The 144,179-nt window shown below is 46.0% G+C and overlaps 14 non-coding genes across 14 annotated transcripts; all 14 read left to right on the forward strand.

The window, feature by feature from the left end:
• The first annotated feature begins 3,822 nt into the window (after positions 1–3,822).
• TRNAH-GUG (transfer RNA histidin (anticodon GUG)) lies at positions 3,823–3,894 on the forward strand. Its single transcript has one exon. It is a non-coding gene; the product is annotated as a tRNA-His (tRNA).
• Positions 3,895–6,297: 2,403 nt separating this feature from the next.
• On the forward strand, positions 6,298–6,369 carry TRNAH-GUG (transfer RNA histidin (anticodon GUG)). The gene has a single exon. It is a non-coding gene; the product is annotated as a tRNA-His (tRNA).
• A 7,584-nt stretch (positions 6,370–13,953) lies between these two features.
• On the forward strand, positions 13,954–14,025 carry TRNAH-GUG (transfer RNA histidin (anticodon GUG)). Its single transcript has one exon. It is a non-coding gene; the product is annotated as a tRNA-His (tRNA).
• A 4,754-nt stretch (positions 14,026–18,779) lies between these two features.
• On the forward strand, positions 18,780–18,851 carry TRNAH-GUG (transfer RNA histidin (anticodon GUG)). Its single transcript has one exon. It is a non-coding gene; the product is annotated as a tRNA-His (tRNA).
• Positions 18,852–23,497: 4,646 nt separating this feature from the next.
• On the forward strand, positions 23,498–23,569 carry TRNAH-GUG (transfer RNA histidin (anticodon GUG)). The gene has a single exon. It is a non-coding gene; the product is annotated as a tRNA-His (tRNA).
• A 4,749-nt stretch (positions 23,570–28,318) lies between these two features.
• On the forward strand, positions 28,319–28,390 carry TRNAH-GUG (transfer RNA histidin (anticodon GUG)). Its single transcript has one exon. It is a non-coding gene; the product is annotated as a tRNA-His (tRNA).
• Positions 28,391–43,121: 14,731 nt separating this feature from the next.
• On the forward strand, positions 43,122–43,193 carry TRNAH-GUG (transfer RNA histidin (anticodon GUG)). The gene has a single exon. It is a non-coding gene; the product is annotated as a tRNA-His (tRNA).
• Positions 43,194–50,337: 7,144 nt separating this feature from the next.
• On the forward strand, positions 50,338–50,409 carry TRNAH-GUG (transfer RNA histidin (anticodon GUG)). The gene has a single exon. It is a non-coding gene; the product is annotated as a tRNA-His (tRNA).
• Positions 50,410–52,807: 2,398 nt separating this feature from the next.
• TRNAH-GUG (transfer RNA histidin (anticodon GUG)) lies at positions 52,808–52,879 on the forward strand. Its single transcript has one exon. It is a non-coding gene; the product is annotated as a tRNA-His (tRNA).
• A 32,606-nt stretch (positions 52,880–85,485) lies between these two features.
• TRNAH-GUG (transfer RNA histidin (anticodon GUG)) lies at positions 85,486–85,557 on the forward strand. Its single transcript has one exon. It is a non-coding gene; the product is annotated as a tRNA-His (tRNA).
• A 26,353-nt stretch (positions 85,558–111,910) lies between these two features.
• Positions 111,911–111,982, forward strand: TRNAH-GUG (transfer RNA histidin (anticodon GUG)). Its single transcript has one exon. It is a non-coding gene; the product is annotated as a tRNA-His (tRNA).
• Positions 111,983–114,261: 2,279 nt separating this feature from the next.
• Positions 114,262–114,333, forward strand: TRNAH-GUG (transfer RNA histidin (anticodon GUG)). The gene has a single exon. It is a non-coding gene; the product is annotated as a tRNA-His (tRNA).
• A 2,279-nt stretch (positions 114,334–116,612) lies between these two features.
• Positions 116,613–116,684, forward strand: TRNAH-GUG (transfer RNA histidin (anticodon GUG)). The gene has a single exon. It is a non-coding gene; the product is annotated as a tRNA-His (tRNA).
• Positions 116,685–121,314: 4,630 nt separating this feature from the next.
• TRNAH-GUG (transfer RNA histidin (anticodon GUG)) lies at positions 121,315–121,386 on the forward strand. The gene has a single exon. It is a non-coding gene; the product is annotated as a tRNA-His (tRNA).
• The last annotated feature ends 22,793 nt before the right edge of the window (positions 121,387–144,179 follow it).

A 144,179-nucleotide genomic window follows, 5' to 3' on the forward strand; every position in this document is an offset into this window, starting at 1 on the left:
AATGTGGTCAGGAGGAGGACAATGTGCTTACACATATGAAACATTAGAAGGTAGACATTATGGAAGCACATATATTTCTTTATTTTTATTGTATTTGGGGAGAGGGGGTTAATATAGCACGTCCAATGTGGAAAAGTGCTTTCCATAGCACCTTGCAGGTGGGCGACATCTAGAGCTGTGCAGTAGCCACCCATGCCCCAGACGTCAAAGAGAACAAGAAGTTACACATGTTGGAAGTGAGGGTGAGACATTGAGGAGATATGATCCCAGTATGAAGCCGAGAAAAGGAGGAGGCGTGAACGTGCATCCATGTATGCAGGCGAGAAGGGAAGGAGCGTTGGTCATGCATCCCTGCATGAGGGTGAGACAGGGAGGAGATATGATCCCCGTATGAAGCCGAGAGAAGGAGGAGGCGTGAACGTGCATCCATGTATGCGGGCGAGACAGGAAGGGGCATTGGTCATGCATCCCTGCATGAGGGTGAGACAGGGAGGAGATATGATCCCCGTATGAAGCCGAGAGAAGGAGGAGGCGTGAACGTGCATCCATGTATGCGGGCGAGACAGGAAGGAGCATTGGTCATGCATCCCTGCATGAGGGTGAGACAGGGAGGAGATATGATCCCCGTATGAAGCCGAGAGGAGGAGGAGGCGTGAACGTGCATCCATGTATGCGGGCGAGACGGGAAGGAGCATTGGTCATGCATCCCTTCCCGAGGGTGAGACAGGGAGGATATAAAATCCCTGTATGAAGCCGAGAGAACGAGGAGACATGAACGTGCATCCATGTATGCGGGCGAGAAGGGAAGGAGCATTGGTCATGCATCCCTGCATGAGGGTGAGACAGGGAGGAGATAAAATCCCTGTATGAAGCCAAGAGAACGAGGCGGCATGAACATGCATCCTTGTATGCAGGTGTGACATGTAGTCATCATGAACATGCATCCCTTTATAAGGACATAACATGGAGGACGCATGAACATGAATGCCTGAAATTTATGGTGGTGGCCTTCGGGTGATTTGGCACGTGCAATTGGTGAAGAGCACTTCTCCTGCGCAAAAAAATAAATTTACTATTAGCACCCCGGAGGGAGCCTCTGCACTTCTTATAGGGAGAAAACTCTGCAATGGAAGGGGACAGGGTCAATAACAGCTGTAAACTCTCACAAGACCATCACTGCTCTCACACTTTCCTGCTCTCAGGCTGGCGGGCCATTATCGGCCCTGGCTGCCGCACCATTGCCAGGTTTGTGTAACTATATTATTTCTAATTGGCTCCACTTTGATGACTTTCATTTGGATTCTGACTTGATTATTGAGATCTTAAATAAGTGACTGGGGATCAGGTGTCCACTTATTCTCATGGATAACATCACAACCAACCTTTAATTCAAACATGAGTCATGACATCACAGATGGAGTACAGCTTATGATAGAGGTGGAACGTCACATTGTAGCAGCCCAAGTAGCTCGCCGTGATCGTATAGTGGTTAGTACTCTGCGTTGTGGCCGCAGCAAACTCGGTTCCAATCCGAGTCACGGCATTGCGGTGAGGCAATGTCACGGCAGTTGGGCAGATATTTTAGAATTTCCATTAATACATTGGCAATCTCTGTGGAGGACTGAAACAATTCGATATGTCCTGCTACTGTTATGAACCTTTTGTTTCTTTAATGCTCTTTGCACACTTTTTCATCGGGTGACTGTAATGTATTTCAACCAAATCTAATTAAGAGCGCATTATGTGGTGACATTTGCAGTACATGAAACATTATAACACTGCCATTTACGTCAATAACCACTAGCTTGATTAAGACATATGTAATGCAGCGACAGTATTTCCCAGTTACAAATGGGAATAAAAACAACATCCGCGAGGGATTGAACCAACGACATTTAACTGATGTTGCCAATGGAGCGCGTTACAGAGAGCGCAAAGTCCCGCCTTTACAGTCACACGCTGATGATAATACAGATGTTTAAATAAACAGGCATATCTGTGGACTTGTGGTCTTTCTACATTGGGACTCATAGTCTAGTCCTAGGCTATTGTAGGCACTGGCGTATCTTTTAGTGGAATGAGAGGCATTCTGTAGTCGCGTGAAAGGACCTTTCAAGTCAATCTGATCTGTATTGTCCTGTGAAAAAAAGCGTTCTTAGACACAGTGAGGAGTTTTTGGGGATAATGGGAAAATCATTTCCAACTAAATGACAGGAATTTCTTAGTCCAATCATGAGGTGTGCTAGGCATTTTTATACTGTGGCGGAAAGAGAGAGAGTATAACAGTCATTATAAATAAAGGGCCAAGGAAGTGACAGTTTATGGAAGGAACAATTTGCACATAGTTTTAGAATGTGGTCAGGAGGAGGACAATGTGCTTACACATATGAAACATTAGAAGGTAGACATTATGGAAGCACATATATTTCTTTATTTTTATTGTATTTGGGGAGAGGGGGTTAATATAGCACGTCCAATGTGGAAAAGTGCTTTCCATAGCACCTTGCAGGTGGGCGACATCTAGAGCTGTGCAGTAGCCACCCATGCCCCAGACGTCAAAGAGAACAAGAAGTTAGACATGTTGGAAGTGAGGGTGAGACATTGAGGAGATATGATCCCAGTATGAAGCCGAGAAAAGGAGGAGGCGTGAACGTGCATCCATGTATGCAGGCGAGAAGGGAAGGAGCATTGGTCATGCATCCCTGCATGAGGGTGAGACAGGGAGGAGATATGATCCCCGTATGAAGCCGAGAGAAGGAGGAGGCGTGAACGTGCATCCATGTATGCGGGCGAGACAGGAAGGAGCATTGGTCATGCATCCCTGCATGAGGGTGAGACAGGGAGGAGATATGATCCCCGTATGAAGCCGAGAGAAGGAGGAGGCGTGAATGTGCATCCATGTATGCAGGCGAGAAGGGAAGGAGCATTGGTCATGCATCCCCTCATGAGGGTGAGACAGGGAGGAGATATGATCCCCGTATGAAGCCGAGAGAAGGAGGAGGCGTGAACGTGCATCCATGTATGCGGGCGAGACGGGAAGGAGCATTGGTCATGCATCCCTTCCCGAGGGTGAGACAGGGAGGAGATAAAATCCCCGTATGAAGCCGAGAGAACGAGGAGACATGAACGTGCATCCATGTATGCGGGTGAGAAGGGAAGGGGCATTGGTCATGCATCCCTGCATGAGGGTGAGACAGGGAGAAGATAAAATCCCTGTATGAAGCCAAGAGAACGAGGCGGCATGAACATGCATCCTTGTATGCAGGTGTGACATGGAGTCATCATGAACATGCATCCCTTTATAAGGACATAACATAGAGGACGCATGAACATGAATGCCTGAATTTTATGGTGGTGGCCTTCGGGTGATTTGGCACGTGCAATTGGTGAAGAGCACTTCTCCTGCGCAAAAAAATAAATTTACTATTAGCACCCCGGAGGGAGCCTCTGCACTTCTTATAGGGAGAAAACTCTGCAATGGAAGGGGACAGGGTCAATAACAGCTGTAAACTCTCACAAGACCATCACTGCTCTCACACTTTCCTGCTCTCAGGCTGGCGGGCCATTATCGGCCCTGGCTGCCGCACCATTGCCAGGTTTGTGTAACTATATTATTTCTAATTGGCTCCACTTTGATGACTTTCATTTGGATTCTGACTTGATTATTGAGATCTTAAATAAGTGACTGGGGATCAGGTGTCCACTTATTCTCATGGATAACATCACAACCAACCTTTAATTAAAACATGAGTCATGACATCACAGATGGAGTACAGCTTATGATAGAGGTGGAACGTCACATTGTAGCAGCCCAAGTAGCTCGCCGTGATCGTATAGTGGTTAGTACTCTGCGTTGTGGCCGCAGCAACCTCGGTTCGAATCCGAGTCACGGCATTGCGGTGAGGCAATGTCACGTCACGGCAGTTGGGCAGATATTTTAGAATTTCCATTAATACATTGGCAATCTCTGTGGAGGACTGAAACAATTCGATATGTCCTGTTACTGTTATGAACCTTTTGTTTCTTTAATGCTCTTTGCACACTTTTTCATCGGGTGACTGTAATGTATTTCAACCAAATCTAATTAAGAGCGCATTATGTGGTGACATTTGCAGTACATGAAACATTATAACACTGCCATTTACGTCAATAACCACTAGCTTGATTAAGACATATGTATTGCAGCGACAGTATTTCCCAGTTACAAATGGGAATAAAAACAACATCTGCGAGGGATTGAACCAACGACATTTAACTGATGTTGCCAATGGAGCGCGTTACAGAGAGCGCGAGGTCCCGCCTTTACAGTCACACGCTGATGATAATACAGATGTTTAAATAAACAGGCATATCTGTGGACTTGTGGTCTTTCTACATTGGGACTCATAGTCTAGTCCTAGTCTATTGTAGGCACTGGCGTATCTTTTAGTGGAATGAGAGGCATTCTGTAGTCGCGTGAAAGGACCTTTCAAGTCAATCTGATCTGTATTGTCCTGTGAAAAAAAGCGTTCTTAGACACAGTGAGGAGTTTTTGGGGATAATGGGAAAATCATTTCCAACTAAATGACAGGAATTTCTTAGTCCAATCACGAGGTGTGCCAGGTTTTTTTATACTGTGGCGGAAAGAGAGAGAGTATAACAGTCATTATAAATAAAGGGCCAAGGAAGTGACAGTTTATGGAAGGAACAATTTGCACATAGTTTTAGAATGTGGTCAGGAGGAGGACAATGTGCTTACACATATGAAACATTAGAAGGTAGACATTATGGAAGCACATATATTTCTTTATTTTTATTGTATTTGGGGAGAGGGGGTTAATATAGCACGTCCAATGTGGAAAAGTGCTTTCCATAGCACCTTGCAGGTGGGCGACATCTAGATCTGTGCAGTAGCCACCCATGCCCCAGACGTCAAAGAGAACAAGAAGTTACACATGTTGGAAGTGAGGGTGAGACATTGAGGAGATATGATCCCCGTATGAAGCCGAGAGAAGGAGGAGGCGTGAACGTGCATCCATGTATGCAGGCGAGAAGGGAAGGAGCATTGGTCATGCATCCCTGCATGAGGGTGAGACAGGGAGGAGATATGATCCCCGTATGAAGCCGAGAGAAGGAGGAGGCGTGAAATTGCATCCATGTATGCGGGCGAGACAGGAAGGAGCATTGGTCATGCATCCCTGCATGAGGGTGAGACAGGGAGGAGATATGATCCCCGTATGAAGCCGAGAGAAGGAGGAGGCGTGAACGTGCATCCATGTATGCAGGCGAGAAGGGAAGGAGCATTGGTCATGCATCCCTGCATGAGGGTGAGACAGGGAGGAGATATGATCCCCGTATGAAGCCGAGAGAAGGAGGAGGCGTGAACGTGCATCCATGTATGCGGGCGAGACAGGAAGGAGCATTGGTCATGCATCCCTGCATGAGGGTGAGACAGGGAGGAGATATGATCCCCGTATGAAGCCGAGAGAAGGAGGAGGCGTGAACGTGCATCCATGTATGCAGGCGAGACGGGAAGGAGCATTGGTCATGCATCCCTTCCCGAGGGTGAGACAGGGAGGAGATAAAATCCCCGTATGAAGCCGAGAGAACGAGAAGACATGAACGTGCATCCATGTATGCGGGCGAGAAGGGAAGGAGCATTGGTCATGCATCCCTGCATGAGGGTGAGACAGGGAGGAGATAAAATCCCTGTATGAAGCCAAGAGAACGAGGCGGCATGAACATGCATCCTTGTATGCAGGTGTGACATGGAGTCATCATGAACATGCATCCCTTTATAAGGACATAACATGGAGGACGCATGAACATGAATGCCTGAATTTTATGGTGGTGGCCTTCGGGTGATTTGGCACGTGCAATTGGTGAAGAGCACTTCTCCTGCGCAAAAAAATAAATTTACTATTAGCACCCCGGAGGGAGCCTCTGCACTTCTTATAGGGAGAAAACTCTGCAATGGAAGGGGACAGGGTCAATAACAGCTGTAAACTCTCACAAGACCATCACTGCTCTCACACTTTCCTGCTCTCAGGCTGGCGGGCCATTATCGGCCCTGGCTGCCGCACCATTGCCAGGTTTGTGTAACTATATTATTTCTAATTGGCTCCACTTTGATGACTTTCATTTGGATTCTGACTTGATTATTGAGATCTTAAATAAGTGACTGGGGATCAGGTGTCCACTTATTCTCATGGATAACATCACAACCAACCTTTAATTCAAACATGAGTCATGACATCACAGATGGAGTACAGCTTATGATAGAGGTGGAACGTCACATCGTAGCAGCCCAAGTAGCTCGCCGTGATCGTATAGTGGTTAGTACTCTGCGTTGTGGCCGCAGCAACCTCGGTTCGAATCCGAGTCACGGCATTGCGGTGAGGCAATGTCACGTCACGGCAGTTGGGCAGATATTTTAGAATTTCCATTAATACATTGGCAATCTCTGTGGAGGACTGAAACAATTCGATATGTCCTGTTACTGTTATGAACCTTTTGTTTCTTTAATGCTCTTTGCACACTTTTTCATCGGGTGACTGTAATGTATTTCAACCAAATCTAATTAAGAGCGCATTATGTGGTGACATTTGCAGTACATGAAACATTATAACACTGCCATTTACGTCAATAACCACTAGCTTGATTAAGACATATGTATTGCAGCGACAGTATTTCCCAGTTACAAATGGGAATAAAAACAACATCTGCGAGGGATTGAACCAACGACATTTAACTGATGTTGCCAATGGAGCGCGTTACAGAGAGCGCGAGGTCCCGCCTTTACAGTCACACGCTGATGATAATACAGATGTTTAAATAAACAGGCATATCTGTGGACTTGTGGTCTTTCTACATTGGGACTCATAGTCTAGTCCTAGTCTATTGTAGGCACTGGCGTATCTTTTAGTGGAATGAGAGGCATTCTGTAGTCGCGTGAAAGGACCTTTCAAGTCAATCTGATCTGTATTGTCCTGTGAAAAAAAGCGTTCTTAGACACAGTGAGGAGTTTTTGGGGATAATGGGAAAATCATTTCCAACTAAATGACAGGAATTTCTTAGTCCAATCACGAGGTGTGCCAGGTTTTTTTATACTGTGGCGGAAAGAGAGAGAGTATAACAGTCATTATAAATAAAGGGCCAAGGAAGTGACAGTTTATGGAAGGAACAATTTGCACATAGTTTTAGAATGTGGTCAGGAGGAGGACAATGTGCTTACACATATGAAACATTAGAAGGTAGACATTATGGAAGCACATATATTTCTTTATTTTTATTGTATTTGGGGAGAGGGGGTTAATATAGCACGTCCAATGTGGAAAAGTGCTTTCCATAGCACCTTGCAGGTGGGCGACATCTAGATCTGTGCAGTAGCCACCCATGCCCCAGACGTCAAAGAGAACAAGAAGTTACACATGTTGGAAGTGAGGGTGAGACATTGAGGAGATATGATCCCCGTATGAAGCCGAGAGAAGGAGGAGGCGTGAACGTGCATCCATTTATGCAGGCGAGAAGGGAAGGAGCATTGGTCATGCATCCCTGCATGAGGGTGAGACAGGGAGGAGATATGATCCCCGTATGAAGCCGAGAGAAGGAGGAGGCGTGAAATTGCATCCATGTATGCGGGCGAGACAGGAAGGAGCATTGGTCATGCATCCCTGCATGAGGGTGAGACAGGGAGGAGATATGATCCCCGTATGAAGCCGAGAGAAGGAGGAGGCGTGAACGTGCATCCATGTATGCAGGCGAGAAGGGAAGGAGCATTGGTCATGCATCCCTGCATGAGGGTGAGACAGGGAGGAGATATGATCCCCGTATGAAGTCGAGAGAAGGAGGAGGCGTGAACGTGCATCCATGTATGCGGGCGAGACAGGAAGGAGCATTGGTCATGCATCCCTGCATGAGGGTGAGACAGGGAGGAGATATGATCCCCGTATGAAGCCGAGAGAAGGAGGAGGCGTGAACGTGCATCCATGTATGCGGGCGAGACGGGAAGGAGCATTGGTCATGCATCCCTTCCCGAGGGTGAGACAGGGAGGAGATAAAATCCCCGTATGAAGCCGAGAGAACGAGAAGACATGAACGTGCATCCATGTATGCGGGCGAGAAGGGAAGGAGCATTGGTCATGCATCCCTGCATGAGGGTGAGACAGGGAGGAGATATGATCCCCGTATGAAGCCGAGAGAAGGAGGAGGCGTGAACGTGCATCCATGTATGCAGGCGAGAAGGGAAGGAGCATTGGTCATGCATCCCTGCATGAGGGTGAGACAGGGAGGAGATATGATCCCCGTATGAAGCCGAGAGAAGGAGGAGGCGTGAACGTGCATCCATGTATGCGGGCGAGACAGGAAGGAGCATTGGTCATGCATCCCTGCATGAGGGTGAGACAGGGAGGAGATATGATCCCCGTATGAAGCCGAGAGAAGGAGGAGGCGTGAACGTGCATCCATGTATGCGGGCGAGACGGGAAGGAGCATTGGTCATGCATCCCTTCCCGAGGGTGAGACAGGGAGGAGATAAAATCCCCGTATTAACGCGAGAAATCGAGAAGACATGAACGTGCATCCATGTATGCGGGCGAGAAGGGAAGGAGCATTGGTCATGCATCCCTGCATGAGGGTGAGACAGGGAGGAGATAAAATCCCTGTATGAAGCCAAGAGAACGAGGCGGCATGAACATGCATCCTTGTATGCAGGTGTGACATGGAGTCATCTTGAACATGCATCCCTTTATAAGGACATAACATGGAGGACGCATGAACATGAATGCCTGAATTTTATGGTGGTGGCCTTCGGGTGATTTGGCACGTGCAATTGGTGAAGAGCACTTCTCCTGCGCAAAAAAATAAATTTACTATTAGCACCCCGGAGGGAGCCTCTGCACTTCTTATAGGGAGAAAACTCTGCAATGGAAGGGGACAGGGTCAATAACAGCTGTAAACTCTCACAAGACCATCACTTCTCTCACACTTTCCTGCTCTCAGGCTGGCGGGCCATTATCGGCCCTGGCTGCCGCACCATTGCCAGGTTTGTGTAACTATATTATTTCTAATTGGCTCCACTTTGATGACTTTCATTTGGATTCTGACTTGATTATTGAGATCTTAAATAAGTGACTGGGGATCAGGTGTCCACTTATTCTCATGGATAACATCACAACCAACCTTTAATTCAAACATGAGTCATGACATCACAGATGGAGTACAGCTTATGATAGAGGTGGAACGTAACATTGTAGCAGCCCAAGTAGCTCGCCGTGATCGTATAGTGATTAGTACTCTGCGTTGTGGCCGCAGCAAACTCGGTTCGAATCCGAGTCACGGCATTGCGGTGAGGCAATGTCACGTCACGGCAGTTGGTCAGATATTTTAGAATTTCCATTAATACATTGGCAATCTCTGTGGAGGACTGAAACAATTCGATATGTCCTTACTGTTATGAACCTTTTGTTTCTTTAATGCTCTTTGCACACTTTTTCATCGGGTGACTGTAATGTATTTCAACCAAATCTAATTAAGAGCGCATTATGTGGTGACATTTGCAGTACATGAAACATTATAACACTGCCATTTACGTCAATAACCACTAGCTTGATTAAGACATATGTATTGCAGCGACAGTATTTCCCAGTTACAAATGGGAATAAAAACAACATCCGCGAGGGATTGAACCAACGACATTTAACTGATATTGCCAATGGAGCGCGTTACAGAGAGCGCGAGGTCCCCCCTTTACAGTCACACGCTGATGATAATACAGATGTTTAAATAAACAGGCATATCTGTGGACTTGTGGTCTTTCTACATTGGGACTCATAGTCTAGTCCTAGGCTATTGTAGGCACTGGCGTATCTTTTAGTGGAATGAGAGGCATTCTGTAGTCGCGTGAAAGGACCTTTCAAGTCAATCTGATCTGTATTGTCCTGTGAAAAAAAGCGTTCTTAGACACAGTGAGGAGTTTTTGGGGATAATGGGAAAATCATTTCCAACTAAATGACAGGAATTTCTTAGTCCAATCATGAGGTGTGCTAGGCTTTTTTATACTGTGGCGGAAAGAGAGAGAGTATAACAGTCATTATAAATAAAGGGCCAAGGAAGTGACAGTTTATGGAAGGAACAATTTGCACATAGTTTTAGAATGTGGTCAGGAGGAGGACAATGTGCTTACACATATGAAACATTAGAAGGTAGACATTATGGAAGCACATATATTTCTTTATTTTTATTGTATTTGGGGAGAGGGGGTTAATATAGCACGTCCAATGTGGAAAAGTGCTTTCCATAGCACCTTGCAGGTGGGCGACATCTAGAACTGTGCAGTAGCCACCCATGCCCCAGACGTCAAAGAGAACAAGAAGTTACACATGTTGGAAGTGAGGGTGAGACATTGAGGAGATATGATCCCCGTATGAAGCCGAGAGAAGGAGGAGGCGTGAACGTGCATCCATGTATGCAGGCGAGAAGGGAAGGAGCATTGGTCATGCATCCCTGCATGAGGGTGAGACAGGGAGGAGATATGATCCCCGTATGAAGCCGAGAGAAGGAGGAGGCGTGAACGTGCATCCATGTATGCGGGCGAGACAGGAAGGAGCATTGGTCATGCATCCCTGCATGAGGGTGAGACAGGGAGGAGATATGATCCCCGTATGAAGCAGAGAGAAGGAGGAGGCGTGAACGTGCATCCATGTATGCGGGCGAGAAAGGAAGGAGCATTGGTCATGCATCCCTGCATGAGGGTGAGACAGGGAGGAGATATGATCCCCGTATGAAGCCGAGAGGAGGAGGAGGCGTGAACGTGCATCCATGTATGCGGGCGAGACGGGAAGGAGCATTGGTCATGCATCCCTTCCCGAGGGTGAGACAGGGAGGATATAAAATCCCCGTATGAAGCCGAGAGAACGAGGAGACATGAACGTGCATCCATGTATGCGGGCGAGAAGGGAAGCAGCATTGGTCATGCATCCCTGCATGAGGGTGAGACAGGGAGGAGATAAAATCCCTGTATGAAGCCAAGAGAACGAGGCGGCATGAACATGCATCCTTGTATGCAGGTGTGACATGTAGTCATCATGAACATGCATCCCTTTATAAGGACATAACATGGAGGACGCATGAACATGAATGCCTGAAATTTATGGTGGTGGCCTTCGGGTGATTTGGCACGTGCAATTGGTGAAGAGCACTTCTCCTGCGCAAAAAAATAAATTTACTATTAGCACCCCGGAGGGAGCCTCTGCACTTCTTATAGGGAGAAAACTCTGCAATGGAAGGGGACAGGGTTAATAACAGCTGTAAACTCTCACAAGACCATCACTGCTCTCACACTTTCCTGCTCTCAGGCTGGCGGGCCATTATCGGCCCTGGCTGCCGCACCATTGCCAGGTTTGTGTAACTATATTATTTCTAATTGGCTCCACTTTGATGACTTTCATTTGGATTCTGACTTGATTATTGAGATCTTAAATAAGTGACTGGGGATCAGGTGTCCACTTATTCTCATGGATAACATCACAACCAACCTTTAATTCAAACATGAGTCATGACAACACAGATGGAGTACAGCTTATGATAGAGGTGGAACGTCACATTGTAGCAGCCCAAGTAGCTCGCCGTGATCGTATAGTGGTTAGTACTCTGCGTTGTGGCCGCAGCAAACTCGGTTCGAATCCGAGTCACGGCATTGCGGTGAGGCAATGTCACGGCAGTTGGGCAGATATTTTAGAATTTCCATTAATACATTGGCAATCTCTGTGGAGGACTGAAACAATTCGATATGTCCTGCTACTGTTATGAACCTTTTGTTTCTTTAATGCTCTTTGCACACTTTTTCATCGGGTGACTGTAATGTATTTCAACCAAATCTAATTAAGAGCGCATTATGTGGTGACATTTGCAGTACATGAAACATTATAACACTGCCATTTACGTCAATAACCACTAGCTTGATTAAGACATATGTAATGCAGCGACAGTATTTCCCAGTTACAAATGGGAATAAAAACAACATCCGCGAGGGATTGAACCAACGACATTTAACTGATGTTGCCAATGGAGCGCGTTACAGAGAGCGCAAAGTCCCGCCTTTACAGTCACACGCTGATGATAATACAGATGTTTAAATAAACAGGCATATCTGTGGACTTGTGGTCTTTCTACATTGGGACTCATAGTCTAGTCCTAGGCTATTGTAGGCACTGGCGTATCTTTTAGTGGAATGAGAGGCATTCTGTAGTCGCGTGAAAGGACCTTTCAAGTCAATCTGATCTGTATTGTCCTGTGAAAAAAAGCGTTCTTAGACACAGTGAGGAGTTTTTGGGGATAATGGGAAAATCATTTCCAACTAAATGACAGGAATTTCTTAGTCCAATCATGAGGTGTGCTAGGCATTTTTATACTGTGGCGGAAAGAGAGAGAGTATAACAGTCATTATAAATAAAGGGCCAAGGAAGTGACAGTTTATGGAAGGAACAATTTGCACATAGTTTTAGAATGTGGTCAGGAGGAGGACAATGTGCTTACACATATGAAACATTAGAAGGTAGACATTATGGAAGCACATATATTTCTTTATTTTTATTGTATTTGGGGAGAGGGGGTTAATATAGCACGTCCAATGTGGAAAAGTGCTTTCCATAGCACCTTGCAGGTGGGCGACATCTAGAGCTGTGCAGTAGCCACCCATGCCCCAGACGTCAAAGAGAACAAGAAGTTACACATGTTGGAAGTGAGGGTGAGACATTGAGGAGATATGATCCCAGTATGAAGCCGAGAAAAGGAGGAGGCGTGAACGTGCATCCATGTATGCAGGCGAGAAGGGAAGGAGCATTGGTCATGCATCCCTGCATGAGGGTGAGACAGGGAGGAGATATGATCCCCGTATGAAGCCAAGAGAAGGAGGAGGCGTGAACGTGCATCCATGTATGCGGGCGAGACAGGAAGGAGCATTGGTCATGCATCCCTGCATGAGGGTGAGACAGGGAGGAGATATGATCCCCGTATGAAGCCGAGAGAAGGAGGAGGCGTGAATGTGCATCCATGTATGCAGGCGAGAAGGGAAGGAGCATTGGTCATGCATCCCCTCATGAGGGTGAGACAGGGAGGAGATATGATCCCCGTATGAAGCCGAGAGAAGGAGGAGGCGTGAACGTGCATCCATGTATGCGGGCGAGACGGGAAGGAGCATTGGTCATGCATCCCTTCCCGAGGGTGAGACAGGGAGGAGATAAAATCCCCGTATGAAGCCGAGAGAACGAGGAGACATGAACGTGCATCCATGTATGCGGGTGAGAAGGGAAGGAGCATTGGTCATGCATCCCTGCATGAGGGTGAGACAGGGAGAAGATAAAATCCCTGTATGAAGCCAAGAGAACGAGGCGGCATGAACATGCATCCTTGTATGCAGGTGTGACATGGAGTCAACATGAACATGCATCCCTTTATAAGGACATAACATGGAGGACGCATGAACATGAATGCCTGAATTTTATGGTGGTGGCCTTCGGGTGATTTGGCACGTGCAATTGGTGAAGAGCACTTCTCCTGCGCAAAAAAATAAATGTACTATTAGCACCCCGGAGGGAGCCTCTGCACTTCTTATAGGGAGAAAACTCTGCAATGGAAGGGGACAGGGTCAATAACAGCTGTAAACTCTCACAAGACCATCACTGCTCTCACACTTTCCTGCTCTCAGGCTGGCGGGCCATTATCGGCCCTGGCTGCCGCACCATTGCCAGGTTTGTGTAACTATATTATTTCTAATTGGCTCCACTTTGATGACTTTCATTTGGATTCTGACTTGATTATTGAGATCTTAAATAAGTGACTGGGGATCAGGTGTCCACTTATTCTCATGGATAACATCACAACCAACCTTTAATTCAAACATGAGTCATGACATCACAGATGGAGTACAGCTTATGATAGAGGTGGAACGTCACATTGTAGCAGCCCAAGTAGCTCGCCGTGATCGTATAGTGGTTAGTACTCTGCGTTGTGGCCGCAGCAACCTCGGTTCGAATCCGAGTCACGGCATTGCGGTGAGGCAATGTCACGTCACGGCAGTTGGGCAGATATTTTAGAATTTCCATTAATACATTGGCAATCTCTGTGGAGGACTGAAACAATTCGATATGTCCTGTTACTGTTATGAACCTTTTGTTTCTTTAATGCTCTTTGCACACTTTTTCATCGGGTGACTGTAATGTATTTCAACCAAATCTAATTAAGAGCGCATTATGTGGTGACATTTGCAGTACATGAAACATTATAACACTGCCATTTACGTCAATAACCACTAGCTTGATTAAGACATATGTATTGCAGCGACAGTATTTCCCAGTTACAAATGGGAATAAAAACAACATCTGCGAGGGATTGAACCAACGACATTTAACTGATGTTGCCAATGGAGCGCGTTACAGAGAGCGCGAGGTCCCGCCTTTACAGTCACACGCTGATGATAATACAGATGTTTAAATAAACAGGCATATCTGTGGACTTGTGGTCTTTCTACATTGGGACTCATAGTCTAGTCCTAGTCTATTGTAGGCACTGGCGTATCTTTTAGTGGAATGAGAGGCATTCTGTAGTCGCGTGAAAGGACCTTTCAAGTCAATCTGATCTGTATTGTCCTGTGAAAAAAAGCGTTCTTAGACACAGTGAGGAGTTTTTGGGGATAATGGGAAAATCATTTCCAACTAAATGACAGGAATTTCTTAGTCCAATCACGAGGTGTGCCAGGTTTTTTTATACTGTGGCGGAAAGAGAGAGAGTATAACAGTCATTATAAATAAAGGGCCAAGGAAGTGACAGTTTATGGAAGGAACAATTTGCACATAGTTTTAGAATGTGGTCAGGAGGAGGACAATGTGCTTACACATATGAAACATTAGAAGGTAGACATTATGGAAGCACATATATTTCTTTATTTTTATTGTATTTGGGGAGAGGGGGTTAATATAGCACGTCCAATGTGGAAAAGTGCTTTCCATAGCACCTTGCAGGTGGGCGACATCTAGATCTGTGCAGTAGCCACCCATGCCCCAGACGTCAAAGAGAACAAGAAGTTACACATGTTGGAAGTGAGGGTGAGACATTGACGAGATATGATCCCCGTATGAAGCCGAGAGAAGGAGGAGGCGTGAACGTGCATCCATGTATGCAGGTGAGAAGGGAAGGAGCATTGGTCATGCATCCCTGCATGAGGGTGAGACAGGGAGGAGATATGATCCCCGTATGAAGTCGAGAGAAGGAGGAGGCGTGAAATTGCATCCATGTATGCGGGCGAGACAGGAAGGAGCATTGGTCATGCATCCCTGCATGAGGGTGAGACAGGGAGGAGATATGATCCCCGTATGAAGCCGAGAGAAGGAGGAGGCGTGAACGTGCATCCATGTATGCAGGCGAGAAGGGAAGGAGCATTGGTCATGCATCTCTGCATGAGGGTGAGACAGGGAGGAGATATTATCCCCGTATGAAGCCGAGAGAAGGAGGAGGCGTGAACGTGCATCCATGTATGCGGGCGAGACAGGAAGGAGCATTGGTCATGCATCCCTGCATGAGGGTGAGACAGGGAGGAGATATGATCCCCGTATGAAGCCGAGAGAAGGAGGAGGCGTGAACGTGCATCCATGTATGCGGGCGAGACGGGAAGGAGCATTGGTCATGCATCCCTTCCCGAGGGTGAGACAGGGAGGAGATAAAATCCCCGTATGAAGCCGAGAGAACGAGAAGACATGAACGTGCATCCATGTATGCGCGCGAGAAGGGAAGGAGCATTGGTCATGCATCCCTGCATGAGGGTGAGACAGGGAGGAGATAAAATCCCTGTATGAAGCCAAGAGAACGAGGCGGCATGAACATGCATCCTTGTATGCAGGTGTGACATGGAGTCATCATGAACATGCATCCCTTTATAAGGACATAACATGGAGGACGCATGAACATGAATGCCTGAATTTTATGGTGGTGGCCTTCGGGTGATTTGGCACGTGCAATTGGTGAAGAGCACTTCTCCTGCGCAAAAAAAAAAATGTACTATTAGCACCCCGGAGGGAGCCTCTGCACTTCTTATAGGGAGAAAACTCTGCAATGGAAGGGGACAGGGTTAATAACAGCTGTAAACTCTCACAAGACCATCACTGCTCTCACACTTTCCTGCTCTCAGGCTGGCGGGCCATTATCGGCCCTGGCTGCCGCACCATTGCCAGGTTTGTGTAACTATATTATTTCTAATTGGCTCCACTTTGATGACTTTCATTTGGATTCTGACTTGATTATTGAGATCTTAAATAAGTGACTGGGGATCAGGTGTCCACTTATTCTCATGGATAACATCACAACCAACCTTTAATTCAAACATGAGTCATGACAACACAGATGGAGTACAGCTTATGATAGAGGTGGAACGTCACATTGTAGCAGCCCAAGTAGCTCGCCGTGATCGTATAGTGGTTAGTACTCTGCGTTGTGGCCGCAGCAAACTCGGTTCGAATCCGAGTCACGGCATTGCGGTGAGGCAATGTCACGGCAGTTGGGCAGATATTTTAGAATTTCCATTAATACATTGGCAATCTCTGTGGAGGACTGAAACAATTCGATATGTCCTGCTACTGTTATGAACCTTTTGTTTCTTTAATGCTCTTTGCACACTTTTTCATCGGGTGACTGTAATGTATTTCAACCAAATCTAATTAAGAGCGCATTATGTGGTGACATTTGCAGTACATGAAACATTATAACACTGCCATTTACGTCAATAACCACTAGCTTGATTAAGACATATGTAATGCAGCGACAGTATTTCCCAGTTACAAATGGGAATAAAAACAACATCCGCGAGGGATTGAACCAACGACATTTAACTGATGTTGCCAATGGAGCGCGTTACAGAGAGCGCAAAGTCCCGCCTTTACAGTCACACGCTGATGATAATACAGATGTTTAAATAAACAGGCATATCTGTGGACTTGTGGTCTTTCTACATTGGGACTCATAGTCTAGTCCTAGGCTATTGTAGGCACTGGCGTATCTTTTAGTGGAATGAGAGGCATTCTGTAGTCGCGTGAAAGGACCTTTCAAGTCAATCTGATCTGTATTGTCCTGTGAAAAAAAGAGTTCTTAGACACAGTGAGGAGTTTTTGGGGATAATGGGAAAATCATTTCCAACTAAATGACAGGAATTTCTTAGTCCAATCATGAGGTGTGCTAGGCATTTTTATACTGTGGCGGAAAGAGAGAGAGTATAACAGTCATTATAAATAAAGGGCCAAGGAAGTGACAGTTTATGGAAGGAACAATTTGCACATAGTTTTAGAATGTGGTCAGGAGGAGGACAATGTGCTTACACATATGAAACATTAGAAGGTAGACATTATGGAAGCACATATATTTCTTTATTTTTATTGTATTTGGGGAGAGGGGGTTAATATAGCACGTCCAATGTGGAAAAGTGCTTTCCATAGCACCTTGCAGGTGGGCGACATCTAGAGCTGTGCAGTAGCCACCCATGCCCCAGACGTCAAAGAGAACAAGAAGTTACACATGTTGGAAGTGAGGGTGAGACATTGAGGAGATATGATCCCAGTATGAAGCCGAGAAAAGGAGGAGGCGTGAACGTGCATCCATGTATGCAGGCGAGAAGGGAAGGAGCATTGGTCATGCATCCCTGCATGAGGGTGAGACAGGGAGGAGATATGATCCCCGTATGAAGCCAAGAGAAGGAGGAGGCGTGAACGTGCATCCATGTATGCGGGCGAGACAGGAAGGAGCATTGGTCATGCATCCCTGCATGAGGGTGAGACAGGGAGGAGATATGATCCCCGTATGAAGCCGAGAGAAGGAGGAGGCGTGAATGTGCATCCATGTATGCAGGCGAGAAGGGAAGGAGCATTGGTCATGCATCCCCTCATGAGGGTGAGACAGGGAGGAGATATGATCCCCGTATGAAGCCGAGAGAAGGAGGAGGCGTGAACGTGCATCCATGTATGCGGGCGAGACGGGAAGGAGCATTGGTCATGCATCCCTTCCCGAGGGTGAGACAGGGAGGAGATAAAATCCCCGTATGAAGCCGAGAGAACGAGGAGACATGAACGTGCATCCATGTATGCGGGTGAGAAGGGAAGGAGCATTGGTCATGCATCCCTGCATGAGGGTGAGACAGGGAGAAGATAAAATCCCTGTATGAAGCCAAGAGAACGAGGCGGCATGAACATGCATCCTTGTATGCAGGTGTGACATGGAGTCAACATGAACATGCATCCCTTTATAAGGACATAACATGGAGGACGCATGAACATGAATGCCTGAATTTTATGGTGGTGGCCTTCGGGTGATTTGGCACGTGCAATTGGTGAAGAGCACTTCTCCTGCGCAAAAAAATAAATGTACTATTAGCACCCCGGAGGGAGCCTCTGCACTTCTTATAGGGAGAAAACTCTGCAATGGAAGGGGACAGGGTCAATAACAGCTGTAAACTCTCACAAGACCATCACTGCTCTCACACTTTCCTGCTCTCAGGCTGGCGGGCCATTATCGGCCCTGGCTGCCGCACCATTGCCAGGTTTGTGTAACTATATTATTTCTAATTGGCTCCACTTTGATGACTTTCATTTGGATTCTGACTTGATTATTGAGATCTTAAATAAGTGACTGGGGATCAGGTGTCCACTTATTCTCATGGATAACATCACAACCAACCTTTAATTCAAACATGAGTCATGACATCACAGATGGAGTACAGCTTATGATAGAGGTGGAACGTCACATTGTAGCAGCCCAAGTAGCTCGCCGTGATCGTATAGTGGTTAGTACTCTGCGTTGTGGCCGCAGCAACCTCGGTTCGAATCCGAGTCACGGCATTGCGGTGAGGCAATGTCACGTCACGGCAGTTGGGCAGATATTTTAGAATTTCCATTAATACATTGGCAATCTCTGTGGAGGACTGAAACAATTCGATATGTCCTGTTACTGTTATGAACCTTTTGTTTCTTTAATGCTCTTTGCACACTTTTTCATCGGGTGACTGTAATGTATTTCAACCAAATCTAATTAAGAGCGCATTATATGGTGACATTTGCAGTACATGAAACATTATAACACTGCCATTTACGTCAATAACCACTAGCTTGATTAAGACATATGTATTGCAGCGACAGTATTTCCCAGTTACAAATGGGAATAAAAACAACATCCGCGAGGGATTGAACCAACGACATTTAACTGATGTTGCCAATGGAGCGCGTTACAGAGAGCGCAAAGTCCCGCCTTTACAGTCACACGCTGATGATAATACAGATGTTTAAATAAACAGGCATATCTGTGGACTTGTGGTCTTTCTACATTGGGACTCATAGTCTAGTCCTAGGCTATTGTAGGCACTGGCGTATCTTTTAGTGGAATGAGAGGCATTCTGTAGTCGCGTGAAAGGACCTTTCAAGTCAATCTGATCTGTATTGTCCTGTGAAAAAAAGCGTTCTTAGACACAGTGAGGAGTTTTTGGGGATAATGGGAAAATCATTTCCAACTAAATGACAGGAATTTCTTAGTCCAATCATGAGGTGTGCTAGGCATTTTTATACTGTGGCGGAAAGAGAGAGAGTATAACAGTCATTATAAATAAAGGGCCAAGGAAGTGACAGTTTATGGAAGGAACAATTTGCACATAGTTTTAGAATGTGGTCAGGAGGAGGACAATGTGCTTACACATATGAAACATTAGAAGGTAGACATTATGGAAGCACATATATTTCTTTATTTTTATTGTATTTGGGGATGTATTTGGGTAGAGGGTGTTAATATAGCACGTCCAATGTGGAAAAGTGCTTTCCATAGCACCTTGCAGGTGGGCGACATCTAGAGCTGTGCAGTAGCCACCCATGCCCCAGACGTCAAAGAGAACAAGAAGTTACACATGTTGGAAGTGAGGGTGAGACATTGAGGAGATATGATCCCTGTATGAAGCCGAGAAAAGGAGGAGGCGTGAACGTGCATCCATGTATGCAGGCGAGAAGGGAAGGAGCATTGGTCATGCATCCCTGCATGAGGGTGAGACAGGGAGGAGATATGATCCCCGTATGAAGCCGAGAGAAGGAGGAGGCGTGAACGTGCATCCATGTATGCGGGCGAGACAGGAAGGAGCATTGGTCATGCATCCCTGCATGAGGGTGAGACAGGGAGGAGATATGATCCCCGTATGAAGCCGAGAGAAGGAGGAGGCGTGAACGTGCATCCATGTATGCAGGCGAGAAGGGAAGGAGCATTGGTCATGCTTCCCCTCATGAGGGTGAGACAGGGAGGAGCTATGATCCCCGTATGAAGCCGAGAGAAGGAGGAGGCGTGAACGTGCATCCATGTATGCGGGCGAGACGGGAAGGAGCATTGGTCATGCATCCCTTCCCGAGGGTGAGACAGGGAGGAGATAAAATCCCCGTATGAAGCCGAGAGAACGAGGAGACATGAACGTGCATCCATGTATGCGGGCGAGAAGGGAAGGAGCATTGGTCATGCATCCCTGCATGAGGGTGAGACAGGGAGAAGATAAAATCCCTGTATGAAGCCAAGAGAACGAGGCGGCATGAACATGCATCCTTGTATGCAGGTGTGACATGGAGTCATCATGAACATGCATCCCTTTATAAGGACATAACATGGAGGACGCATGAACATGAATGCCTGAATTTTATGGTGGTGGCCTTCGGGTGATTTGGCACGTGCAATTGGCGAAGAGCACTTCTCCTGCGCAAAAAAATAAATTTACTATTAGCACCCCGGAGGGAGCCTATGCACTTCTTATAGGGAGAAAACTCTGCAATGGAAGGGGAGAGGGTCAATAACAGCTGTAAACTCTCACAAGACCATCACTGCTCTCACACTTTCCTGCTCTCAGGCTGGCGGGCCATTATCGGCCCTGGCTGCCGCACCATTGCCAGGTTTGTGTAACTATATTATTTCTAATTGGCTCCACTTTGATGACTTTCATTTGGATTCTGACTTGATTATTGAGATCTTAAATAAGTGACTGGGGATCAGGTGTCCACTTATTCTCATGGATAACATCACAACCAACCTTTAATTCAAACATGAGTCATGACATCACAGATGGAGTACAGCTTATGATAGAGGTGGAACGTCACATTGTAGCAGCCCAAGTAGCTCGCTGTGATCATATAGTGGTTAGTACTCTGCATTGTGGCTGCAGCAACATCGGTTGGAATCCGAGTCACGGCATTGCGGTGAGGCAATGTCACAGCATTTGGGCAGATATTTTAGAATTTCCATTCATACATTGGCAATCTCTGTGGAGGACTGAAACAATTCGATATGTCCTGTTACTGTTATGAACCTTTTGTTTCTTTAATGCTCTTTGCACACTTTTTCATCGGGTGACTGTAATGTATTTCAACCAAATCTAATTAAGAGCGCATTATGTGGTGACATTTGCAGTACATGAAACATTATAACACTGCCATTTACGTCAATAACCACTAGTTTGATTAAGACATATGTATTGCAGCGACAGTATTTCCCAGTTACAAATGGGAATAAAAACAACATCCGCGAGGGATTGAACCAACGACATTTAAATGATGTTGCCAATGGAGCGCGTTACAGAGAGCGCAAAGTCCCGCCTTTACAGTCACACGCTGATGATAATACAGATGTTTAAATAAACAGGCATATCTGTGGACTTGTGGTCTTTCTACATTGGGACTCATAGTCTAGTCCTAGGCTATTGTAGGCACTGGCGTATCTTTTAGTGGAATGAGAGGCATTCTGTAGTCGCGTGAAAGGACCTTTCAAGTCAATCTGATCTGTATTGTCCTGTGAAAAAAAGCGTTCTTAGACACAGTGAGGAGTTTTTGGGGATAATGGGAAAATCATTTCCAACTAAATGACAGGAATTTCTTATTCCAATCATGAGGTGTGCTAGGCATTTTAATACTGTGGCGGAAAGAGAGAGAGTATAACAGTCATTATAAATAAAGGGCCAAGGAAGTGACAGTTTATAGAAGGAACAATTTGCACATAGTTTTAGAATGTGGTCAGGAGGAGGACAATGTGCTTACACATATGAAACATTAGAAGGTAGACATTATGGAAGCACATATATTTCTTTATTTTTATTGTATTTGGGGAGAGGGGGTTAATATAGCACGTCCAATGTAGAAAAGTGCTTTCCATAGCACCTTGCAGGTGGGCGACATCTAGAGCTGTGCAGTAGCCACCCATGCCCCAGACGTCAAAGAGAACAAGAAGTTACATATGTTGGAAGTGAGGGTGAGACATTGAGGAGATATGATCCCCGTATCAAGCCGAGAAAAGGAGGAGGCGTGAACGTGCATCCATGTATGCAGGCGAGAAGGGAAGGAGCATTGGTCATGCATCCCTGCATGAGGGTGGGACAGGGAGGAGATATGATCCCCGTATGAAGCCGAGAGAAGGAGGAGGCGTGAACGTGCATCCATGTATGCGGGCGAGACAGGAAGGAGCATTGGTCATGCATCCCTGCATGAGGGTGAGACAGGGAGGAGATATGATCCCCGTATGAAGCCGAGAGAAGGAGGAGGCGTGAACGTGCATCCATGTATGCAGGCGAGAAGGGAAGGAGCATTGGTCATGCATCCCTGCATGAGGGTGAGACAGGGAGGAGATATGATCCCTGTATGAAGCCGAGAGAAGGAGGAGGCGTGAACGTGCATCCATGTATGCGGGCGAGACGGGAAGGAGCATTGGTCATGCATCCCTTCCCGAGGGTGAGACAGGGAGGAGATAAAATCCCCGTATGAAGCCGAGAGAACGAGGAGACATGAACGTGCATCCATGTATGCGGGCGAGAAGGGAAGGAGCATTGGTCATGCATCCCTGCATGAGGGTGAGACAGGGAGAAGATAAAATCCCTGTATGAAGCCAAGAGAACGAGGCGGCATGAACATGCATCCTTGTATGCAGGTGTGACATGGAGTCATCATGAACATGCATCCCTTTATAAGGACATAACATGGAGGACGCATGAACATGAATGCCTGAATTTTATGGTGGTGGCATTCGGGTGATTTGGCACGTGCAATTGGCAAAGAGCACTTCTCCTGTGCAAAAAAATAAATTTACTATTAGCACCCCGGAGGGAGCCTCTGCACTTCTTATAGGGAGAAAACTCTGCAATGGAAGGGGACAGGGTCAATAACAGCTGTAAACTCTCACAAGACCATCACTGCTCTCACACTTTCCTGCTCTCAGGCTGCGGGCCATTATCGGCCCTGGCTGCCGCACCATTGCCAGGTTTGTGTAACTATATTATTTCTAATTGGTTCCACTTTGATGACTTTCATTTGGATTCTGACTTGATTATTGAGATCTTAAATAAGTGACTGGGGATCAGGTGTCCACTTATTCTCATGGATAACATCACAACCAACCTTTAATTCAAACATGAGTCATGACATCACAGATGGAGTACAGCTTATGATAGAGGTGGAACGTCACATTGTAGCAGCCCAAGTAGCTCGCCGTGATCGTATAGTGGTTAGTACTCTGCGTTGTGGCCGCAGCAACCTCGGTTCGATTCCGAGTCACGGCATTGCGGTGAGGCAATGTCATGGCAGTTGGGCAGATATTTTAGAATTTCCATTAATACATTGGCAATCTCTGTGGAGGACTGAAACAATTCGATATGTCCTGTTACTGTTATGAACCTTTTGTTTCTTTAATGCTCTTTGCACACTTTTTCATCGGGTGACTGTAATGTATTTCAACCAAATCTAATTAAGAGCGCATTATGTGGTGACATTTGCAGTACATGAAACATTATAACACTGCCATTTACGTCAATAACCACTAGCTTGATTAAGACATATGTATTGCAGCGACAGTATTTCCCAGTTACAAATGGGAATAAAAACAACATCCGTGAGGGATTGAACCAACGACATTTAACTGATGTTGCCAATTGAGCGCGTTACAGAGAGCGCGAGGTCCCGCCTTTACAGTCACACGCTGATGATAATACAGATGTTTAAATAAACAGGCATATCTGTGGACTTGTGGTCTTTCTACATTGGGACTCATAGTCTAGTCCTAGGATATTGTAGGCACTGGCGTATCTTTTAGTGGAATGAGAGGCATTCTGTAGTCGCGTGAAAGGACCTTTCAAGTCAATCTGATCTGTATTGTCCTGTGAAAAAAAGCGTTCTTAGACACAGTGAGGAGTTTTTGGGGATAATGGGAAAATCATTTCCAACTAAATGACAGGAATTTCTTAGTCCAATCATGAGGTGTGCTAGGCTTTTTTATACTGTGGCGGAAAGAGAGAGAGTATAACAGTCATTATAAATAAAGGGCCAAGGAAGTGACAGTTTATGGAAGGAACAATTTGCACATAGTTTTAGAATGTGGTCAGGAGGAGGACAATGTGCTTACACATATGAAACATTAGAAGGTAGACATTATGGAAGCACATATATTTCTTTATTTTTATTGTATTTGGGGAGAGGGGGTTAATATAGCACGTCCAATGTGGAAAAGTGCTTTCCATAGCAACTTGCAGGTGGGCGACATCTAGATCTGTGCAGTAGCCACCCATGCCCCAGACGTCAAAGAGAACAAGAAGTTACACATGTTGGAAGTGAGGGTGAGACATTGAGGAGATATGATCCCCGTATGAAGCCGAGAGAAGGAGGAGGCGTGAACGTGCATCCATGTATGCAGGCGAGAAGGGAAGGAGCATTGGTCATGCATCCCTGCATGAGGGTGAGACAGGGAGGAGATATGATCCCCGTATGAAGCCGAGAGAAGGAGGAGGCTTGAACGTGCATCCATGTATGCGGGCGAGACAGGAAGGAGCGTTGGTCATGCATCCCTGCATAAGGGTGAGACAGGGAGGAGATATGATCCCCGTATAAAGCCGAGAGAAGGAGGAGGCGTGAACGTGCATCCATGTATGCAGGCGAGAAGGGAAGGAGCATTGGTCATGCATCCCTGCATGAGGGTGAGACAGGGAGGAGATATGATCCCCGTATGAAGCCGAGAGAAGGAGGAGGCGTGAACGTGCATCCATGTATGCGGGCGAGACAGGAAGGAGCATTGGTCATGCATCCCTGCATGTGGGTGAGACAGGGAGGAGATATGATCCCCGTATGAAGCCGAGAGAAGGAGGAGGCGTGAACATGCATCCATGTATGCAGGCGAGAAGGGAAGGAGCATTGGTCATGCATCCCTTCCTGAGGGTGAGACAGGGAGGAGATAAAATCCCCGTATGAAGCCGAGAGAACGAGAAGACATGAACGTGCATCCATGTATGCGGGCGAGAAGGGAAGGAGCATTGGTCATGCATCCCTGCATGAGGGTGAGACAGGGAGGAGATAAAATCCCTTTATGAAGCCAAGAGAACGAGGCGGCATGAACATGCATCCTTGTATGCAGGTGTGACATGGAGTCATCATGAACATGCATCCCTTTATAAGGACATAACATGGAGGACGCATGAACATGAATGCCTGAATTTTATGGTGGTGGCCTTCGGGTGATTTGGCACGTGCAATTGGTGAAGAGCACTTCTCCTGCGCAAAAAAATAAATGTACTATTAGCACCCCGGAGGGAGCCTCTGCACTTCTTATAGGGAGAAAACTCTGCAATGGAAGGGGAAAGGTTCAATAACAGCTGTAAACTCTCACAAGACCATCACTGCTCTCACACTTTCCTGCTCTCAGGCTGGCGGGCCATTATCGGCCCTGGCTGCCGCACCATTGCCAGGTTTGTGTAACTATATTATTTCTAATTGGCTCCACTTTGATGACTTTCATTTGGATTCTGACTTGATTATTGAGATCTTAAATAAGTGACTGGGGATCAGGTGTCCACTTATTCTCATGGATAACATCACAACCAACCTTTAATTCAAACATGAGTCATGACATCACAGATGGAGTACAGCTTATGATAGAGGTGGAACATCACGTTGTAGCTGCCCAAGTAGCTCGCCGTGATCGTATAGTGGTTAGTACTCTGTGTTGTGGCCGCAGCAACCTCGGTTCGGATCCGAGTCACGGCATTGCGGTGAGGCAATGTCACGGCAGTTGGGCAGATATTTTAGAATTTCCATTAATACATTGGCAATCTCTGTGGAGGACTGAAACAATTCGATATGTCCTGTTACTGTGATGAACCTTTTGTTTCTTTAATGCTCTTTGCACACTTTTTCATCGGGTGACTGTAATGTATTTCAACCAAATCTAATTAAGAGCGCATTATGTGGTGACATTTGCAGTACATGAAACATTATAACACTGCCATTTACGTCAATAACCACTAGCTTGATTAAGACATATGTATTGCAGCGACAGTATTTCCCAGTTACAAATGGGAATAAAAACAACATCCGCGAGGGATTGAACCAACGACATTTAACTGATGTTGCCAATGGAGCGCGTTGCAGAGAGCGCGAGGTCCCGCCTTTACAGTCACACGCTGATGATAATACAGATGTTTAAATAAACAGGCATATCTGTGGACTTGTCGTCTTTCTACATTGGGACTCATAGTCTAGTCCTAGGCTATTGTAGGCACTGGCGTATCTTTTAGTGGAATGAGAGGCATTCTGTAGTCGCGTGAAAGGACCTTTCAAGTCAATCTGATCTGTATTGTCCTGTGAAAAAAAGCGTTCTTAGACACAGTGAGGAGTTTTTGGGGATAATGGGAAAATCATTTCCAACTAAATGACAGGAATTTCTTAGTCCAATCATGAGGTGTGCTAGGCTTTTTTATACTGTGGCGGAAAGAGAGAGAGTATAACAGTCATTATAAATAAAGGGCCAAGGAAGTGACAGTTTATGGAAGGAACAATTTGCACATAGTTTTAGAATGTGGTCAGGAGGAGGACAATGTGCTTACACATATGAAACATTAGAAGGTAGACATTATGGAAGCACATATATTTCTTTATTTTTATTGTATTTGGGGAGAGGGGGTTAATATAGCACGTCCAATGTGGAAAAGTGCTTTCCATAGCACCTTGCAGGTGGGTGACATCTAGAGCTGTGCAGTAGCCACCCATGCCCCAGATGTCAAAGAGAACAAGAAATAACACATGTTGGAAGTGAGGGTGAGACATTGAGGAGATATGATCCCCGTATGAAGCCGAGAAAAGGAGGAGGCGTGAACGTGCATCCATGTATGCAGGCGAGAAGGGAAGGAGCATTGGTCATGCATCCCTGCATGAGGGCGAGACAGGGAGGAGATATGATCCCCGTATGAAGCCCAGAGAAGGAGGAGGCTTGAACGTGCATCCATGTATGCGGGCGAGACAGGAAGGAGCATTGGTCATGCATCCCTGCATGAGGGTGAGACAGGGAGGAGATATGATCCCCGTATGAAGCCGAGAGAAGGAGGAGGCGTGAACGTGCATCCATGTATGCGGGCGAGACAGGAAGGAGCATTGGTCATGCATCCCTGCATGAGGGTGAGACAGGGAGGAGATATGATCCCCGTATGAAGCCGAGAGAAGGAGGAGGCGTGAACGTGCATCCATGTATGCGGGCGAGACGGGAAGGAGCATTGGTCATGCATCCCTTCCCGAGGGTGAGACAGGGAGGAGATAAAATCCCTGTATGAAGCCGAGAGAACGAGGAGACATGAACGTGCATCCATGTATGCGGGCGAGAAGGGAAGGAGCATTGGTCATGCATCCCTGTATGAGGGTGAGACAGGGAGGAGATAAAATCCCTGTATGAAGCCAAGAGAACGAGGCGGCATGAACATGCATCCTTGTATGCAGGTGTGACATGGAGTCATCATGAACATGCATCCCTTTATAAGGACATAACATGGAGGACGCATGAACATGAATGCCTGAATTTTATGGTGGTGGCCTTCGGGTGATTTGGCACGTGCAATTGGTGAAGAGCACTTCTCCTGCGCAAAAAAATAAATTTACTATTAGCACCCCGGAGGGAGCCTCTGCACTTCTTATAGGGAGAAAACTCTGCAATGGAAGGGGACAGGGTCAATAACAGCTGTAAACTCTCACAAGACCATCACTGCTCTCACACTTTCCTGCTCTCAGGCTGGCGGGCCATTATCGGCCCTGGCTGCCGCACCATTGCCAGGTTTGTGTAACTATATTATTTCTAATTGGCTCCACTTTGATGACTTTCCTTTGGATTCTGACTTGATTATTGAGATCTTAAATAAGTGACTGGGGATCAGGTGTCCACTTATTCTCATGGATAACATCACAACCAACCTTTAATTCAAACATGAGTCATGACATCACAGATGGAGTACAGCTTATGATAGAGGTGGAACGTCACATTGTAGCAGCCCAAGTAGCTCGCCGTGATCGTATAGTGGTTAGTGCTCTGTGTTGTGGCCGCAGCAACCTCGGTTCGAATCCGAGTCACGGCATTGTGGTGAGGCAATGTCACGTCACGGCAGTTGGGCAGATATTTTAGAATTTCCATTAATACATTGGCAATCTCTGTGGAGGACTGAAACAATTCGATGTCCTGTTACTGTTATGAACCTTTTGTTTCTTTAATGCTCTTTGCACACTTTTTCATCGGGTGACTGTAATGTATTTCAACCAAATCTAATCAAGAGCGCATTATGTGGTGACATTTGCAGTACATGAAACATTATAACACTGCCATTTACGTCAATAACCACTAGCTTGATTAAGACATATGTATTGCAGCGACAGTATTTCCCAGTTACAAATGGGAATAAAAACAACATCCGCGAGGGATTGAACCAACGACATTTAACTGATGTTGCCAATGGAGCGCGTTGCAGAGAGCGCGAGGTCCCGCCTTTAGAGTCACACGCTGATGATAATACAGATGTTTAAATAAACAGGCATATCTGTGGACTTGTGGTCTTTCTACATTGGGACTCATAGTCTAGTCCTAGGCTATTGTAGGCACTGGCGTATCTTTTAGTGGAATGAGAGGCATTCTGTAGTCGCGTGAAAGGACCTTTCAAGTCAATCTGATCTGTATTGTCCTGTGAAAAAAAGCGTTCTTAGACACAGTGAGGAGTTTTTGGGGATAATGGGAAAATCATTTCCAACTAAATGACAGGAATTTCTTAGTCCAATCATGAGGTGTGCTAGGCATTTTTATACTGTGGCGGAAAGAGAGAGAGTATAACAGTCATTATAAATAAAGGGCCAAGGAAGTGACAGTTTATGGAAGGAACAATTTGCACATAGTTTTAGAATGTGGTCAGGAGGAGGACAATGTGCTGACACATATGAAACATTAGAAGGTAGACATTATGGAAGCACATATATTTCTTTATTTTTATTGTATTTGGGGAGAGGGGGTTAATATAGCACGTCCAATGTGGAAAAGTGCTTTCCATAGCACCTTGCAGGTGGGCGACATCTAGAGCTGTGCAGTAGCCACCCATGCCCCAGACGTCAAAGAGAACAAGAAGTTACACATGTTGGAAGTGAGGGTGAGACATTGAGGAGATATGATCCCCGTATGAAGCCGAGAAAAGGAGGAGGCGTGAACGTGCATCCATGTATGCAGGCGAGAAGGGAAGGAGCATTGGTCATGCATCCCTGCATGAGGGTGAGACAGGGAGGAGATATGATCCCCGTATGAAGCCGAGAGAATGAGGAGGCGTGAACGTGCATCCATGTATGCGGGCGAGACAGGAAGGAGCATTGGTCATGCATCCCTGCATGAGGGTGAGACAGGGAGGAGATATGATCCCCGTATGAAGCCGAGAGAAGGAGGAGGCGTGAACGTGCATCCATTTATGCGGGTAAGACAGGAAGGAGCATTGGTCATGCATCCCTGCATGAGGGTGAGACAGGGAGGAGATATGATCCCCGTATGAAGCCGAGAGAAGGAGGAGGCGTGAACGTGCATCCATGTATGCGGGCGAGACGGGAAGGAGCATTGGTCATGCATCCCTTCCTGAGGGTGAGACAGGGAGGAGATAAAATCCCCGTATGAAGCCGAGAGAACGAGAAGACATGAACGTGCATCCATGTATGCGGGCGAGAAGGGAAGGAGCATTGGTCATGCATCCCTGCATGAGGGTGAGACAGGGAGGAGATAAAATCCCTTTATGAAGCCAAGAGAACGAGGAGGCATGAACATGCATCCTTGTATGCAGGTGTGACATGGAGTCATCATGAACATGCATCCCTTTATAAGGACATAACATGGAGGACGCATGAACATGAATGCCTGAATTTTATGGTGGTGGCCTTCGGGTGATTTGGCACGTGCAATTGGCAAAGAGCACTTCTCCTGTGCAAAAAAATAAATTTACTATTAGCACCCCGGAGGGAGCCTCTGCACTTCTTATAGGGAGAAAACTCTGCAATGGAAGGGGACAGGGTCAATAACAGCTGTAAACTCTCACAAGACCATCACTGCTCTCACACTTTCCTGCTCTCAGGCTGGCGGGCCATTATCGGCCCTGGCTGCCGCACCATTGCCAGGTTTGTGTAACTATATTATTTCTAATTGGCTCCACTTTGATGACTTTCATTTGGATTCTGACTTGATTATTGAGATCTTAAATAAGTGACTGGGGATCAGGTGTCCACTTATTCTCATGGATAACATCACAACCAACCTTTAATTCAAACATGAGTCATGACATCACAGATGGAGTACAGCTTATGATAGACGTGGAACGTCACATTTTAGCAGCCCAAGTAGCTCGCTGTGATTGTATAGTGGTTAGTACTCTGCATTGTGGCCGCAGCAACCTCGTTTCGAATCGGAGTCACGGCAGTTGGGCAGATATTTTACAATTTCCATTCATACATTGGCAATCTCTGTGGAGGACTGAAACAATTCGATATGTCCTGTTACTGTTATGAACCTTTTGTTTCTTTAATGCTCTTTGCACACTTTTTCATCGGGTGACTGTAATGTATTTCAACCAAATCTAATTAAGAGCGCATTATGTGGTGACATTTGCAGTACATGAAACATTATAACACTGCCATTTACGTCAATAACCACTAGCTTGATTAAGACATATGTATTGCAGCGACAGTATTTCCCAGTTACAAATGGGAATAAAAACAACATCCGCGAGGGATTGAACCAACGACATTTAACTGATGTTGCCAATGGAGCGCGTTACAGAGAGCGCGAGGTCCCGCCTTTACAGTCACACGCTGATGATAATACAGATGTTTAAATAAACAGGCATATCTGTGGACTTGTGGTCTTTCTACATTGGGACTCATAGTCTAGTCCTAGGCTATTGTAGGCACTGGCGTATCTTTTAGTGGAATGAGAGGCATTCTGTAGTCGCGTGAAAGGACCTTTCAAGTCAATCTGATCTGTATTGTCCTGTGAAAAAAAGCGTTCTTAGACACAGTGAGGAGTTTTTGGGGATAATGGGAAAATCATTTCCAACTAAATGACAGGAATTTCTTAGTCCAATCATGAGGTGTGCTAGGCTTTTTTATACTGTGGCGGAAAGAGAGAGAGTATAACAGTCATTATAAATAAAGGGCCAAGGAAGTGACAGTTTATGGAAGGAACAATTTGCACATAGTTTTAGAATGTGGTCAGGAGGAGGACAATGTGCTTACACATATGAAACATTAGAAGGTAGACATTATGGAAGCACATATATTTCTTTATTTTTATTGTATTTGGGGAGAGGGGGTTAATATAGCACGTCCAATGTGGAAAAGTGCTTTCCATAGCACCTTGCAGGTGGGCGACATCTAGATCTGTGCAGTAGCCACCCATGCCCCAGACGTCAAAGAGAACAAGAAGTTACACATGTTGGAAGTGAGGGTGAGACATTGAGGAGATATGATCCCCGTATGAAGCCGAGAGAAGGAGGAGGCGTGAACGTGCATCCATGTATGCAGGCGAGAAGGGAAGGAGCATTGGTCATGCATCCCTGCATGAGGGTGAGACAGGGAGGAGATATGATCCCCGTATGAAGCCGAGAGAAGGAGGAGGCGTGAACGTGCATCCATGTATGCGGGCGAGACAGGAAGGAGCGTTGGTCATGCATCCCTGCATGAGGGTGAGACAGGGAGGAGATATGATCCCCGTATGAAGCCGAGAGACGGAGGAGGCGTGAACGTGCATCCATGTATGCAGGCGAGAAGGGAAGGAGCATTGGTCATGCATCCCTGCATGAGGGTGAGACAGGGAGGAGATATGATCCCCGTATGAAGCCGAGAGAAGGAGGAGGCGTGAACGTGCATCCATGTATGCGGGCGAGACAGGAATGAGCATTGGTCATGCATCCCTGCATGAGGGTGAGACAGGGAGGAGATATAATCCCCGTATGAAGCCGAGAGAAGGAGGAGGCGTGAACGTGCATCCATGTATGCGGGCGAGACGGGAAGGAGCATTGGTCATGCATCCCTTCCTGAGGGTGAGACAGGGAGGAGATAAAATCCCTGTATGAAGCCGAGAGAAAGAGAAGACATGAACGTGCATCCATGTATGCGGGTGAGAAGGGAAGGAGCATTGGTCATGCATCCCTGCATGAGGGTGAGACAGGGAGGAGATAAAATCCCTTTATGAAGCCAAGAGAACGAGGCGGCATGAACATGCATCCTTGTATGCAGGTGTGACATGGAGTCATCATGAACATGCATCCCTTTATAAGGACATAACATGAAGGACGCATGAACATGAATGCCTGAATTTTATGGTGGTGGCCTTCGGGTGATTTGGCACGTGCAATTGGCAAAGAGCACTTCTCCTGTGCAAAAAAATAAATTTACTATTAGCACCCCGGAGGGAGCCTCTGCACTTCTTATAGGGAGAAAACTCTGCAATGGAAGGGGACAGGGTCAATAACAGCTGTAAACTCTCACAAGACCATCACTGCTCTCACACTTTCCTGCTCTCAGGCTGGCGGGCCATTATCGGCCCTGGCTGCCGCACCATTGCCAGGTTTGTGTAACTATATTATTTCTCATTGGCTCCACTTTGATGACTTTCATTTGGATTCTGACTTGATTATTGAGATCTTAAATAAGTGACTGGGGATCAGGTGTCCACTTATTCTCATGGATAACATCACAACCAACCTTTAATTCAAACATGAGTCATGACATCACAGATGGAGTACAGCTTATGATAGAGGTGGAACGTCACATTGTAGCAGCCCAAGTAGCTTGCCGTGATCGTATAGTGGTTAGTAGCAACCTCGTTTCGAATCCGAGTCACGGCAGTTGGGTAGATATTTTACAATTTCCATTAATACATTGGCAATCTCTGTGGAGGACTGAAACAATTCGATATGTCCTGTTACTGTTATGAACCTTTTGTTTCTTTAATGCTCTTTGCACACTTTTTCATCGGGTGACTGTAATGTATTTCAACCAAATCTAATTAAGAGCGCATTATGTGGTGACATTTGCAGTACATGAAACATTATAACACTGCCATTTACGTCAATAACCACTAGCTTGATTAAGACATATGTATTGCAGCGACAGTATTTCCCAGTTACAAATGGGAATAAAAACAACATCCGCGAGGGATTGAACCAACAACATTTAACTGATGTTGCCAATGGAGCGCGTTACAGAGAGCGCGAGGTCCCGCCTTTACAGTCACACGCTGATGATAATACAGATGTTTAAATAAACAGGCATATCTGTGGACTTGTGGTCTTTCTACATTGGGACTCATAGTCTAGTCCTAGGCTATTGTAGGCACTGGCGTATCTTTTAGTGGAATGAGAGGCATTCTGTAATCGCGTGAAAGGACCTTTCAAGTCAATCTGATCTGTATTGTCCTGTGAAAAAAAGCGTTCTTAGACACAGTGAGGAGATTTTGGGGATAATGGGAAAATCATTTCCAACTAAATGACAGGAATTTCTTAGTCCAATCATGAGGTGTGCTAGGCTTTTTTATACTGTGGCGGAAAGAGAGAGAGTATAACAGTCATTATAAATAAAGGGCCAAGGAAGTGACAGTTTATGGAAGGAACAATTTGCACATAGTTTTAGAATGTGGTCAGGAGGAGGACAATGTGCTTACACATATGAAACATTAGAAGGTAGACATTATGGAAGCACATATATTTCTTTATTTTTATTGTATTTGGGGTGAGGGGGTTAATATAGCACGTCCAATGTGGAAAAGTGCTTTCCATAGCAACTTGCAGGTGGGCGACATCTAGATCTGTGCAGTAGCCACCCATGCCCCAGATGTCAAAGAGAACAAGAAGTTACACATGTTGGAAGTGAGGGTGAGACATTGAGGAGATATGATCCCCGTATGAAGCCGAGAGAAGGAGGAGGCGTGAACGTGCATCCATGTATGCAGGCGAGAAGGGAAGGAGCATTGGTCATGCATCAATGCATGAGGATGAGACAGGGAGGAGATATGATCCCCGTATGAAGCCGAGAGAAGGAGGAGGCTTGAACGTGCATCCATGTATGCGGGCGAGACAGGAAGGAGCGTTAGTCATGCATCCCTGCATGAGGGTGAGACAGGGAGGAGATATGATCCCCGTATAAAGCCGAGAGAAGGAGGAGGCGTGAACGTGCATCCATGTATGCAGGCGAGAAGGGAAGGAGCATTGGTCATGCATCCCTGCATGAGGGTGAGACAGGGAGGAGATATGATCCCCGTATGAAGCCGAGAGAAGGAGGAGGCGTGAACGTGCATCCATGTATGCGGGCGAGACAGGAAGGAGCATTGGTCATGCATCCCTGCATGAGGGTGAGACAGGGAGGAGATATGATCCCCGTATGAAGCCGAGAGAAGGAGGATGCGTGAACGTGCATCCATGTATGCGGGCGAGACGGGAAGGAGCATTGGTCATGCATCCCTTCCTGAGGGTGAGAAAGGGAGGAGATAAAATCCCCGTATGAAGCCGAGAGAACGAGAAGACATGAACGTGCATCCATGTATGCGGGCGAGAAGGGAAGGAGCATTGGTCATGCATCCCTGCATGAGGGTGAGACAGGGAGGAGATAAAATCCCTTTATGAAGCCAAGAGAACGAGGCGGCATGAACATTCATCCTTGTATGCAGGTGTGACATGGAGTCATCATGAACATGCATCCCTTTATAAGGACATAACATGGAGGACGCATGAACATGAATGCCTGAATTTTATGGTGGTGGCCTTCGGGTGATTTGGCACGTGCAATTGGTGACGAGCACTTCTCCTGCGCAAAAAAATAAATGTACTATTAGCACCCCGGAGTGAGCCTCTGCACTTCTTATAGGGAGAAAACTCTGCAATGGAAGGGGACAGGTTCAATAACAGCTGTAAACTCTCACAAGACCATCACTGCTCTCACACTTTCCTGCTATCAGGCTGGCGGGCCATTATCAGCCCTGGCTGCCGCACCATTGCCAGTTTTGTGTAACTATATTATTTCTAATTGGCTCCACTTTGATGACTTTCATTTGGATTCTGACTTGATTATTGAGATCTTAAATAAGTGACTGGGGATCAGGTGTCCACTTATTCTCATGGATAACATCACAACCAACCTTTAATTCAAACATGAGTCATGACATCACAGATGGAGTACAGCTTATGATAGAGGTGGAACGTCACATTGTAGCAGCCCAAGTAGCTCGCCGTGATCGTATAGTGGTTAGTACTCTGTGTTGTGGCCGCAGCAACCTCGGTTCGAATCCGGCAGTTGGGCAGATATTTTAGAATTTCCATTAATACATTGGCAATCTCTGTGGAGGACTGAAACAATTCGATATGTCCTGTTACTGTTATGAACCTTTTGTTTCTTTAATGCTCTTTGCACACTTTTTCATCGGGTGACTGTAATGTATTTCAACCAAATGTAATTAAGAGCACATTATGTGGTGACATTTGCAGTACATGAAACATTATAACACTGCCATTTACGTCAATAACCACTAGCTTGATTAAGATATATGTATTGCAGCGACAGTATTTCCCAGTTACAAATGGGAATAAAAACAACATCCGCGAGGGATTGAACCAACGACATTTAACTGATGTTGCCAATGGAGCGCGTTACAGAGAGCGCGAGGTCCCGCCTTTACAGTCACACGCTGATGATAATACAGATGTTTAAATAAACAGGCATATCTGTGGACTTGTGGTCTTTCTACATTGGCACTCATAGTCTAGTCCTAGGCTATTGTAGGCACTGGCGTATCTTTTAGTGGAATGAGAGGCATTCTGTAGTCGCGTGAAAGGACCTTTCAAGTCAATCTGATCTGTATTGTCCTGTGAAAAAAAGCGTTCTTAGACACAGTGAGGAGTTTTTGGGGATAATGGGAAAATCATTTCCAACTAAATGACAGGAATTTCTTAGTCCAATCATGAGGTGTGCTAGGCTTTTTTATACTGTGGCGGAAAGAGAGAGAGTATAACAGTCATTATAAATAAAAGGCCAAGGAAGTGACAGTTTATGGAAGGAACAATTTGCACATAGTTTTAGAATGTGGTCAGGAGGAGGACAATGTGCTTACACATATGAAACATTAGAAGGTAGAAATTATGGAAGCACATATATTTCTTTATTTTTATTGTATTTGGGGAGAGGGGGTTAATATAGCACGTCCAATGTGGAAAAGTGCTTTCCATAGCACCTTGCAGGTGGGCGACATCTAGAGCTGTGCAGTAGCCACCCATGCCCCAGACGTCAAAGAGAACAAGAAGTTACACATGTTGGAAGTGAGGGTGAGACATTGAGGAGATATGATCCCCGTATGAAGCCGAGAAAAGGAGGAGGCGTGAACGTGCATCCATGTATGCAGGCGAGAAGGGAAGGAGCATTGGTCATGCATCCCTGCATGAGGGTGAGACAGGGAGGAGATATGATCCCCGTATGAAGCCCAGAGAAGGAGGAGGCGTGAACGTGCATCCATGTATGCGGGCGAGACAGGAAGGAGCATTGGTCATGCATCCCTGCATGAGGGTGAGACAGGGAGGAGATATGATCCCCGTATGAAGCCGAGAGAAGGAGGAGGCGTGAACGTGCATCCATGTATGCGGGCGAGACAGGAAGGAGCATTGGTCATGCATCCCTGCATGAGGGTGAGACAGGGAGGAGATATGATCCCCGTATGAAGCCGAGAGAAGGAGGAGGCATGAACGTGCATCCATGTATGCGGGCGAGACGGGAAGGAGCATTGGTCATGCATCCCTTCCCGAGGGTGAGACAGGGAGGAGATAAAATCCCTGTATGAAGCCGAGAGAACGAGGAGACATGAACGTGCATCCATGTATGCGGGCGAGAAGGGAAGGAGCATTGGTCATGCATCCCTGCATGAGGGTGAGACAGGGAGGAGATATGATCCCCGTATGAAGCCAAGAGAACGAGGCGGCATGAACATGCATCCTTGTATGCAGGTGTGACATGGAGTCATCATGAACATGCATACCTTTATAAGGACATAACATGGAGGACGCATGAACATGAATGCCTGAATTTTATGGTGGTGGCCTTCGGGTGATTTGGCACTTGCAATTGGTGAAGAGCACTTCTCCTGCGCAAAAAAATAAATTTACTATTAGCACCCCGGAGGGAGCCTCTGCACTTCTTATAGGGAGAAAACTCTGCAATGGAAGGGGACAGGGTCAATAACAGCTGTAAACTCTCACAAGACCATCACTGCTCTCACACTTTCCTGCTCTCAGGCTGGCGGGCCATTATCGGCCCTGGCTGCCGCACCATTGCCAGGTTTGTGTAACTATATTATTTCTAATTGGCTCCACTTTGATGACTTTCATTTGGATTCTGACTTGATTATTGAGATCTTAAATAAGTGACTGGGGATCAGGTGTCCACTTATTCTCATGGATAACATCACAACCAACCTTTAATTCAAACATGAGTCATGACATCACAGATGGAGTACAGCTTATGATAGAGGTGGAACGTCACATTGTAGCAGCCCAAGTAGCTCGCCGTGATCGTATAGTGGTTAGTACTCTGTGTTGTGGCCGCAGCAACCTCGGTTCGAATCCGAGACACGGCATTGCGGTGAGGCAATGTCACGTCACGGCAGTTGGGCAGATATTTTAGAATTTCCATTAATACATTGGCAATCTCTGTGGAGGACTGAAACAATTCGATGTCCTGTTACTGTTATGAACCTTTTGTTTCTTTAATGCTCTTTGCACACTTTTTCATCGGGTGACTGTAATGTATTTCAACCAAATCTAATTAAGAGCGCATTATGTGGTGACATTTGCAGTACATGAAACATTATAACACTGCCATTTACGTCAATAACCACTAGCTTGATTAAGACATATGTATTGCAGCGACAGTATTTCCCAGTTACAAATGGGAATAAAAACAACATCCGCGAGGGATTGAACCAACGACATTTAACTGATGTTGCCAATGGAGCGCGTTACAGAGAGAGCGAGGTCCCGCCTTTACAGTCACACGCTGATGATAATACAGATGTTTAAATAAACAGGCATATCTGTGGACTTGTGGTCTTTCTACATTGGGACTCATAGTCTAGTCCTAGGCTATTGTAGGCACTGGCGTATCTTTTAGTGGAATGAGAGGCATTCTGTAGTCGCGTGAAAGGACCTTTCAAGTCAATCTGATCTGTATTGTCGTGTGAAAAAAAGCGTTCTTAGACACAGTGAGGAGTTTTTGGGGATAATGGGAAAATCATTTCCAACTAAATGACAGGAATTTCTTAGTCCAATCATGAGGTGTGCTAGGCTTTTTTATACTGTGGCGGAAAGAGAGAGAGTATAACAGTCATTATAAATAAAGGGCCAAGGAAGTGACAGTTTATGGAAGGAACAATTTGCACATAGTTTTAGAATGTGGTCAGAAGAAGGACAATGTGCTTACACATATGAAACATTAGAAGGTAGACATTATGGAAGCACATATATTTCTTTATTTTTATTGTATTTGGGGAGAGGGGGTTAATATAGCACGTACAATGTGGAAAAGTGCTTTCCATAGCACCTTGCAGGTGGGCGACATCTAGAGCTGTGCAGTAGCCACCCATGCCCCAGACGTCAAAGAGAACAAAAAGTTACACATGTTGGAAGTGAGGGTGAGACATTGAGGAGATATGATCCCCGTATGAAGCCGAGAAAAGGAGGAGGCGTGAACGTGCATCCATGTATGCAGGCGAGAAGGGAAGGAGCATTGGTCATGCATCCCTGCATGAGGGTGAGACAGGGAGGAGATATGATCCCCGTATGAAGCCGAGAGAAGGAGGAGGCGTGAACGTGCATCCATGTATGCAGGCGAGAAGGGAAGGAGCATTGGTCATGCATCCCTGCATGAGGGTGAGACAGGGAGGAGATATGATCCCCGTATGAAGCCGAGAGAAGGAGGAGGCGTGAACGTGCATCCATGTATGCGGGCGAGACAGGAAGGAGCATTGGTCATTCATCCCTGCATGAGGGTGAGACAGGGAGGAGATATGATCCCCGTATGAAGCCGAGAGAAGGAGGAGGCGTGAACGTGCATCCATGTATGCGGGAGTGACAGGAAGGAGCATTGGTCATTCATCCATGCATGAGGGTGAGACAGGGAGGAGATATGATCCCCGTATGAAGCCGAGAGAAGGAGGAGGCGTGAACGTGCATCCATGTATGCGGGCGAGACAGGAAGAAGCATTGGTCATGCATCCCTGCATGAGGGTGAGACAGGGAGGAGATATGATCCCCGTATGAAGCCGAGAGAAGGAGGAGGCGTGAACGTGCATCCATGTATGCGGGCGAGACGGGAAGGAGCATTGGTCATGCATCCCTTCCCGAGGGAGAGACAGGGAGGAGATAAAATCCCCATATGAAGCCGAGAGATCGAGGAGACATGAACGTGCATCCATGTATGCGGGCGAGAAGGGAAGGAGCATTGGTCATGCATCCCTGCATGAGGGTGAGACAGGGAGGAGATAAAATCCCTGTATGAAGCCAAGAGAACGAGGCGGCATGAACATGCATCCCTTTATAAGGACATAACATTGAGGACGCATGAACATGAATGCCTGAATTTTATGGTGGTGGCCTTCGGGTGATTTGGCACGTGCAATTGGTGAAGAGCACTTCTCCTGCGCAAAAAAATAAATTTACTATTAGCACCCCGGAGGGAGCCTCTGCACTTCTTATAGGGAGAAAACTCTGCAATGGAAGGGGACAGGGTCAATAACAGCTGTAAACTCTCACAGGACCATCACTGCTCTCACACTTTCCTGCTCTCAGGCTGGCGGGCCATTATCGGCCCTGGCTGCCGCACCATTGCCAGGTTTGTGTAACTATATTATTTCTAATTGGCTCCACTTTGATGACTTTCATTTGGATTCTGACTTGATTATTGAGATCTTAAATAAGTGACTGGGGATCAGGTGTCCACTTATTCTCATGGATAACATCACAACCAACCTTTAATTCAAACATGAGTCATGACATCACAGATGGAGTACAGCTTATGATAGAGGTGGAACATCACATTGTAGCAGCCCAAGTAGCTCGCCATGATCTTATAGTGGTTAGTACTTTGCATTGTGGCCGCAGCAACCTCGGTTCGAATCTGAGTCACGGCATTGCGGTGAGGCAATGTCACGGCAGTTGGGCAGATATTTTAGAATTTCCATTAATACATTGGCAATCTCTGTGGAGGACTGAAACAATTCGATGTCCTGTTACTGTTATGAACCTTTTGTTTCTTTAATGCTCTTTGCACACTTTTTCATCGGGTGACTGTAATGTATTTCAACCAAATCTAATTAAGAGCGCATTATGTGGTGACATTTGCAGTACATGAAACATTATAACACTGCCATTTACGTCAATAACCACTAGCTTGATTAAGACATATGTATTGCAGCGACAGTATTCCCAGTTACAAATGGGAATAAAAACAACATCCGCGAGGGATTGAACCAACGACATTTAACTGATGTTGCCAATGGAGCGCGTTACAGAGAGAGCGAGGTCCCGCCTTTACAGTTACACGCTGATGATAATACAGATGTTTAAATAAACAGGCATATCTGTGGACTTGTGGTCTTTCTACATTGGGACTCATAGTCTAGTCCTAGGCTATTGTAGGCACTGGCGTATCTTTTAGTGGAATGAGAGGCATTCTGTAGTCGCGTGAAAGGACCTTTCAAGTCAATCTGATCTGTATTGTCCTGTGAAAAAAAGCGTTCTTAGACACAGTGAGGAGTTTTTGGGGATAATGGGAAAATCATTTCCAACTAAATGACAGGAATTTCTTAGTCCAATCATGAGGTGTGCTAGGCTTTTTTATACTGTGGCGGAAAGAGAGAGAGTATAACAGTCATTATAAATAAAGGGCCAAGGAAGTGACAGTTTATGGAAGGAACAATTTGCACATAGTTTTAGAATGTGGTCAGAAGAAGGACAATGTGCTTACACATATGAAACATTAGAAGGTAGACATTATGGAAGCACATATATTTCTTTATTTTTATTGTATTTGGGGAGAGGGGGTTAATATAGCACGTACAATGTGGAAAAGTGCTTTCCATAGCACCTTGCAGGTGGGCGACATCTAGAGCTGTGCAGTAGCCACCCATGCCCCAGACGTCAAAGAGAACAAAAAGTTACACATGTTGGAAGTGAGGGTGAGACATTGAGGAGATATGATCCCCGTATGAAGCCGAGAAAAGGAGGAGGCGTGAACGTGCATCCATGTATGCAGGCGAGAAGGGAAGGAGCATTGGTCATGCATCCCTGCATGAGGGTGAGACAGGGAGGAGATATGATCCCCGTATGAAGCCGAGAGAAGGAGGAGGCGTGAACGTGCATCCATGTATGCAGGCGAGAAGGGAAGGAGCATTGGTCATGCATCCCTGCATGAGGGTGAGACAGGGAGGAGATATGATCCCCGTATGAAGCCGAGAGAAGGAGGAGGCGTGAACGTGCATCCATGTATGCGGGCGAGACAGGAAGGAGCATTGGTCATTCATCCCTGCATGAGGGTGAGACAGGGAGGAGATATGATCCCCGTATGAAGCCGAGAGAAGGAGGAGGCGTGAACGTGCATCCATGTATGCGGGCGAGACAGGAAGGAGCATTGGTCATTCATCCCTGCATGAGGGTGAGACAGGGAGGAGATATGATCCCCGTATGAAGCCGAGAGAAGGAGGAGGCGTGAACGTGCATCCATGTATGCGGGCGAGACAGGAAGGAGCATTGGTCATGCATCCCTGCATGAGGGTGAGACAGGGAGGAGATATGATCCCCGTATGAAGCCGAGAGAAGGAGGAGGCGTGAACTTGCATCCATGTATGCGGGCGAGACAGGAAGGATTATTGGTCATGCATCCCTGCATGAGGGTGAGACAGGGAGGAGATATGATCCCCGTATGAAGCCGAGAGAAGGAGGAGGCGTGAACGTGCATCCATGTATGCGGGCGAGACGGGAAGGAGCATTGGTCATGCATCCCTTCCTGAGGGTGAGACAGGGAGGAGATAAAATCCCTGTATGAAGCCGAGAGAACGAGAGGACATGAACGTGCATCATTGTATGCGGGCGAGAAGGGAAGGAGCATTGGTCTTGCATCCCTGCATGAGGGTGAGACAGGGAGGAGATAAAATTCCTGTATGAAGCCAAGAGAACGAGGCGGCATGAACATGCATCCTTGTATGCAGGTGTGACATGGAGTCATCATGAACATGCATCCCTTTATAAGGACATAACATGGAGGACGCATGAACATGATTGCCTGAATTTTATGGTGGTGGCCTTCGGGTGATTTGGCACGTGCAATTGGCGAAGAGCACTTCTCCTGTGCAAAAAAATAAATTTACTATTAGCACCCCGAAGGGAGCCTCTGCGCTTCTTATAGGGAGAAAACTCTGCAATGGAAGGGGACAGGGTCAATAACAGCTGTAAACTCTCACAAGACCATCACTGCTCTCACACTTTCCTGCTCTCAGGCTGGCGGGCCATTATCGGCCCTGGCTGCCGCACCATTGCCAGGTTTGTGTAACTATATTATTTCTAATTGGCTCCACTTTGATGACTTTCATTTGGATTCTGACTTGATTATTGAGATCTTAAATAAGTGACTGGGGATCAGGTGTCCACTTATTCTCATGGATAACATCACAACCAACCTTTAATTCAAACATGAGTCATGACATCACAGATGGAGTACAGCTTATGATAGAGGTGGAACGTCACATTGTAGCAGCCCAAGTAGCTCGCCGTGATCGTATAGTGGTTAGTACTCTGCGTTGTGGCCGCAGCAACCTCGGTTCGAATCCGAGTCACGGCATTGCGGTGAGGCAATGTCACAGCAGTTGGGCAGATATTTTAGAATTTCCATTAATACATTGGCAATCTCTGTGGAGGACTGAAACAATTCGATATGTCCTGTTACTGTTATGAACCTTTTGTTTCTTTAATGCTCTCTGCACACTTTTTCATGGGTGACTGTAATGTATTTCAACCAAATCTAATTAAGAGTGCATTATGTGGTGACATTTGCAGTACATGAAACATTATAACACTGCCATTTACGTCAATAACCACTAGCTTGATTAAGACATATGTATTGCAGCGACAGTATTTCCCAGTTACAAATGGGAATAAAAACAACATCCGCGAGGGATTGAACCAACGACATTTAACTGATGTTGCCAATGGAGCACGTTACAGAGAGCGCAAGGTCCCGCCTTTACAGTCACACGCTGATGATAATACAGATGTTTAAATAAACAGGCATATCTGTGGACTTGTGGTCTTTCTACATTGGGACTCATAGTCTAGTCCTAGGCTATTGTAGGCACTGGCGTATCTTTGAGTGGAATGAGAGGCGTTCTGTAGTCGCGTGAAAGGACCTTTCAAGTCAATCTGATCTGTATTGTCCTGTGAAAAAAAGCGTTCTTAGACACAGTGAGGAGTTTTTGGGGATAATGGGAAAATCATTTCCAACTAAATGACAGGAATTTCTTAGTCCAATCATGAGGTGTGCTAGGCTTTTTTATACTGTGGCGGAAAGAGAGAGAGTATAACAGTCATTATAAATAAAGGGCCAAGGAAGTGACAGTTTATGGAAGGAACAATTTGCACATAGTTTTAGAATGTGGTCAGAAGAAGGACAATGTGCTTACACATATGAAACATTAGAAGGTAGACATTATGGAAGCACATATATTTCTTTATTTTTATTGTATTTGGGGAGAGGGGGTTAATATAGCACGTACAATGTGGAAAAGTGCTTTCCATAGCACCTTGCAGGTGGGCGACATCTAGAGCTGTGCAGTAGCCACCCATGCCCCAGACGTCAAAGAGAACAAAAAGTTACACATGTTGGAAGTGAGGGTGAGACATTGAGGAGATATGATCCCCGTATGAAGCCGAGAAAAGGAGGAGGCGTGAACGTGCATCCATGTATGCAGGCGAGAAGGGAAGGAGCATTGGTCATGCATCCCTGCATGAGGGTGAGACAGGGAGGAGATATGATCCCCGTATGAAGCCGAGAGAAGGAGGAGGCGTGAACGTGCATCCATGTATGCAGGCGAGAAGGGAAGGAGCATTGGTCATGCATCCCTGCATGAGGGTGAGACAGGGAGGAGATATGATCCCCGTATGAAGCCGAGAGAAGGAGGAGGCGTGAACGTGCATCCATGTATGCGGGCGAGACAGGAAGGAGCATTGGTCATTCATCCCTGCATGAGGGTGAGACAGGGAGGAGATATGATCCCCGTATGAAGCCGAGAGAAGGAGGAGGCGTGAACGTGCATCCATGTATGCGGGCGAGACAGGAAGGAGCATTGGTCATTCATCCCTGCATGAGGGTGAGACAGGGAGGAGATATGATCCCCGTATGAAGCCGAGAGAAGGAGGAGGCGTGAACGTGCATCCATGTATGCGGGCGAGACAGGAAGGAGCATTGGTCATGCATCCCTGCATGAGGGTGAGACAGGGAGGAGATATGATCCCCGTATGAAGCCGAGAGAAGGAGGAGGCGTGAACGTGCATCCATGTATGCGGGCGAGACGGGAAGGAGCATTGGTCATGCATCCCTTCCCGAGGGAGAGACAGGGAGGAGATAAAATGCCCATATGAAGCCGAGAGATCGAGGAGACATGAACGTGCATCCATGTATGCGGGCGAGAAGGGAAGGAGCATTGGTCATGCATCCCTGCATGAGGGTGAGACAGGGAGGAGATAAAATCCCTGTATGAAGCCAAGAGAACGAGGCGGCATGAACATGCATCCCTTTATAAGGACATAACATTGAGGACGCATGAACATGAATGCCTGAATTTTATGGTGGTGGCCTTCGGGTGATTTGGCACGTGCAATTGGTGAAGAGCACTTCTCCTGCGCAAAAAAATAAATTTACTATTAGCACCCCAGAGGGAGCCTCTGCACTTCTTATAGGGAGAAAACTCTGCAATGGAAGGGGACAGGGTCAATAACAGCTGTAAACTCTCACAAGACCATCACTGCTCTCACACTTTCCTGCTCTCAGGCTGGCGGGCCATTATCGGCCCTGGCTGCCGCACCATTGCCAGGTTTGTGTAACTATATTATTTCTAATTGGCTCCACTTTGATGACTTTCATTTGGATTCTGACTTGATTATTGAGATCTTAAATAAGTGACTGGGGATCAGGTGTCCACTTATTCTCATGGATAACATCACAACCAACCTTTAATTCAAACATGAGTCATGACATCACAGATGGAGTACAGCTTATGATAGAGGTGGAACATCACATTGTAGCAGCCCAAGTAGCTCGCCGTGATCGTATAGTGGTTAGTACTCTGCGTTGTGGCCGCAGCAACCTCGGTTCGAATCCGAGTCACTGCATTGCGGTGAGGCAATGTCACGGCAGTTGGGCAGATATTTTAGAATTTCCATTAATACATTGGCAATCTCTGTGGAGGACTGAAACAATTCGATATGTCCTGTTACTGTTATGAACCTTTTGTCTCTTTAATGCTCTTTGCACACTTTTTCATCGGGTGACTGTAATGTATTTCAACCAAATCTAATTAAGAGCGCATTATGTGGTGACATTTGCAGTACATGAAACATTATAACACTGCCATTTACGTCAATAACCACTAGCTTGATTAAGACATATGTATTGCAGCGACAGTATTTCCCAGTTACAAATGGGAATAAAAACAACATCCGCGAGGGATTGAGCCAACAACATTTAACTGATGTTGCCAATGGAGCGCGTTACAGAGAGCGCGAAGTCCCGCCTTTACAGTCACACGCTGATGATAATACAGATGTTTAAATAAACAGGCATATCTGTGGACTTGTGGTCTTTCTACATTGGGACTCATAGTCTAGTCCTAGGCTATTGTAGGCACTGGCGTATCTTTTAGTGGAATGAGAGGCATTCTGTAGTCGCGTGAAAGGACCTTTCAAGTCAATCTGATCTGTATTGTCCTGTGAAAAAAAGCGTTCTTAGACACAGTGAGGAGTTTTTGGGGATAATGGGAAAATCATTTCCAACTAAATGACAGGAATTTCTTAGTCCAATCATGAGGTGTGCTAGGCTTTTTTATACTGTGGCGGAAAGAGAGAGAGTATAACAGTCATTATAAATAAAGGGCCAAGGAAGTGACAGTTAATGGAAGGAACAATTTGCACATAGTTTTAGAATGTGGTCAGGAGGAGGACAATGTGCTTACACATATGAAACATTAGAAGGTAGACATTATGGAAGCACATATATTTCTTTATTTTTATTGTATTTGGGGAGAGGGGGTTAATATAGCACGTACAATGTGGAAAAGTGCTTTCCATAGCACCTTGCAGGTGGGCGACATCTAGAGCTGTGCAGTAGCCACCCATGCCCCAGACGTCAAAGAGAACAAGAAGTTACACATGTTGGAAGTGAGGGTGAGACATTGAGGAGATATGATCCCCGTATGAAGCCGAGAGAAGGAGGAGGCGTGAACTTGCATCCATGTATGCGGGCGAGACAGGAAGGAGCGTTGGTCATGCATCCCTGCATGAGGGTGAGACAGGGAGGAGATATGATCCCCGTATGAAGCCGAGAGAAGGAGGAGGCGTGAACGTGCATTCATGTATGCAGGCGAGAAGGGAAGGAGCATTGGTCATGCATCCCTGCATGAGGGTGAGACAGGGAGGAGATATGATCCCCGTATGAAGCGGAGAGAAGGAGGAGGCGTGAACGTGCATCCATGTATGCGGGCGAGACAGGAAGGAGCATTGGTCATGCATCCCTGCATGAGGGTGAGACAGGGAGGAGATATGATCCCCGTATGAAGCCGAGAGAAGGAGGAGGCGTGAACGTGCATCCATGTATGCGGGCGAGACGGGAAGGAGCATTGGTCATGCATCCCTTCCTGAGGGTGAGACAGGGAGGAGATAAAATCCCCGTATGAAGCCGAGAGAACGAGGAGACATGAACGTGCATCCATGTATGCGGGCGAGAAGGGAAGGAGCATTGGTCATGCATCCCTGCATGAGGGTGAGGCAGGGAGGAGATAAAATCCCTGTATGAAGCCAAGAGAACGAGGCGGCATGAACATGCATCCTTGTATGCAGGTGTGACATGGAGTCATCATGAACATGCATCCCTTTATAAGGACATAACATGGAGGACGCATGAACATGAATGCCTGAATTTTATGGTGGTGGCCTTCGGGTGATTTGGCACGTGCAATTGGTGAAGAGCACTTCTCCTGCGCAAAAAAATAAATTTACTATTAGCACCCCGGAGGGAGCCTCTGCACTTCTTATAGGGAGAAAACTCTGCAATGGAAGGGGACAGGGTCAATAACAGCTGTAAACTCTCACAAGACCATCACTGCTCTCACACTTTCCTGCTCTCAGGCTGGCGGGCCATTATCAGCCCTGGCTGCCGCACCATTGCCAGGTTTGTGTAACTATATTATTTCTAATTGGCTCCACTTTGATGACTTTCATTTGGATTCTGACTTGATTATTGAGATCTTAAATAAGTGACTGGGGATCAGGTGTCCACTTATTCTCATGGATAACATCACAACCAACCTTTAATTCAAACATGAGTCATGACATCACAGATGGAGTACAGCTTATGATAGAGGTGGAACGTCACATTGTAGCAGCCCAAGTAGCGTTGTGGCAGCAGCAACCTCGGTTCGAATCCGAGTCACGACATTGCGGTGAGGCAATGTCACGGCAGTTGGGCAGATATTTTAGAATTTCCATTAATACATTGGCAATCTCTGTGGAGGACTGAAACAATTCGATATGTCCTGTTACTGTTATGAACCTTTTGTTTCTTTAATGCTCTTTGCACACTTTTTCATCGGGTGACTGTAATGTATTTCAACCAAATCTAATTAAGAGCGCATTATGTGGTGACATTTGCAGTACATGAAACATTATAACACTGCCATTTACGTCAATAACCACTAGCTTGATTAAGACATATGTATTGCAGCGACAGTATTTCCCAGTTACAAATGGGAATAAAAACAACATCCGCGAGGGATTGAACCAACGACATTTAACTGATGTTGCCAATGGAGCGCGTTACAGAGAGAGCGAGGTCCCGCCTTTACAGTCACACGCTGATGATAATACAGATGTTTAAATAAACAGGCATATCTGTGGACTTGTGGTCTTTCTACATTGGGACTCATAGTCTAGTCCTAGGCTATTGTAGGCACTGGCGTATCTTTTAGTGGAATGAGAGGCATTCTGTAGTCGCGTGAAAGGACCTTTCAAGTCAATCTGATCTGTATTGTCCTGTGAAAAAAAGCGTTCTTAGACACAGTGAGGAGTTTTTGGGGATAATGGGAAAATCATTTCCAACTAAATGACAGGAATTTCTTAGTCCAATCATGAGGTGTGCTAGGCATTTTTATACTGTGGCGGAAAGAGAGAGAGTATAACAGTCATTATAAATAAAGGGCCAAGGAAGTGACAGTTTATGGAAGGAACAATTTGCACATAGTTTTAGAATGTGGTCAGAAGAAGGACAATGTGCTTACACATATGAAACATTAGAAGGTAGACATTATGGAAGCACATATATTTCTTTATTTTTATTGTATTTGGGGAGAGGGGGTTAATATAGCACGTACAATGTGGAAAAGTGCTTTCCATAGCACCTTGCAGGTGGGCGACATCTAGAGCTGTGCAGTAGCCACCCATGCCCCAGACGTCAAAGAGAACAAAAAGTTACACATGTTGGAAGTGAGGGTGAGACATTGAGGAGATATGATCCCCGTATGAAGCCGAGAAAAGGAGGAGGCGTGAACGTGCATCCATGTATGCAGGCGAGAAGGGAAGGAGCATTGGTCATGCATCCCTGCATGAGGGTGAGACAGGGAGGAGATATGATCCCCGTATGAAGCCGAGAGAAGGAGGAGGCGTGAACGTGCATCCATGTATGCGGGCGAGACAGGAAGGAGCACTGGTCATTCATTCCTGCATGAGGGTGAGACAGGGAGGAGATATGATCCCCGTATGAAGCCGAGAGAAGGAGGAGGCGTGAACGTGCATCCATGTATGCGGGCGAGACAGGAAGGAGCATTGGTCATGCATCCCTGCATGAGGGTGAGACAGGGAGGAGATATGATCCCCGTATGAAGCCGAGAGAAGGAGGAGGCGTGAACGTGCATCCATGTATGCGGGCGAGACGGGAAGGAGCATTGGTCATGCATCCCTTCCCGAGGGAGAGACAGGGAGGAGATAAAATCCCCGTATGAAGCCGAGAGATCGAGGAGACATGAACGTGCATCCATGTATGCGGGCGAGAAGGGAAGGAGCATTGGTCATGCATCCCTGCATGAGGGTGAGACAGGGAGGAGATAAAATCCCTGTATGAAGCCAAGAGAACGAGGCGGCATGAACATGCATCCTTGTATGCAGGTGTGACATGGAGTCATCATGAACATGCATCCCTTTATAAGGACATAACATGGAGGACGCATGAACATGAATGCCTGAATTTTATGGTGGTGGCCTTCGGGTGATTTGGCACGTGCAATTGGTGAAGAGCACTTCTCCTGCGCAAAAAAATAAATGTACTATTATCACCCCGGAGGGAGCCTCTGCACTTCTTATAGGGAGAAAACTCTGCAATGGAAGGGGACAGGGTCAATAACAGCTGTAAACTCTCACAAGACCATCACTGCTCTCACACTTTCCTGCTCTCAGGCTGGCGGGCCATTATCGGCCCTGGCTGCCGCACCATTGCCAGGTTTGTGTAACTATATTATTTCTAATTGGCTCCACTTTGATGACTTTCATTTGGATTCTGACTTGATTATTGAGATCTTAAATAAGTGACTGGGGATCAGGTGTCCACTTATTCTCATGGATAACATCACAGCCAACCTTTAATTCAAACATGAGTCATGACATCACAGATGGAGTACAGCTTATGATAGAGGTGGAACGTCACACTGTAGCATCCCAAGTAGCTCGCCGTGATAGTATAGTGGTTAGTACTCTGTGTTGTGGCCGCAGCAACCTCGGTTCGAATCCGAGTCACGGCATTGCAGTGAGGCAATGTCACGGCAGTTGGGCAGATATTTTAGAATTTCCATTAATACATTGGCAATCTCTGTGGAGGACTGAAACAATTCGATATGTCCTGTTACTGTTATGAACCTTTTGTTTCTTTAATGCTCTTTGCACACTTTTTCATCGGGTGACTGTAATGTATTTCAACCAAATCTAATTAAGAGCACATTATGTGGTGACATTTGCAGTACATGAAACATTATAACACTGCCATTTACGTCAATAACCACTAGCTTGATTAAGACATATGTATTGCAGCGACAGTATTTCCCAGTTACAAATGGGAATAAAAACAACATCCGCGAGGGATTGAACCAACGACATTTAACTGATGTTGCCAATGGAGCGCGCTACAGAGAGCGCGAAGTCCCACCTTTACAGTCACACGCTGATGATAATACAGATGTTTAAATACACAGGCATATCTGTGGACTTGTGGTCTTTCTACATTGGGACTCATAGTCTAGTCCTAGGCTATTGTAGGCACTGGCGTATCTTTTAGTGGAATGAGAGGCATTCTGTAGTCGCATGAAAGGACCTTTCAAGTCAATCTGATCTGTATTGTCCTGTGAAAAAAAGCGTTCTTAGACACAGTGAGGAGTTTTTGGGGATAATGGGAAAATCATTTCCAACTAAATGACAGGAATTTCTTAGTCCAATCATGAGGTGTGCTAGGCTTTTTTATACTGTGGCGGAAAGAGAGAGAGTATAACAGTCATTATAAATAAAGGGCCAAGGAAGTGACAGTTTATGGAAGGAACAATTTGCACATAGTTTTAGAATGTGGTCAGGAGGAGGACAATGTGCTTACACATATGAAACATTAGAAGGTAGACATTATGGAAGCACATATATTTCTTTATTTTTATTGTATTTGGGGAGAGGGGGTTAATATAGCACGTCCAATGTGGAAAAGTGCTTTCCATAGCACCTTGCAGGTGGGCGACATCTAGAGCTGTGCAGTAGCCACCCATGCCCCAGACGTCAAAGAGAACAAGAAGTTACACATGTTGGAAGTGAGGGTGAGACATTGAGGAGATATGATCCCCGTATGAAGCCGAGAGAAGGAGGAGGCGTGAACGTGCATCCATGTATGCAGGCGAGAAGGGAAGGAGCATTGGTCATGCATCCCTGCATGAGGGTGAGACAGGGAGGAGATATGATCCCCGTATGAAGCCGAGAGAAGGAGGAGGCGTGAACGTGCATCCATGTATGCGGGCGAGACAGGAAGGAGCGTTGTTCATGCATCCCTGCATGAGGGTGAGACAGGGAGGAGATATGATCCCCGTATGGAGCCGAGAGAAGGAGGAGGCGTGAACGTGCATCCATGTATTTAGGCGAGAAGGGAAGGAGCATTGGTCATGCATCCCTGCATGAGGGTGAGACAGCGAGGAGATATGATCCCCGTATGAAGCCGAGAGAAGGAGGAGGCGTGAACGTGCATCCATGTATGCGGGCGAGACAGGAAGGAGCATTGGTCATGCATCCCTGCATGAGGGTGAGACAGGGAGGAGATATGATCCCCGTATGAAGCCGAGAGAAGGAGGAGGCGTGAACGTGCATCCATGTATGCGGGCGAGACGGGAAGGAGCATTGGTCATGCATCCCTTCCTGAGGGTGAGACAGGGAGGAGATAAAATCCCCGTATGAAGCCGAGAGAACGAGGAGACATGAACGTGCATCCATGTATGCGGGCGAGAAGGGAAGGAGCATTGGTCATGCATACCTGCATGAGGGTGAGACAGGGAGGAGATAAAATCCCTGTATGAAGCCAAGAGAACGAGGCGGCATGAACATGCATCCTTGTATGCAGGTGTGACATGGAGTCATCATGAACATGCATCCCTTTATAAGGACATAACATGGAGGACGCATGAACATGAATGCCTGAATTTTATGGTGGTGGCCTTCGGGTGATTTGGCACGTGCAATTGGTGAAGAGCACTTCTCCTGCGCAAAAAAATAAATTTACTATTAGCACCCCGGAGGGAGCCTCTGCACTTCTTATAGGGAGAAAACTCTGCAATGGAAGGGGACAGGGTCAATAACAGCTGTAAACTCTCACAAGACCATCACTGCTCTCACACTTTCCTGCTCTCAGGCTGGCGGGCCATTATCGGCCCTGGCTGCCGCACCATTACCAGGTTTGTGTAACTATATTATTTCTAATTGGCTCCACTTTGATGACTTTCATTTGGATTCTGACTTGATTATTGAGATCTTAAATAAGTGACTGGGGATCAGGTGTCCTCTTATTCTCATGGATAACATCACAACCAACCTTTAATTCAAACATGAGTCATGACATCACAGATGGAGTACAGCTTATGATAGAGGTGGAACGTCACATTGTAGCAGCCCAAGTAGCTCGCCGTGATCGTATAGTGGTTAGTACTCTGCGTTGTGGCCGCAGCAACCTCGGTTCGAATCCGAGTCACGGCATTGCGGTGAGGCAATGTCACTGCAGTTGGGCAGATATTTTAGAATTTCCATTAATACATTGGCAATCTCTGTGGAGGACTGAAACAATTCGATATGTCCTGTTACTGTTATGAACCTTTTGTTTCTTTAATGCTCTTTGCACACTTTTTCATCGGGTGACTGTAATGTATTTCAACCAAATCTAATTAAGAGCGCATTATATGGTGACATTTGCAGTACATGAAACATTATAACACTGCCATTTACGTCAATAACCACTAGCTTGATTAAGACATATGTATTGCAGCGACAGTATTTCCCAGTTACAAATGGGAATAAAAACAACATCCGCGAGGGATTGAACCAACGACATTTAACTGATGTTGCCAATGGAGCGCGTTACAGAGAGCGCGAGGTCCCGCCTTTACAGTCACACGCTGATGATAATACAGATGTTTAAATAAACAGGCATATCTGTGGACTTGTGGTCTTTCTACATTGGGACTCATAGTCTAGTCCTAGGCTATTGTAGGCACTGGCGTATCTTTTAGTGGAATGAGAGGCATTCTGTAGTCGCGTGAAAGGACCTTTCAAGTCAATCTGATCTGTATTGTCCTGTGAAAAAAAGCGTTCTTAGACACAGTGAGGAGTTTTTGGGGATAATGGGAAAATCATTTCCAACTAAATGACAGGAATTTCTTAGTCCAATCATGAGGTGTGCTAGGCTTTTTTATACTGTGGCGGAAAGAGAGAGAGTATAACAGTCATTATAAATAAAGGGCCAAGGAAGTGACAGTTTATGGAAGGAACAATTTGCACATAGTTTTAGAATGTGGTCAGGAGGAGGACAATGTGCTTACACATATGAAACATTAGAAGGTAGACATTATGGAAGCACATATATTTCTTTATTTTTATTGTATTTGGGGTGAGGGGGTTAATATAGCACGTCCAATGTGGAAAAGTGCTTTCCATAGCAACTTGCAGGTGGGCGACATCTAGATCTGTGCAGTAGCCACCCATGCCCCAGATGTCAAAGAGAACAAGAAGTTACACATGTTGGAAGTGAGGGTGAGACATTGAGGAGATATGATCCCCGTATGAAGCCGAGAGAAGGAGGAGGCGTGAACGTGCATCCATGTATGCAGGCGAGAAGGGAAGGAGCATTGGTCATGCATCCCTGCATGAGGATGAGACAGGGAGGAGATATGATCCCCGTATGAAGCCGAGAGAAGGAGGAGGCTTGAACGTGCATCCATGTATGCGGGCGAGACAGGAAGGAGCGTTAGTCATGCATCCCTGCATGAGGGTGAGACAGGGAGGAGATATGATCCCCGTATAAAGCCGAGAGAAGGAGGAGGCGTGAACGTGCATCCATGTATGCAGGCGAGAAGGGAAGGAGCATTGGTCATGCATCCCTGCATGAGGGTGAGACAGGGAGGAGATATGATCCCCGTATGAAGCCGAGAGAAGGAGGAGGTGTGAACGTGCATCCATGTATGCGGGCGAGACAGGAAGGAGCATTGGTCATGCATCCCTGCATGAGGGTGAGACAGGGAGGAGATATGATCCCCGTATGAAGCCGAGAGAAGGAGGATGCGTGAACGTGCATCCATGTATGCGGGCGAGACGGGAAGGAGCATTGGTCATGCATCCCTTCCTGAGGGTGAGACAGGGAGGAGATAAAATCCCCGTATGAAGCCGAGAGAACGAGAAGACATGAACGTGCATCCATGTATGCGGGCGAGAAGGGAAGGAGCATTGGTCATGCATCCCTGCATGAGGGTGAGACAGGGAGGAGATAAAATCCCTTTATGAAGCCAAGAGAACGAGGCGGCATGAACATGCATCCTTGTATGCAGGTGTGACATGGAGTCATCATGAACATGCATCCCTTTATAAGGACATAACATGGAGGACGCATGAACATGAATGCCTGAATTTTATGGTGGTGGCCTTCGGGTGATTTGGCACGTGCAATTGGTGAAGAGCACTTCTCCTGCGCAAAAAAATAAATGTACTATTAGCACCCCGGAGGGAGCCTCTGCACTTCTTATAGGGAGAAAACTCTGCAATGGAAGGGGACAGGTTCAATAACAGCTGTAAACTCTCACAAGACCATCACTGCTCTCACACTTTCCTGCTCTCAGGCTGGCGGGCCATTATCAGCCCTGGCTGCCGCACCATTGCCAGTTTTGTGTAACTATATTATTTCTAATTGGCTCCACTTTGATGACTTTCATTTGGATTCTGACTTGATTATTGAGATCTTAAATAAGTGACTGGGGATCAGGTGTCCACTTATTCTCATGGATAACATCACAACCAACCTTTAATTCAAACATGAGTCATGACATCACAGATGGAGTACAGCTTATGATAGAGGTGGAACGTCACATTGTAGCAGCCCAAGTAGCTCGCCTTGATCATATAGTGGTTAGTACTCTGTGTTGTGGCCGCAGCAACCTCGGTTCGAATCCGGCAGTTGGGCAGATATTTTAGAATTTCCATTAATACATTGGCAATCTCTGTGGAGGACTGAAACAATTCGATATGTCCTGTTACTGTTATGAACCTTTTGTTTCTTTAATGCTCTTTGCACACTTTTTCATCGGGTGACTGTAATGTATTTCAACCAAATGTAATTAAGAGCACATTATGTGGTGACATTTGCAGTACATGAAACATTATAACACTGCCATTTACGTCAATAACCACTAGCTTGATTAAGATATATGTATTGCAGCGACAGTATTTCCCAGTTACAAATGGGAATAAAAACAACATCCGCGAGGGATTGAACCAACGACATTTAACTGATGTTGCCAATGGAGCGCGTTACAGAGAGCGAAGGTCCCGCCTTTACAGTCACACGCTGATGATAATACAGATGTTTAAATAAACAGGCATATCTGTGGACTTGTGGTCTTTCTACATTGGGACTCATAGTCTAGTCCTAGGCTATTGTAGGCACTGGCGTATCTTTTAGTGGAATGAGAGGCATTCTGTAGTCGCGTGAAAGGACCTTTCAAGTCAATCTGATCTGTATTGTCCTGTGAAAAAAAGCGTTCTTAGACACAGTGAGGAGTTTTTGGGGATAATGGGAAAATCATTTCCAACTAAATGACAGGAATTTCTTAGTCCAATCATGAGGTGTGCTAGGCTTTTTTATACTGTGGCGGAAAGAGAGAGAGTATAACAGTCATTATAAATAAAAGGCCAAGGAAGTGACAGTTTATGGAAGGAACAATTTGCACATAGTTTTAGAATGTGGTCAGGAGGAGGACAATGTGCTTACACATATGAAACATTAGAAGGTAGAAATTATGGAAGCACATATATTTCTTTATTTTTATTGTATTTGGGGAGAGGGGGTTAATATAGCACGTCCAATGTGGAAAAGTGCTTTCCATAGCACCTTGCAGGTGGGCGACATCTAGAGCTGTGCAGTAGCCACCCATGCCCCAGACGTCAAAGAGAACAAGAAGTTACACATGTTGGAAGTGAGGGTGAGACATTGAGGAGATATGATCCCCGTATGAAGCCGAGAAAAGGAGGAGGCGTGAACGTGCATCCATGTATGCAGGCGAGAAGGGAAGGAGCATTGGTCATGCATCCCTGCATGAGGGTGAGACAGGGAGGAGATATGATCCCCGTATGAAGCCCAGAGAAGGAGGAGGCGTGAACGTGCATCCATGTATGCGGGCGAGACAGGAAGGAGCATTGGTCATGCATCCCTGCATGAGGGTGAGACAGGGAGGAGATATGATCCCCGTATGAAGCCGAGAGAAGGAGGAGGCATGAACGTGCATCCATGTATGCGGGCGAGACGGGAAGGAGCATTGGTCATGCATCCCTTCCCGAGGGTGAGACAGGGAGGAGATAAAATCCCTGTATGAAGCCGAGAGAACGAGGAGACATGAACGTGCATCCATGTATGCGGGCGAGAAGGGAAGGAGCATTGGTCATGCATCCCTGCATGAGGGTGAGACAGGGAGGAGATATGATCCCCGTATGAAGCCAAGAGAACGAGGCGGCATGAACATGCATCCTTGTATGCAGGTGTGACATGGAGTCATCATGAACATGCATACCTTTATAAGGACATAACATGGAGGACGCATGAACATGAATGCCTGAATTTTATGGTGGTGGCCTTCGGGTGATTTGGCACTTGCAATTGGTGAAGAGCACTTCTCCTGCGCAAAAAAATAAATTTACTATTAGCACCCCGGAGGGAGCCTCTGCACTTCTTATAGGGAGAAAACTCTGCAATGGAAGGGGACAGGGTCAATAACAGCTGTAAACTCTCACAAGACCATCACTGCTCTCACACTTTCCTGCTCTCAGGCTGGCGGGCCATTATCGGCCCTGGCTGCCGCACCATTGCCAGGTTTGTGTAACTATATTATTTCTAATTGGCTCCACTTTGATGACTTTCATTTGGATTCTGACTTGATTATTGAGATCTTAAATAAGTGACTGGGGATCAGGTGTCCACTTATTCTCATGGATAACATCACAACCAACCTTTAATTCAAACATGAGTCATGACATCACAGATGGAGTACAGCTTATGATAGAGGTGGAACGTCACATTGTAGCAGCCCAAGTAGCTCGCCGTGATCGTATAGTGGTTAGTACTCTGTGTTGTGGCCGCAGCAACCTCGGTTCGAATCCGAGACACGGCATTGCGGTGAGGCAATGTCACGTCACGGCAGTTGGGCAGATATTTTAGAATTTCCATTAATACATTGGCAATCTCTGTGGAGGACTGAAACAATTCGATGTCCTGTTACAGTTATGAACCTTTTGTTTCTTTAATGCTCTCTGCACACTTTTTCATGGGTGACTGTAATGTATTTCAACCAAATCTAATTAAGAGTGCATTATGTGGTGACATTTGCAGTACATGAAACATTATAACACTGCCATTTACGTCAATAACCACTAGCTTGATTAAGACATATGTATTGCAGCGACAGTATTTCCCAGTTACAAATGGGAATAAAAACAACATCCGCGAGGGATTGAACCAACGACATTTAACTGATGTTGCCAATGGTGCGCGTTACAGAGAGCGCAAGGTCCCGCCTTTACAGTCACACGCTGATGATAATACAGATGTTTAAATAAACAGGCATATCTGTGGACTTGTGGTCTTTCTACATTGGGACTCATAGTCTAGTCCTAGGCTATTGTAGGCACTGGCGTATCTTTGAGTGGAATGAGAGGCGTTCTGTAGTCGCGTGAAAGGACCTTTCAAGTCAATCTGATCTGTATTGTCCTGTGAAAAAAAGCGTTCTTAGACACAGTGAGGAGTTTTTGGGGATAATGGGAAAATCATTTCCAACTAAATGACAGGAATTTCTTAGTCCAATCATGAGGTGTGCTAGGCTTTTTTATACTGTGGCGGAAAGAGAGAGAGTATAACAGTCATTATAAATAAAGGGCCAAGGAAGTGACAGTTTATGGAAGGAACAATTTGCACATAGTTTTAGAATGTGGTCAGAAGAAGGACAATGTGCTTACACATATGAAACATTAGAAGGTAGACATTATGGAAGCACATATATTTCTTTATTTTTATTGTATTTGGGGAGAGGGGGTTAATATAGCACGTACAATGTGGAAAAGTGCTTTCCATAGCACCTTGCAGGTGGGCGACATCTAGAGCTGTGCAGTAGCCACCCATGCCCCAGACGTCAAAGAGAACAAAAAGTTACACATGTTGGAAGTGAGGGTGAGACATTGAGGAGATATGATCCCCGTATGAAGCCGAGAAAAGGAGGAGGCGTGAACGTGCATCCATGTATGCAGGCGAGAAGGGAAGGAGCATTGGTCATGCATCCCTGCATGAGGGTGAGACAGGGAGGAGATATGATCCCCGTATGAAGCCGAGAGAAGGAGGAGGCGTGAACGTGCATCCATGTATGCAGGCGAGAAGGGAAGGAGCATTGGTCATGCATCCCTGCATGAGGGTGAGACAGGGAGGAGATATGATCCCCGTATGAAGCCGAGAGAAGGAGGAGGCGTGAACGTGCATCCATGTATGCGGGCGAGACAGGAAGGAGCATTGGTCATTCATCCCTGCATGAGGGTGAGACAGGGAGGAGATATGATCCCCGTATGAAGCCGAGAGAAGGAGGAGGCGTGAACGTGCATCCATGTATGCGGGCGAGACAGGAAGGAGCATTGGTCATTCATCCCTGCATGAGGGTGAGACAGGGAGGAGATATGATCCCCGTATGAAGCCGAGAGAAGGAGGAGGCGTGAACGTGCATCCATGTATGCGGGCGAGACAGGAAGGAGCATTGGTCATGCATCCCTGCATGAGGGTGAGACAGGGAGGAGATATGATCCCCGTATGAAGCCGAGAGAAGGAGGAGGCGTGAACGTGCATCCATGTATGCGGGCGAGACGGGAAGGAGCATTGGTCATGCATCCCTTCCCGAGGGAGAGACAGGGAGGAGATAAAATCCCCATATGAAGCCGAGAGATCGAGGAGACATGAACGTGCATCCATGTATGCGGGCGAGAAGGGAAGGAGCATTGGTCATGCATCCCTGCATGAGGGTGAGACAGGGAGGAGATAAAATCCCTGTATGAAGCCAAGAGAACGAGGCGGCATGAACATGCATCCCTTTATAAGGACATAACATTGAGGACGCATGAACATGAATGCCTGAATTTTATGGTGGTGGCCTTCGGGTGATTTGGCACGTGCAATTGGTGAAGAGCACTTCTCCTGCGCAAAAAAATAAATTTACTATTAGCACCCCGGAGGGAGCCTCTGCACTTCTTATAGGGAGAAAACTCTGCAATGGAAGGGGACAGGGTCAATAACAGCTGTAAACTCTCACAAGACCATCACTGCTCTCACACTTTCCTGCTCTCAGGCTGGCGGGCCATTATCGGCCCTGGCTGCCGCACCATTGCCAGGTTTGTGTAACTATATTATTTCTAATTGGCTCCACTTTGATGACTTTCATTTGGATTCTGACTTGATTATTGAGATCTTAAATAAGTGACTGGGGATCAGGTGTCCACTTATTCTCATGGATAACATCACAACCAACCTTTAATTCAAACATGAGTCATGACATCACAGATGGAGTACAGCTTATGATAGAGGTGGAACGTCACATCGTAGCAGCCCAAGTAGCTCGCCGTGATCGTATAGTGGTTAGTACTTTGCATTGTGGCCGCAGCAACCTCGGTTCGAATCTGAGTCATGGCATTGCGGTGAGGCAATGTCACGGCAGTTGGGCAGATATTTTAGAATTTCCATTAATACATTGGCAATCTCTGTGGAGGACTGAAACAATTCGATATGTCCTGTTACTGTTATGAACCTTTTGTCTCTTTAATGCTCTTTGCACACTTTTTCATCGGGTGACTGTAATGTATTTCAACCAAATCTAATTAAGAGCGCATTATGTGGTGACATTTGCAGTACATGAAACATTATAACACTGCCATTTACGTCAATAACCACTAGCTTGATTAAGACATATGTATTGCAGCGACAGTATTTCCCAGTTACAAATGGGAATAAAAACAACATCCGCGAGGGATTGAGCCAACGACATTTAACTGATGTTGCCAATGGAGCGCGTTACAGAGAGCGCGAAGTCCCGCCTTTACAGTCACACGCTGATGATAATACAGATGTTTAAATAAACAGGCATATCTGTGGACTTGTGGTCTTTCTACATTGGGACTCATAGTCTAGTCCTAGGCTATTGTAGGCACTGGCGTATCTTTTAGTGGAATGAGAGGCATTCTGTAGTCGCGTGAAAGGACCTTTCAAGTCAATCTGATCTGTATTGTCCTGTGAAAAAAAGCGTTCTTAGACACAGTGAGGAGTTTTTGGGGATAATGGGAAAATCATTTCCAACTAAATGACAGGAATTTCTTAGTCCAATCATGAGGTGTGCTAGGCTTTTTTATACTGTGGCGGAAAGAGAGAGAGTATAACAGTCATTATAAATAAAGGGCCAAGGAAGTGACAGTTAATGGAAGGAACAATTTGCACATAGTTTTAGAATGTGGTCAGGAGGAGGACAATGTGCTTACACATATGAAACATTAGAAGGTAGACATTATGGAAGCACATATATTTCTTTATTTTTATTGTATTTGGGGAGAGGGGGTTAATATAGCACGTACAATGTGGAAAAGTGCTTTCCATAGCACCTTGCAGGTGGGCGACATCTAGAGCTGTGCAGTAGCCACCCATGCCCCAGACGTCAAAGAGAACAAGAAGTTACACATGTTGGAAGTGAGGGTGAGACATTGAGGAGATATGATCCCCGTATGAAGCCGAGAGAAGGAGGAGGCGTGAACGTGCATCCATGTATGCGGGCGAGACAGGAAGGAGCGTTGGTCATGCATCCCTGCATGAGGGTGAGACAGGGAGGAGATATGATCCCCGTATGAAGCCGAGAGAAGGAGGAGGCGTGAACGTGCATTCATGTATGCAGGCGAGAAGGGAAGGAGCATTGGTCATGCATCCCTGCATGAGGGTGAGACAGGGAGGAGATATGATCCCCGTATGAAGCGGAGAGAAGGAGGAGGCGTGAACGTGCATCCATGTATGCGGGCGAGACAGGAAGGAGCATTGGTCATGCATCCCTGCATGAGGGTGAGACAGGGAGGAGATATGATCCCCGTATGAAGCCGAGAGAAGGAGGAGGCGTGAACGTGCATCCATGTATGCGGGCGAGACGGGAAGGAGCATTGGTCATGCATCCCTTCCTGAGGGTGAGACAGGGAGGAGATAAAATCCCCGTATGAAGCCGAGAGAACGAGGAGACATGAACGTGCATCCATGTATGCGGGCGAGAAGGTAAGGAGCATTGGTCATGCATCCCTGCATGAGGGTGAGACAGGGAGGAGATAAAATCCCTGTATGAAGCCAAGAGAACGAGGCGGCATGAACATGCATCCTTGTATGCAGGTGTGACATGGAGTCATCATGAACATGCATCCCTTTATAAGGACATAACATGGAGGACGCATGAACATGAATGCCTGAATTTTATGGTGGTGGCCTTCGGGTGATTTGGCACGTGCAATTGGTGAAGAGCACTTCTCCTGCGCAAAAAAATAAATTTACTATTAGCACCCCGGAGGGAGCCTCTGCACTTCTTATAGGGAGAAAACTCTGCAATGGAAGGGGACAGGGTCAATAACAGCTGTAAACTCTCACAAGACCATCACTGCTCTCACACTTTCCTGCTCTCAGGCTGGCGGGCCATTATCGGCCCTGGCTGCCGCACCATTGCCAGGTTTGTGTAACTATATTATTTCTAATTGGCTCCACTTTGATGACTTTCATTTGGATTCTGACTTGATTATTGAGATCTTAAATAAGTGACTGGGGATCAGGTGTCCACTTATTCTCATGGATAACATCACAACCAACCTTTAATTCAAACATGAGTCATGACATCACAGATGGAGTACAGCTTATGATAGAGGTGGAACGTCACATTGTAGCAGCCCAAGTAGCTCGCCGTGATCGTATAGTGGTTAGTACTCTGCGTTGTGGCCGCATCAACCTCGGTTCGAATCCGAGTCACGACATTGCGGTGAGGCAATGTCACGGCAGTTGGGCAGATATTTTAGAATTTCCATTAATACATTGGCAATCTCTGTGGAGGACTGAAACAATTCGATATGTCCTGTTACTGTTATGAACCTTTTGTTTCTTTAATGCTCTTTGCACACTTTTTCATCGGCTGACTGTAATGTATTTCAACCAAATCTAATTAAGAGCGCATTATGTGGTGACATTTGCAGTACATGAAACATTATAACACTGCCATTTACGTCAATAACCACTAGCTTGATTAAGACATATGTATTGCAGCGACAGTATTTCCCAGTTACAAATGGGAATAAAAACAACATCCGCGAGGGATTGAACCAACGACATTTAACTGATGTTGCCAATGGAGCGCGTTACAGAGAGAGCGAGGTCCCGCCTTTACAGTCACACGCTGATGATAATACAGATGTTTAAATAAACAGGCATATCTGTGGACTTGTGGTCTTTCTACATTGGGACTCATAGTCTAGTCCTAGGCTATTGTAGGCACTGGCGTATCTTTGAGTGGAATGAGAGGCGTTCTGTAGTCGCGTGAAAGGACCTTTCAAGTCAATCTGATCTGTATTGTCCTGTGAAAAAAAGCGTTCTTAGACACAGTGAGGAGTTTTTGGGGATAATGGGAAAATCATTTCCAACTAAATGACAGGAATTTCTTAGTCCAATCATGAGGTGTGCTAGGCTTTTTTATACTGTGGCGGAAAGAGAGAGAGTATAACAGTCATTATAAATAAAGGGCCAAGGAAGTGACAGTTTATGGAAGGAACAATTTGCACATAGTTTTAGAATGTGGTCAGAAGAAGGACAATGTGCTTACACATATGAAACATTAGAAGGTAGACATTATGGAAGCACATATATTTCTTTATTTTTATTGTATTTGGGGAGAGGGGGGGTTAATATAGCACGTACAATGTGGAAAAGTGCTTTCCATAGCACCTTGCAGGTGGGCGACATCTAGAGCTGTGCAGTAGCCACCCATGCCCCAGACGTCAAAGAGAACAAAAAGTTACACATGTTGGAAGTGAGGGTGAGACATTGAGGAGATATGATCCCCGTATGAAGCCGAGAAAAGGAGGAGGCGTGAACGTGCATCCATGTATGCAGGCGAGAAGGGAAGGAGCATTGGTCATGCATCCCTGCATGAGGGTGAGACAGGGAGGAGATATGATCCCCGTATGAAGCCGAGAGAAGGAGGAGGCGTGAACGTGCATCCATGTATGCAGGCGAGAAGGGAAGGAGCATTGGTCATGCATCCCTGCATGAGGGTGAGACAGGGAGGAGATATGATCCCCGTATGAAGCCGAGAGAAGGAGGAGGCGTGAACGTGCATCCATGTATGCGGGCGAGACAGGAAGGAGCATTGGTCATTCATCCCTGCATGAGGGTGAGACAGGGAGGAGATATGATCCCCGTATGAAGCCGAGAGAAGGAGGAGGCGTGAACGTGCATCCATGTATGCGGGCGAGACAGGAAGGAGCATTGGTCATTCATCCCTGCATGAGGGTGAGACAGGGAGGAGATATGATCCCCGTATGAAGCCGAGAGAAGGAGGAGGCGTGAACGTGCATCCATGTATGCGGGCGAGACAGGAAGGAGCATTGGTCATGCATCCCTGCATGAGGGTGAGACAGGGAGGAGATATGATCCCCGTATGAAGCCGAGAGAAGGAGGAGGCGTGAACGTGCATCCATGTATGCGGGCGAGACGGGAAGGAGCATTGGTCATGCATCCCTTCCCGAGGGAGAGACAGGGAGGAGATAAAATCCCCATATGAAGCCGAGAGATCGAGGAGACATGAACGTGCATCCATGTATGCGGGCGAGAAGGGAAGGAGCATTGGTCATGCATCCCTGCATGAGGGTGAGACAGGGAGGAGATAAAATCCCTGTATGAAGCCAAGAGAACGAGGCGGCATGAACATGCATCCCTTTATAAGGACATAACATTGAGGACGCATGAACATGAATGCCTGAATTTTATGGTGGTGGCCTTCGGGTGATTTGGCACGTGCAATTGGTGAAGAGCACTTCTCCTGCGCAAAAAAATAAATTTACTATTAGCACCCCGGAGGGAGCCTCTGCACTTCTTATAGGGAGAAAACTCTGCAATGGAAGGGGACAGGGTCAATAACAGCTGTAAACTCTCACAAGACCATCACTGCTCTCACACTTTCCTGCTCTCAGGCTGGCGGGCCATTATCGGCCCTGGCTGCCGCACCATTGCCAGGTTTGTGTAACTATATTATTTCTAATTGGCTCCACTTTGATGACTTTCATTTGGATTCTGACTTGATTATTGAGATCTTAAATAAGTGACTGGGGATCAGGTGTCCACTTATTCTCATGGATAACATCACAACCAACCTTTAATTCAAACATGAGTCATGACATCACAGATGGAGTACAGCTTATGATAGAGGTGGAACGTCACATTGTAGCAGCCCAAGTAGCTCGCCGTGATCGTATAGTGGTTAGTACTTTGCATTGTGGCCGCAGCAACCTCGGTTCGAATCTGAGTCACGGCATTGCGGTGAGGCAATGTCACGGCAGTTGGGCAGATATTTTAGAATTTCCATTAATACATTGGCAATCTCTGTGGAGGACTGAAACAATTCGATATGTCCTGTTACTGTTATGAACCTTTTGTCTCTTTAATGCTCTTTGCACACTTTTTCATCGGGTGACTGTAATGTATTTCAACCAAATCTAATTAAGAGCGCATTATGTGGTGACATTTGCAGTACATGAAACATTATAACACTGCCATTTACGTCAATAACCACTAGCTTGATTAAGACATATGTATTGCAGCGACAGTATTTCCCAGTTACAAATGGGAATAAAAACAACATCCGCGAGGGATTGAGCCAACGACATTTAACTGATGTTGCCAATGGAGCGCGTTACAGAGAGCGCGAAGTCCCGCCTTTACAGTCACACGCTGATGATAATACAGATGTTTAAATAAACAGGCATATCTGTGGACTTGTGGTCTTTCTACATTGGGACTCATAGTCTAGTCCTAGGCTATTGTAGGCACTGGCGTATCTTTTAGTGGAATGAGAGGCATTCTGTAGTCGCGTGAAAGGACCTTTCAAGTCAATCTGATCTGTATTGTCCTGTGAAAAAAAGCGTTCTTAGACACAGTGAGGAGTTTTTGGGGATAATGGGAAAATCATTTCCAACTAAATGACAGGAATTTCTTAGTCCAATCATGAGGTGTGCTAGGCTTTTTTATACTGTGGCGGAAAGAGAGAGAGTATAACAGTCATTATAAATAAAGGGCCAAGGAAGTGACAGTTAATGGAAGGAACAATTTGCACATAGTTTTAGAATGTGGTCAGGAGGAGGACAATGTGCTTACACATATGAAACATTAGAAGGTAGACATTATGGAAGCACATATATTTCTTTATTTTTATTGTATTTGGGGAGAGGGGGTTAATATAGCACGTACAATGTGGAAAAGTGCTTTCCATAGCACCTTGCAGGTGGGCGACATCTAGAGCTGTGCAGTAGCCACCCATGCCCCAGACGTCAAAGAGAACAAGAAGTTACACATGTTGGAAGTGAGGGTGAGACATTGAGGAGATATGATCCCCGTATGAAGCCGAGAGAAGGAGGAGGCGTGAACGTGCATCCATGTATGCGGGCGAGACAGGAAGGAGCGTTGGTCATGCATCCCTGCATGAGGGTGAGACAGGGAGGAGATATGATCCCCGTATGAAGCCGAGAGAAGGAGGAGGCGTGAACGTGCATTCATGTATGCAGGCGAGAAGGGAAGGAGCATTGGTCATGCATCCCTGCATGAGGGTGAGACAGGGAGGAGATATGATCCCCGTATGAAGCGGAGAGAAGGAGGAGGCGTGAACGTGCATCCATGTAACGGGCGAGACAGGAAGGAGCATTGGTCATGCATCCCTGCATGAGGGTGAGACAGGGAGGAGATATGATCCCCGTATGAAGCCGAGAGAAGGAGGAGGCGTGAACGTGCATCCATGTATGCGGGCGAGACGGGAAGGAGCATTGGTCATGCATCCCTTCCTGAGGGTGAGACAGGGAGGAGATAAAATCCCCGTATGAAGCCGAGAGAACGAGGAGACATGAACGTGCATCCATGTATGCGGGCGAGAAGGTAAGGAGCATTGGTCATGCATCCCTGCATGAGGGTGAGACAGGGAGGAGATAAAATCCCTGTATGAAGCCAAGAGAACGAGGCGGCATGAACATGCATCCTTGTATGCAGGTGTGACATGGAGTCATCATGAACATGCATCCCTTTATAAGGACATAACATGGAGGACGCATGAACATGAATGCCTGAATTTTATGGTGGTGGCCTTCGGGTGATTTGGCACGTGCAATTGGTGAAGAGCACTTCTCCTGCGCAAAAAAATAAATTTACTATTAGCACCCCGGAGGGAGCCTCTGCACTTCTTATAGGGAGAAAACTCTGCAATGGAAGGGGACAGGGTCAATAACAGCTGTAAACTCTCACAAGACCATCACTGCTCTCACACTTTCCTGCTCTCAGGCTGGCGGGCCATTATCGGCCCTGGCTGCCGCACCATTGCCAGGTTTGTGTAACTATATTATTTCTAATTGGCTCCACTTTGATGACTTTCATTTGGATTCTGACTTGATTATTGAGATCTTAAATAAGTGACTGGGGATCAGGTGTCCACTTATTCTCATGGATAACATCACAACCAACCTTTAATTCAAACATGAGTCATGACATCACAGATGGAGTACAGCTTATGATAGAGGTGGAACGTCACATTGTAGCAGCCCAAGTAGCTCGCCGTGATCGTATAGTGGTTAGTACTCTGCATTGTGGCCGCATCAACCTCGGTTCGAATCCGAGTCACGACATTGCGGTGAGGCAATGTCACGGCAGTTGGGCAGATATTTTAGAATTTCCATTAATACATTGGCAATCTCTGTGGAGGACTGAAACAATTCGATATGTCCTGTTACTGTTATGAACCTTTTGTTTCTTTAATGCTCTTTGCACACTTTTTCATCGGGTGACTGTAATGTATTTCAACCAAATCTAATTAAGAGCGCATTATGTGGTGACATTTGCAGTACATGAAACATTATAACACTGCCATTTACGTCAATAACCACTAGCTTGATTAAGACATATGTATTGCAGCGACAGTATTTCCCAGTTACAAATGGGAATAAAAACAACATCCGCGAGGGATTGAACCAACGACATTTAACTGATGTTGCCAATGGAGCGCGTTACAGAGAGAGCGAGGTCCCGCCTTTACAGTCACACGCTGATGATAATACAGATGTTTAAATAAACAGGCATATCTGTGGACTTGTGGTCTTTCTACATTGGGACTCATAGTCTAGTCCTAGGCTATTGTAGGCACTGGCGTATCTTTTAGTGGAATGAGAGGCATTCTGTAGTCGCGTGAAAGGACCTTTCAAGTCAATCTGATCTGTATTGTCCTGTGAAAAAAAGCGTTCTTAGACACAGTGAGGAGTTTTTGGGGATAATGGGAAAATCATTTCCAACTAAATGACAGGAATTTCTTAGTCCAATCATGAGGTGTGCTAGGCTTTTTTATACTGTGGCGGAAAGAGAGAGAGTATAACAGTCATTATAAATAAAGGGCCAAGGAAGTGACAGTTTATGGAAGGAACAATTTGCACATAGTTTTAGAATGTGGTCAGGAGGAGGACAATGTGCTTACACATATGAAACATTAGAAGGTAGACATTATGGAAGCACATATATTTCTTTATTTTTATTGTATTTGGGGAGAGGGGGTTAATATAGCACGTCCAATGTGGAAAAGTGCTTTCCATAGCACCTTGCAGGTGGGCGACATCTAGAGCTGTGCAGTAGCCACCCATGCCCCAGACGTCAAAGAGAACAAGAAGTTACACATGTTGGAAGTGAGGGTGAGACATTGAGGAGATATGATCCCCGTATGAAGCCGAGAGAAGGAGGAGGCGTGAACGTGCATCCATGTATGCAGGCGAGAAGGGAAGGAGCATTGGTCATGCATCCCTGCATGAGGGTGAGACAGGGAGGAGATATGATCCCCGTATGAAGCCGAGAGAAGGAGGAGGCGTGAACGTGCATCCATGTATGCGGGCGAGACAGGAAGGAGCGTTGGTCATGCATCCCTGCATGAGGGTGAGACAGGGAGGAGATATGATCCCCGTATGAAGCCGAGAGAAGGAGGAGGCGTGAACGTGCATCCATGTATGCAGGCGAGAAGGGAAGGAGCATTGGTCATGCATCCCTGCATGAGGGTGAGACAGGGAGGAGATATGATCCCCGTATGAAGCCGAGAGAAGGAGGAGGCGTGAACGTGCATCCATGTATGCGGGCGAGACAGGAAGGATTATTGGTCATGCATCCCTGCATGAGGGTGAGACAGGGAGGAGATATGATCCCCGTATGAAGCCGAGAGAAGGAGGAGGCGTGAACGTGCATCCATGTATGCGGGCGAGACGGGAAGGAGCATTGGTCATGCATCCCTTCCTGAGGGTGAGACAGGGAGGAGATAAAATCCCTGTATGAAGCCGAGAGAACGAGAAGACATGAACGTGCATCATTGTATGCGGGCGAGAAGGGAAGGAGCATTGGTCTTGCATCCCTGCATGAGGGTGAGACAGGGAGGAGATAAAATCCCTGTATGAAGCCAAGAGAACGAGGCGGCATGAACATGCATCCTTGTATGCAGGTGTGACATGGAGTCATCATGAACATGCATCCCTTTATAAGGACATAACATGGAGGACGCATGAACATGATTGCCTGAATTTTATGGTGGTGGCCTTCGGGTGATTTGGCACGTGCAATTGGCGAAGAGCACTTCTCCTGTGCAAAAAAATAAATTTACTATTAGCACCCCGGAGGGAGCCTCTGCACTTCTTATAGGGAGAAAACTCTGCAATGGAAGGGGACAGGGTCAATAACAGCTGTAAACTCTCACAAGACCATCACTGCTCTCACACTTTCCTGCTCTCAGGCTGGCGGGCCATTATCGGCCCTGGCTGCCGCACCATTGCCAGGTTTGTGTAACTATATTATTTCTAATTGGCTCCACTTTGATGACTTTCATTTGGATTCTGACTTGATTATTGAGATCTTAAATAAGTGACTGGGGATCAGGTGTCCACTTTTTCTCATGGATAACATCACAACCAACCTTTAATTCAAACATGAGTCATGACATCACAGATGGAGTACAGCTTATGATAGAGGTGGAACGTCACATTGTAGCAGCCCAAGTAGCTCGCCGTGATCGTATAGTGGTTAGTACTCTGCGTTGTGGCCACAGCAACCTCGGTTCGAATCCGAGTCACAGGATTGCGGTGAGGCAATGTCACGGCAGTTGGGCAGATATTTTAGAATTTCCATTAATACATTGGCAATCTCTGTGGAGGACTGAAACAATTCGATATGTCCTGTTACAGTTATGAACCTTTTGTTTCTTTAATGCTCTCTGCACACTTTTTCATGGGTGACTGTAATGTATTTCAACCAAATCTAATTAAGAGTGCATTATGTGGTGACATTTGCAGTACATGAAACATTATAACACTGCCATTTACGTCAATAACCACTAGCTTGATTAAGACATATGTATTGCAGCGACAGTATTTCCCAGTTACAAATGGGAATAAAAACAACATCCGCGAGGGATTGAACCAACGACATTTAACTGATGTTGCCAAAGGAGCGCGTTACAGAGAGCGCAAGGTCCCGCCTTTACAGTCACACGCTGATGATAATACAGATGTTTAAATAAACAGGCATATCTGTGGACTTGTGGTCTTTCTACATTGGGACTCATAGTCTAGTCCTAGGCTATTGTAGGCACTGGCGTATCTTTGAGTGGAATGAGAGGCGTTCTGTAGTCGCGTGAAAGGACCTTTCAAGTCAATCTGATCTGTATTGTCCTGTGAAAAAAAGCGTTCTTAGACACAGTGAGGAGTTTTTGGGGATAATGGGAAAATCATTTCCAACTAAATGACAGGAATTTCTTAGTCCAATCATGAGGTGTGCTAGGCTTTTTTATACTTTGGCGGAAAGAGAGAGAGTATAACAGTCATTATAAATAAAGGGCCAAGGAAGTGACAGTTTATGGAAGGAACAATTTGCACATAGTTTTAGAATGTGGTCAGGAGGAGGACAATGTGCTTACACATATGAAACATTAGAAGGTAGACATTATGGAAGCACATATATTTCTTTATTTTTATTGTATTTGGGGAGAGGGGGTTAATATAGCACGTCCAATGTGGAAAAGTGCTTTCCATAGCACCTTGCAGGTGGGCGACATCTAGAGCTGTGCAGTAGCCACCCATGCCCCAGACGTCAAAGAGAACAAGAAGTTACACATGTTGGAAGTGAGGGTAAGACATTGAGGAGATATGACCCCCGTATGAAGCCGAGAGAAGGAGGAGGCGTGAACGTGAATCCATGTATGCAGGCGAGAAGGGAAGGAGCATTGGTCATGCATCCCTGCATGAGGGTGAGACAGGGAGGAGATATGATCCCCGTATGAAGCCGAGAGAAGGAGGAGGCGTGAACGTGCATCCATGTATGCGGGCGAGACAGGAAGGAGCGTTGGTCATGCATCCCTGCATGAGGGTGAGACAGGGAGGAGATATGATCGCGTATGAAGCCGAGAGAAGGAGGAGGCGTGAATGTGCATCCATGTATGCAGGCGAGAAGGGAAGGAGCATTGGTCATGCATCCCTGCATGAGGGTGAGACAGGGAGGAGATATGATCCCCGTATGAAGCCGAGAGAAGGAGGAGGCGTGAACGTGCATCCATGTATGCGGGCGAGACGGGAAGGAGCATTGGTCATGCATCCCTTCCTGAGGGTGAGACAGGGAGGAGATAAAATCCCCGTATGAAGCCGAGAGAACGAGAAGACATGAACGTGCATCATTGTATGCGGGCGAGAAGGGATTGAGCATTGGTCATGCATCCCTGCATGAGGGTGAGACAGGGAGGAGATAAAATCCCTGTATGAAGCCAAGAGAACGAGGCGGCATGAACATGCATCCTTGTATGCAGGTGTGACATGGAGTCATCATGAACATGCATCCCTTTATAAGGACATAACATGGAGGACGCATGAACATGAATGCCTGAATTTTATGGTGGTGGCCTTCGGGTGATTTGGCACGTGCAATTGGTGAAGAGCACTTCTCCTGCGCAAAAAAATAAATGTACTATTAGCACCCCGGAGGGAGCCTCTGCACTTCTTATAGGGAGAAAACTCTGCAATGGAAGGGGACAGGGTCAATAACAGCTGTAAACTCTCACAAGACCATCACTGCTCTCACACTTTCCTGCTCTCAGGCTGGCGGGCCATTATCGGCCCTGGCTGCCGCACTATTGCCAGGTTTGTGTAACTATATTATTTCTAATTGGCTCCACTTTGATGACTTTCATTTGGATTCTGACTTGATTATTGAGATCTTAAATAAGTGACTGGGGATCAGGTGTCCACTTATTCTCATGGATAACATCACAGCCAACCTTTAATTCAAACATGAGTCATGACATCACAGATGGAGTACAGCTTATGATAGAGGTGGAACGTCACACTGTAGCAGCCCAAGTAGCTCGCCGTGATCGCATAGTGGTTAGTACTCTGCGTTGTGGCCGCAGCAACCTCGGTTCGAATCCGAGTCACGGCATTGCGGTGAGGCAATGTCACAGCAGTTGGGCAGATATTTTAGAATTTCCATTAATACATTGGCAATCTCTGTGGAGGACTGAAACAATTCGATATGTCCTGTTACTGTTATGAACCTTTTGTTTCTTTAATGCTCTTTGCACACTTTTTCATCGGGTGACTGTAATGTATTTCAACCAAATCTAATTAAGAGCACATTATGTGGTGACATTTGCAGTACATGAAACATTATAACACTGCCATTTACGTCAATAACCACTAGCTTGATTAAGACATATGTATTGCAGCGACAGTATTTCCCAGTTACAAATGGGAATAAAAACAACATCCGCGAGGGATTGAACCAACGACATTTAACTGATGTTGCCAATGGAGCGCGTTACAGAGAGCGCGAAGTCCCACCTTTACAGTCACACGCTGATGATAATACAGATGTTTAAATACACAGGCATATCTGTGGACTTGTGGTCTTTCTACATTGGGACTCATAGTCTAGTCCTAGGCTATTGTAGGCACTGGCGTATCTTTTAGTGGAATGAGAGGCATTCTGTAGTCGCATGAAAGGACCTTTCAAGTCAATCTGATCTGTATTGTCCTGTGAAAAAAAGCGTTCTTAGACACAGTGAGGAGTTTTTGGGGATAATGGGAAAATCATTTCCAACTAAATGACAGGAATTTCTTAGTCCAATCATGAGGTGTGCTAGGCTTTTTTATACTGTGGCGGAAAGAGAGAGAGTATAACAGTCATTATAAATAAAGGGCCAAGGAAGTGACAGTTTATGGAAGGAACAATTTGCACATAGTTTTAGAATGTGGTCAGGAGGAGGACAATGTGCTTACACATATGAAACATTAGAAGGTAGACATTATGGAAGCACATATATTTCTTTATTTCTATTGTATTTGGGGAGAGGGGGTTAATATAGCACGTCCAATGTGGAAAAGTGCTTTCCATAGCACCTTGCAGGTGGGCGACATCTAGAGCTGTGCAGTAGCCACCCATGCCCCAGACGTCAAAGAGAACAAGAAGTTACACATGTTGGAAGTGAGGGTGAGACATTGAGGAGATATGATCCCCGTATGAAGCCGAGAGAAGGAGGAGGCGTGAACGTGCATCCATGTATGCAGGCGAGAAGGGAAGGAGCATTGGTCATGCATCCCTGCATGAGGGTGAGACAGGGAGGAGATATGATCCCCGTATGAAGCCGAGAGAAGGAGGAGGCGTGAATGTGCATCCATGTATGCAGGCGAGAAGGGAAGGAGCATTGGTCATGCATCCCCTCATGAGGGTGAGACAGGGAGGAGATATGATCCCCGTATGAAGCCGAGAGAAGGAGGAGGCGTGAACGTGCATCCATGTATGCGGGCGAGACGGGAAGGAGCATTGGTCATGCATCCCTTCCCGAGGGTGAGACAGGGAGGAGATAAAATCCCCGTATGAAGCCGAGAGAACGAGGAGACATGAACGTGCATCCATGTATGCGGGTGAGAAGGGAAGGGGCATTGGTCATGCATCCCTGCATGAGGGTGAGACAGGGAGAAGATAAAATCCCTGTATGAAGCCAAGAGAACGAGGCGGCATGAACATGCATCCTTGTATGCAGGTGTGACATGGAGTCATCATGAACATGCATCCCTTTATAAGGACATAACATGGAGGACCCATGAACATGAATGCCTGAATTTTATGGTGGTGGCCTTCGGGTGATTTGGCACGTGCAATTGGTGAAGAGCACTTCTCCTGCGCAAAAAAATAAATGTACTATTAGCACCCCGGAGGGAGCCTCTGCACTTCTTATAGGGAGAAAACTCTTCAATGGAAGGGGACAGGGTCAATAACAGCTGTAAACTCTCACAAGACCATCACTGCTCTCACACTTTCCTGCTCTAAGGCTGGCGGGCCATTATCGGCCCTGGCTGCCGCACCATTGCCAGGTTTGTGTAACTATATTATTTCTAATTGGCTCCACTTTGATGACTTTCATTTGGATTCTGACTTGATTATTGAGATCTTAAATAAGTGACTGGGGATCAGGTGTCCTCTTATTCTCATGGATAACATCACAACCAACCTTTAATTCAAACATGAGTCATGACATCACAGATGGAGTACAGCTTATGATAGAGGTGGAACATCACATTGTAGCAGCCCAAGTAGCTCGCCGTGATCGTATAGTGGTTAGTACTCTGCATTGTGGCCGCAGCAAACTCGGTTGGAATCCGAGTCACGGCATTGCGGTGAGGCAATGTCACTGCAGTTGGGCAGATATTTTAGAATTTCCATTAATACATTGGCAATCTCTGTGGAGGACTGAAACAATTCGATATGTCCTGTTACTGTTATGAACCTTTTGTTTCTTTAATGCTCTTTGCACACTTTTTCATCGGGTGACTGTAATGTATTTCAACCAAATCTAATTAAGAGCGCATTATATGGTGACATTTGCAGTACATGAAACATTATAACACTGCCATTTACGTCAATAACCACTAGCTTTATTAAGACATATGTATTGCAGCGACAGTATTTCCCAGTTACAAATGGGAATAAAAACAACATCCGCGAGGGATTGAACCAACGACATTTAACTGATGTTGCCAATGGAGCGCGTTACAGAGAGCGCGAGGTCCCGCCTTTACAGTCACACGCTGATGATAATACAGATGTTTAAATAAACAGGCATATCTGTGGACTTGTGGTCTTTCTACATTGGGACTCATAGTCTAGTCCTAGGCTATTGTAGGCACTGGCGTATCTTTTAGTGGAATGAGAGGCGTTCTGTAGTCGCGTGAAAGGACCTTTCAAGTCAATCTGATCTGTATTGTCCTGTGAAAAAAAGCGTTCTTAGACACAGTGAGGAGTTTTTGGGGATAATGGGAAAATCATTTCCAACTAAATGACAGGAATTTCTTAGTCCAATCATGAGGTGTGCTAGGCTTTTTTATACTGTGGCGGAAAGAGAGAGAGTATAACAGTCATTATAAATAAAGGGCCAAGGAAGTGACAGTTTATGGAAGGAACAATTTGCACATAGTTTTAGAATGTGGTCAGAAGGAGGACAATGTGCTTACACATATGAAACATTAGAAGGTAGACATTATGGAAGCACATATATTTCTTTATTTTTATTGTATTTGGGGAGAGGGGGTTAATATAGCACGTCCAATGTGGAAAAGTGCTTTCCATAGCACCTTGCAGGTGGGCGACATCTAGAGCTGTGCAGTAGCCACCCATGCCCCAGACGTCAAAGAGAACAAGAAGTTACACATGTTGGAAGTGAGGGTGAGACATTGAGGAGATATGATCCCCGTATGAAGCCGAGAGAAGGAGGAGGCGTGAACGTGCATCCATGTATGCAGGCGAGAAGGGAAGGAGCATTGGTCATGCATCCCTGCATGAGGGTGAGACAGGGAGGAGATATGATCCCCGTATGAAGCCGAGAGAAGGAGGAGGCGTGAACGTGCATCCATGTATGCGGGCGAGACAGGAAGGAGCGTTGGTCATGCATCCCTGCATGAGGGTGAGACAGGGAGGAGATATGATCCCCGTATGAAGCCGAGAGAAGGAGGAGGCGTGAACGTGCATCCATGTATGCAGGCGAGAAGGGAAGGAGCATTGGTCATGCATCCCTGCATGAGGGTGAGACAGGGAGGAGATATGATCCCCGTATCAAGCCGAGAGAAGGAGGAGGCGTGAACGTGCATCCATGTATGCGGGCGAGACAGGAAGGATTATTGGTCATGCATCCCTGCATGAGGGTGAGACAGGGAGGAGATATGATCCCCGTATGAAGCCGAGAGAAGGAGGAGGCGTGAACGTGCATCCATGTATGCGGGCGAGACGGGAAGAAGCATTGGTCATGCATCCCTTCCTGAGGGTGAGACAGGGAGGAGATAAAATCCCTGTATGAAGCCGAGAGAACGAGAAGACATGAACGTGCATCATTGTATGCGGGCGAGAAGGGAAGGAGCATTGGTCTTGCATCCCTGCATGAGGGTGAGACAGGGAGGAGATAAAATCCCTGTATGAAGCCAAGAGAACGAGGCGGCATGAACATGCATCCTTGTATGCAGGTGTGACATGGAGTCATCATGAACATGCATCCCTTTATAAGGACATAACATGGAGGACGCATGAACATGATTGCCTGAATTTTATGGTGGTGGCCTTCGGGTGATTTGGCACGTGCAATTGGCGAAGAGCACTTCTCCTGTGCAAAAAAATAAATTTACTATTAGCACCCCGGAGGGAGCCTCTGCACTTCTTATAGGGAGAAAACTCTGCAATGGAAGGGGACAGGGTCAATAACAGCTGTAAACTCTCACAAGACCATCACTGCTCTCACACTTTCCTGCTCTCAGGCTGGCGGGCCATTATCGGCCCTGGCTGCCGCACCATTGCCAGGTTTGTGTAACTATATTATTTCTAATTGGCTCCACTTTGATGACTTTCATTTGGATTCTGACTTGATTATTGAGATCTTAAATAAGTGACTGGGGATCAGGTGTCCACTTATTCTCATGGATAACATCACAACCAACCTTTAATTCAAACATGAGTCATGACATCACAGATGGAGTACAGCTTATGATAGAGGTGGAACGTCACATTGTAGCAGCCCAAGTAGCTCGCCGTGATCGTATAGTGGTTAGTACTCTGTGTTGTGGCCACAGCAACCTCGGTTCGAATCCGAGTCACAGGATTGCGGTGAGGCAATGTCACGGCAGTTGGGCAGATATTTTAGAATTTCCATTAATACATTGGCAATCTCTGTGGAGGACTGAAACAATTCGATATGTCCTGTTACAGTTATGAACCTTTTGTTTCTTTAATGCTCTTTGCACACTTTTTCATCGGGTGACTGTAATGTATTTCAACCAAATCTAATTAAGAGCGCATTATGTGGTGACATTTGCAGTACATGAAACATTATAACACTGCCATTTACGTCAATAACCACTAGCTTGATTAAGACATATGTATTGCAGCGACAGTATTTCCCAGTTACAAATGGGAATAAAAACAACATCCGCGAGGGATTGAACCAACGACATTTAACTGATGTTGCCAATGGAGCGCGTTACAGAGAGCGCGAGGTCCCGCCTTTACAGTCACACGCTGATGATAATACAGATGTTTAAATAAACAGGCATATCTGTGGACTTGTGGTCTTTCTACATTGGGACTCATAGTCTAGTCCTAGGCTATTGTAGGCACTGGCGTATCTTTGAGTGGAATGAGAGGCGTTCTGTAGTCGCGTGAAAGGACCTTTCAAGTCAATCTGATCTGTATTGTCCTGTGAAAAAAAGCGTTCTTAGACACAGTGAGGAGTTTTTGAGGATAATGGGAAAATCATTTCCAACTAAATGACAGGAATTTCTTAGTCCAATCATGAGGTGTGCTAGGCTTTTTTATACTTTGGCGGAAAGAGAGAGAGTATAACAGTCATTATAAATAAAGGGCCAAGGAAGTGACAGTTTATGGAAGGAACAATTTGCACATAGTTTTAGAATGTGGTCAGGAGGAGGACAATGTGCTTACACATATGAAACATTAGAAGGTAGACATTATGGAAGCACATATATTTCTTTATTTTTATTGTATTTGGGGAGAGGGGGTTAATATAGCACGTCCAATGTGGAAAAGTGCTTTCCATAGCACCTTGCAGGTGGGCGACATCTAGAGCTGTGCAGTAGCCACCCATGCCCCAGACGTCAAAGAGAACAAGAAGTTACACATGTTGGAAGTGAGGGTGAGACATTGAGGAGATATGATCCCCGTATGAAGCCGAGAGAAGGAGGAGGCGTGAACGTGAATCCATGTATGCAGGCGAGAAGGGAAGGAGCATTGGTCATGCATCCCTGTATGAGGGTGAGACAGGGAGGAGATATGATCCCCGTATGAAGCCGAGAGAAGGAGGAGGCGTGAACGTGCATCCATGTATGCGGGCGAGACAGGAAGGAGCGTTGGTCATGCATCCCTGCATGAGGGTGAGACAGGGAGGAGATATGATCGCGTATGAAGCCGAGAGAAGGAGGAGGCGTGAATGTGCATCCATGTATGCAGGCGAGAAGGGAAGGAGCATTGGTCATGCATCCCTGCATGAGGGTGAGACAGGGAGGAGATATGATCCCCGTATGAAGCCGAGAGAAGGAGGAGGCGTGAACGTGCATCCATGTATGCGGGCGAGACGGGAAGGAGCATTGGTCATGCATCCCTTCCTGAGGGTGAGACAGGGAGGAGATAAAATCCCCGTATGAAGCCGAGAGAACGAGAAGACATGAACGTGCATCATTGTATGCGGGCGAGAAGGGAAGGAGCATTGGTCATGCATCCCTGCATGAGGGTGAGACAGGGAGGAGATAAAATCCCTGTATGAAGCCAAGAGAACGAGGCGGCATGAACATGCATCCTTGTATGCAGGTGTGACATGGAGTCATCATGAACATGCATCCCTTTATAAGGACATAACATGGAGGACGCATGAACATGAATGCCTGAATTTTATGGTGGTGGCCTTCGGGTGATTTGGCACGTGCAATTGGTGAAGAGCACTTCTCCTGCGCAAAAAAATAAATGTACTATTAGCACCCCGGAGGGAGCCTCTGCACTTCTTATAGGGAGAAAACTCTGCAATGGAAGGGGACAGGGTCAATAACAGCTGTAAACTCTCACAAGACCATCACTGCTCTCACACTTTCCTGCTCTCAGGCTGGCGGGCCATTATCGGCCCTGGCTGCCGCACCATTGCCAGGTTTGTGTAACTATATTATTTCTAATTGGCTCCACTTTGATGACTTTCATTTGGATTCTGACTTGATTATTGAGATCTTAAATAAGTGACTGGGGATCAGGTGTCCACTTATTCTCATGGATAACATCACAGCCAACCTTTAATTCAAACATGAGTCATGACATCACAGATGGAGTACAGCTTATGATAGAGGTGTAACGTCACACTGTAGCAGCCCAAGTAGCTCGCTGTGATCGCATAGTGGTTAGTACTCTGCGTTGTGGCCGCAGCAACCTCGGTTCGAATCCGAGTTACGCATTGCGGTGAGGCAATGTCACGGCAGTTGGGCAGATATTTTAGAATTTCCATTAATACATTGTCAATCTCTGTGGAGGACTGAAACAATTCGATATGTCCTGTTACTGTTCTGAACCTTTTGTTTCTTTAATGCTCTTTGCACACTTTTTCATCGGGTGACTGTAATGTATTTCAACCAAATCTAATTAAGAGCGCATTATGTGGTGACATTTGCAGTACATGAAACATTATAACACTGCCATTTACGTCAATAACCACTAGCTTGATTAAGACATATGTATTGCAGCGACCGTATTTCCCAGTTACAAATGGGAATAAAAACAACATCCGCGAGGGATTGAACCAACGACATTTAACTGATGTTGCCAATGGAGCGCGTTACAGAGAGCGCAAGGTCCCGCCTTTACAGTCACACGCTGATGATAATACAGATGTTTAAATAAACAGGCATATCTGTGGACTTGTGGTCTTTCTACATTGGGACTCATAGTCTAGTCCAAGGCTATTGTAGGCACTGGCGTATCTTTTAGTGGAATGAGAAGCATTCTGTAGTCGCGTGAAAGGACCTTTCAAGTCAATCTGATCTGTATTGTCCTGTGAAAAAAAGCGTTCTTAGACACAGTGAGGAGTTTTTGGGGATAATGGGAAAATCATTTCCAACTAAATGACAGGAATTTCTTAGTCCAATCATGAGGTGTGCTAGTCTTTTTTATACTGTGGCGAAAAGAGAGAGAGTATAACAGTCATTATAAATAAAGGGCCAAGGAAGTGACAGTTTATGGAAGGAACAATTTGCACATAGTTTTAGAATGTGGTCAGGAGGAGGACAATGTGCTTACACATATGAAACATTAGAAGGTAGACATTATGGAAGCACATATATTTCTTTATTTTTATTGTATTTGGGGAGAGGGGGTTAATATAGCACGTCCAATGTGGAAACGTGCTTTCCATAGCACCTTGCAGGTGGGCGACATCTAGAGCTGTGCAGTAGCCACCCATGCCCTAGACGTCAAAGAGAACAAGAAGTTACACATGTTGGAAGTGAGGGTGACACATTGAGGAGATATGATCCCCGTAAGAAGCCGAGAGAAGGAGGAGGCGTGAACGTGCATCCATGTATGCAGGCGAGAAGGGAAGGAGCATTGGTCATGCATCCCTGCATGAGGGTGAGACAGGGAGGAGATAAAATCCCCGTATGAAGCCAAGAGAACGAGGAGACATGAACGTGCATCCATGTATGCGGGCGAGAAGGGAAGGAGCATTGGTCATGTATCCCTGCATGAGGGTGAGACAGGGAGGAGATAAAATCCCTGTATGAAGCCAAGAGAACGAGGCGGCATGAACATGCATCCTTGTATGCAGGTGTGACATGGAGTCATCATGAACATGCATCCCTTTATAAGGACATAACATGGAGGACGTATGAACATGAATGCCTGAATTTTATGGTGGTGGCCTTCGGGTGATTTGGCACGTATAATTGGTGAAGAGCACTTCTCCTGCGCAAAAAAATAAATGTACTATTAGCACCCCGGAGGGAGCCTCTGCACTTCTTATAGGGAGAAAACTCTGCAATGGAAGGGGACAGGGTCAATAACAGCTGTAAACTCTCACAAGACCATCAATGCTCTCACACTTTCCTGCTCTCAGGCTGGCGGGTCATTATCGGCCCTGGCTGCAGCACCATTGCCAGGTTTGTGTAACTGTATTATTTCTAATTGGCTCCACTTTGATGACTTTCATTTGGATTCTGACTTGATTATTGAGATCTTAAATAAGTGACTGGGGATCAGGTGTCCACTTATTCTCATGGATAACATCACAACCAACCTTTAATTCAAACATGAGTCATGACATCACAGATGGAGTACAGCTTATGATAGAGGTGGAGCGTCACATTGTAGCAGCCCAAGTAGCTCGCTGTGATCGTATAGTGGTTAGTACTCTGCTTTGTGGCCGCAGCAACCTCGGTTCGAATCTGAGTCACGGCATTGCGGTGAGGCAATGTCACGGCGGTTGGGCAGATATTTTAGAATTTCCATTAATACATTGTCAATCTCTGTGGAGGACTGAAACAATTCGATATGTCCTGTTACTGTTCTGAACCTTTTGTTTCTTTAATGCTCTTTGCACACTTTTTCATCGGGTGACTGTAATGTATTTCAACCAAATCTAATTAAGAGCGCATTATGTGGTGACATTTGCAGTACATGAAACATTATAACACTGCCATTTACGTCAATAACCACTAGCTTGATTAAGACATATGTATTGCAGCGACCGTATTTCCCAGTTACAAATGGGAATAAAAACAACATCCGCGAGGGATTGAACCAACGACATTTAACTGATGTTGCCAATGGAGCGCGTTACAGAGAGCGCAAGGTCCCGCCTTTACAGTCACACGCTGATGATAATACAGATGTTTAAATAAACAGGCATATCTGTGGACTTGTGGTCTTTCTACATTGGGACTCATAGTCTAGTCCTAGGCTATTGTAGGCACTGGCGTATCTTTTAGTGGAATGAGAAGCATTCTGTAGTCGCGTGAAAGGACCTTTCAAGTCAATCTGATCTGTATTGTCCTGTGAAAAAAAGCGTTCTTAGACACAGTGAGGAGTTTTTGGGGATAATGGGAAAATCATTTCCAACTAAATGACAGGAATTTCTTAGTCCAATCATGGGGTGTGCTAGTCTTTTTTATACTGTGGCGGAAAGAGAGAGAGTATAACAGTCATTATAAATAAAGGGCCAAGGAAGTGACAGTTTATGGAAGGAACAATTTGCACATAGTTTTAGAATGTGGTCAGGAGGAGGACAATGTGCTTACACATATGAAACATTAGAAGGTAGACATTATGGAAGCACATATATTTCTTTATTTTTATTGTATTTGGGGAGAGGGGGTTAATATAGCACGTCCAATGTGGAAACGTGCTTTCCATAGCACCTTGCAGGTGGGCGACATCTAGAGCTGTGCAGTAGCCACCCATGCCCCAGACGTCAAAGAGAACAAGAAGTTACACATGTTGGAAGTGAGGGTGACACATTGAGGAGATATGATCCCCGTAAGAAGCCGAGAGAAGGAGGAGGCGTGAACGTGCATCCATGTATGCAGGCGAGAAGGGAAGGAGCATTGGTCATGCATCCCTGCATGAGGGTGAGACAGAGAGGAGATATGATCCCCGTATGAAGCCGAGAGAAGGAGGAGGCGTGAACGTGCATCCATGTATGCGGGCGAGACAGGAAGGAGCATTGGTCATGCATCCCTGCATGAGGGTGAGACAGGGAGGAGATATGATCCCCGTATGAAGCCAAGAGAAGGAGGAGGCGTGAACGTGCATCCATGTATGCAGGCGAGAAGGGAAGGAGCATTGGTCATGCATCCCTGCATGAGGGTGAGACAGGGAGGAGATATGATCCCCGTATGAAGCCGAGAGAAGGAGGAGGCGTGAACGTGCCTCCATGTATGCGGGCGAGACAGGAAGGAGCATTGGTCATGCATCCCTGCATGAGGGTGAGACAGGGAGGAGATATGATCCCCGTATGAAGCCGAGAGAACGAGGAGACATGAACGTGCATCCATGTATGCGGGCGAGAAGGGAAGGAGCATTGGTCATGCATCCCTGCATGAGGGTAAGACAGGGAGGAGATAAAATCCCTGTATGAAGCCAAGAGAACGAGGCGGCATGAACATGCATCCTTGTATGCAGGTGTGACATGGAGTCATCATGAACATGCATCCCTTTATAAGGACATAACATGGAGGACGCATGAACATGAATGCCTGAATTTTATGGTGGTGGCCTTCGGGTGATTTGGCACGTGCAATTGGTGAAGAGCACTTCTCCTGCGCAAAAAAATAAATGTACTATTAGCACCCCGGAGGGAGCCTCTGCACTTCTTATAGGGAGAAAACTCTGCAATGGAAGGGGACAGGGTCAATAACAGCTGTAAACTCTCACAAGACCATCAATGCTCTCACACTTTCCTGCTCTCAGGCTGGCGGGCCATTATCGGCCCTGGCTGCCGCACCATTGCCAGGTTTGTGTAACTGTATTATTTCTAATTGGCTCCACTTTGATGACTTTCATTTGGATTCTGACTTGATTATTGAGATCTTAAATAAGTGACTGGGGATCAGGTGTCCACTTATTCTCATGGATAACATCACAACCAACCTTTAATTCAAACATGAGTCATGACATCACAGATGGAGTACAGCTTATGATAGAGGTGGAACGTCACATTGTAGCAGCCCAAGTAGCTCTCCCTGATCATATACTGGTTAGTACTCTGCGTTGTGGCCGCAGCAACCTCGGTTCGAATCCGAGTCACGGCATTGCGGTGAGGCAATGTCACGGCAGTTGGGCAGATATTTTAGAATTTCCATTAATACATTGGCAATCTCTGTGGAGGACTGAAACAATTCGATATGTCCTGTTACTGTTATGAACCTTTTGTTTCTTTAATGCTCTTTGCACACTTTTTCATCGGGTGACTGTAATGTATTTCAACCAAATCTAATTAAGAGCGCATTATGTGGTGACATTTGCAGTACATGAAACATTATAACACTGCCATTTACGTCAATAACCACTAGCTTGATTAAGACATATGTATTGCAGCAACAGTATTTCCCAGTTACAAATGGGAATAAAAACAACATCCGCGAGGGATTGAACCAACGACATTTAACTGATGTTGCCAATGGAGCGCGTTACAGAGAGCGTGAGGTCCCGCCTTTACAGTCACACGCTGATGATAATACAGATGTTTGAATAAACAGGCATATCTGTGGACTTGTGGTCTTTCTACATTGGGACTCAAAGTCTAGTCCTAGGCTATTGTAGGCACTGGCGTATCTTTTAGTGGAATGAGAGGCATTCTGTAGTCGCGTGAAAGGACCTTTCAAGTCAATCTGATCTGTATTGTCCTGTGAAAAAAAGCGTTCTTAGACACAGTGAGGAGTTTTTGGGGATAATGGGAAAATCATTTCCAACTAAATGACAGGAATTTCTTAGTCCAATCATGAGGTGTGCTAGGCTTTTTTATACTGTGGCGGAAAGAGAGAGAGTATAACAGTCATTATAAATAAAGGGCCAAGGAAGTGACAGTTTATGGAAGGAACAATTTGCACATAGTTTTAGAATGTGGTCAGGAGGAGGACAATGTGCTTACACATATGAAACATTAGAAGGTAGACATTATGGAAGCACATATATTTCTTTATTTTTATTGTATTTGGGGAGAGGGGGTTAATATAGCACGTCCAATGTGGAAACGTGCTTTCCATAGCACCTTGCAGGTGGGCGACATCTAGAGCTGTGCAGTAGCCACCCATGCCCCAGACGTCAAAGAGAACAAGAAGTTACACATGTTGGAAGTGAGGGTGACACATTGAGGAGATATGATCCCCGTAAGAAGCCGAGAGAAGGAGGAGGCGTGAACGTGCATCCATGTATGCAGGCGAGAAGGGAAGGAGCATTGGTCATGCATCCCTGCATGAGGGTGAGACAGGGAGGAGATAAAATCCCCGTATGAAGCCAAGAGAACGAGGAGACATGAACGTGCATCCATGTATGCGGGCGAGAAGGGAAGGAGCATTGGTCATGTATCCCTGCATGAGGGTGAGACAGGGAGGAGATAAAATCCCTGTATGAAGCCAAGAGAACGAGGCGGCATGAACATGCATCCTTGTATGCAGGTGTGACATGGAGTCATCATGAACATGCATCCCTTTATAAGGACATAACATGGAGGACGTATGAACATGAATGCCTGAATTTTATGGTGGTGGCCTTCGGGTGATTTGGCACGTATAATTGGTGAAGAGCACTTCTCCTGCGCAAAAAAATAAATGTACTATTAGCACCCCGGAGGGAGCCTCTGCACTTCTTATAGGGAGAAAACTCTGCAATGGAAGGGGACAGGGTCAATAACAGCTGTAAACTCTCACAAGACCATCAATGCTCTCACACTTTCCTGCTCTCAGGCTGGCGGGTCATTATCGGCCCTGGCTGCAGCACCATTGCCAGGTTTGTGTAACTGTATTATTTCTAATTGGCTCCACTTTGATGACTTTCATTTGGATTCTGACTTGATTATTGAGATCTTAAATAAGTGACTGGGGATCAGGTGTCCACTTATTCTCATGGATAACATCACAACCAACCTTTAATTCAAACATGAGTCATGACATCACAGATGGAGTACAGCTTATGATAGAGGTGGAGCGTCACATTGTAGCAGCCCAAGTAGCTCGCTGTGATCGTATAGTGGTTAGTACTCTGCGTTGTGGCCGCAGCAACCTCGGTTCGAATCCGAGTCACGGCATTGCGGTGAGGCAATGTCACGGCGGTTGGGCAGATATTTTAGAATTTCCATTAATACATTGTCAATCTCTGTGGAGGACTGAAACAATTCGATATGTCCTGTTACTGTTCTGAACCTTTTGTTTCTTTAATGCTCTTTGCACACTTTTTCATCGGGTGACTGTAATGTATTTCAACCAAATCTAATTAAGAGCGCATTATGTGGTGACATTTGCAGTACATGAAACATTATAACACTGCCATTTACGTCAATAACCACTAGCTTGATTAAGACATATGTATTGCAGCGACCGTATTTCCCAGTTACAAATGGGAATAAAAACAACATCCGCGAGGGATTGAACCAACGACATTTAACTGATGTTGCCAATGGAGCGCGTTACAGAGAGCGCAAGGTCCCGCCTTTACAGTCACACGCTGATGATAATACAGATGTTTAAATAAACAGGCATATCTGTGGACTTGTGGTCTTTCTACATTGGGACTCATAGTCTAGTCCTAGGCTATTGTAGGCACTGGCGTATCTTTTAGTGGAATGAGAAGCATTCTGTAGTCGCGTGAAAGGACCTTTCAAGTCAATCTGATCTGTATTGTCCTGTGAAAAAAAGCGTTCTTAGACACAGTGAGGAGTTTTTGGGGATAATGGGAAAATCATTTCCAACTAAATGACAGGAATTTCTTAGTCCAATCATGAGGTGTGCTAGTCTTTTTTATACTGTGGCGGAAAGAGAGAGAGTATAACAGTCATTATAAATAAAGGGCCAAGGAAGTGACAGTTTATGGAAGGAACAATTTGCACATAGTTTTAGAATGTGGTCAGGAGGAGGACAATGTGCTTACACATATGAAACATTAGAAGGTAGACATTATGGAAGCACATATATTTCTTTATTTTTATTGTATTTGGGGAGAGGGGGTTAATATAGCACGTCCAATGTGGAAACGTGCTTTCCATAGCACCTTGCAGGTGGGCGACATCTAGAGCTGTGCAGTAGCCACCCATGCCCCAGACGTCAAAGAGAACAAGAAGTTACACATGTTGGAAGTGAGGGTGACACATTGAGGAGATATGATCCCCGTAAGAAGCCGAGAGAAGGAGGAGGCGTGAACGTGCATCCATGTATGCAGGCGAGAAGGGAAGGAGCATTGGTCATGCATCCCTGCATGAGGGTGAGACAGGGAGGAGATATGATCCCCGTATGAAGCCGAGAGAAGGAGGAGGCGTGAACGTGCATCCATGTATGCGGGCGAGACAGGAAGGAGCATTGGTCATGCATCCCTGCATGAGGGTGAGACAGGGAGGAGATATGATCCCCGTATGAAGCCAAGAGAAGGAGGAGGCGTGAACGTGCATCCATGTATGCAGGCGAGAAGGGAAGGAGCATTGGTCATGCATCCCTGCATGAGGGTGAGACAGGGAGGAGATATGATCCCCGTATGAAGCCGAGAGAAGGAGGAGGCGTGAACGTGCCTCCATGTATGCGGGCGAGACAGGAAGGAGCATTGGTCATGCATCCCTGCATGAGGGTGAGACAGGGAGGAGATATGATCCCCGTATGAAGCCGAGAGAACGAGGAGACATGAACGTGCATCCATGTATGCGGGCGAGAAGGGAAGGAGCATTGGTCATGCATCCCTGCATGAGGGTAAGACAGGGAGGAGATAAAATCCCTGTATGAAGCCAAGAGAACGAGGCGGCATGAACATGCATCCTTGTATGCAGGTGTGACATGGAGTCATCATGAACATGCATCCCTTTATAAGGACATAACATGGAGGACGCATGAACATGAATGCCTGAATTTTATGGTGGTGGCCTTCGGGTGATTTGGCACGTGCAATTGGTGAAGAGCACTTCTCCTGCGCAAAAAAATAAATGTACTATTAGCACCCCGGAGGGAGCCTCTGCACTTCTTATAGGGAGAAAACTCTGCAATGGAAGGGGACAGGGTCAATAACAGCTGTAAACTCTCACAAGACCATCAATGCTCTCACACTTTCCTGCTCTCAGGCTGGCGGGCCATTATCGGCCCTGGCTGCCGCACCATTGCCAGGTTTGTGTAACTGTATTATTTCTAATTGGCTCCACTTTGATGACTTTCATTTGGATTCTGACTTGATTATTGAGATCTTAAATAAGTGACTGGGGATCAGGTGTCCACTTATTCTCATGGATAACATCACAACCAACCTTTAATTCAAACATGAGTCATGACATCACAGATGGAGTACAGCTTATGATAGAGGTGGAACGTCACATTGTAGCAGCCCAAGTAGCTCTCCCTGATCATATAGTGGTTAGTACTCTGCGTTGTGGCCGCAGCAACCTCGGTTCGAATCCGAGTCACGGCATTGCGGTGAGGCAATGTCACGGCAGTTGGGCAGATATTTTAGAATTTCCATTAATACATTGGCAATCTCTGTGGAGGACTGAAACAATTCGATATGTCCTGTTACTGTTATGAACCTTTGGTTTCTTTAATGCTCTTTGCACACTTTTTCATCGGGTGACTGTAATGTATTTCAACCAAATCTAATTAAGAGCGCATTATGTGGTGACATTTGCAGTACATGAAACATTATAACACTGCCATTTACGTCAATAACCACTAGCTTGATTAAGACATATGTATTGCAGCAACAGTATTTCCCAGTTACAAATGGGAATAAAAACAACATCCGCGAGGGATTGAACCAACGACATTTAACTGATGTTGCCAATGGAGCGCGTTACAGAGAGCGTGAGGTCCCGCCTTTACAGTCACACGCTGATGATAATACAGATGTTTGAATAAACAGGCATATCTGTGGACTTGTGGTCTTTCTACATTGGGACTCAAAGTCTAGTCCTAGGCTATTGTAGGCACTGGCGTATCTTTTAGTGGAATGAGAGGCATTCTGTAGTCGCGTGAAAGGACCTTTCAAGTCAATCTGATCTGTATTGTCCTGTGAAAAAAAGCGTTCTTAGACACAGTGAGGAGTTTTTGGGGATAATGGGAAAATCATTTCCAACTAAATGACAGGAATTTCTTAGTCCAATCATGAGGTGTGCTAGGCTTTTTTATACTGTGGCGGAAAGAGAGAGAGTATAACAGTCATTATAAATAAAGGGCCAAGGAAGTGACAGTTTATGGAAGGAACAATTTGCACATAGTTTTAGAATGTGGTCAGGAGGAGGACAATGTGCTTACACATATGAAACATTAGAAGGTAGACATTATGGAAGCACATATATTTCTTTATTTTTATTGTATTTGGGGAGAGGGGGTTAATATAGCACGTCCAATGTGGAAAAGTGCTTTCCATAGCACCTTGCAGGTGGGCGACATCTAGAGCTGTGCAGTAGCCACCCATGCCCCAGACGTCAAAGAGAACAAGAAGTTACACATGTTGGAAGTGAGGGTGAGACATTGAGGAGATATGATCCCCGTATGAAGCCGAGAGAAGGAGGAGGCGTGAACGTGCATCCATGTATGAGGCGAGAAGGGAAGGAGCATTGGTCATGCATCCCTGCATGAGGGTGAGACAGGGAGGAGATATGATCCCCGTATGAAGCCGAGAGAAGGAGGAGGCGTGAACGTGCATCCATGTATGCGGGCGAGACAGGAAGGAGCATTGGTCATGCATCCCTGCATGAGGGTGAGACAGGGAGGAGATATGATCCCCGTATGAAGCCGAGAGAAGGAGGAGGCGTGAACGTGCATCCATGTATGCAGGTGAGAAGGGAAGGAGCATTGGTCATGCATCCCTGCATGAGGGTGAGACAGGGAGGAGATATGATCCCCGTATGAAGCCGAGAGAAGGAGGAGGCGTGAACGTGCATCCATATATGCAGGCGTGACAGGAAGGAGCATTGGTCATGCATCCCTGCATGAGGGTGAGACAGGGAGGAGATATGATCCCCGTATGAAGCCGAGAGAAGGAGGAGGCGTGAACGTGCATCCATGTATGCGGGCGAGACGGGAAGGAGCATTGGTCATGCATCCCTGCATGAGGGTAAGACAGGGAGGAGATAAAATCCCTGTATGAAGCCAAGAGAACGAGGCGGCATGAACATGCATCCTTGTATGCAGGTGTGACATGGAGTCATCATGAACATGCATCCCTTTATAAGGACATAACATGGAGGACGCATGAACATGAATGCCTGAATTTTATGGTGGTGGCCTTCGGGTGATTTGGCACGTGCAATTGGTGAAGAGCACTTCTCCTGCGCAAAAAAATAAATGTACTATTAGCACCCCGGAGGGAGCCTCTGCACTTCTTATAGGGAGAAAACTCTGCAATGGAAGGGGACAGGGTCAATAACAGCTGTAAACTCTCACAAGACCATCAATGCTCTCACACTTTCCTGCTCTCAGGCTGGCGGGTCATTATCGGCCCTGGCTGCCGCACCATTGCCAGGTTTGTGTAACTGTATTATTTCTAATTGGCTCCACTTTGATGACTTTCATTTGGATTCTGACTTGATTATTGAGATCTTAAATAAGTGACTGGGGATCAGGTGTCCACTTATTCTCATGGATAACATCACAACCAACCTTTGATTCAAACGTGAGTCATGACATCACAGATGGAGTACAGCTTATGATAGAGGTGGAGCGTCACATTGTAGCAGCCCAAGTAGCTCGCTATGATCGTATAGTGGTTAGTACTCTGCGTTGTGGCCGCAGCAACAATCCGAGTCACGGCATTGCGGTGAGGCAATGTCACTGCAGTTGGGCAGATATTTTAGAATTTCCATTAATACATTGGCAATCTCTGTGGAGGACTGAAACAATTCGATATGTCCTGTTACTGTTCTGAACCTTTTGTTTCTTTAATGCTCTTTGCACACTTTTTCATCGGGTGACTGTAATGTATTTCAACCAAATCTAATTAAGAGCGCATTATGTGGTGACATTTGCAGTACATGAAACATTATAACACTGCCATTTACGTCAATAACCACTAGCTTGATTAAGACATATGTATTGCAGCGACAGTATTTCCCAGTTACAAATGGGAATAAAAACAACATCCGCGAGGGATTGAACCAACGACATTTAACTGATGTTGCCAATGGAGCGCGTTACAGAGAGCGCGAGGTCCCGCCTTTACAGTCACACGCTGATGATAATACAGATGTTTAAATAAACAGGCATATCTGTGGACTTGTGGTCTTTCTACATTGGGACTCATAGTCTAGTCCTAGGCTATTGTAGGCACTGGCGTATCTTTTAGTGGAATGAGAGGCATTCTGTAGTCGCGTGAAAGGACCTTTCAAGTCAATCTGATCTGTATTGTCCTGTGAAAAAAAGCGTTCTTAGACACAGTGAGGAGTTTTTGGGGATAATGGGAAAATCATTTCCAACTAAATGACAGGAATTTCTTAGTTCAATCATGAGGTGTGCTAGGCTTTTTTATACTGTGGCGGAAAGAGAGAGAGTATAACAGTCATTATAAATAAAGGGCCAAGGAAGTGACAGTTTATGGAAGGAACAATTTGCACATAGTTTTAGAATGTGGTCAGGAGGAGGACAATGTGCTTACACATATGAAACATTAGAAGGTAGACATTATGGAAGCACATATATTTCTTTATTTTTATTGTATTTGGGGAGAGGGGGTTAATATAGCACGTCCAATGTGGAAACGTGCTTTCCATAGCACCTTGCAGGTGGGCGACATCTAGAGCTGTGCAGTAGCCACCCATGCCCCAGACGTCAAAGAGAACAAGAAGTTACACATGTTGGAAGTGAGGGTGACACATTGAGGAGATATGATCCCCGTAAGAAGCCGAGAGAAGGAGGAGGCGTGAACGTGCATCCATGTATGCAGGCGAGAAGGGAAGGAGCATTGGTCATGCATCCCTGCATGAGGGTGAGACAGGGAGGAGATATGATCCCCGTATGAAGCCGAGAGAAGGAGGAGGCGTGAACGTGCATCCATGTATGCGGGCGAGACAGGAAGGAGCATTGGTCATGCATCCCTGCATGAGGGTGAGACAGGGAGGAGATATGATCCCCGTATGAAGCCAAGAGAAGGAGGAGGCGTGAACGTGCATCCATGTATGCAGGCGAGAAGGGAAGGAGCATTGGTCATGCATCCCTGCATGAGGGTGAGACAGGGAGGAGATATGATCCCCGTATGAAGCCGAGAGAAGGAGGAGGCGTGAACGTGCATCGATGTATGCGGGCGAGACAGGAAGGAGCATTGGTCATGCATCCCTGCATGAGGGTGAGACAGGGAGGAGATATGATCCCCGTATGAAGCCGAGAGAAGGAGGAGGCGTGAACGTGCATCCATGTATGCGGGCGAGACGGGAAGGAGCATTGGTCATGCATCCCTTCCTGAGGGTGAGACAGGGAGGAGATAAAATCCCAGTATGAAGCCAAGAGAACGAGGCGGCATGAACATGCATTCTTGTATGCAGGTGTGACATGGAGTCATCATGAACATGCATCCCTTCATAAGGACATAACATGGATGATGCATGAACATGAATGCCTGAATTTTATGGTGGTGGCCTTCGGGTGATTTGGCACGTGCAATTGGTGAAGAGCACTTCTCCTGCGCAACAAAATAAATTTACTATTAGCACCCCGGAGGGAGCCTCTGCACTTCTTATAGGGAGAAAACTCTGCAATGGAAGGGGACAGGGTCAATAACAGCTGTAAACTTTCACAAGACCATCACTGCTCTCACACTTTCCTGCTCTCAGGCTGGCGGGCCATTATCGGCCCTGGCTGCCGCACCATTGCCAGGTTTGTGTAACTATATTATTTCTAATTGGCTCCACTTTGATGACTTTCATTTGGATTCTGACTTGATTATTGAGATCTTAAATAAGTGACTGGGGATCAGGTGTCCACTTATTCTCATGGATAACATCACAACCAACCTTTAATTCAAACATGAGTCATGACATCACAGATGGAGTACAGCTTATGATAGAGGTGGAACGTCACATTGTAACAGCCCAAGTAGATCGCAGTCGTTAGTTCTCTGCGTTGTGGCCGCAGCAACCTCGGTACGAATCCGAGTCACGGCATTGCGGTGAGGCAATGTCACGGCAGTTGGGCAGATATTTTAGAATTTCCATTAATACATTGGCAATCTCTGTGGAGGACTGAAACAATTCAATATGTCCTGTTACTGTTATGAACCTTTTGTTTCTTTAATGCTCTTTGCACACTTTTTCATCGGGTGACTGTAATGTATTTCAACCAAATCTAATTAAGAGCACATTATGTGGTGACATTTGCAGTACATGAAACATTATAACACTGCCATTTACGTCAATAACCACTAGCTTGATTAAGACATATGTATTGCAGCGACAGTATTTCCCAGTTACAAATGGGAATAAAAACAACATCCGCGAGGGATTGAACCAACGACATTTAACTGATGTTGCCAATGGAGCGCGTTACAGAGAGCGCGAGTTCCCGCCTTTACAGTCACACGCTGATGATAATACAGATGTTTAAATAAACAGGCATATCTGTGGACTTGTGGTCTTTCTACATTGGGACTCATAGTCTAGTCCTAGGCTATTGTAGGCACTGGCGTATCTTTTAGTGGAATGAGAGGCATTCTGTAGTCGCGTGAAAGGGCCTTTCAAGTCAATCTGATCTGTATTGTCCTGTGAAAAAAAGCGTTCTTAGACACAGTGAGGAGTTTTTGGGGATAATGGGAAAATCATTTCCAACTAAATGACAGGAATTTCTTAGTCCAATCATGAGGTGTGCTAGGCTTTTTTATACTGTGGCGGAAATAGAGAGAGTATAACAGTCATTATAAATAAAGGGCCAAGGAAGTGACAGTTTATGGAAGGAACAATTTGCACATAGTTTTAGAATGTGGTCAGGAGGAGGACAATGTGCTTACACATATGAAACATTAGAAGGTAGACATTATGGAAGCACATATATTTCTTTATTTTTATTGTATTTGGGGAGAGGGGGTTAATATAGCACGTCCAATGTGGAAAAGTGCTTTCCATAGCACCTTGCAGGTGGGCGACATCTAGAGCTGTGCAGTAGCCACCCATGCCCCAGACGTCAAAGAGAACAAGAAGTTACACATGTTGGAAGTGAGGGTGAGACATTGAGGAGATATGATCCCCGTATGAAGCCGAGAGAAGGAGGAGGCATGAACGTGCATCCATGTATGCAGGCGAGAAGGGAAGGAGCATTGGTCATGCATCCCTGCATGAGGGTGAGACAGGGAGGAGATTTGATCCCCGTATGAAGCCGAGAGAAGGAGGAGGCGTGAACGTGCATCCATGTATGCGGGCGAGACAGGAAGGAGCATTGGTCATGCATCCCTGCATGAGGGTGAGACAGGGAGGAGATATGATCCCCGTATGAAGCCGAGAGAAGGAGGAGGCGTGAACGTGCATCCATGTATGCAGGCGAGAAGGGAAGAAGCATTGGTCATGCATCCCTGCATGAGGGTGAGACAGGGAGGAGATATGATCCCCGTATGAAGCCGAGAGAAGGAGGAGGCGTGAACGTGCATCCATGTATGCGGGCGAGACAGGAAGGAGCGTTGGTCATGCATCCCTGCATGAGGGTGAGACAGGGAGGAGATATGATCCCCGTATGAAGCCGAGAGAAGGAGGAGGCGTGAACGTGCATCCATGTATGCAGGCTAGAAGGGAAGGAGCATTGGTCATGCATCCCTGCATGAGGGTGAGACAGGGAGCAGATATGATCCCCGTATGAAGCCGAGAGAAGGAGGAGGCGTGAACGTGCATCCATGTATGCGGGCGAGACAGGAAGGAGCATTGGTCATGCATCCCTGCATGAGGGTGAGACAGGGAGGAGATATGATCCCCGTATGAAGCCGAGAGAAGGAGGAGGCGTGAACGTGCATCCATGTATGCGGGCGAGACGGGAAGGAGCATTGGTCATGCATCCCTTCCTGAGGGTGAGACAGGGAGGAGATAAAATCCCCGTATGAAGCCGAGAGAACGACAAGACATGAACGTGCATCCATGTATGCGGGCGAGAAGGGAAGGAGCATTGGTCATGCATCCCTGCATGAGGGTGAGACAGGGAGGAGATAAAATCCCTGTATGAAGCCAAGAGAACGAGGCGGCATGAACGTGCATCCATGTATGCGGGCGAGAAGGGAAGGAGCATTGGTCATGCATCCCTGCATGAGGGTGAGACAGGGAGGAGATAAAATCCCTGTATGAAGCCAAGAGAACGAGGCGGCATGAACATGCATCCTTGTATGCAGGTGTGACATGGAGTCATCATGAACATGCATCCCTTTATAAGGTCATAACATGGAGGACGCATGAACATGAATGCCTGAATTTTATGGTGGTGGCCTTCGGGTGATTTGGCACGTGCAATTGGTGAAGAGCACTTCTCCTGCGCAAAAAAATAAATTTACTATTAGCACCCCGGAGGGAGCCTCTGCACTTCTTATAGGGAGAAAACTCTGCAATGGAAGGAGACAGGGTCAATAACAGCTGTAAACTCTCACAAGACCATCACTGCTCTCACACTTTCCTGCTCTCAGGCTGGCGGGCCATTATCGGCCCTGGCTGCCGCACCATTGCCAGGTTTGTGTAACTATGTTATTTCTAATTGGCTCCACTTTGATGACTCTCATTTGGATTCTGACTTGATTATTGAGATCTTAAATAAGTGACTGGGGATCAGGTGTCCACTTATTCTCATGGATAACATCACAACCAACCTTTAATTCAAACATGAGTCATGACATCACAGATGGAGTACAGCTTATGATAGAGGTGGAACGTCACATTGTAGCAGCCCAAGTAGCTCGCCGTGATCTTATAGTGGTTAGTTCTCTGTGTTGTGGCCGCAGCAACCTCGGTTCGAATCCGAGTCACGGCAGTTGGGCAGATATTTTACAATTTCCATTAATACATTGGCAATCTCTGTGGAGGACTGAAACAATTCGATATGTCCTGTTACTGTTATGAACCTTTTGTTTCTTTAATGCTCTTTGCACACTTTTTCATCGGGTGACTGTAATGTATTTCAACCAAATCTAATTAAGTGCGCATTATGTGCTGACATTTGCAGCACATGAAACATTATAACACTGCCATTTACGTCAATAACCACTAGCTTGATTAAGACATATGTATTGCAGCGACAGTATTTCCCAGTTACAAATGGGAATAAAAACAACATCCGCGAGGGATTGAACCAACGACATTTAACTGATGTTGCCAATGGAGCGCGTTACAGAGAGCGCAAAGTCCCGCCTTTACAGTCACACGCTGATGATAATACAGATGTTTAAATAAACAGGCATATCTGTGGACTTGTGGTCTTTCTACATTGGGACGCATAGTCTAGTCCTAGTCTATTGTAGGCACTGGCGTATCTTCTAGTGGAATGAGAGGCATTCTGTAGTCGCGTGAAAGGACCTTTCAAGTCAATCTGATCTGTATTGTCCTGTGAAAAAAAATGTTCTTAGACACAGTGAGGAGTTTTTGGGGATAATGGGAAAATCATTTCCAACTAAATGACAGGAATTTCTTAGTCCAATCATGAGGTGTGCTAGGCATTTTTATACTGTGGCGGAAAGAGAGAGAGTATAACAGTCATTATAAATAAAGGGCCAAGGAAGTGACAGTTTATGGAAGGAACAATTTGCACATAGTTTTAGAATTTGGTCAGGAGGAGGACAATGTGCTTACACATATGAAACATTAGAAGGTAGACATTATGGAAGCACATATATTTCTTTATTTTTATTGTATTTGGGGAGAGGGGGTTAATATAGCACGTCCAATGTGGAAAAGTGCTTTCCATAGCACCTTGCAGGTGGGCGACATCTAGAGCTGTGCAGTAGCCACCCATGCCCCAGACGTCAAAGAGAACAAGAAGTTACACATGTTGGAAGTGAGGGTGAGACATTGAGGAGATATGATCCCCGTATGAAGCCGAGAAAAGGAGGAGGCGTGAACGTGCATCCATGTATGCAGGCGAGAAGGGAAGGAGCATTGGTCATGCATCCCTGCATGAGGGTGAGACAGGGAGGAGATATGATCCCCGTATGAAGCCGAGAGAAGGAGGAGGCGTGAACGTGCATCCATGTATGCAGGCGAGAAGGGAAGGAGCATTGGTCATGCATCCCCTCATGAGGGTGAGACAGGGAGGAGATATGATCCCCGTATGAAGCCGAGAGAAGGAGGAGGCGTGAACGTGCATCCATGTATGCGGGCGAGACGGGAAGGAGCATTGGTCATGCATCCCTTCCCGAGGGTGAGACAGGGAGGAGATAAAATCCCCGTATGAAGCCGAGAGAACGAGGAGACATGAACGTGCATCCATGTATGCGGGCGAGAAGGGAAGGAGCATTGGTCATGCATCCCTGCATGAGGGTGAGACAGGGAGAAGATAAAATCCCTGTATGAAGCCAAGAGAACGAGGCGGCATGAACATGCATCCTTGTATGCAGGTGTGACATGGAGTCATCATGAACATGCATCCCTTTATAAGGACATAACATGGAGGACGCATGAACATGAATGCCTGAATTTTATGGTGGTGGCCTTCGGGTGATTTGGCACGTGCAATTGGTGAAGAGCACTTCTCCTGCGCAAAAAAATAAATTTACTATTAGCACCCCGGAGGGAGCCTCTGCACTTCTTATAGGGAGAAAACTCTGCAATGGAAGGGGACAGGGTCAATAACAGCTGTAAACTCTCACAAGACCATCACTGCTCTCACACTTTCCTGCTCTCAGGCTGGCGGGCCATTATCGGCCCTGGCTGCCGCACCATTGCCAGGTTTGTGTAACTATATTATTTCTAATTGGCTCCACTTTGATGACTTTCATTTGGATTCTGACTTGATTATTGAGATCTTAAATAAGTGACTGGGGATCAGGTGTCCACTTATTCTCATGGATAACATCACAACCAACCTTTAATTCAAACATGAGTCATGACATCACAGATGGAGTACAGCTTATGATAGAGGTGGAACGTCACATTGTAGCAGCCCAAGTAGCTCGCCGTGATCGTATAGTGGTTAGTACTCTGCGTTGTGGCCGCAGCAAACTCGGTTCGAATCCGAGTCACGGCATTGCGGTGAGGCAATGTCACGGCAGTTGGGCAGATATTTTAGAATTTCCATTAATACATTGGCAATCTCTGTGGAGGACTGAAACAATTCGATATGTCCTGTTACTGTTATGAACCTTTTGTTTCTTTAATGCTCTTTGCACACTTTTTCATCGGGTGACTGTAATGTATTTCAACCAAATCTAATTAAGAGCGCATTATGTGGTGACATTTGCAGTACATGAAACATTATAACACTGCCATTTACGTCAATAACCACTAGCTTGATTAAGACATATGTATTGCAGCGACAGTATTTCCCAGTTACAAATGGGAATAAAAACAACATCCGCGAGGGATTGAACCAACGACATTTAACTGATGTTGCCAATGGAGCGCGTTACAGAGAGCGCGAGGTCCCGCCTTTACAGTCACACGCTGATGATAATACAGATGTTTAAATAAACAGGCATATCTGTGGACTTGTGGTCTTTCTACATTGGGACTCATAGTCTAGTCCTAGGCTATTGTAGGCACTGGCGTATCTTTTAGTGGAATGAGAGGCATTCTGTAGTCGCGTGAAAGGACCTTTCAAGTCAATCTGATCTGTATTGTCCTGTGAAAAAAAGCGTTCTTAGACACAGTGAGGAGTTTTTGGGGATAATGGGAAAATCATTTCCAACTAAATGACAGCAATTTCTTAGTCCAATCATGAGGTGTGCTAGGCTTTTTTATACTGTGGCAGAAAGAGAGAGAGTATAACAGTCATTATAAATAAAGGGCGAAGGAAGTGACAGTTTATGGAAGGAACAATTTGCACATAGTTTTAGAATGTGGTCAGGAGGAGGACAATGTGCTTACACATATGAAACATTAGAAGGTAGACATTATGGAAGCACATATATTTCTTTATTTTTATTGTATTTGGGGAGAGGGGGTTAATATAGCACGTCCAATGTGGAAAAGTGCTTTCCATAGCACCTTGCAGGTGGGCGACATCTAGATCTGTGCAGTAGCCACCCATGCCCCAGACGTCAAAGAGAACAAGAAGTTACACATGTTGGAAGTGAGGGTGAGACATTGAGGAGATATGATCCCCGTATGAAGTCGAGAGAAGGAGGAGGCGTGAACGTGCATCCATGTATGCAGGCGAGAAGGGAAGGAGCATTGGTCATGCATCCCTGCATGAGGGTGAGACAGGGAGGAGATATGATCCCGTATGAAGCCGAGAGAAGGAGGAGGCGTGAACGTGCATCCATGTATGCGGGCGAGACAGGAAGGAGCGTTGGTCATGCATCCCTGCATGAGGGTGAGACAGGGAGGAGATATGATCCCCGTATGAAGCCGAGAGAAGGAAGAGGCGTGAACGTTGCTCCATGTATGCAGGCGAGAAGGGAAGGAGCATTGGTCATGCATCCCTGCATGAGGGTGAGACAGGGAGGAGATATGATCCCCGTATGAAGCCGAGAGAAGGAGGAGGCGTGAACGTGCATCCATGCATGCGGGCGAGACAGGAAGGAGCATTGGTCATGCATCCCTGCATGAGGGTGAGACAGGGAGGAGATATGATCCCCGTATGAAGCCGAGAGAAGGAGGAGGCGTGAACGTGCATCCATGTATGCGGGCGAGACGGGAAGGAGCATTGGTCATGCATCCCTTCCTGAGGGTGAGACAGGGAGGAGATAAAATCCCCGTATGAAGCCGAGAGAACGACAAGACATGAACGTGCATCCATGTATGCGGGCGAGAAGGGAAGGAGCATTGGTCATGCATCCCTGCATGAGGGTGAGACAGGGAGGAGATAAAATCCCTTTATGAAGCCAAGAGAACGAGGCGGCATGAACATGCATCCTTGTATGCAGGTGTGACATGGAGTCATCATGAACATGCATCCCTTTATAAGGACATAACATGGAGGACGCATGAACATGAATGCCTGAATTTTATGGTGGTGGCCTTCGGGTGATTTGGCACGTGCAATTGGTCAAGAGCACTTCTCCTGCGCAAAAAAATAAATGTACTATTAGCACCCCGGAGGGAGCCTCTGCACTTCTTATAGGGAGAAAACTCTGCAATGGAAGGGGACAGGTTCAATAACAGCTGTAAACTCTCACAAGACCATCACTGCTCTCACACTTTCCTGCTCTCAGGCTGGCGGGCCATTATCAGCCCTGGCTGCCGCACCATTGCCAGGTTTGTGTAACTATATTATTTCTAATTGGCTCCACTTTGATGACTTTCATTTGGATTCTGACTTGATTATTGAGATCTTAAATAAGTGACTGGGGATCAGGTGTCCACTTATTCTCATGGATAACATCACAACCAACCTTTAATTCAAACATGAGTCATGACATCACAGATGGAGTACAGCTTATGATAGAGGTGGAACGTCGCATTGTAGCTGCCCAAGTAGCTCGCCGTGATCGTATAGTGGTTAGTACTCTGTGTTGTGGCCACAGCAACCTCGGTTCGAATCCGAGTCACGGCATTGCGGAGTCACGGCATTGCGGTGAGGCAATGTCACGGCAGTTGGGCAGATATTTTAGAATTTCCATTAATACATTGGCAATCTCTGTGGAGGACTGAAACAATTCGATATGTCCTGTTACTGTTCTGAACCTTTTGTTTCTTTAATGCTCTTTGCACACTTTTTCATCGGGTGACTGTAATGTATTTCAACCAAATCTAATTAAGAGCGCATTATGTGGTGACATTTGCAGTACATGAAACATTATAACACTGCCATTTACGTCAATAACCACTAGCTTGATTAAGACATATGTATTGCAGCGACAGTATTTCCCAGTTACAAATGGGAATAAAAACAACATCCGCGAGGGATTGAACCAACGACATTTAACTGATGTTGCCAATGGAGCACGTTACAGAGAGCGCAAAGTCCCGCCTTTACAGTCACACGCTGATGATAATACAGATGCTTAAATAAACAGGCATATCTGTGGACTTGTGGTCTTTCTACATTGGGACTCATAGTCTAGTCCTAGGCTATTGTAGGCACTGGCGTATCTTCTAGTGGAATGAGAGGCATTCTGTAGTCGCGTGAAAGGACCTTTCAAGTCAATCTGATCTGTATTGTCCTGTGAAAAAAAATGTTCTTAGACACAGTGAGGAGTTTTTGGGGATAATGGGAAAATCATTTCCAACTAAATGACAGGAATTTCTTAGTCCAATCATGAGGTGTGCTAGGCATTTTTATACTGTGGCGGAAAGAGAGAGAGTATAACAGTCATTATAAATAAAGGGCCAAGGAAGTGACAGTTTATGGAAGGAACAATTTGCACATAGTTTTAGAATTTGGTCAGGAGGAGGACAATGTGCTTACACATATGAAACATTAGAAGGTAGACATTATGGAAGCACATATATTTCTTTATTTTTATTGTATTTGGGGAGAGGGGGTTAATATAGCACGTCCAATGTGGAAAAGTGCTTTCCATAGCACCTTGCAGGTGGGCGACATCTAGAGCTGTGCAGTAGCCACCCATGCCCCAGACGTCAAAGAGAACAAGAAGTTACACATGTTGGAAGTGAGGGTGAGACATTGAGGAGATATGATCCCGGTATGAAGCCGAGAAAAGGAGGAGGCGTGAACGTGCATCCATGTATGCAGGCGAGAAGGGAAGGAGCATTGGTCATGCATCCCTGCATGAGGGTGAGACAGGGAGGAGATATGATCCCCGTATGAAGCCGAGAGAAGGAGGAGGCGTGAACGTGCATCCATGTATGCGGGCGAGACAGGAAGGAGCATTGGTCATGCATCCCTGCATGAGGGTGAGACAGGGAGGAGATATGATCCCCGTATGAAGCCGAGAGAAGGAGGAGGCGTGAACTTGCATCCATGTATGCAGGCGAGAAGGGAAGGAGCATTGGTCATGCATCCCCTCATGAGGGTGAGACAGGGAGGAGATATGATCCCCGTATGAAGCCGAGAGAAGGAGGAGGCGTGAACGTGCATCCATGTATGCGGGCGAGACGGGAAGGAGCATTGGTCATGCATCCCTTCCCGAGGGTGAGACAGGGAGGAGATAAAATCCCTGTATGAAGCCGAGAGAACGAGGAGACATGAACGTGCATCCATGTATGCGGGCGAGAAGGGAAGGAGCATTGGTCATGCATCCCTGCATGAGGGTGAGACAGGGAGGAGATAAAATCCCTGTATGAAGCCAAGAGAACGAGGCGGCATGAACATGCATCCTTGTATGCAGGTGTGACATGGAGTCATCATGAACATGCATCCCTTTATAAGGACATAACATGGAGGACGCATGAACATGAATGCCTGAATTTTATGGTGGTGGCCTTCGGGTGATTTGGCACGTGCAATTGGTAAAGAGCACTTCTCCTGCGCAAAAAAATAAATTTACTATTAGCACCCCGGAGGGAGCCTCTGCACTTCTTATAGGGAGAAAACTCTGCAATGGAAGGGGACAGGTTCAATAACAGCTGTAAACTCTCACAAGACCATCACTGCTCTCACACTTTCCTGCTCTCAGGCTGGCGGGCCATTATCAGCCCTGGCTGCCGCACCATTGCCAGGTTTGTGTAACTATATTATTTCTAATTGGCTCCACTTTGATGACTTTCATTTGGATTCTGACTTGATTATTGAGATCTTAAATAAGTGACTGGGGATCAGGTGTCCACTTATTCTCATGGATAACATCACAACCAACCTTTAATTCAAACATGAGTCATGACATCACAGATGGAGTACAGCTTATGATAGAGGTGGAACGTCACATTGTAGCAGCCCAAGTAGCTCGCCGTGATCGTATAGTGGTTAGTACCCTGCGTTGTGTCCGCAGCAACCTCGGTTCGAATCCGAGTCACGGCATTGCGGTGAGGCAATGTCACGGCAGTTGGGCAGATATTTTAGAATTTCCATTAATACATTGGCAATCTCTGTGGAGGACTGAAACAATTAGATATGTCCTGTTACTGTTATGAACCTTTTGTTTCTTTAATGCTCTTTGCACACTTTTTCATCGGGTGACTGTAATGTATTTCAACCAAATCTAATTAAGAGCGCATTATGTGGTGACATTTGCAGTACATGAAACATTATAACACTGCCATTTACGTCAATAACCACTAGCTTGATTAAGACATATGTATTGCAGCGACAGTATTTCCCAGTTACAAATGGGAATAAAAACAACATCCGCGAGGGATTGAACCAACGACATTTAACTGATGTTGCCAATGGAGCGCGTTACAGAGAGCGCAAAGTCCCGCCTTTACAGTCACACGCTGATGATAATACAGATGTTTAAATAAACAGGCATATCTGTGGACTTGTGGTCTTTCTACATTGGGACTCATAGTCTAGTCCTAGGCTATTGTAGGCACTGGCATATCTTCTAGTGGAATGAGAGGCATTCTGTAGTCGCGTGAAAGGACCTTTCAAGTCAATCTGATCTGTATTGTCCTGTGAAAAAAAATGTTCTTAGACACAGTGAGGAGTTTTTGGGGATAATGGGAAAATCATTTCCAACTAAATGACAGGAATTTCTTAGTCCAATCATGAGGTGTGCTAGGCATTTTTATACTGTGGCGGAAAGAGAGAGAGTATAACAGTCATTATAAATAAAGGGCCAAGGAAGTGACAGTTTATGGAAGGAACAATTTGCACATAGTTTTAGAATTTGGTCAGGAGGAGGACAATGTGCTTACACATATGAAACATTAGAAGGTAGACATTATGGAAGCACATATATTTCTTTATTTTTATTGTATTTGGGGAGAGGGGGTTAATATAGCACGTCCAATGTGGAAAAGTGCTTTCCATAGCACCTTGCAGGTGGGCGACATCTAGAGCTGTGCAGTAGCCACCCATGCCCCAGACGTCAAAGAGAACAAGAAGTTACACATGTTGGAAGTGAGGGTGAGACATTGAGGAGATATGATCCCCGTATGAAGCCGAGAAAAGGAGGAGGCGTGAACGTGCATCCATGTATGCAGGCGAGAAGGGAAGGAGCATTGGTCATGCATCCCTGCATGAGGGTGAGACAGGGAGGAGATATGATCCCCGTATGAAGCCGAGAGAAGGAGGAGGTGTGAACGTGCATCCATGTATGCGGGCGAGACAGGAAGGAGCATTGGTCATGCATCCCTGCATGAGGGTGAGACAGGGAGGAGATATGATCCCCGTATGAAGCCGAGAGAAGGAGGAGGCGTGAACGTGCATCCATGTATGCAGGCGAGAAGGGAAGGAGCATTGGTCATGCATCCCCTCATGAGGGTGAGACAGGGAGGAGATATGATCCCCGTATGAAGCCGAGAGAAGGAGGAGGCCTGTACGTGCATCCATGTATGCGGGCGAGACGGGAAGGAGCATTGGTCATGCATCCCTTCCCGAGGGTGAGACAGGGAGGAGATAAAATCCCCGTATGAAGCCGAGAGAACGAGGAGACATGAACGTGCATCCATGTATGCGGGCGAGAAGGGAAGGAGCATTGGTCATGCATCCCTGCATGAGGGTGAGACAGGGAGAAGATAAAATCCCTGTATGAAGCCAAGAGAACGAGGCGGCATGAACATGCATCCTTGTATGCAGGTGTGACATGGAGTCATCATGAACATGCATCCCTTTATAAGGACATAACATGGAGGACGCATGAACATGAATGCCTGAATTTTATGGTGGTGGCCTTCGGGTGATTTGGCACGTGCAATTGGTGAAGAGCACTTCTCCTGCGCAAAAAAATAAATTTACTATTAGCACCCCGGAGGGAGCCTCTGCACTTCTTATAGGGAGAAAACTCTGCAATGGAAGGGGACAGGGTCAATAACAGCTGTAAACTCTCACAAGACCATCACTGCTCTCACACTTTCCTGCTCTCAGGCTGGCGGGCCATTATCGGCCCTGGCTGCCGCACCATTGCCAGGTTTGTGTAACTATATTATTTCTAATTGGCTCCACTTTGATGACTTTCATTTGGATTCTGACTTGATTATTGAGGTCTTAAATAAGTGACTGGGGATCAGGTGTCCACTTATTCTCATGGATAACATCACAACCAACCTTTAATTCAAACATGAGTCATGACATCACAGATGGAGTACAGCTTATGATAGAGGTGGAACGTCACATTGTAGCAGCCCAAGTAGCTCGCCGTGATCGTATAGTGGTTAGTACTCTGCGTTGTGGCCGCAGCAAACTCGGTTAGAATCCGAGTCACGGCATTGCGGTGAGGCAATGTCACGGCAGTTGGGCAGATATTTTAGAATTTCCATTAATACATTGGCAATCTCTGTGGAGGACTGAAACAATTCGATATGTCCTGTTACTGTTATGAACCTTTTGTTTCTTTAATGCTCTTTGCACACTTTTTCATCGGGTGACTGTAATGTATTTCAACCAAATCTAATTAAGAGCGCATTATGTGGTGACATTTGCAGTACATGAAACATTATAACACTGCCATTTACGTCAATAACCACTAGCTTGATTAAGACATATGTATTGCAGCGACAGTATTTCCCAGTTACAAATGGGAATAAAAACAACATCCCCGAGGGATTGAACCAACGACATTTAACTGATGTTGCCAATGGAGCGCGTTACAGAGAGCGCGAGGTCCCGCCTTTACAGTCACACGCTGATGATAATACAGATGTTTAAATAAACAGGCATATCTGTGGACTTGTGGTCTTTCTACATTGGGACTCATAGTCTAGTCCTAGGCTATTGTAGGCACTGGCGTATCTTTTAGTGGAATGAGAGGCATTCTGTAGTCGCGTGAAAGGACCTTTCAAGTCAATCTGATCTGTATTGTCCTGTGAAAAAAAGCGTTCTTAGACACAGTGAGGAGTTTTTGGGGATAATGGGAAAATCATTTCCAACTAAATGACAGGAATTTCTTAGTCCAATCATGAGGTGTGCTATGCTTTTTTATACTGTGGCGGAAAGAGAGAGAGTATAACAGTCATTATAAATAAAGGGCCAAGGAAGTGACAGTTTATGGAAGGAACAATTTGCACATAGTTTTAGAATGTGGTCAGGAGGAGGACAATGTGCTTACACATATGAAACATTAGAAGGTAGACATTATGGAAGCACATATATTTCTTTATTTTTATTGTATTTGGGGAGAGGGGGTTAATATAGCACGTCCAATGTGGAAAAGTGCTTTCCATAGCACCTTGCAGGTGGGCGACATCTAGATCTGTGCAGTAGCCACCCATGCCCCAGACGTCAAAGAGAACAAGAAGTTACACATGTTGGAAGTGAGGGTGAGACATTGAGGAGATATGATCCCCGTATGAAGTCGAGAGAAGGAGGAGGCGTGAACGTGCATCCATGTATGCAGGCGAGAAGGGAAGGAGCATTGGTCATGCATCCCTGCATGAGGGTGAGACAGGGAGGAGATATGATCCCGTATGAAGCCGAGAGAAGGAGGAGGCGTGAACGTGCATCCATGTATGCGGGCGAGACAGGAAGGAGCGTTGGTCATGCATCCCTGCATGAGGGTGAGACAGGGAGGAGATATGATCCCCGTATGAAGCCGAGAGAAGGAAGAGGCGTGAACGTTGCTCCATGTATGCAGGCGAGAAGGGAAGGAGCATTGGTCATGCATCCCTGCATGAGGGTGAGACAGGGAGGAGATATGATCCCCGTATGAAGCCGAGAGAAGGAGGAGGCGTGAACGTGCATCCATGCATGCGGGCGAGACAGGAAGGAGCATTGGTCATGCATCCCTGCATGAGGGTGAGACAGGGAGGAGATATGATCCCCGTATGAAGCCGAGAGAAGGAGGAGGCGTGAACGTGCATCCATGTATGCGGGCGAGACGGGAAGGAGCATTGGTCATGCATCCCTTCCTGAGGATGAGACAGGGAGGAGATAAAATCCCCGTATGAAGCCGAGAGAACGACAAGACATGAACGTGCATCCATGTATGCGGGCGAGAAGGGAAGGAGCATTGGTCATGCATCCCTGCATGAGGGTGAGACAGGGAGGAGATAAAATCCCTTTATGAAGCCAAGAGAACGAGGCGGCATGAACATGCATCCTTGTATGCAGGTGTGACATGGAGTCATCATGAACATGCATCCCTTTATAAGGACATAACATGGAGGACGCATGAACATGAATGCCTGAATTTTATGGTGGTGGCCTTCGGGTGATTTGGCACGTGCAATTGGTCAAGAGCACTTCTCCTGCGCAAAAAAATAAATGTACTATTAGCACCCCGGAGGGAGCCTCTGCACTTCTTATAGGGAGAAAACTCTGCAATGGAAGGGGACAGGTTCAATAACAGCTGTAAACTCTCACAAGACCATCACTGCTCTCACACTTTCCTGCTCTCAGGCTGGCGGGCCATTATCAGCCCTGGCTGCCGCACCATTGCCAGGTTTGTGTAACTATATTATTTCTAATTGGCTCCACTTTGATGACTTTCATTTGGATTCTGACTTGATTATTGAGATCTTAAATAAGTGACTGGGGATCAGGTGTCCACTTATTCTCATGGATAACATCACAACCAACCTTTAATTCAAACATGAGTCATGACATCACAGATGGAGTACAGCTTATGATAGAGGTGGAACGTCGCATTGTAGCTGCCCAAGTAGCTCGCCGTGATCGTATAGTGGTTAGTACTCTGCGTTGTGGCCACAGCAACCTCGGTTCAAATCCGAGTCACGGCATTGCGGTGAGGCAATGTCACGGCAGTTGGGCAGATATTTTAGAATTTCCATTAATACATTGGCAATCTCTGTGGAGGACTGAAACAATTCGATATGTCCTGTTACTGTTATGAACCTTTTGTTTCTTTAATGCTCTTTGCACACTTTTTCATCGGGTGACTGTAATGTATTTCAACCAAATCTAATTAAGAGCGCATTATGTGGTGACATTTGCAGTACATGAAACATTATAACACTGCCATTTACGTCAATAACCACTAGCTTGATTAAGACATATGTATTGCAGCGACAGTATTTCCCAGTTACAAATGGGAATAAAAACAACATCCGCGAGGGATTGAACCAACGACATTTAACTGATGTTGCCAATGGAGCGCGTTACAGAGAGCGCGAGGTCCCGCCTTTACAGTCACACGCTGATGATAATACAGATGTTTAAATAAACAGGCATATCTGTGGACTTGTGGTCTTTCTACATTGGGACTCATAGTCTAGTCCTAGGCTATTGTAGGCACTGGCGTATCTTTTAGTGGAATGAGAGGCATTCTGTAGTCGCGGGAAAGGACCTTTCAAGTCAATCTGATCTGTATTGTCCTGTGAAAAAAAGCGTTCTTAGACACAGTGAGGAGTTTTTGGGGATAATGGGAAAATCATTTCCAACTAAATGACAGGAATTTCTTAGTCCAATCATGAGGTGTGCTAGGCTTTTTTATACTGTGGCGGAAAGAGAGAGAGTATAACAGTCATTATAAATAAAGGGCCAAGGAAGTGACAGTTTATGGAAGGAACAATTTGCACATAGTTTTAGAATGTGGTCGGGAGGAGGACAATGTGCTTACACATATGAAACATTAGAAGGTAGACATTATGGAAGCACATATATTTCTTTATTTTTATTGTATTTGGGGAGAGGGGGTTAATATAGCACGTCCAATGTGGAAAAGTGCTTTCCATAGCACCTTGCAGGTGGGCGACATCCAGAGCTGTGCAGTAGCCACCCATGCCCCAGACGTCAAAGAGAACAAGAAGTTACACATGTTGGAAGTGAGGGTGAGACATTGAGGAGATATGATCCCCCTATGAAGCCGAGAAAAGGAGGAGGCGTGAACGTGCATCCATGTATGCAGGTGAGAAGGGAAGGAACATTGGTCATGCATCCCTGCATGAGGGTGAGACAGGGAGGAGATATGATCCCCGTATGAAGCCGAGAGAAGGAGGAGGCGTGAACGTGCATCCATGTATGCGGGCGAGACAGGAAGGAGCATTGGTCATGCATCCCTGCATGAGGGTGAGACAGGGAGGAGATATGATCCCCGTATGAAGCCGAGAGAAGGAGGAGGCGTGAACCTGCATCCATGTATGCGGGCGAGACAGGAAGGAGCATTGGTCATGCATCCCTGCATGAGGGTGAGACAGGGAGGAGATATGATCCCCGTATGAAGCCGAGAGAAGGAGGAGGCGTGAACGTGCATCCATGTATGCGGGCGAGACGGGAAGGAGCATTGGTCATGCATCCCTTCCCGAGGGTGAGACAGGGAGGAGATAAAATCCCCGTATGAAGCCGAGAGAACGAGGAGACATGAACGTGCATCCATGTATGCGGGCGAGAAGGGAAGGAGCATTGGTCATGCATCCCTGCATGAGGGTGAGACAGGGAGGAGATAAAATCCCTGTATGAAGCCAAGAGAACGAGGCGGCATGAACATGCATCCTTGTATGCAGGTGTGACATGTAGTCATCATGAACATGCATCCCTTTATAAGGACATAACATGGAGGACGCATGAACATGAATGCCTGAATTTTATGGTGGTGGCCTTCGGGTGATTTGGCGCGTGCAATTGGTGAAGAGCACTTCTCCTGCGCAAAAAAATAAATTTACTATTAGCACCCCGGAGGGAGCCTCTGCAGTTCTTATAGGGAGAAAACTCTGCAATGGAAGGGGACAGGGTCAATAACAGCTGTAAACTCTCACAAGACCATCACTGCTCTCACACTTTCCTGCTCTCAGGCTGGCGGGCCATTATCGGCCCTGGCTGCCGCACCATTGCCAGGTTTGTGTAACTATATTATTTCTAATTGGCTCCACTTTGATGACTTTCATTTGGATTCTGACTTGATTATTGAGATCTTAAATAAGTGACTGGGGATCAGGTGTCCACTTATTCTCATGGATAACATCACAACCAAGCTTTAATTCAAACATGAGTCATGACATCACAGATGGAGTACAGCTTATGATAGAGGTGGAACGTCACATTGTAGCAGCCCAAGTAGCTCGCTGTGATCGTATTGTGGTTAGTACTCTGCGTTGTGGCCGCAGCAACCTCGGTTCGAATCCGAGTCACGGCATTGCGGTGAGGCAATGTCACGGCAGTTGGGCAGATATTTTAGAATTTCCATTAATACATTGGCAATCTCTGTGGAGGACTGAAACAATTCGATATGTCCTGTTACTGTTATGAACCTTTTGTTTCTTTAATGCTCTTTGCACACTTTTTCATCGGGTGACTGTAATGTATTTCAACCAAATCTAGTTAAGAGCGCATTATGTGGTGACATTTGCAGTACATGAAACATTATAACACTGCCATTTACGTCAATAACCACTAGCTTGATTAAGACATATGTATTGCAGCGACAGTATTTCCCAGTTACAAATGGGAATAAAAACAACATCCGCGAGGGATTGAACCAACGACATTTAACTGATGTTGCCAATGGAGCACGTTACAGAGAGCGCAAAGTCCCGCCTTTACAGTCACACGCTGATGATAATACAGATGTTTAAATAAACAGGCATATCTGTGGACTTGTGGTCTTTCTACATTGGGACTCATAGTCTAGTCCTAGGCAATTGTAGGCACTGGCGTATCTTTTAGTGGAATGAGAGGCATTCTGTAGTCGCGGGAAAGGACCTTTCAAGTCAATCTGATCTGTATTGTCCTGTGAAAAAAAGCGTTCTTAGACACAGTGAGGAGTTTTTGGGGATAATGGGAAAATCATTTCCAACTAAATGACAGGAATTTCTTAGTCCAATCATGAGGTGTGCTAGGCTTTTTTATACTGTGGCGGAAAGAGAGAGAGTATAACAGTCATTATAAATAAAGGGCCAAGGAAGTGACAGTTTATGGAAGGAACAATTTGCACATAGTTTTAGAATGTGGTCAGGAGGAGGACAATGTGCTTACACATATGAAACATTAGAAGGTAGACATTATGGAAGCACATATATTTCTTTATTTTTATTGTATTTGGGGAGAGGGGGTTAATATAGCACGTCCAATGTGGAAAAGTGCTTTCCATAGCACCTTGCAGGTGGGCGACATCCAGAGCTGTGCAGTAGCCACCCATGCCCCAGACGTCAAAGAGAACAAGAAGTTACACATGTTGGAAGTGAGGGTGAGACATTGAGGAGATATGATCCCCCTATGAAGCCGAGAAAAGGAGGAGGCGTGAACGTGCATCCATGTATGCAGGTGAGAAGGGAAGGAACATTGGTCATGCATCCCTGCATGAGGGTGAGACAGGGAGGAGATATGATCCCCGTATGAAGCCGAGAGAAGGAGGAGGCGTGAACGTGCATCCATGTATGCGGGCGAGACAGGAAGGAGCATTGGTCATGCATCCCTGCATGAGGGTGAGACAGGGAGGAGATATGATCCCCGTATGAAGCCGAGAGAAGGAGGAGGCGTGAACGTGCATCCATGTATGCGGGCGAGACAGGAAGGAGCATTGGTCATGCATCCCTGCATGAGGGTGAGACAGGGAGGAGATATGATCCCCGTATGAAGCCGAGAGAAGGAGGAGGCGTGAACGTGCATCCATGTATGCGGGCGAGACGGGAAGGAGCATTGGTCATGCATCCCTTCCCGAGGGTGAGACAGGGAGGAGATAAAATCCCCGTATGAAGCCGAGAGAACGAGGAGACATGAACGTGCATCCATGTATGCGGGCGAGAAGGGAAGGAGCATTGGTCATGCATCCCTGCATGAGGGTGAGACAGGGAGGAGATAAAATCCCTGTATGAAGCCAAGAGAACGAGGCGGCATGAACATGCATCCTTGTATGCAGGTGTGACATGTAGTCATCATGAACATGCATCCCTTTATAAGGACATAACATGGAGGACGCATGAACATGAATGCCTGAATTTTATGGTGGTGGCCTTCGGGTGATTTGGCGCGTGCAATTGGTGAAGAGCACTTCTCCTGCGCAAAAAAATAAATTTACTATTAGCACCCCGGAGGGAGCCTCTGCACTTCTTATAGGGAGAAAACTCTGCAATGGAAGGGGACAGGGTCAATAACAGCTGTAAACTCTCACAAGACCATCACTGCTCTCACACTTTCCTGCTCTCAGGCTGGCGGGCCATTATCGGCCCTGGCTGCCGCACCATTGCCAGGTTTGTGTAACTATATTATTTCTAATTGGCTCCACTTTGATGACTTTCATTTGGATTCTGACTTGATTATTGAGATCTTAAATAAGTGACTGGGGATCAGGTGTCCACTTATTCTCATGGATAACATCACAACCAAGCTTTAATTCAAACATGAGTCATGACATCACAGATGGAGTACAGCTTATGATAGAGGTGGAACGTCACATTGTAGCAGCCCAAGTAGCTCGCCGTGATCGTATAGTGGTTAGTACTCTGCGTTGTGGCCGCAGCAACCTCGGTTCGAATCCGAGTCACGGCATTGCGGTGAGGCAATGTCACGGCAGTTGGGCAGATATTTTAGAATTTCCATTAATACATTGGCAATCTCTGTGGAGGACTGAAACAATTCGATATGTCCTGTTACTGTTATGAACCTTTTGTTTCTTTAATGCTCTTTGCACACTTTTTCATCGGGTGACTGTAATGTATTTCAACCAAATCTAATTAAGAGCGCATTATGTGGTGACATTTGCAGTACATGAAACATTATAACACTGCCATTTACGTCAATAACCACTAGCTTGATTAAGACATATGTATTGCAGCGACAGTATTTCCCAGTTACAAATGGGAATAAAAACAACATCCGCGAGGGATTGAACCAACGACATTTAACTGATGTTGCCAATGGAGCACGTTACAGAGAGCGCAAAGTCCCGCCTTTACAGTCACACGCTGATGATAATACAGATGTTTAAATAAACAGGCATATCTGTGGACTTGTGGTCTTTCTACATTGGGACTCATAGTCTAGTCCTAGGCTATTGTAGGCACTGGCATATCTTCTAGTGGAATGAGAGGCATTCTGTAGTCGCGTGAAAGGACCTTTCAAGTCAATCTGATCTGTATTGTCCTGTGAAAAAAAATGTTCTTAGACACAGTGAGGAGTTTTTGGGGATAATGGGAAAATCATTTCCAACTAAATGACAGGAATTTCTTAGTCCAATCATGAGGTGTGCTAGGCATTTTTATACTGTGGCGGAAAGAGAGAGAGTATAACAGTCATTATAAATAAAGGGCCAAGGAAGTGACAGTTTATGGAAGGAACAATTTGCACATAGTTTTAGAATTTGGTCAGGAGGAGGACAATGTGCTTACACATATGAAACATTAGAAGGTAGACATTATGGAAGCACATATATTTCTTTATTTTTATTGTATTTGGGGAGAGGGGGTTAATATAGCACGTCCAATGTGGAAAAGTGCTTTCCATAGCACCTTGCAGGTGGGCGACATCTAGAGCTGTGCAGTAGCCACCCATGCCCCAGACGTCAAAGAGAACAAGAAGTTACACATGTTGGAAGTGAGGGTGAGACATTGAGGAGATATGATCCCGGTATGAAGCCGAGAAAAGGAGGAGGCGTGAACGTGCATCCATGTATGCAGGCGAGAAGGGAAGGAGCATTGGTCATGCATCCCTGCATGAGGGTGAGACAGGGAGGAGATATGATCCCCGTATGAAGCCGAGAGAAGGAGGAGGCGTGAACGTGCATCCATGTATGCGGGTGAGACAGGAAGGAGCATTGGTCATGCATCCCTGCATGAGGGTGAGACAGGGAGGAGATATGATCCCCGTATGAAGCCGAGAGAAGGAGGAGGCGTGAACTTGCATCCATGTATGCAGGCGAGAAGGGAAGGAGCATTGGTCATGCATCCCCTCATGAGGGTGAGACAGGGAGGAGATATGATCCCCGTATGAAGCCGAGAGAAGGAGGAGGCGTGAACGTGCATCCATGTATGCGGGCGAGACGGGAAGGAGCATTGGTCATGCATCCCTTCCCGAGGGTGAGACAGGGAGGAGATAAAATCCCCGTATGAAGCCGAGAGAACGAGGAGACATGAACGTGCATCCATGTATGCGGGCGAGAAGGGAAGGAGCATTGGTCATGCATCCCTGCATGAGGGTGAGACAGGGAGGAGATAAAATCCCTGTATGAAGCCAAGAGAACGAGGCGGCATGAACATGCATCCTTGTATGCAGGTGTGACATGGAGTCATCATGAACATGCATCCCTTTATAAGGACATAACATGGAGGACGCATGAACATGAATGCCTGAATTTTATGGTGGTGGCCTTCGGGTGATTTGGCACGTGCAATTGGTAAAGAGCACTTCTCCTGCGCAAAAAAATAAATTTACTATTAGCACCCCGGAGGGAGCCTCTGCACTTCTTATAGGGAGAAAACTCTGCAATGGAAGGGGACAGGGTCAATAACAGCTGTAAACTCTCACAAGACCATCACTGCTCTCACACTTTCCTGCTCTCAGGCTGGCGGGCCATTATCAGCCCTGGCTGCCGCACCATTGCCAGGTTTGTGTAACTATATTATTTCTAATTGGCTCCACTTTGATGACTTTCATTTGGATTCTGACTTGATTATTGAGATCTTAAATAAGTGACTGGGGATCAGGTGTCCACTTATTCTCATGGATAACATCACAACCAACCTTTAATTCAAACATGAGTCATGACATCACAGATGGAGTACAGCTTATGATAGAGGTGGAACGTCACATTGTAGCAGCCCAAGTAGCTCGCCGTGATCGTATAGTGGTTAGTACTCTGCGTTGTGGCCGCAGCAACCTCGGTTCGAATCCGAGTCACGGCATTGCGGTGAGGCAATATCACGGCAGTTGGGCAGATATTTTAGAATTTCCATTAATACATTGGCAATCTCTGTGGAGGACTGAAACAATTCGATATGTCCTGTTACTGTTATGAACCTTTTGTTTCTTTAATGCTCTTTGCACACTTTTTCATCGGGTGACTGTAATGTATTTCAACCAAATCTAATTAAGAGCGCATTATGTGGTGACATTTGCAGTACATGAAACATTATAACACTGCCATTTACGTCAATAACCACTAGCTTGATTAAGACATATGTATTGCAGCGACAGTATTTCCCAGTTACAAATGGGAATAAAAACAACATCCGCGAGGGATTGAACCAACGACATTTAACTGATGTTGCCAATGGAGCGCGTTACAGAGAGCGCAAAGTCCCGCCTTTACAGTCACACGCTGATGATAATACAGATGTTTAAATAAACAGGCATATCTGTGGACTTGTGGTCTTTCTACATTGGGACTCATAGTCTAGTCCTAGGCTATTGTAGGCACTGGCATATCTTCTAGTGGAATGAGAGGCATTCTGTAGTCGCGTGAAAGGACCTTTCAAGTCAATCTGATCTGTATTGTCCTGTGAAAAAAAATGTTCTTAGACACAGTGAGGAGTTTTTGGGGATAATGGGAAAATCATTTCCAACTAAATGACAGGAATTTCTTAGTCCAATCATGAGGTGTGCTAGGCATTTTTATACTGTGGCGGAAAGAGAGAGAGTATAACAGTCATTATAAATAAAGGGCCAAGGAAGTGACAGTTTATGGAAGGAACAATTTGCACATAGTTTTAGAATTTGGTCAGGAGGAGGACAATGTGCTTACACATATGAAACATTAGAAGGTAGACATTATGGAAGCACATATATTTCTTTATTTTTATTGTATTTGGGGAGAGGGGGTTAATATAGCACGTCCAATGTGGAAAAGTGCTTTCCATAGCACCTTGCAGGTGGGCGACATCTAGAGCTGTGCAGTAGCCACCCATGCCCCAGACGTCAAAGAGAACAAGAAGTTACACATGTTGGAAGTGAGGGTGAGACATTGAGGAGATATGATCCCCATATGAAGCCGAGAAAAGGAGGAGGCGTGAACGTGCATCCATGTATGCAGGCGAGAAGGGAAGGAGCATTGGTCATGCATCCCTGCATGAGGGTGAGACAGGGAGGAGATATGATCCCCGTATGAAGCCGAGAGAAGGAGGAGGTGTGAACGTGCATCCATGTATGCGGGCGAGACAGGAAGGAGCATTGGTCATGCATCCCTGCATGAGGGTGAGACAGGGAGGAGATATGATCCCCGTATGAAGCCGAGAGAAGGAGGAGGCGTGAACGTGCATCCATGTATGCAGGCGAGAAGGGAAGGAGCATTGGTCATGCATCCCCTCATGAGGGTGAGACAGGGAGGAGATATGATCCCCGTATGAAGCCGAGAGAAGGAGGAGGCGTGAACGTGCATCCATGTATGCGGGCGAGACGGGAAGGAGCATTGGTCATGCATCCCTTCCCGAGGGTGAGACAGGGAGGAGATAAAATCCCCGTATGAAGCCGAGAGAACGAGGAGACATGAACGTGCATCCATGTATGCGGGCGAGAAGGGAAGGAGCATTGGTCATGCATCCCTGCATGAGGGTGAGACAGGGAGAAGATAAAATCCCTGTATGAAGCCAAGAGAACGAGGCGGCATGAACATGCATCCTTGTATGCAGGTGTGACATGGAGTCATCATGAACATGCATCCCTTTATAAGGACATAACATGGAGGACGCATGAACATGAATGCCTGAATTTTATGGTGGTGGCCTTCGGGTGATTTGGCACGTGCAATTGGTGAAGAGCACTTCTCCTGCGCAAAAAAATAAATTTACTATTAGCACCCCGGAGGGAGCCTCTGCACTTCTTATAGGGAGAAAACTCTGCAATGGAAGGGGACAGGGTCAATAACAGCTGTAAACTCTCACAAGACCATCACTGCTCTCACACTTTCCTGCTCTCAGGCTGGCGGGCCATTATCGGCCCTGGCTGCCGCACCATTGCCAGGTTTGTGTAACTATATTATTTCTAATTGGCTCCACTTTGATGACTTTCATTTGGATTCTGACTTGATTATTGAGATCTTAAATAAGTGACTGGGGATCAGGTGTCCACTTATTCTCATGGATAACATCACAACCAACCTTTAATTCAAACATGAGTCATGACATCACAGATGGAGTACAGCTTATGATAGAGGTGGAACGTCACATTGTAGCAGCCCAAGTAGCTCGCCGTGATCGTATAGTGGTTAGTACTCTGCGTTGTGGCCGCAGCAACCTTGGTTCGAATCCGAGTCACGGCATTGCGGTGAGGCAATGTCACGGCAGTTGGGCAGATATTTTAGAATTTCCATTAATACATTGGCAATCTCTGTGGAGGACTGAAACAATTCGATATGTCCTGTTACTGTTATGAACCTTTTGTTTCTTTAATGCTCTTTGCACACTTTTTCATCGGGTGACTGTAATGTATTTCAACCAAATCTAATTAAGAGCGCATTATGTGGTGACATTTGCAGTACATGAAACATTATAACACTGCCATTTACGTCAATAACCACTAGCTTGATTAACACATATGTATTGCAGCCACAGTATTTCCCAGTTACAAATGGGAATAAAAACAACATCCGCGAGGGATTGAACCAACGACATTTAACTGATGTTGCCAATGGAGCGCGTTACAGAGAGCGCGAGGTCCCGCCTTTACAGTCACACGCTGATGATAATACAGATGTTTAAATAAACAGGCATATCTGTGGACTTGTGGTCTTTCTACATTGGGACTCATAGTCTAGTCCTAGGCTATTGTAGGCACTGGCGTATCTTTTAGTGGAATGAGAGGCATTCTGTAGTCGCGTGAAAGGACCTTTCAAGTCAATCTGATCTGTATTGTCCTGTGAAAAAAAGCGTTCTTAGACACAGTGAGGAGTTTTTGGGGATAATGGGAAAATCATTTCCAACTAAATGACAGGAATTTCTTAGTCCAATCATGAGGTGTGCTATGCTTTTTTATACTGTGGCGGAAAGAGAGAGAGTATAACAGTCATTATAAATAAAGGGCCAAGGAAGTGACAGTTTATGGAAGGAACAATTTGCACATAGTTTTAGAATGTGGTCAGGAGGAGGACAATGTGCTTACACATATGAAACATTAGAAGGTAGACATTATGGAAGCACATATATTTCTTTATTTTTATTGTATTTGGGGAGAGGGGGTTAATATAGCACGTCCAATGTGGAAAAGTGCTTTCCATAGCACTTTGCAGGTGGGCGACATCTAGAGCTGTGCAGTAGCCACCCATGCCCCAGACGTCAAAGAGAACAAGAAGTTACACATGTTGGAAGTGAGGGTGAGACATTGAGGAGATATGATCCCCCTATGAAGCAGAGAAAAGGAGGAGGCGTGAACGTGCATCCATGTATGCAGGTGAGAAGGGAAGGAACATTGGTCATGCATCCCTGCATGAGGGTGAGACAGGGAGGAGATATGATCCCCGTATGAAGCCGAGAGAAGGAGGAGGCGTGAACGTGCATCCATGTATGCGGGCGAGACAGGAAGGAGCATTGGTCATGCATCCCTGCATGAGGGTGAGACAGGGAGGAGATATGATCCCCGTATGAAGCCGAGAGAAGGAGGAGGCGTGAACGTGCATCCATGTATGCGGGCGAGACAGGAAGGAGCATTGGTCATGCATCCCTGCATGAGGGTGAGACAGGGAGGAGATATGATCCCCGTATGAAGCCGAGAGAAGGAGGAGGCGTGAACGTGCATCCATGTATGCGGGCGAGACGGGAAGGAGCATTGGTCATGCATCCCTTCCCGAGGGTGAGACAGGGAGGAGATAAAATCCCCGTATGAAGCCGAGAGAACGAGGAGACATGAACGTGCATCCATGTATGCGGGCGAGAAGGGAAGGAGCATTGGTCATGCATCCCTGCATGAGGGTGAGACAGGGAAGAGATAAAATCCCTGTATGAAGCCAAGAGAACGAGGCGGCATGAACATGCATCCTTGTATGCAGGTGTGACATGTAGTCATCATGAACATGCATCCCTTTATAAGGACATAACATGGAGGACGCATGAACATGAATGCCTGAATTTTATGGTGGTGGCCTTCGGGTGATTTGGCGCGTGCAATTGGTGAAGAGCACTTCTCCTGCGCAAAAAAATAAATTTACTATTAGCACCCCGGAGGGAGCCTCTGCACTTCTTATAGGGAGAAAACTCTGCAATGGAAGGGGACAGGGTCAATAACAGCTGTAAACTCTCACAAGACCATCACTGCTCTCACACTTTCCTGCTCTCAGGCTGGCGGGCCATTTTCGGCCCTGGCTGCCGCACCATTGCCAGGTTTGTGTAACTATATTATTTCTAATTGGCTCCACTTTGATGACTTTCATTTGGATTCTGACTTGATTATTGAGATCTTAAATAAGTGACTGGGGATCAGGTGTCCACTTATTCTCCTGGATAACATCACAACCAACCTTTAATTCAAACATGAGTCATGACATCACAGATGGAGTACAGCTTATGATAGAGGTGGAACAACACATTGTAGCAGCCCAAGTAGCTCGCCGTGATCGTATAGTGGTTAGTACTCTGCGTTGTGGCCACAGCAACCTTGGTTGGAATCCGAGTCACGGCATTGCGGTGAGGCAATGTCACCGCAGTTGGGCAGATATTTTACAATTTCCATTAATACATTGGCAATCTCTGTGGAGGACTGAAACAATTCGATATGTCCTGTTACTGTTATGAACCTTTTGTTTCTTTAATGCTCTTTGCACACTTTTTCATCGGGTGACTGTAATGTATTTCAACCAAATCTAATTAAGAGCGCATTATGTGGTGACATTTGCAGTACATGAAACATTATAACACTGCCATTTACGTCAATAACCACTAGCTTGATTAAGACATATGTATTGCAGCGACAGTATTTCCCAGTTACAAATGGGAATAAAAACAACATCCGCGAGGGATTGAACCAACGACATTTAACTGATGTTGCCAATGGAGCGCGTTACAGAGAGCGCAAAGTCCCGCCTTTACAGTCACACGCTGATGATAATACAGATGTTTAAATAAACAGGCATATCTGTGGACTTGTGGTCTTTCTACATTGGGACTCATAGTCTAGTCCTAGGCTATTGTAGGCACTGGCATATCTTCTAGTGGAATGAGAGGCATTCTGTAGTCGCGTGAAAGGACCTTTCAAGTCAATCTGATCTGTATTGTCCTGTGAAAAAAAATGTTCTTAGACACAGTGAGGAGTTTTTGGGGATAATGGGAAAATCATTTCCAACTAAATGACAGGAATTTCTTAGTCCAATCATGAGGTGTGCTAGGCATTTTTATACTGTGGCGGAAAGAGAGAGAGTATAACAGTCATTATAAATAAAGGGCCAAGGAAGTGACAGTTTATGGAAGGAACAATTTGCACATAGTTTTAGAATTTGGTCAGGAGGAGGACAATGTGCTTACACATATGAAACATTAGAAGGTAGACATTATGGAAGCACATATATTTCTTTATTTTTATTGTATTTGGGGAGAGGGGGTTAATATAGCACGTCCAATGTGGAAAAGTGCTTTCCATAGCACCTTGCAGGTGGGCGACATCTAGAGCTGTGCAGTAGCCACCCATGCCCCAGACGTCAAAGAGAACAAGAAGTTACACATGTTGGAAGTGAGGGTGAGACATTGAGGAGATATGATCCCCATATGAAGCCGAGAAAAGGAGGAGGCGTGAACGTGCATCCATGTATGCAGGCGAGAAGGGAAGGAGCATTGGTCATGCATCCCTGCATGAGGGTGAGACAGGGAGGAGATATGATCCCCGTATGAAGCCGAGAGAAGGAGGAGGTGTGAACGTGCATCCATGTATGCGGGCGAGACAGGAAGGAGCATTGGTCATGCATCCCTGCATGAGGGTGAGACAGGGAGGAGATATGATCCCCGTATGAAGCCGAGAGAAGGAGGAGGCGTGAACGTGCATCCATGTATGCAGGCGAGAAGGGAAGGAGCATTGGTCATGCATCCCCTCATGAGGGTGAGACAGGGAGGAGATATGATCCCCGTATGAAGCCGAGAGAAGGAGGAGGCGTGAACGTGCATCCATGTATGCGGGCGAGACGGGAAGGAGCATTGGTCATGCATCCCTTCCCGAGGGTGAGACAGGGAGGAGATAAAATCCCCGTATGAAGCCGAGAGAACGAGGAGACATGAACGTGCATCCATGTATGCGGGCGAGAAGGGAAGGAGCATTGGTCATGCATCCCTGCATGAGGGTGAGACAGGGAGAAGATAAAATCCCTGTATGAAGCCAAGAGAACGAGGCGGCATGAACATGCATCCTTGTATGCAGGTGTGACATGGAGTCATCATGAACATGCATCCCTTTATAAGGACATAACATGGAGGACGCATGAACATGAATGCCTGAATTTTATGGTGGTGGCCTTCGGGTGATTTGGCACGTGCAATTGGTGAAGAGCACTTCTCCTGCGCAAAAAAATAAATTTACTATTAGCACCCCGGAGGGAGCCTCTGCACTTCTTATAGGGAGAAAACTCTGCAATGGAAGGGGACAGGGTCAATAACAGCTGTAAACTCTCACAAGACCATCACTGCTCTCACACTTTCCTGCTCTCAGGCTGGCGGGCCATTATCGGCCCTGGCTGCCGCACCATTGCCAGGTTTGTGTAACTATATTATTTCTAATTGGCTCCACTTTGATGACTTTCATTTGGATTCTGACTTGATTATTGAGATCTTAAATAAGTGACTGGGGATCAGGTGTCCACTTATTCTCATGGATAACATCACAACCAACCTTTAATTCAAACATGAGTCATGACATCACAGATGGAGTACAGCTTATGATAGAGGTGGAACATCACATTGTAGCAGCCCAAGTAGCTCGCCGTGATCGTATAGTGGTTAGTACTCTGCGTTGTGGCCGCAGCAACCTTGGTTCGAATCCGAGTCACGGCATTGCGGTGAGGCAATGTCACGGCAGTTGGGCAGATATTTTAGAATTTCCATTAATACATTGGCAATCTCTGTGGAGGACTGAAACAATTCGATATGTCCTGTTACTGTTATGAACCTTTTGTTTCTTTAATGCTCTTTGCACACTTTTTCATCGGGTGACTGTAATGTATTTCAACCAAATCTAATTAAGAGCGCATTATGTGGTGACATTTGCAGTACATGAAACATTATAACACTGCCATTTACGTCAATAACCACTAGCTTGATTAACACATATGTATTGCAGCCACAGTATTTCCCAGTTACAAATGGGAATAAAAACAACATCCGCGAGGGATTGAACCAACGACATTTAACTGATGTTGCCAATGGAGCGCGTTACAGAGAGCGCGAGGTCCCGCCTTTACAGTCACACGCTGATGATAATACAGATGTGTAAATAAACAGGCATATCTGTGGACTTGTGGTCTTTCTACATTGGGACTCATAGTCTAGTCCTAGGCTATTGTAGGCACTGGCGTATCTTTTAGTGGAATGAGAGGCATTCTGTAGTCGCGTGAAAGGACCTTTCAAGTCAATCTGATCTGTATTGTCCTGTGAAAAAAAGCGTTCTTAGACACAGTGAGGAGTTTTTGGGGATAATGGGAAAATCATTTCCAACTAAATGACAGGAATTTCTTAGTCCAATCATGAGGTGTGCTATGCTTTTTTATACTGTGGCGGAAAGAGAGAGAGTATAACAGTCATTATAAATAAAGGGCCAAGGAAGTGACAGTTTATGGAAGGAACAATTTGCACATAGTTTTAGAATGTGGTCAGGAGGAGGACAATGTGCTTACACATATGAAACATTAGAAGGTAGACATTATGGAAGCACATATATTTCTTTATTTTTATTGTATTTGGGGAGAGGGGGTTAATATAGCACGTCCAATGTGGAAAAGTGCTTTCCATAGCACTTTGCAGGTGGGCGACATCTAGAGCTGTGCAGTAGCCACCCATGCCCCAGACGTCAAAGAGAACAAGAAGTTACACATGTTGGAAGTGAGGGTGAGACATTGAGGAGATATGATCCCCCTATGAAGCAGAGAAAAGGAGGAGGCGTGAACGTGCATCCATGTATGCAGGTGAGAAGGGAAGGAACATTGGTCATGCATCCCTGCATGAGGGTGAGACAGGGAGGAGATATGATCCCCGTATGAAGCCGAGAGAAGGAGGAGGCGTGAACGTGCATCCATGTATGCGGGCGAGACAGGAAGGAGCATTGGTCATGCATCCCTGCATGAGGGTGAGACAGGGAGGAGATATGATCCCCGTATGAAGCCGAGAGAAGGAGGAGGCGTGAACGTGCATCCATGTATGCGGGCGAGACAGGAAGGAGCATTGGTCATGCATCCCTGCATGAGGGTGAGACAGGGAGGAGATATGATCCCCGTATGAAGCCGAGAGAAGGAGGAGGCGTGAACGTGCATCCATGTATGCGGGCGAGACGGGAAGGAGCATTGGTCATGCATCCCTTCCCGAGGGTGAGACAGGGAGGAGATAAAATCCCCGTATGAAGCCGAGAGAACGAGGAGACATGAACGTGCATCCATGTATGCGGGCGAGAAGGGAAGGAGCATTGGTCATGCATCCCTGCATGAGGGTGAGACAGGGAAGAGATAAAATCCCTGTATGAAGCCAAGAGAACGAGGCGGCATGAACATGCATCCTTGTATGCAGGTGTGACATGTAGTCATCATGAACATGCATCCCTTTATAAGGACATAACATGGAGGACGCATGAACATGAATGCCTGAATTTTATGGTGGTGGCCTTCGGGTGATTTGGCGCGTGCAATTGGTGAAGAGCACTTCTCCTGCGCAAAAAAATAAATTTACTATTAGCACCCCGGAGGGAGCCTCTGCACTTCTTATAGGGAGAAAACTCTGCAATGGAAGGGGACAGGGTCAATAACAGCTGTAAACTCTCACAAGACCATCACTGCTCTCACACTTTCCTGCTCTCAGGCTGGCGGGCCATTTTCGGCCCTGGCTGCCGCACCATTGCCAGGTTTGTGTAACTATATTATTTCTAATTGGCTCCACTTTGATGACTTTCATTTGGATTCTGACTTGATTATTGAGATCTTAAATAAGTGACTGGGGATCAGGTGTCCACTTATTCTCCTGGATAACATCACAACCAACCTTTAATTCAAACATGAGTCATGACATCACAGATGGAGTACAGCTTATGATAGAGGTGGAACAACACATTGTAGCAGCCCAAGTAGCTCGCCGTGATCGTATAGTGGTTAGTACTCTGCGTTGTGGCCACAGCAACCTTGGTTGGAATCCGAGTCACGGCATTGCGGTGAGGCAATGTCACCGCAGTTGGGCAGATATTTTACAATTTCCATTAATACATTGGCAATCTCTGTGGAGGACTGAAACAATTCGATATGTCCTGTTACTGTTATGAACCTTTTGTTTCTTTAATGCTCTTTGCACACTTTTTCATCGGGTGACTGTAATGTATTTCAACCAAATCTATTTAAGAGCGCATTATGTGGTGACATTTGCAGTACATGAAACATTATAACACTGCCATTTACGTCAATAACCACTAGCTTGATTAAGACATATGTATTGCAGCGACAGTATTTCCCAGTTACAAATGGGAATAAAAACAACATCCGCGAGGGATTGAACCAACGACATTTAACTGATGTTGCCAATGGAGCGCGTTACAGAGAGCGCAAAGTCCCGCCTTTACAGTCACACGCTGATGATAATACAGATGTTTAAATAAACAGGCATATCTGTGGACTTGTGGTATTTCTACATTGGGACTCATAGTCTAGTCCTAGGCTATTGTAGGCACTGGCGTATCTTCTAGTGGAATGAGAGGCATTCTGTAGTCGCGTGAAAGGACCTTTCAAGTCAATCTGATCTGTATTGTCCTGTGAAAAAAAATGTTCTTAGTCACAGTGAGGAGTTTTTGGGGATAATGGGAAAATCATTTCCAACTAAATGACAGGAATTTCTTAGTCCAATCATGAGGTGTGCTAGGCATTTTTATACTGTGGCGGAAAGAGAGAGAGTATAACAGTCATTATAAATAAAGGGCCAAGGAAGTGACAGTTTATGGAAGGAACAATTTGCACATAGTTTTAGAATTTGGTCAGGAGGAGGACAATGTGCTTACACATATGAAACATTAGAAGGTAGACATTATGGAAGCACATATATTTCTTTATTTTTATTGTATTTGGGGAGAGGGGGTTAATATAGCACGTCCAATGTGGAAAAGTGCTTTCCATAGCACCTTGCAGGTGGGCGACATCTAGAGCTGTGCAGTAGCCACCCATGGCCCAGACGTCAAAGAGAACAAGAAGTTACACATGTTGGAAGTGAGGGTGAGGCATTGAGGAGATATGATCCCGGTATGAAGCCGAGAAAAGGAGGAGGCGTGAACGTGCATCCATGTATGCAGGCGAGAAGGGAAGGAGCATTGGTCATGCATCCCTGCATGAGGGTGAGACAGGGAGGAGATATGATCCCCGTATGAAGCCGAGAGAAGGAGGAGGTGTGAACGAACGTGCATCCATGTATGCGGGCGAGACAGGAAGGAGCATTGGTCATGCATCCCTGCATGAGGGTGAGACAGGGAGGAGATATGATCCCCGTATGAAGCCGAGAGAAGGAGGAGGCGTGAACGTGCATCCATGTATGCAGGCGAGAAGGGAAGGAGCATTGGTCATGCATCCCCTCATGAGGGTGAGACAGGGAGGAGATATGATCCCCGTATGAAGCCGAGAGAAGGAGGAGGCGTGAACGTGCATCCATGTATGCGGGCGAGACGGGAAGGAGCATTGGTCATGCATCCCTTCCCGAGGGTGAGACAGGGAGGAGATAAAATCCCCGTATGAAGCCGAGAGAACGAGGAGACATGAACGTGCATCCATGTATGCGGGCGAGAAGGGAAGGAGCATTGGTCATGCATCCCTGCATGAGGGTGAGACAGGGAGAAGATAAAATCCCTGTATGAAGCCAAGAGAACGAGGCGGCATGAACATGCATCCTTGTATGCAGGTGTGACATGGAGTCATCATGAACATGCATCCCTTTATAAGGACATAACATGGAGGACGCATGAACATGAATGCCTGAATTTTATGGTGGTGGCCTTCAGGTGATTTGGCACGTGCAATTGGTGAAGAGCACTTCTCCTGCGCAAAAAAATAAATTTACTATTAGCACCCCGGAGGGAGCCTCTGCACTTCTTATAGGGAGAAAACTCTGCAATGGAAGGGGACAGGGTCAATAACAGCTGTAAACTCTCACAAGACCATCACTGCTCTCACACTTTCCTGCTCTCAGGCTGGCGGGCCATTATCGGCCCTGGCTGCCGCACCATTGCCAGGTTTGTGTAACTATATTATTTCTAATTGGCTCCACTTTGATGACTTTCATTTGGATTCTGACTTGATTATTGAGATCTTAAATAAGTGACTGGGGATCAGGTGCCCACTTATTCTCATGGATAACATCACAACCAACCTTTAATTCAAACATGAGTCATGACATCACAGATGGAGTACAGCTTATGATAGAGGTGGAACGTCACATTGTAGCAGCCCAAGTAGCTCGCCGTGATCGTATAGTGGTTAGTACTCTGCGTTGTGGCCGCAGCAAACTCGGTTCGAATCCGAGTCTGTCACGGCAGTTGGGCAGATATTTTAGAATTTCCATTAATACATTGGCAATCTCTGTGGAGGACTGAAACAATTCGATATGTCCTGTTACTGTTATGAACCTTTTGTTTCTTTAATGCTCTTTGCACACTTTTTCATCGGGTGACTGTAATGTATTTCAACCAAATCTAATTAAGAGCGCATTATGTGGTGACATTTGCAGTACATGAAACATTATAACACTGCCATTTACGTCAATAACCACTAGCTTGATTAACACATATGTATTGCAGCCACAGTATTTCCCAGTTACAAATGGGAATAAAAACAACATCCGCGAGGGATTGAACCAACGACATTTAACTGATGTTGCCAATGGAGCGCGTTACAGAGAGCGCGAGGTCCCGCCTTTACAGTCACACGCTGATGATAATACAGATGTGTAAATAAACAGGCATATCTGTGGACTTGTGGTCTTTCTACATTGGGACTCATAGTCTAGTCCTAGGCTATTGTAGGCACTGGCGTATCTTTTAGTGGAATGAGAGGCATTCTGTAGTCGCGTGAAAGGACCTTTCAAGTCAATCTGATCTGTATTGTCCTGTGAAAAAAAGCGTTCTTAGACACAGTGAGGAGTTTTTGGGGATAATGGGAAAATCATTTCCAACTAAATGACAGGAATTTCTTAGTCCAATCATGAGGTGTGCTATGCTTTTTTATACTGTGGCGGAAAGAGAGAGAGTATAACAGTCATTATAAATAAAGGGCCAAGGAAGTGACAGTTTATGGAAGGAACAATTTGCACATAGTTTTAGAATGTGGTCAGGAGGAGGACAATGTGCTTACACATATGAAACATTAGAAGGTAGACATTATGGAAGCACATATATTTCTTTATTTTTATTGTATTTGGGGAGAGGGGGTTAATATAGCACGTCCAATGTGGAAAAGTGCTTTCCATAGCACTTTGCAGGTGGGCGACATCTAGAGCTGTGCAGTAGCCACCCATGCCCCAGACGTCAAAGAGAACAAGAAGTTACACATGTTGGAAGTGAGGGTGAGACATTGAGGAGATATGATCCCCCTATGAAGCAGAGAAAAGGAGGAGGCGTGAACGTGCATCCATGTATGCAGGTGAGAAGGGAAGGAACATTGGTCATGCATCCCTGCATGAGGGTGAGACAGGGAGGAGATATGATCCCCGTATGAAGCCGAGAGAAGGAGGAGGCGTGAACGTGCATCCATGTATGCGGGCGAGACAGGAAGGAGCATTGGTCATGCATCCCTGCATGAGGGTGAGACAGGGAGGAGATATGATCCCCGTATGAAGCCGAGAGAAGGAGGAGGCGTGAACGTGCATCCATGTATGCGGGCGAGACCGGAAGGAGCATTGGTCATGCATCCCTGCATGAGGGTGAGACAGGGAGGAGATATGATCCCCGTATGAAGCCGAGAGAAGGAGGAGGCGTGAACGTGCATCCATGTATGCTGGCGAGACGGGAAGGAGCATTGGTCATGCATCCCTTCCCGAGGGTGAGACAGGGAGGAGATAAAATCCCCGTATGAAGCCGAGAGAACGAGGAGACATGAACGTGCATCCATGTATGCGGGCGAGAAGGGAAGGAGCATTGGTCATGCATCCCTGCATGAGGGTGAGACAGGGAAGAGATAAAATCCCTGTATGAAGCCAAGAGAACGAGGCGGCATGAACATGCATCCTTGTATGCAGGTGTGACATGTAGTCATCATGAACATGCATCCCTTTATAAGGACATAACATGGAGGACGCATGAACATGAATGCCTGAATTTTATGGTGGTGGCCTTCGGGTGATTTGGCGCGTGCAATTGGTGAAGAGCACTTCTCCTGCGCAAAAAAATAAATTTACTATTAGCACCCCGGAGGGAGCCTCTGCACTTCTTATAGGGAGAAAACTCTGCAATGGAAGGGGACAGGGTCAATAACAGCTGTAAACTCTCACAAGACCATCACTGCTCTCACACTTTCCTGCTCTCAGGCTGGCGGGCCATTTTCGGCCCTGGCTGCCGCACCATTGCCAGGTTTGTGTAACTATATTATTTCTAATTGGCTCCACTTTGATGACTTTCATTTGGATTCTGACTTGATTATTGAGATCTTAAATAAGTGACTGGGGATCAGGTGTCCACTTATTCTCCTGGATAACATCACAACCAACCTTTAATTCAAACATGAGTCATGACATCACAGATGGAGTACAGCTTATGATAGAGGTGGAACAACACATTGTAGCAGCCCAAGTAGCTCGCCGTGATCGTATAGTGGTTAGTACTCTGCGTTGTGGCCACAGCAACCTTGGTTGGAATCCGAGTCACGGCATTGCGGTGAGGCAATGTCACCGCAGTTGGGCAGATATTTTACAATTTCCATTAATACATTGGCAATCTCTGTGGAGGACTGAAACAATTCGATATGTCCTGTTACTGTTATGAACCTTTTGTTTCTTTAATGCTCTTTGCACACTTTTTCATCGGGTGACTGTAATGTATTTCAACCAAATCTATTTAAGAGCGCATTATGTGGTGACATTTGCAGTACATGAAACATTATAACACTGCCATTTACGTCAATAACCACTAGCTTGATTAAGACATATGTATTGCAGCGACAGTATTTCCCAGTTACAAATGGGAATAAAAACAACATCCGCGAGGGATTGAACCAACGACATTTAACTGATGTTGCCAATGGAGCGCGTTACAGAGAGCGCAAAGTCCCGCCTTTACAGTCACACGCTGATGATAATACAGATGTTTAAATAAACAGGCATATCTGTGGACTTGTGGTATTTCTACATTGGGACTCATAGTCTAGTCCTAGGCTATTGTAGGCACTGGCGTATCTTCTAGTGGAATGAGAGGCATTCTGTAGTCGCGTGAAAGGACCTTTCAAGTCAATCTGATCTGTATTGTCCTGTGAAAAAAAATGTTCTTAGTCACAGTGAGGAGTTTTTGGGGATAATGGGAAAATCATTTCCAACTAAATGACAGGAATTTCTTAGTCCAATCATGAGGTGTGCTAGGCATTTTTATACTGTGGCGGAAAGAGAGAGAGTATAACAGTCATTATAAATAAAGGGCCAAGGAAGTGACAGTTTATGGAAGGAACAATTTGCACATAGTTTTAGAATTTGGTCAGGAGGAGGACAATGTGCTTACACATATGAAACATTAGAAGGTAGACATTATGGAAGCACATATATTTCTTTATTTTTATTGTATTTGGGGAGAGGGGGTTAATATAGCACGTCCAATGTGGAAAAGTGCTTTCCATAGCACCTTGCAGGTGGGCGACATCTAGAGCTGTGCAGTAGCCACCCATGGCCCAGACGTCAAAGAGAACAAGAAGTTACACATGTTGGAAGTGAGGGTGAGGCATTGAGGAGATATGATCCCGGTATGAAGCCGAGAAAAGGAGGAGGCATGAACGTGCATCCATGTATGCAGGCGAGAAGGGAAGGAGCATTGGTCATGCATCCCTGCATGAGGGTGAGACAGGGAGGAGATATGATCCCCGTATGAAGCCGAGAGAAGGAGGAGGTGTGAACGAACGTGCATCCATGTATGCGGGCGAGACAGGAAGGAGCATTGGTCATGCATCCCTGCATGAGGGTGAGACAGGGAGGAGATATGATCCCCGTATGAAGCCGAGAGAAGGAGGAGGCGTGAACGTGCATCCATGTATGCAGGCGAGAAGGGAAGGAGCATTGGTCATGCATCCCCTCATGAGGGTGAGACAGGGAGGAGATATGATCCCCGTATGAAGCCGAGAGAAGGAGGAGGCGTGAACGTGCATCCATGTATGCGGGCGAGACGGGAAGGAGCATTGGTCATGCATCCCTTCCCGAGGGTGAGACAGGGAGGAGATAAAATCCCCGTATGAAGCCGAGAGAACGAGGAGACATGAACGTGCATCCATGTATGCGGGCGAGAAGGGAAGGAGCATTGGTCATGCATCCCTGCATGAGGGTGAGACAGGGAGAAGATAAAATCCCTGTATGAAGCCAAGAGAACGAGGCGGCATGAACATGCATCCTTGTATGCAGGTGTGACATGGAGTCATCATGAACATGCATCCCTTTATAAGGACATAACATGGAGGACGCATGAACATGAATGCCTGAATTTTATGGTGGTGGCCTTCAGGTGATTTGGCACGTGCAATTGGTGAAGAGCACTTCTCCTGCGCAAAAAAATAAATTTACTATTAGCACCCCGGAGGGAGCCTCTGCACTTCTTATAGGGAGAAAACTCTGCAATGGAAGGGGACAGGGTCAATAACAGCTGTAAACTCTCACAAGACCATCACTGCTCTCACACTTTCCTGCTCTCAGGCTGGCGGGCCATTATCGGCCCTGGCTGCCGCACCATTGCCAGGTTTGTGTAACTATATTATTTCTAATTGGCTCCACTTTGATGACTTTCATTTGGATTCTGACTTGATTATTGAGATCTTAAATAAGTGACTGGGGATCAGGTGCCCACTTATTCTCATGGATAACATCACAACCAACCTTTAATTCAAACATGAGTCATGACATCACAGATGGAGTACAGCTTATGATAGAGGTGGAACGTCACATTGTAGCAGCCCAAGTAGCTCGCCGTGATCGTATAGTGGTTAGTACTCTGCGTTGTGGCCGCAGCAAACTCGGTTCGAATCCGAGTCACGGCATTGCGGTGAGGCAATGTCACGGCAGTTGGGCAGATATTTTAGAATTTCCATTAATACATTGGCAATCTCTGTGGAGGACTGAAACAATTCGATATGTCCTGTTACTGTTATGAACCTTTTGTTTCTTTAATGCTCTTTGCACACTTTTTCATCGGGTGACTGTAATGTATTTCAACCAAATCTAATTAAGAGCGCATTATGTGGTGACATTTGCAGTACATGAAACATTATAACACTGCCATTTACGTCAATAACCACTAGCTTGATTAAGACATATGTATTGCAGCGACAGTATTTCCCAGTTACAAATGGGAATAAAAACAACATCCGCGAGGGATTGAACCAACGACATTTAACTGATGTTGCCAATGGAGCGCGTTACAGAGAGCGCGATGTCCCGCCTTTACAGTCACACGCTGATGATAATACAGATGTTTAAATAAACAGGCATATCTGTGGACTTGTGGTCTTTCTACATTGGGACTCATAGTCTAGTCCTAGGCTATTGTAGGCACTGGCGTATCTTTTAGTGGAATGAGAGGCATTCTGTAGTCGCGTGAAAGGACCTTTCAAGTCAATCTGATCTGTATTGTCCTGTGAAAAAAAGCGTTCTTAGACACAGTGAGGAGTTTTTGGGGATAATGGGAAAATCATTTCCAACTAAATGACAGGAATTTCTTAGTCCAATCATGAGGTGTGCTAGGCTTTTTTATACTGTGGCGGAAAGAGCGAGAGTATAACAGTCATTATAAATAAAGGGCCAAGGAAGTGACAGTTTATGGAAGGAACAATTTGCACATAGTTTTAGAATGTGGTCAGGAGGAGGACAATGTGCTTACACATATGAAACATTAGAAGGTAGACATTATGGAAGCACATATATTTCTTTATTTTTATTGTATTTGGGGAGAGGGGGTTAATATAGCACGTCCAATGTGGAAAAGTGCTTTCCATAGCACCTTGCAGGTGGGCGACATCTAGAGCTGTGCAGTAACCACCCATGCCCCAGACGTCAAAGAGAACAAGAAGTTACACATGTTGGAAGTGAGGGTGAGACATTGAGGAGATATGATCCCCGTATGAAGCCGAGAGAAGGAGGAGGCGTGAACGTGCATCCATGTATGCGGGCGAGACAGGAAGGAGCGTTGGTCATGCATCCCTGCATGAGGGTGAGACAGGGAGGAGATATGATCCCCGTATGAAGCCGAGAGAAGGAGGAGGCGTGAACGTGCATCCATGTATGCGGGCGAGACAGGAAGGAGCGTTGGTCATGCATCCCTGCATGAGGGTGAGACAGGGAGGAGATATGATCCCCGTATGAAGCCGAGAGAAGGAGGAGGCGTGAACGTGCATCCATGTATGCGGGCGAGACAGGAAGGAGCATTGGTCATGCATCCCTGCATGAGGGTGAGACAGGGAGGAGATATGATCCCCGTATGAAGCCGAGAGAAGGAGGAGGCGTGAACGTGTATCCATGTATGCGGGCGAGACGGGAAGGAGCATTGGTCATGCATCCCTTCCTGAGGGTGAGACAGGGAGGAGATAAAATCCCAGTATGAAGCCGAGAGAACGAGGAGACATGAACGTGCATCCATGTATGCGGGCGAGAAGGGAAGGAGCATTGGTCATGCATCCCTGCATGAGGGTGAGACAGGGAGGAGATAAAATCCCTGTATGAAGCCAAGAGAACGAGGTGGCATGAACATGCATCCTTGTATGCAGGTGTGACATGGAGTCATCATGAACATGCATCCCTTTATAAGGACATAACATGGAGGACGCATGAACATGAATGCCTGAATTTTATGGTGGTGGCCTTCGGGTGATTTGGCACATGCAATTGGTGAAGAGCACTTCTCCTGCGCAAAAAAATAAATGTACTATTAGCACCCCGGAGGGAGCCTCTGCACTTCTTATAGGGAGAAAACTCTGCAATGGAAGGGGACAGGGTCAATAACAGCTGTAAACTCTCACAAGACCATCACTGCTCTCACACTTTCCTGCTCTCAGGCTGGCGGGCCATTATCAGCCCTGGCTGCCGCACCATTGCCAGGTTTGTGTAACTATATTATTTCTAATTGGCTCCACTTTGATGACTTTCATTTGGATTCTGACTTGATTATTGAGATCTTAAATAAGTGACTGGGGATCAGGTGTCCACTTATTCTCATGGATAACATCACAACCAACCTTTAATTCAAACATGAGTCATGACATCACAGATGGAGTACAGCTTATGATAGAGGTGGAACGTCACATTGTAGCAGCCCAAGTAGCTCGCTGTGATCATATAGTGGTTAGTACTCTGCGTTGTGGCCGCAGCAACCTCAGTTCAAATCCGAGTCACGGCATTGCGGTGAGGCAATGTCACGGCAGTTGGGCAGATATTTTAGAATTTCCATTAATACATTGGCAATCTCTGTGGAGGACTGAAACAATTCGATATGTCCTGTTACTGTTATGAACCTTTTGTTTCTTTAATGCTCTTTGCACACTTTTTCATCGGGTGACTGTAATGTATTTCAACCAAATCTAATTAAGAGCGCATTATGTGGTGACATTTGCAGTACATGAAACATTATAACACTGCCATTTACGTCAATAACCAATAGCTTGATTAAGACATATGTATTGCAGCGACAGTATTTCCCAGTTACAAATGGGAATAAAAACAACATCCGCGAGGGATTGAACCAACGACATTTAACTGATGTTGCCAATGGAGCGCGTTACAGAGAGCGCGAGGTCCCGCCTTTACAGTCACACGCTGATGATAATACAGATGTTTAAATAAACAGGCATATCTGTGGACTTGTGGTCTTTCTACATTGGGACTCATAGTCTAGTCCTAGGCTATTGTAGGCACTGGCGTATCTTTTAGTGGAATGAGAGGCATTCTGTAGTCGCGTGAAAGGACCTTTCAAGTCAATCTGATCTGTATTGTCCTGTGAAAAAAAGCGTTCTTAGACACAGTGAGGAGTTTTTGGGGATAATGGGAAAATCATTTCCAACTAAATGACAGGAATTTCTTAGTCCAATCATGAGGTGTGCTAGGCTTTTTTATACTGTGGCGGAAAGAGAGAGAGTATAACAGTCATTATAAATAAAGGGCCAAGGAAGTGACAGTTTATGGAAGGAACAATTTGCACATAGTTTTAGAATGTGGTCAGGAGGAGGACAATGTGCTTACACATATGAAACATTAGAAGGTAGACATTATGGAAGCACATATATTTCTTTATTTTTATTGTATTTGGGGAGAGGGGGTTAATATAGCACGTCCAATGTGGAAAAGTGCTTTCCATAGCACCTTGCAGGTGGGCGACATCTAGAGCTGTGCAGTAGCCACCCATGCCCCAGGCGTCAAAGAGAACAAGAAGTTACACATGTTGGAAGTGAGGGTGAGACATTGAGGAGATATGATCCCCGTATGAAGCCGAGAGAAGGAGGAGGCGTGAACGTGCATCCATGTATGCGGGCGAGACAGGAAGGAGCATTGGTCATGCATCCCTGCATGAGGGTGAGACAGGGAGGAGATATGATCCCCGTATGAAGCCGAGAGAAGGAGGAGGCGTGAACGTGCATCCATGCATGCAGGCGAGAAGGGAAGCAGCATTGGTCATGCATCCCTGCATGAGGGTGAGACAGGGAGGAGATATGATCCCCGTATGAAGCCGAGAGAAGGAGGAGGCGTGAACGTGCATCCATGTATGCGGGCGAGACAGGAAGGAGCATTGGTTATGCATCCCTGCATGAGGGTGAGACAGGGAGGAGATATGATCCCCGTATGAAGCCGAGAGAAGGAGGAGGCGTGAACATGCATCCATGTATGCGGGCGAGACGGGAAGGAGCATTGGTCATGCATCCCTTCCTGAGGGTGAGACAGGGAGGAGATAAAATCCCTGTATGAAGCCGAGAGAACGAGGAGACATGAGCGTGCATCCATGTATGCGGGCGAGAAGGGAAGGAGCATTGGTCATGCATCCCTGCATGAGGGTGAGACAGGGAGGAGATAAAATCCCTGTATGAAGCCCAGAGAACGAGGTGGCATGAACATGCATCCTTGTATGCAGGTGTGACATGGAGTCATCATGAACATGCATCCCTTTATAAGGACATAACATGGAGGACGCATGAACATGAATGCCTGAATTTTATGGTGGTGGCCTTCGGGTGATTTGGCACGTGCAATTGGTGAAGAGCACTTCTCCTGCGCAAAAAAATAAATGTACTATTAGCACCCCGGAGGGAGCCTCTGCACTTCTTATAGGGAGAAAACTCTGCAATGGAAGGGGACAGGGTCAATAACAGCTGTAAACTCTCACAAGACCATCACTGCTCTCACACTTTCCTGCTCTCAGGCTGGTGGTCCATTATCAGCCCTGGCTGCCGCACCATTGCCAGGTTTGTGTAACTATATTATTTCTAATTGGCTCCACTTTGATGACTTTCATTTGGATTCTGACTTGATTATTGAGATCTTAAATAAGTGACTGGGGATCAGGTGTCCACTTATTCTCATGGATAACATCACAACCAACCTTTAATTCAAACATGAGTCATGACATCACAGATGGAGTACAGCTTATGATAGAGGTGGAACGTCACATTGTAGCAGCCCAAGTAGCTCGCCGTGATCGTATAGTGGTTAGTACTCTGCGTTGTGGCCGCAGCAACAATCCGAGTCACGACATTGCGGTGAGGCAATGTCACGGCAGTTGGGCAGAAATTTTAGAATTTCCATTAATACATTGGCAATCTCTGTGGAGGACTGAAACAATTCGATATGTCCTGTTACTGTTATGAACCTTTTGTTTCTTTAATGCTCTTTGCACACTTTTTCATCGGGTGACTGTAATGTATTTCAACCAAATCTAATTAAGAGCGCATTATGTGGTGACATTTGCAGTACATGAAACATTATAACACTGCCATTTACGTCAATAACCACTAGCTTGATTAAGACATATGTATTGCAGCGACAGTATTTCCCAGTTACAAATGGGAATAAAAACAACATCCGCGAGGGATTGAACCAACGACATTTAACTGATGTTGCCAATGGAGCGCGTTACAGAGAGCGCGAGGTCCCGCTTTTACAGTCACACGCTGATGATAATACAGATGTTTAAATAAACAGGCATATCTGTGGACTTGTGGTCTTTCTACATTGGGACTCATAGTCTAGTCCTAGGCTATTGTAGGCACTGGCGTATCTTTTAGTGGAATGAGAGGCATTCTGTAGTCGCGTGAAAGGACCTTTCAAGTCAATCTGATCTGTATTGTCCTGTGAAAAAAAGCGTTCTTAGACACAGTGAGGTGTTTTTGGGGATAATGGGAAAATCATTTCCAACTAAATGACAGGAATTTCTTAGTCCAATCATGAGGTGTGCTAGGCTTTTTTATACTGTGGCGGAAAGAGAGAGAGTATAACAGTCATTATAAATAAAGGGGCAAGGAAGTGACAGTTTATGGAAGGAACAATTTGCACATAGTTTTAGAATGTGGTCAGGAGGAGGACAATGTGCTTACACATATGAAACATTAGAAGGTAGACATTATGGAAGCACATATATTTCTTTATTTTTATTGTATTTGGGGAGAGGGGGTTAATATAGCACGTCCAATGTGGAAAAGTGCTTTCCATAGCACCTTGCAGGTGGGCGACATCTAGAGCTGTGCAGTAGCCACCCATGCCCCAGACGTCAAAGAGAACAAGAAGTTACACATGTTGGAAGTGAGGGTGAGACATTGAGGAGATATGATCCCCGTATGAAGCCAAGAGAAGGAGGAGGCGTGAACGTGCATCCATGTATGCAGGCGAGAAGGGAAGGAGCGTTGGTCATGCATCCCTGCATGAGGGTGAGACAGGGAGGAGATATGATTCCCGTATGAAGCCGAGAGAAGGAGGAGGCGTGAACGTGCATCCATGTATGCGGGCGAGACAGGAAGGAGCGTTGGTCATGCATCCCTGCATGAGGGTGAGACAGGGAGGAGATATGATCCCCGTATGAAGCCGAGAGAAGGAGGAGGCGTGAACGTGCATCCATGTATGCAGGCGAGAAGGGAAGGAGCATTGGTCATGCATCCCTGCATGAGGGTGAGACAGGGAGGAGATATGATCCCCGTATGAAGCCGAGAGAAGGAGGAGGCGTGAACGTGCATCCATGTATGCGGGCGAGACGGGAAGGAGCATTGGTCATGCATCCCTTCCTGAGGGTGAGACAGGGAGGAGATAAAATCCCTGTATGAAGCCAAGAGAACGAGCTGGCATGAACATGCATCTTTGTATGCAGGTGTGACATGGAGTCATCATGAACATGCATCCCTTTATAAGGACATAACATGGAGGACGCATGAACATGAATGCCTGAATTTTATGGTGGTGGCCTTCGGGTGATTTGGCACGTGCAATTGGTGAAGAGCACTTCTCCTGCACAAAAAAATAAATGTACTATTAGCACCCCGGAGGGAGCCTCTGCACTTCTTATAGGGAGAAAACTCTGCAATGGAAGGGGACAGGGTCAATAACAGCTGTAAACTCTCACAAGACCATCACTGCTCTCACACTTTCCTGCTCTCAGGCTGGCGGGCCATTATCGGCCCTGGCTGCCGCACCATTGCCAGGTTTGTGTAACTATATTATTTCTAATTGGCTCCACTTTGATGACTTTCATTTGGATTCTGACTTGATTATTGAGGTCTTAAATAAGTGACTGGGGATCAGGTGTCCACTTATTCTCATGGATAACCTCACAACCAACCTTTAATTCAAACATGAGTCATGACATCACAGATGGAGTACAGCTTATGATAGAGGTGGAACGTCACATTGTAGCAGCCCAAGTAGCTCGCTGTGATCGTATAGTGGTTAGTACTCTGCATTGTGGCTGCAGCAACCTCGGTTGGAATCCGAGTCACGGCATTGCGGTGAGGCAATGTCACGGCAGTTGGGCAGATATTTTAGAATTTCCATTAATACATTGGCAATCTCTGTGGAGCACTGAAACAATTCGATATGTCCTGTTACTGTTATGAACCTTTTGTTTCTTTAATGCTCTTTGCACACTTTTTCATCGGGTGACTGTAATGTATTTCAACCAAATCTAATTAAGAGCGCATTATGTGGTGACATTTGCAGTACATGAAACATTATAACACTGCCATTTACGTCAATAACCACTAGCTTGATTAAGACATATGTATTGCAGCGACAGTATTTCCCAGTTACAAATGGGAATAAAAACAACATCCGCGAGGGATTGAACCAACGACATTTAACTGATGTTGCCAATGGAGCGCGTTACAGAGAGCGCGAGGTCCCGCCTTTACAGTCACACACTGATGATAATACAGATGTTTAAATAAACAGGCATATCTGTGGACTTGTGGTCTTTCTACATTGGGACTCATAGTCTAGTCCTAGGCTATTGTAGGCACTGGCGTATCTTTTAGTGGAATGAGAGGCATTCTGTAGTCGCGTGAAAGGACCTTTCAAGTCAATCTGATCTGTATTGTCCTGTGAAAAAAAGCGTTCTTAGACACAGTGAGGAGTTTTTGGGGATAATGGGAAAATCATTTCCAACTAAATGACAGGAATTTCTTAGTCCAATCATGAGGTGTGCTAGGCTTTTTTATACTGTGGCGGAAAGAGCGAGAGTATAACAGTCATTATAAATAAAGGGCCAAGGAAGTGACAGTTTATGGAAGGAACAATTTGCACATAGTTTTAGAATGTGGTCAGGAGGAGGACAATGTGCTTACACATATGAAACATTAGAAGGTAGACATTATGGAAGCACATATATTTCTTTATTTTTATTGTATTTGGGGAGAGGGGGTTAATATAGCACGTCCAATGTGGAAAAGTGCTTTCCATAACACCTTGCAGGTGGGCGACATCTAGAGCTGTGCAGTAACCACCCATGCCCCAGACGTCAAAGAGAACAAGAAGTTACACATGTTGGAAGTGAGGGTGAGACATTGAGGAGATATGATCCCCGTATGAAGCCGAGAGAAGGAGGAGGCGTGAACGTGCATCCATGTATGCGGGCGAGACAGGAAGGAGCGTTGGTCATGCATCCCTGCATGAGGGTGAGACAGGGAGGAGATATGATCCCCGTATGAAGCCGAGAGAAGGAGGAGGCGTGAACGTGCATCCATGTATGCGGGCGAGACAGGAAGGAGCGTTGGTCATGCATCCCTGCATGAGGGTGAGACAGGGAGGAGATATGATCCCCGTATGAAGCCGAGAGAAGGAGGAGGCGTGAACGTGCATCCATGTATGCGGGCGAGACAGGAAGGAGCATTGGTCATGCATCCCTGCATGAGGGTGAGACAGGGAGGAGATATGATCCCCGTATGAAGCCGAGAGAAGGAGGAGGCGTGAACGTGTATCCATGTATGCGGGCGAGACGGGAAGGAGCATTGGTCATGCATCCCTTCCTGAGGGTGAGACAGGGAGGAGATAAAATCCCAGTATGAAGCCGAGAGAACGAGGAGACATGAACGTGCATCCATGTATGCGGGCGAGAAGGGAAGGAGCATTGGTCATGCATCCCTGCATGAGGGTGAGACAGGGAGGAGATAAAATCCCTGTATGAAGCCAAGAGAACAAGGTGGCATGAACATGCATCCTTGTATGCAGGTGTGACATGGAGTCATCATGAACATGCATCCCTTTATAAGGACATAACATGGAGGACGCATGAACATGAATGCCTGAATTTTATGGTGGTGGCCTTCGGGTGATTTGGCACGTGCAATTGGTGAAGAGCACTTCTCCTGCGCAAAAAAATAAATGTACTATTAGCACCCCGGAGGGAGCCTCTGCACTTCTTATAGGGAGAAAACTCTGCAATGGAAGGGGACAGGGTCAATAACAGCTGTAAACTCTCACAAGACCATCACTGCTCTCACACTTTCCTGCTCTCAGGCTGGCGGGCCATTATCAGCCCTGGCTGCCGCACCATTGCCAGGTTTGTGTAACTATATTATTTCTAATTGGCTCCACTTTGATGACTTTCATTTGGATTCTGACTTGATTATTGAGATCTTAAATAAGTGACTGGGGATCAGGTGTCCACTTATTCTCATGGATAACATCACAACCAACCTTTAATTCAAACATGAGTCATGACATCACAGATGGAGTACAGCTTATGATAGAGGTGGAACGTCACATTGTAGCAGCCCAAGTAGCTCGCTGTGATCATATAGTGGTTAGTACTCTGCGTTGTGGCCGCAGCAACCTCAGTTCAAATCCGAGTCACGGCATTGCGGTGAGGCAATGTCACGGCAGTTGGGCAGATATTTTAGAATTTCCATTAATACATTGGCAATCTCTGTGGAGGACTGAAACAATTTGATATGTCCTGTTACTGTTATGAACCTTTTGTTTCTTTAATGCTCTTTGCACACTTTTTCATCGGGTGACTGTAATGTATTTCAACCAAATCTAATTAAGAGCGCATTATGTGGTGACATTTGCAGTACATGAAACATTATAACACTGCCATTTACGTCAATAACCACTAGCTTGATTAAGACATATGTATTGCAGTGTAACGCTCACCTGATTCTCGCAGAGGCGCCGGTCTTGACTGGGCGACTACCGTATCTTCAAAGGTGATGTGTAGCACCCGGTTGGCTCTTTGGGCTGGACCTCTGTGCACTGTATGCCTGACGTGTAGAGTAAGATGTCTGCAGATAGAAAATATGGGGTTAATGAACTGGGGTTATTGGGGTGTCCCTATCTCTTTCCTCTTCTCCTCTCCTGTAGACCCCCAAAGGTTAACGCTCTCACCTTAGGTAAGTGAATGCCGAGCTCTCCATCTGCCTCGGGGCAGGGTGCTGTAACCAGTTTCTTCACTGGATAGGTAGCGCAGGCCTCTTGACTTCAGAGGACTGCTGTCCGTCGTTTACTGCACGAACGGTAAGTTTCGAGTCATTCAAATGTCTTTAAAGTCTTTAGTAATGATGTCTCTTGTTTTGCAGGGTTCCGGCGATGGCGGATGACGGGCTGAAGTGAGTTGAAGATGGAGCCTGTGTGATGAATAGAAGCGCCTGGAAGCACGTAAGTAAGCGCTTGTTGCCTGCTTCACTATGCGCTCTAACTGTCTTTTTATTTTGCAGGTACGAGTTCGGAGCGGCTGCAGGGTGCCGGAATACCCACTGGATTAGATGTGGAAAGGAGTAATGGCACGTGAGTATTAAAGTTCCCCAATGTCTTTAAACGCACCTTGTTTTGTCTTTCAGATGCGGGATGCAGCGCCGAAGGCCTCCGGAGCGTGCAAAGAGTTGGTAAACTTTTGTCTTTCAGATGCCGGAATGCTAACCTGTTCTTTCTTGTCTTTATAGGTGTTGCTGAAGACTGGATTCAGGATGGTAAGCCTTTGCCTTTCAGATGCCGGAATGCTAACCTGTTCTTTCTTGTCTTTATAGGTGTTGCTGAAGACTGGATTCAGGATGGTAAGCCTTTTTCCTTAGGCCCAGGACCGGATGCAGAAGAATCGATGAGCGTTCTGCTGCAGAGGTCGCAGAATAACGCAAAGCAAGATTCATCCACCGGGTGTGGTTTAAATAGCCTCCTGTAGTGCTTAGGTGTCTCCTTCCACAGCCACGCCTAAGTAAGAAAAGAGTTCCTGGTAAGAAAAGAGTTCCTGCCTTCCAGAAGAGTTCCAGTGTTCTGAATCTAGGGAGTGGCTCCAGCCCCACCCAACAGGAAAAGTAGTTCCAAACAGAAGAGGATCAGAGGCTCAACTGGCAGGCAAGTAAGCAGCATGGTCTGCTGAAGGTAAGTCCACCCAAGCATTATGAGCCCGGCGCTTCCAGCGCTGGGACTGGGCATATTTATGAGCCTGGTGCCACTGGCGCCAGGACTGGGTCCAAAAGGTCCCAATTGGGACTGGTTGGCACTCGGAACCTGGGTTATGGATCTGCTTCCAAGGGAGTTGGGAAAACCCTGACCTTTTGGAAGCAGAGATCATGACAGTACCCCCCCTCAAGGCCCCTCCCAAACCGGGCTTCTCCGGGGGTTTTGGCTTGTCAGGAAATGTTCGGTGAAATCTTTTGATTAGGCGAGGAGCGTGGACATATTCAGCAGGTTCCCAGGATCTCTCTTGGGGGCCGTAGCCTTTCCAGTCAATTAGGTAGAATAGTTTAGATTTGGAGATATTGGAGTCCAGAATGCTTTTGACTTCAAACTCGAGTTCTCCATCCACTAGGATAGGTTTTGGAGATTTGGTTAGTCGGGTTTGAGGTTGCACGGGTTTTAATAGAGAGACTGGAAGACCGGATGTATCTTCATGTGCGGGGGCAAGTCCAACTTGACCGCTACTGGGTTTACTATGGTAGTGATGGAATAGGGACCAAGGTATCTTGGGTTGAATGTGCGTGGCCCTTTTAGAGATAGATATTTGGTGGATAACCAGACTTGATCCCCTACTTGATAGTGAGGGGCTTCCTTCCGATGTTGATCTGCTCCTTTCTTGTATTGTTCTTTAGCCCTTTGAAGGTGAGAAACAGCTTCCTTAAAGGCTTGGGTGATTGTAGAATGCAGGTAGTCTACTGCTGGTGTTTCAAGATCTTGGAGGGGATCCAACTCCGAGGTTCGAGGGTGACTGCCGTACAAAAGAAAAAACGGGGTTTTCCCAGTTCCCGAATGGACAGAGTTATTGTAGGCATACTCGGCTATCCAAAGGATATCATTCCAAGTTTTTTCAGTTTGTTGCAGCATGCAGCGTAAATACTGTTCCAGAGTTTGATTGGTCCTCTCGGTTTGTCCGTCGGTCTGAGGGTGGTGACTGGTCGATAGTCTCACATCAATTTGAGCCGACCGACAGCAACTTCGCCAAAAATGAGAAATAAATTGACTACCTCGATCCGAAATTAGAACCGAAGGAAAACCGTGCAGTCGGACGATGTTTTCGAGAAATTCTCGGGCCAGAGTTGCTGCTGTTGGCAAGCCTTTGAGCGGAATGAAATGCGCCATCTTGGAGAATAAGTCCACGATTACTAGAATCGTATTGTATCCGGAGCATGGAGGTAGATCGGTGATGAAGTCCATAGAAAGCGTATGCCAAGGGCGAGGTGGGATGTCAATAGGGCGTAAGAGGCCTGCTGGTCTTTCCTTTTGACTCTTGTTTTGGGCGCATACTCCACAGGACATTATAAAGTCTCTGATATCTTTTTTCCAAGATGGCCACCAGAAGTAGCGCTTGATCTTTTCTGAGGTCTTGGATATACCGGGATGACCTTCCATTAAAGAGTCGTGATAACAAGAGATTACTTTTTTCTGTAAATCTGTGCTGGGTAGGTATAATCGTTCTTGGAAATACAATAAGTTGTCCTTTACTGCAAAGTCCTTTCCCTGCAGATGCCAATTCTGTATGTCTGCTGGAGTTACAAGTTGCCTGGCTTTATCCTTAACTTCCTCTATGGATCCTGTGGCGATTACACCCAGAATTCTTTGTTCGGGAATGATTGGTACAAGTTTAGGGTTGACCAGGTGTTCTTCCACTCCCATCCGAGAAAGGGCATCGGCTTTACCGTTCTTTGTACCAGGTCGATAGGTAATTATGAAGTCAAACTCGGCAAAGAATAATGCCCAACGGAGTTGTCTAGAGGATTGGGCTTTTGCGGTCTTCAAATATTGCAGGTTTCGGTGATCCGTAATCACAGTAACGGTGTGTCGGGCCCCCAGCAGATAATGCCGCCAAGCCTTAAAGGCAGACTTGATAGCCAGAAGTTCCTTGTCAGTAATCGTGTAATTGATTTCAGGAGGCGAGAATTTGCGGGACCAAAATGCCACGGGATGCAACTGATTGGTTACCGGGTCCTTTTGTGATAGAACTGCCCCCATGGCAAGGCTTGAAGCATCAGTTTCCACGATGTAGGGGAGTTCGGGGCGAGGGTGTTTTAAGATTGGTGCAGAGATAAATTTAGTCTTCAAATCCTGGAAAGCTTGTTCCGCCTCGGTAGACCATTCAAAACGTTTGTTTTTCTTTAACAAGGCAGTGATGGGCTGGACTATTCGAGAGAATTCGGGGATAAACCTGCGGTAAAAGTTAGCGAAGCCTAACATGCTTTGCACACCTTTTACGGAGGATGGTGATGGCCATTTGAGAACTGCATCGACCTTCTTTGAATCCATACGCACTCCGCCAGGTGATAATATGAATCCCAAGAATTCAACTTCAGTCACGTTGAAAACACATTTTTCCAACTTAGCGAAAAGTTTGTGTTGACGCAATCTTTCGAGGACCATTTTCACATGTTTCCGATGTTCAGATTCCGATGAAGAATAAACGAGGATGTCGTCAATGTAAACAACAACACATACATCTATGAGCTCTCTGAGGACATCGTTCATAAAATATTGAAAGGCGGCCGGGGCATTGC

This window comes from Ambystoma mexicanum (genome assembly GCF_040938575.1).
Source record: "Ambystoma mexicanum isolate Mex_15411 chromosome 12 unlocalized genomic scaffold, UKY_AmexF1_1 Mex_chr12_unloc.1, whole genome shotgun sequence".
Taxonomy (NCBI): domain Eukaryota; kingdom Metazoa; phylum Chordata; class Amphibia; order Caudata; family Ambystomatidae; genus Ambystoma; species Ambystoma mexicanum.